Here is a 144,179-nt window from a genome sequence, read left to right as displayed (position 1 = left end):
TCAGGGATCCTTTGTCAGGCTTAATTGTCTCAGCTTTACATGGAGCTGTAATATCAAATGAAGAGATTCAAATCACTTGGTAGTCCAGCTGCACCACCTTACAGATATTACTTCACCCTCATCCATGTGAGCTGACGGCTTCAAGTAAAAATTTTCAGTAGCTGTCTTCTTTCTTTTTTTTTTTTCATGTCTGAAGCTTAAATCCTTGGTGGTCTTTAACTTTTTTGAGGTGGTGGGGTGGGGGGTATGCCTTTATTTGAAAGCATCGGTACAGAGCTGATAGGGAAAACAAAGCAAAAGACAAACGTTACAAAGATTCCCAGAAGCATGGATGTTGCATTTTATGGTTTATGGTTGGCGTCTTAATCCCCGAGTCAGAACGTGCCTCTAGTGCTCTGTTGTGTCTTTTTAGCAGAAACTAGTAAACACACTTCTGTGGTTACCAGTAAGCAGCCTATCTTTTCACAACAGCCCAGCAATGGACATGGTCCCAGGCAACACAAAGCGGATGCTTTGGCAAATACCAAGTTGACTTGGCTAATTCAGACTACTAGTGCATCATTTACCATTTAATTAACTTTTGACTGCACTTTCATAATTCCCACAGATCTCTGTGTGGTTTATTTTTGAGTCAGAATTTGCTATTTTATTTTTATACACCTGGTAATTTGCTCACTCTTTCATTTGTCTGTTAAGTGAGACCTCAGATTGAGAGATGTAAACGTTTTGCTTATCTTATATTCATATTGAATCCCCAGCTTCATTAATTAAAGCGAAATTGCTGTTTTACAAAACAAGGACTGTTTACAGGTGTCTGGCATTGGTGGAGTAATCTGTTAACCAGCTTTTTATTTTTGGGTTCAGGGGCATTAAATGTAGAATTTGTCAATTTCAGTAAGAGAAATCCCAATTGTGTAAGATTTGAGCCAATGAAAGCTGTTCAGATGTCTGCTGAATTTCTAATAAGAGCTTAATGAATTAAGTTTCAACTGTGAATATGCACAAATGGAAGCACTAACAGCTTCATTTTAATTCTGCCATCTGTGGGTTATCTCACTTGCTGTACCCACGTTCTCCTTTCCCATTCATTTTCTCTCAGAAATTTAAGCCAATTTTTCATTATCAGCTGGATGTAATTATGCATACTTTATGGTGCCATTCTGATGATCCTTTGAGTAAATTGTACAGATGGAATCATTTAAGTACTGGGTTTTAAGACACTTACAGTATGTGAAGTACTGAGAAATTAAGCAGATCGATGGCAAAGCCTGTCGCCCTTTTTTCATAATCTTCTATTTCTCCAAATTTTCCTGCACTGTCCTTATTTCTCTTTACACATCTGACTCTCTTTGTGATTTCACAGATCTTCTCTTTCTCACACTTCTTTCTTCACTCTACTCATTGATCATGTCATCCTTTTTATTAATAAAGAGTGAGAGCATGGCTTTATTTTTTACTCTGGGTCTTAATATCTGCAAAGATCAGTCTACCTCTTGCTTTACTTTATTGATATTCTTCTTACCAGTGCTGCTTGTTTCAAATTTTCCATTTTCGTTATTGTCCAAACCTATAAATGTATTTGAGGACTGAGGAGTATTATATATGGCTCCATTTATCAATGCTATTATGTCTTCTTTTAAAATCTATCTTCTTTCTTAAATTTCCAGCACCCTTTTTTTTTCCTGTCTACCAGATGTCTTCCCACATGCCGCTGTCTTTCTGCTCACTCCAGCATCTGTGTCTAATTAGTTATTAGCTCCTGTAGGTTCCTTTGTGGGTTTTTTAGATGCTCAAAGTCTGGCTAATTTTCCATTTTTCTTTATGCAAATGTAGCATTTCATCAGATCATTCAAACATTTTACTACCTAGAGATCTTTTGTGCACCCAGCATGTTGATCTCCATGGCATAATTGAGCTCAGTTTCTTAGCTTTGGACAGTTTTGTCAGCCTACATTCATTTGTTCCTCAGATGGTCAGATTTCACAAGCTGGGAAGTTGTTATTTAAACACCTTATTGACAACTGCTTCTACTATATCTGCTTTAACTGACTTGTCAAGATTACTGCTAAAACTTTATGGTTACGACCTAATGAAGCTTATGTGCAGGTAAAATAAAGAAGATCTGCAAAGCTCACCGCTCTTCTGTCATTCTGCCTTTTGGACTCTCATTTGTACAACCCGCTTTCACCCCATCTCCACCCCATCCTTCGTCCAAGATCTTTATCCAAGGCTACACCTGCTTCACCTTTGGCACCAACAGCATCTAGACTCCAGGGGTTCCTGTCCTACTTCCTACCATTGCTGGACTCCATCTGCTATGTACGTAACTGGCAAAAAAGTTTATTAATCAAACTCTGCATTTAAATAAATCATGTACAGTTCCTTCAAATGATCTCTCCTTATTGAAACACCAATTGCAAAATAAAGAAATGTTTTAAGTTCACACATTTTCTTTCCACCACTGAGTGTGACTTCAACAACTCATCATGCATACCAACAGTAAATGTGGCCTTCAGATTTGTTTTCTAACAAAAACAAGATGTTTGTGAGTTTTCCCAGTTGTAAAAGAATTTTAATTTTACGTCCTAAGAAATAGCCTATTTGTTATATCTGCTTGATCCTAACTTAAAATATCCAAATGTTATTTGATTTTCTTTTTTCAGTAAGATCTAAAAGGTAACTGGACAGGCTTACCAATACGGCTGACATTTGTTTCCCTGATCAGGTCTCATCTCTTTAGTATGTGTTCCTCCAGCTGTTCTGAAATAGTGAGAAGAATGCATTAAGAAAAGTTGTCTTACATTGATTTATTCTTTTGCTCCTCATTTCTCCTAAGGGGGGTTTAGGGGAAACAGAATACGATAATCTCCAAATAAGAAAATAATTTATATGTGATGAGACAAATGAAACTGTGAGCAGCACAATTTCCATCGGGGTAGGCTTTGTACTCTGTGCTTTCACTGAAAGGGACAGAGATGGAGAGGCAAAGAAAATATTTTTTTTCCATGTACAGCACATTCAGTGTCTTCATCTATCTTGTATTAGGACTGTGGTAACACTGGAAGGGAATGATCCAGACTATCAATGGCTCAATATCCAGCTTTTACACCAGATGAACTGCTGCTGCTGCAGTTAAATAAATAACATTAAGAGCAATGATGTGTTTCCAATGGGTCAAATGAGGTGTCTCCCCTTGTTTAAGCACTGGGGGTTTTTTATGGTGGGTGTTTCTCTTGTCATAATAGAAAAAACAGAGTTGTTAGGAAAACATGAATGACAGCGTTCATCTCAAGTCTGTTGGGACTGTGACAATGAGCAAGCACACACAACACTAGGATCCACATTTTCCCACTTGCACATCTCAAAATGTCTTTTTTTAACTTAGTTATCCTGCTGTTTTGTTCTTTTTTCATAACTGCGTGCAAACCTTTTGTATCTTTGTCATATTGTAAGAAAATTCCATTAAATTTTGTAATTTGTCACTTGGAATATAAATTAGGCTTCTTGAAAAATGACATGAATGAGGCGTTAATGTTATTAATGTTTGGGGACAAATCAATTTTGCCTTTTACCTTTGTTTCATTGGATAATTTGGTCTTCTTTTTATTTATGTATTTATTTATTTGTTTATTTATTTAGTAAAAATGATGAGGAGACAGTTTAGCTACTGTGTGTGCCATTTATTTGTGCTTCCAAAGTCAAAAGTATCAGTCAGTAGCAGCTTTTTGCTGCTCTGAGAGGGACCAACATTGAATGAGTCCCTGGTTATTTGTTTTGGTTTTTTATGTAATCACGCGTGAACAACATATTAGATCACTGAAAACTTTTGAAAAACTCCTCCCACAATGAGGGTTTTCAGAAATTCCACTTCGCTCTTCCACTGTGTTCACATATGTACAGGGAAAACAGATTTTGTTGTACAATGTCAAAGGTTTTTTGGACCGCAGACTGTGTGCCAATTTACTGTTTGTAGGCTTCTGATTGCCCACTATTTCTGTACAGTTAGGGTTATAGTGTCACCTGTTGCTTTGTCATGCTTTTGACAGGTACCAGTTGTAAAAACTACCCATGTACACGTGGACATTGCCTAAGTTGGGCAAGGTAAGGAAGTGATTGTTCTAAGGTTTTGTGTTGTTTTGGGAGTTTTGAAGTATTCTTTGTCAGTATATTTACATTTGGGTTTCTGTTTTTTGTTTGTTTTTTTGTCTGTGTTTCTGGGATTTGAAGTGTTGATTATTGTTATTAGCATTTTTATTTCCTACTTTGAAGCTTAGAGGTGTGTTGCATTGTGGTAACTAATTATTGTAGAAAGTAAAAATCACAGTGGTCATTAAAATGTGTTAAGAAATGCAAACTTGATTAACCTCAAAAGTCATAACACACCGATCTCCGCTACATAAGCTGTCTTTATAAGTTAAAAGTATCAGTGTCAGTATTGGTATCGGCAATACTGCCCATGTATCTACTTGGTATCAGAGCAATACCAAAATTGGCAGTACCACGCAACACTACCCATTATTATTCTACTAAGTTTTAACATTAGTTTTTCTCATGTGATTTGACTTCAGTTGAGTTTTTGGGTGCCAGTTTTCATTGCCTTAGTGTTCTAGTTCTGGTTTATAATTAGTCTCAGTTCCTCTTTTGAGGTTCTTATTTCTTGTGTGTTTAGTTCCCTGAATGTTTCCCTTTTTCTGAATCTCCATCTGCTTTGCCTTTTTGTTCATGCCTTCAACCTCCACTGTTCCCTTCAATGTTTTCTTGTCCCCATTGCGTTTATGTAACTTTTTGTGTTTTTAGGTTTTACATTTAGACTTTTTTGGTGGACTTCATTTTTCAGCCTAATAATCAGCATGCTTTTTGTTACTTGTGTCTGCCTTCTGCGTTCCTGTCCTTTACAGACAGTAACTTTTCTTTTCCTTATGGAAGATCATTTTTATTTTAACCTATGACCACAAGGACAGAAATAATTGATTTATTTTTTTTGGCAGTTGTATTTATTCATTTATCATGGGAGCAAGTGGGTGGCAGAGTGCACCCTGAATACATCATCTATGGGTTTTTATTAGATTATATATGTAGACAAAGGTTAATGTCTGTGAAACCTGTCCAGAGTGTGTTTCTCACTCAGTGTCAGCTGGCATACCCTCCTTTTGTTACCTTTCTTGCCCTGACAGCAGCATTGAGAGTGCTTGTCAATGTGTGGTGAGACAGAGACATTGAATTAATGCTTCTTTTCTTGCTAAACAATAGGAAGAAGACACACAGAAATATTGCACAGATGCTATTTAAATTAATATAAGGGTGAAAAAAGGTGAACTTGGTGGCATTTCAGTGTTAGTTGTAGCAGTTGTTTGTCAGGTGAGATGATTTGGATGGTTTGTTGATTTTCATCACAGACTGCATGTTCAGTCATATTTGTACTTCCACTCACGCTCACCGATGGCCCCCGGGCTAAACTGTGGCATTGTGTCTGGAATAAATTGCAAAAAAATTCATCTGCAGCAACAGATTGAATCTTGGGTTGAATTGAACTGAATCTTGCTTTGGCATTGTTTATCAGCCTAATCTTACATTCTTGCATGTTCTGTGTGTCAAGTTGAGAAATTAATTTTTAGAGGCCTTAAATTCGGTGAATGTCTTGCAGCTTTCAGTTTCAAGTGTGGCCTATTTTTACATGAATCAATTTTCTGTGGTAATGGATGGTTTCATACTCATACCAAAGTGTGTCAGAGTCATGAGGGGAAAAAAATTATTTATATTATATTATTATTTATATTAGCTGACCGGATTTAACAGTGCTTTGCATGATGCTGGTGCTTTCCTCACATGTATAATTTAAGTAGCAGATGATAGTGTCTGTGAAATCAGTTTTGACAATTATGATTGGACTTATTGTATCCCGGCATAAATGTGTCCCTTCATTTTCCACTGGGAAAGCCCAGTAATCTTGCAATCAGAGAGAGACATTCACAATTCTGAGTGTATTCTCTGGCACTAATGAGGATGTTTTGGCCACTGGCTTTTCTGTTATGTGTGAGATAGTGCTGGAGATAAGGAGATGTGTCTACTTGAATCCTCCTTACTGCATTGTGTGCATCCTGTGACAGTCAGAAGTATCTTTCTACTGACCGGAACAGCAAGGTAGGTCAAAATGAACTTCTGACCTACAATTTGTTTGTTAAATATGTACCACAGGAGAGCTCAACCCAGCAGCATCTGCTAGGGAATTTTTGGAAATTAGCCATTTCCATGTTTCACTATACTTAAGCTTAGCACTAATGGGCTCTAGAAGAATAATTGCAGCAGGAAATCGAAATGGGATCCAGGACATAAAAATGGAATATAAAACTGTCTTATACATCAGCCCTGCCATAATTACACAGAAGGTACTCACAGTATTTTTGTTCTCTTTCATTTTCGTCTCCAGAAGCCACAAAAATCACAAATGACAGTATTTATAGATGCTCAATTATTTCATCCATCTAGTCATCCATTTTCTTTCATTTCATTCTAGTACAAGACACAATGGCAGCAGTCTAAGCATGGATGTCTCACACCATTGTTTTTAGTAAGATATGCTACCAAAGAAATGGAACTGTCCAGGGTCTAAGTTTTTTTTGTCCATACTTGTATTTCATGTCCATAGATGAGCTTAAAAAAGGATAGTTGGCATGGCCCATGGTGCCTTGATGCTCTTTTAACAAATTTTTAATGCGTTTGTTTTTTAGACATTTTTTTTCTAAGTCTGATGTCTAAATATGATTTCTGCATTCCAAATAATACATGTATCATTTCTAAATGTCTGAAGTAATTTGAGCAGCACTCCTTTACTAAAAACTCAGGAAGGTTGTAACTTTGAAAGATGATGTGGTGGTCAGTGACATTCCCATGTATTTCTGTGCACCTGGATGAAAATGGTACCTATGCTCTGAATGCAGAAACCCTGCAGTTTAGGTAAGAGTCCAAAAAGCGTTAGTGCTCCAGCTGATGGAGGTCAACAGAGTGTGAATGGAGACTCTGCACTTGGCCCCAGCAGGTTTTTTAGCACAGGCGCTCAGTGAGCACAGGATCAGCTTTCACTGTACCAGATGGAATTCAGAGAATATTCTCCCTTGGCTATGAGCCACAGCATGAGTGTTGTGTGAGTCTGTGTGGGCCATATGCGCATGTGTGCATGCATGTGTCTACACCTTTCCACTTATTTAACTTGCTGCTGCTCTCTGGCCTTTCCCTCACTTCGGATTAAATTACCAGTATTCGCATGAAGGCAGCTTTTCATTTTCAGCCCCTCGTAATTACACCAATCATCTCTTCATCCATGGAAGCCTGTTTTGTACCTGTCTCATCTTTGCTCCTATAGTAGTACTCCCTTTATAACTTTATTAAGGATTCTTTGAAGGTTTCCTTCTGCTTATCTGTAAAGACAAATTACTTTTTTTCCATTTTTGCCTCACTTACCAGGTTACATCCTCGTCCTGCTCCTCTGATTTTTTTTCCTTTTCTCATCTTCCTTGAGTCTTCTCCCTGCAGCTGAACAACAAATGGCAGCACACATTGGTATACCTCTTGTATTTTCTTATATTCAGCGGCTCGAGTACACCTTTAATACTGCTACAGTAAAGTGTTGTTCTCAGGCTATATTCAGTACAAATTTACATGGTGAAATTGGCTTGATTTTGGGAGGGAACTATGGCATTAACCAGAATTATTAAGCCCAACATTATTAAGACCGTTAAACCACTGTCCAGCAATGCAATGCTTTTGATAAGTATTATAAGTAATTTCAAGAGTGAGCAGCTAAATTGTACATGAGAGGAGAAAAAAAATAAGGGCAATGTCTTTGAAAATATAAAACATTTTTTCCTAATGCCAGAAAAGAAAGACACATTCAAACAAATGGGGCTAATTACACATATAACAGTCAAAATAAGGAGACAAAATATGGAACCTATGAATCAATTTGAATAAAGGGTAACCATCACCCTCAAAGTGGTGGATAAACAATTAATTTTAAGAAGAGAAGGTCATTTAAAGGAGACAATGGTTGGTGACATCATTTGCTTGTGTGTAAGCAGGGCTGTCAGTACTTCACTGGAGGTTGCTAGGCAGGAGGACAGCATTGGAGACCTGCATGCAGTTTTTTTTTTTTTTTTTTAAAGGAACAAATTACTGTCTCTCGTCACTGATGTGTTCAGTGTCTTCTTTAGATATATCCACCCATGAAGGGGTCATTGGCTTTTCACCAAAATGCATCTTTTAATTCAACCTTTAATAAAACTAAGAAGTTGATTTGTAGACTGCACAATTATTATGTGTACAGATGTGAATGCTTAGTATTATTAAGAGGATTGTAACACTAAACAATGTTTTATCTTAAGGAGTGAAGAGGATACCCAGTGGTTTTAACATAGCTTATACACTACAAAATTCAATTATAAAAGAAAAGAAAAGAAAACATTATAAAATCTTAAGGGAAAAATCAACTTTTAGTAGATGTTTTTGTGTAAAGTTGTTTGGAGAGAAGAAGAGTAGGTGGATAAATAGTAATGTGTTTCTGTCTGAGATAAATGATGCTCAGAGAGAGGAAGACCAACAATCAAAATGTATTTTGATTCTGATTGGCTTCTTTGTTCTGTGGTGTGCTGTATTTCATTTTAGAATGAAATTTTAAGTTTGTGCTTTAAGAAAATGTGTTTGTCTGATGTTAATGTGTCCAGGCTATTCAACTGACTGTCACATTTCTAAACATTTAAGTAGTTTATCTGGACAGCATACTCTGAATAGAGTTAGTGAAGGCGGATGAGCTTAAGTACCTGGGTGTCAACCATCCAAAGTAAGGGACAGTGCACAAGAGAGGTGAAGAATGGAGTGCAGGCGAGATAAAGCTTCTGGGGTGATTTGTGACAGAAGGATAGCAGCAAGAGTAAAAGGGAAGGTTTACAAGATAGCACTGAGATCTGCTATGATGTATGGTTTGGAGACAGAGGCACTACCCAAAAGATGGGGGTGGGGGCAAGCTTGTGGTAGAAGAGTAGAAGATGTTAAGATTTTCATTGGAAATGGCCAAGGATCACCAAGATTAGAAATGAATATATCAGAGGCAAATGATGAAAACTACAAAGACTCATGGATGTAGTGAAGGAGGACATGTGCAAGGTTGGTGTGACAGAAGGATGCTAGGGATAGAGAGAAATGAAGAACATGAGACAGTGTGTCAACTCATAAAGGGAGCAACTGAAAGACAACTTATCTGGACAGTCTCCATACAGACATGTGGAAGGTCAGATGACTGGAAGGTGCTTTTAGGCATTGTTATTCTTTGACATATGGTTTAGGCATTGTTCGGCTCTATATGAAGTTCTGTTTAAATTGGAAATAGAAGCTTCAGCAGGGTAGCTTATATCATGGAAAGTGAGAAAATATTGGCCTTTTCACAAAGTTCTTCATGAAGAACATTTCATATAAATGTGTTTGTGTTACAATGCTGTGTATACTATTGATGGAGGCACATGTGTTGAATAGTGTTTAATTCTTTCTGTGGTTACATCATGTTTTCAAGGCCTTCAGCATATTATAACTTCTGCCCCCACCAACACATTAAATTTACAGTTGAGTAGCAAAATAGAGAGGATGAAGAGGAATACATTTTTGTAGGATTCACACTGCATAACCATGTGAGGGTAACAAAAATCAAAACAAAACAAAAATCATTGATCCTGCTCAGGTCACACTCCTCGCCTCATGCACCACTTTAGGACTCCTCCACTGAAAACTCCTGCTTGGGGTCTTGGTTGTAGTTCAAGACACAGCTCTTATCACCACTGATAATCTCCTTATTAGATATTTATGGGTTCTGCTGCAAAACTTTATAAGCACATTGCATGCTTGAGATCTCATTTTGAAAAAATAATGATGACAGAAAAAACAGTAGGAACTGGCAAGAGGAGGGAAGAAGAAGCCCGGTTAAAACACACAGAGGTACGTCCCTCTCTCTCTCCCAGAACCAGCTTAAGTCCCATTCAGGGCAATAGATTGTCCAGAGAAGATTGTTAACCAGCAACGTTTTACAAGAAGGCCCCCCTTTTTATTATCTCCTTTCTATAAAATAATTTCTGATGTGCAAAAAACAGAACCATTCCTTTGTACATGACAATTGCTAATATAACACTATTTGCAAAATCTGATAAAGATATTTTCTGTCACTGAATATCACTGCTAACAAAAGCATTGAACTTAAGGGCAACACATTATCATTCAGATTTGGATCTGCCAAAGACAGATTTTTTTTTTTTTTCATCAAAAAATAAGACTCCTTCTGATGTAACACTATAAATACCAGAAACCATGATTAATAATAGCTTCTCCTAAGGCTGAAAAGCTGTTTCATAGCATAGATTTGTTCTTCATCGCTCTGAGCTACCTGGAGCTCTGTTTCACCCACAGAAAACATCAGACAACTCACCGACATCTGTAACTAAGGCATTATAGCTACAAAGATGCTCCCACTTAACAAGGGTTCCCATTATCGCCACTATCTTTTTTTCCTTTACTGAGCCTTTGGCTGCACATGTTAGTGTGAAAACATTTCAGGTATGTCTTCTGTTGGTCCAAATCTGATGGCTACCTACAGTAGAGTGTCTTCCTCCAATAAATGGTCTAAATCTGAGATTTCTGTAATGTGAGTCTGACAGGTCAGAGAGCCTAAAACGTACTGAAGATGTTTTGATAGTTTTATGGAAATGGATGAGCGACTCAGCAGTACAGATGTGGCCAGAAGTTTACACACACTCATGCCCATGATGAATGCCATGGTAATTTGAGGCTTTAATGATTTGCTCCATATTCTGAATGTGTTTAATTGTTTAAATATAAAACAATGCATGACTATAACTGTCACAAATATAGCTCTCCCAAGACTTGGTGAAATTGCAGGAATGGCTTAAAAGACTGACTTAAGCATCTACAGTATTCTCCTGCTTCTCTTCTAACCCATTTCACTAGGATGCTTTCTCTCCCTGTTGTAGATTTGTTTCATCTGGAGCCTCAGCAGCTTCATTATGGGTGTCTTATGTCTCGAGGAGTACTAAAGAAACTCACCTTTAAAAGGAAAAATCGGGTTTCACACCTGACTGATAAAACAGCTCATCAGCTGTGGGGCTGACGTGTTTTGGTGCGGAGAATTTTAAGTAGGGTAAATAATTCATACACCACAGAGTTCTGTATCCTGTTCAAGAAGAAAGATCCTTACTTTTCTTTTTCCGCCCCAAGAATTGGCATTCATTGCAGTATTGCTTAATTGTGAATCACCTTTTTTCTTTCCGTTTACCTTTCTATTAAGGGCTGTTTTTGTTGCTTCCATATCTCTCCGCTGTTTTCTTTCTGATTCCCTCTGCCTGGCAGTCTTTCTTTTTTAACACCTCATCAGCTTCACAAGAGAAGCTGCTTTTATATCTCATCCTGTGTGCCTAAGCTGCTATTCTACAGCCTTCTCTTTGTGTTTCTACTTTCTGACTTATTACAGTCATGTTTTTTCCTCTTTTGTTTGCAAGCTGCTCATAAAGTTAAATGACAGTCACAGCTTTTTTTATTTTGTCCTTGTCAGAGGCATTTTAGAAGAGGAAATTTTAATGAATGTAATCTAATTAAACATACAAATGATTTATTGTTCACAGACTGTTGCAGATAGTGTGAAATGGAGATATGAAAAGAGAGGAAATTGATGTTTGTTCCTGTTCTTGACAATATCCTTTTATCTTCCCCAACGTGTTTAGTATTTAAGATAACCAAGAGCCCATATTGTTAAGTAACCGGTAACACTGGTTATAACTGCCATAGAAAAAAATTTGAGTTCACAGCATTCACACTTTATTTAATTTAATAAGTGGACTTCTCAGATCTTACCCTCATTGCACTTTAGTTGAACCGTACAGTTGCTAATAAGCAAACTGTTCAAGACAGGATTTGCTTTCTAAAGCGACTATGTCTCAAATGATTTTCACTAAAACAAAGACTTCCCTTAGGCGAATACAGATAACAAGCCCCTAAGGCTTCTTTTGAAAACATGAAATTGAAACAATATTTGGATCAGATATCAGTTTGACACAAACCCAAAAAGCTGGATCAGATATCTGTGATAATGAGCTGATGCATTCAGGTCAGTTTCTGTTGCTCTGCGTTTACTTTATCATGTGACTGCAGACACCAGCTAACTTAGCATGGAGGAAGCTAACAGCAAAGGCTCAGCAGTTTGGAGGTATTTCACACTACTTCACCAACAGCTTCTATTTCTATGTTTGCAAAAGTTTTTTACTTGACTGCAAACTGTTGTCAATGGGAGTCATAAGCTTTAATAATACTTAATGTTAATCTAGTTATGTGATATTTGGTCACATCTAGTTACATCCAATTTTGCATAATATGCACCAGAATCATTTTGAAGTGTGATGTCACTGATTAACAACTGCTTCAACACACTCACCTTGGGAGCAATCCACAGTGGCACGAACTAGGAGCTCACAAGGGCCGTAGCTTTAGCAGAGCAAGCTTGTGTGAGCCAGCTACCTAATTTCTACAAACAGTTGCCTTAAATTAAAAGTTTTTCCTTTTTCTTTTTTTATTTAAAAGACTACTAGGTAACACTTCGGGATGCTATTAAAGAGACATTTTCTTATTTCTTGGTGAGGATGTTATACCTTTGTAAGTCATGGAGTGAGAAATTATTTATTTTTAATCAATGGCTCTTATCCAGAGCATGTTTTTGTCCTGTCTTCATCCACTCACCCCAAATCGGTTGCGGCAGATGGCCACCCCTCCCTGAGCATGGCTCTGCTGGAGGTTCCTTCCTCTTAAAAGGGAGTTTTTGCTTTCCACAGTTGCCAAAGCGCTTGCTCATAGGAGGTCATATGATTGTTGGGGTTTTCTGTTTTTTGTATTATTGTAGAGTCTTTACCTTAGAATATAAAGTGCCTCAAGGCAACCAGTGTTTTGATTTGGTACATCCATCCATCCATTCACTTCTGCTTATCCTTTTTCAGGGGGGCACTGGAGTCTATCCCAGCTGTCTTAGGGCGAGAGCCAGGGTACACCCTGGACAAGTCGCCAGTCTGTTGCAAGGCTAACACAGACCCTGGCCTGATGATGGAATTGAACTCAGGACCTTCTTGCTGTGAGGCAACAGCGCAAAACACCCCAATTCTTAGTATCTGTTTCCATGTAAACATTAGTTTAGCAGATTTTTTTTCTTTAGTTTGACTAAGAAACACAGAGGCTTAGCAGCAAGCAAGCTCCTCTGGGTATCTAATACCCATACTGTATGTGCTATATCTAATGTATGCGCTGCATGTCTGTGTTATATAAATAAAAATACTGGAAAATAGGAAACAGCGATGTTCCAGGGTGTACAGCTATTGTGAAACACTGCTGGATCATTATTTATCTATATACTAATGCTATTTTAGGCAAGCAATGAGTCATGGGGACATGGGGACATGCTGTTTTGAGGTACATTTTATAACATAATTTCCTGAGCTTGTAGCATCAGATCTTTTACAAGCTGCTTTCTTTAGCATAAACAGTTTTGTAAAAATGTTTTCCTGTATTTACCTGTATTTTATTTGGGTACTATTGTCCATAACTCTCCACTTTCCACTGTCTCCCTCTCTATGTATAAGTTGAAGTTCTTTGACCATTAACAGCCACAGTTTAATTTACAAAAAATTTACAATGGCACAGAAATAAAGAGAGATTTCACCACTGTTCGTCACTGGCCAGTAAAAACATCAAAGCCTGGCTGATAAAGGATGTCTATCTGAATGTTTTTGGACTGAAATCGTCTAATAATCCCAAGTGTATGACATCACAAAGGGCCTACTTTTTGGCAGTCCATACTTCCATCTGCGAGTATCTCGCCATGATACAAAATGACACATGGATAAAAAAAATTCCTGGACAGTATCTGTGTGTGTGTGTGGGTGTGGGTGTGTGTGTGTGTGAGAGAGAGAGAGAGAGAGAGAGAGAGAGAGAGAGAGAGAGAGAGAGAGAGAGAGAGAGAGAGAGAGAAAGGAGTTTTACTAGATTATTGTTGCTTTTTATCTGCCTCTACAGCTGTGCTGGCTTTCATAGAGCAAAAAAAGTGTGAATTTTCAGTGTGTAATTGTCCACTGCCACAGCGGAATAGATAACTTTCAGTCAAACTGACTCGAGTGAAGACACTTTCTCACAATGAGCCCATACCCTTTATTACTGATGCTGATATTTGTATATTCCTCCTAAGGAAGTGTGAAAACTTTGCTACATTAAGCGTTGCACTATTCCAGATGTCAAAAAGAGAGAGGGGGGAGGGGCAGTCAGTGTTCAATTTCCACTGTGAACCGTGAGGCAAGTTTTTAAATGCCACAGGGAATTTGACATAAGTTAAATCGCAGAATAAGCTGTAAAGTCAGAAATTTATTAATGAAGCATGGCATCAAATTTCCCACATGCTTCCTCACCAGTCTTTCACCTGCTTTTAATAAAATCTGATGACATGCCGTAGTTACCTTGCATAAACACACAGCCCAACTGACATGGAGAGACAACATGTGGTGAACTGTTTCTGTAATGTGCGGTTTTTCTACCTATCTGGTACTGAGTGCTATACCTGATGACTGGAATATGATGCTGATTAAAATAAGTTATGAAGGAGAGCTCATACTTACACTGACACGCACAGGCAGCATTAAAGAGAGAGTCTGGAAAAGGTTCATACTGTTCTTTCATGACGTTTACCTCATTTCATGTTTTTTTTCTATAATCTCAGAAAGTCTAACCACAACAGATCACATTTTATCCAAAGCCTGTAAAGGCTGCTTTTGTCATTGAAATATATCTCAACTGGTGTCAATGATGTGCCTCCAACAAGGAAAAGTCGCACCAATGACCATGAATTCCTTTCACTTTTAGATTGTAATCCTCCGCTCTACAAAGTTTATCCTAGTTTTTTTTTCTTTTCCATAGTTTCTAACATATTGCTGCATGCTCTTGCCTGATCTGTAGAAATGTTGCTGTAGATTTTATTGAGGTTACAAAGACACTTGATCACTGATTAAGTGGTGTTAATTTGTTGGCCAGTTTGGACATGTGACAATCATTTTTAAAATGTAGGACCAAGTGAATAAGACCTTTAGTCCATGGCCATCTGACAACAACCTGTTGAACCTCCTTGTGATTGTTTTGTACTGTTAATGACTAAATTTGATTGCTTGCACATTGCTGTGGTTATAGATTGAATGGAAGTGACGGACTTATCTACTAACACAATCCATCTACTCTCTGAGCCGTAGTGAAACTGAAAACCATGACATAAACTGGTCATTGAGATCTTTTGTCTCCAGACTGAAAGTTGGATTTTGAAACGCATTAGCTGTAGTGTTGAGGCATGCTTTTAATTTGAAAACAACCTTTCTCCATTTTCAGTTTGTTTTGCACTTTTTCAGGTTTAGTTGGCAAGTATTTGCAGACAAACATGAAAATTACAAGCAAACGTGGCAAACTGCTAGTAACCACATAAATCACTAGGAGGTTTTTGGTGCAGCACCTTCTTTCCAAATGATTTCACCCATCAGCAGCCAGCAACCAATGCCAGCTAGTCAGTGAATACATATTTTTCCTTAGTGGTTGTGTCACGTCCAATATGGTGGACAACTCTTGAGCAACCTGCGCATGACAAACCTCACTACTGGCATATTGCAAACTGCCTGCTGCACATAGGCTTAATCAGGGTTGTGTAAACGTGTTTGACAACAGCTTGTATGTCATGATGATTGTTTATTTGTAAAAGCTCAAAGAGCATGATTGTGATTTGATCTTGGTGTGGCAGTTGCAGTTTTACCAACTTTTTCTAATAAATACATACAGCGTGTGTTCTACTGTTCTTTACTTTTTTCTTTTTTTACTTTTTATTTATTTATTTACAGTATGAAAATACAAAACATTAGGTCAGCATGGATGCTATACACAGTCTCAACATTAATATCTACATACATCATGGTAATTTATAATTATTCCATACAAAGGGTATACACAATCCATTTTTTCCAGAGCTTCTTGAATTTCTCCAACTCAAGTCTAAGGACAAACGTAAGCCTCTCCATTCCAAATATTTCTTTCACTATCCCACGCCACTGGGCCAGAGCTGGAGGATCAGTTTTTAGCCATCTTCAGGTTATGGCCTTTATGCTGCTAGCCAAAAGTATTTTCAATAAATAATTATCTTTATGTGGAAGTGTCTTAGGTATCTTGCCAAGATACAAGGTAACAAATAAATAGTCAATTTTTATCCCGATTATTTTGTTTATCTCAATGGCCACCTCCCCCCAATATGGCTGGATTCTTGGGCCCAGAAGACATGGAAATGGTTTGCCATGGGGGAACCACAACCTCTCCAACATAGGCCCTGGTTCTTTACTTTTCAAAGTAAGAGCTAATATCCCAGTAGCCTACCAACACACATTAAATGTTACATGTGTGTGTGAGCGTGTATGGCTCCTGTTTTTGGTGAGCTGCTTTCTTAAAACACTATACTGCTTGTGTATGTGTGTATATTTATGTTAGGTATTGTTTTGGTGTTTTAGTTACATGTTTTCTGCATTCTTGACAAGCAAGATATTTATCTTTTTCTTTTCTCACACCTTTTGCTGGACATCAAGTGCCTTATCCAAGGGTAACGCAAGAGTGCATTTGTCCCATACATCATTTTATCTTTCCTGACCCTTATACATTCCACTGTATAGAAGAACACCCCCTTTTTTATTTCCTTTTCCACCCAAAGAGGACTAATTGAACACTATTATTACAAATAATAGCTCTAATTTGATCATTGCTGTAATCTGGACCCCACCAGAAAAATCAGTGAAAAGGTGTGAGATGAAAAAGCTTCTCCCTCCAGACATTACAGTGGTGGTTTTATTTTCACTTATTGTTATTTTTTTATTTTTTATTTTTGTGTCATTCTTGTAAGTCATTCTGATGGGGCCTTTTACTAAAGACAAAACTCAAAATCCTAAAGGTAGCCAGAGTGACATGGTCCTAAATCACAGTTATTTTCACTAATTACCTTTACACCTATTTTTTAAGGATTTTTTTCCCTCTCATTCTCTTAAGTGTTCTGCAGTTAAAAAATATATCTGAGTGCCTTCAAGTGCATGCTTCAATTGTTTCACTCCTTTTAGCAGAGCTACACAGTGGGTACATGTCATCTGTGGTGCTTTTAAAACCACTTACCAACTTGTGCACTCTGCAGGCACAATGTGTATTACTTAGCCATTAATTTCACCATTCACATTCATGTGATGTTTCCACAGCTCTCAGATTAAGTATTTGTCTTGATTGCAGCCATCATCGCATCTTGTCTTTGCCTCCCATGTTTTTCTTTCTTCGTCTTCCAGGTTTTCTATTTCTGTTCTGAATGGCTCTGATTATTATTATTGATTATTTATTTCATTTTGGGTTGTAAAAATCAGTGTTTCCCTTTGGAGATGGAATGAAAGGGACAATTCTGAAAGTAAAGAGACAAATGGGGAAAATAGAAAATTAGAAATTCGAGATGGAGAATAGGATAATGATTTTAGTTGAATTGGCTGCTGGATCTTATGTACATGGAATGACTGTTGTGTTTGTATAGGAGAAAATTTTCCCTCAAGGTCTCAGCTGGATGTTCTATGGTGCATGCAGGAATGCCAATTGGTCAATCGGACTGTAACAGAGTACTGAGGGGTATGCTGTAGTTTTTGCCTGAGTCAGTGGACAGCATCAGGAGTGTTGGTGGTTTCTCTTTTTTACCCCCCATCTGTTCTGTCTTCTCTCCTGGAGTGTGTTGGCCTTTATCGCCCAGATCTAACAGACAAACAGCTTTTCTTTGGACCCCATGAAGAGTATAGGAGGGATTGGCCCTTTAGATCATAAACTTCCTCTAATTTATTCTGCCAGCTTTCAAAACTTTCCAACACCGACAGAGCTCACTTAAAAATGCCCTCTGAATGAGAGTTTCATTTAAAATGCAGATGGCCTCATTGTAGTTGGAAATATATGAGTGAGGCTGAATACTTGACTCAGAGCACCAAGCCTGAAACCTGGATTGTATATTGTTTTTGTCTCAGAGTTTGAATGGGATAAAGTTCAGCAGAGTACATACACTTTTTTTGAACAGTTAATTAGCAGTGTACTTTCATTTATTTTTATCACGCGTGGCTCTGAAACATATTTCTGTGAGTTTGACTTGTTAATCTCAAATGGGTAATTATAGTATTTACAGGATAATGAAAGACAGATTAGAGAGCTATGACAGCTCATGTCTACTATTCAGGCTATACCGGGCCCCGTGGGCTAAGACCTTGCACCAGGGAAGGGTCCTGGTAACCCTATTCCAGGCTAGGAAAACTAGTACCTTAATTTATTTCCTTTCATAGGGGTTGTCTTGGATGGATGGATGGATGGATGGATGGATGGATGGATGGATGGATGGATGGATGGATGGATGGATGAGAGCCACTCAGTGATGAACATCCATATTAGCAGTGAATTTAAGTGGCTTCATGGTGTTCTGGTTAACACATTCACCTAACAACTGAAAAAGCATAGCTTGTGACCAGGAGGAGACACAAACCTGGCCTCAAGGAGTGACTAGTCACTTACTGACGGTCACAAGCCCAGAAAAAAGAAACATTTTAGAGACATGATACTAAAAGATTCTTGAATGGACATATATGAGAGAAATTAACAACAACAAATGTAGGTAGCTGTAAGTATAACTTACATTTGACTAGCCATTCTATGTATGCAGCTTTTATGTCCCATTTCTATTGAAATCACAGTTAATTTTGATAAGGCTTGAAAAAACTAACCACTCAAATTAGTCCCTGGAGGTGTTGATAAGATGGCTGTGCAGTTGCAGGATTATATTAACCAGTGATGTATCAGTTTACACGCTTGTCTGACCCATTACATATAATGGGTCAGACATATTAATTAAATGAATTAACTGTAACTTTAATATTACGTTTTTGTCTTATTTGGCTGTCAAAGTGAGTATTTCCCACTGGGGAGCGAAAATTTAAGAAACAGGGAGAAAAACAGAGAAGTAGGAAAGCATATTGGGGAAAATATAAAATTAGAAAAGCCATTCAAGATGGAGATTGGAATAATAATTTTAACCACATTGTTTTTTGTATTGTATATACACGAAATGGCTGTACTCAGAAGAGAAGAGGATTTCTTATTAGATGAAGAAATCCATGGTGAATGCAAGAATTTGACTATTGATTCTATATACAGTTTTTATGTCCTAAGGCCATTGAAATTCAAGTTAATTTAGTTGATTTTGTAAGGTAGCTGTTAAAAAGTGTTTGGAGATGCTTGAAACATGGCTGCTAGTTGTCTTTGAGGATGTTCGAAAGGGAAATCATCTTCTCAAGTTGCAGTTTACATCGATGATTGCGGCCCTGTGGATATAAAATGTCTCATCATGTCTCTTTGACCTTTAACAGCAAAATTTTAATACGCTGAATTCAAGTGATTATGCTAAATCTGAAAGGGCTTGTGAGAAATTCTGATAAATGAATGTGACGGAAGAAGCCGAAAACAATGTTTCAATCACGGTAGTTGCCAACTCTTTGGTTAGTAATACAGTGTTTCTAAAATCAGTCTCTTTCCAGCAGAATCTCACCTACTCTCTATGTTTACCTTTTTTCCCCTGCCAGTCACAGCAGTAACAGTAGCGATCTCCTAATTGCTCTGATATTGCATACCAGCCATATTCAACAAAGAGTGAGGTCACAACCTGCCTGAGCTTCATGGATTCATGATGACTGGCAGGCATGATGGCCCTGCTGGATTTCCCGTGGCAGGAGTAGTCAGCATTTAATGCCAAACTGATAATATGCAATTTCCACTCTACATAAGATAGCAATGAATAGGAGAATCACACTGAATCACTCTTTGCTTCCTAGAAAAACAGAGTGCTGTTCCAGATGGTTGTACTGATCTGTTGAGTGGCGTGCTTTTATTTCATTATTGCATTATTATATACCACGCTGCCTTGAGCAGAAACCTTTACAGTAATTTCTGTTGAAAAACTCTGGTGTCTATGAAAGAGCTTATGAATATGAACTGAGACAGGCAGTACGCAGTATGGTGGGAGATTTGCACCAATCACTACCTCTGAATAAAGTGAGCTTGAACTTTTATGATTACAGTTTCACCAAGTTTATCAGGCTTTCTGGTCATTGCATTCCCACTTGGGTTATCTGTGTTAGTACTTGACCAATTTGTTCAGCTTCATATCTACATATCAACAATATCCACACGAGATAACTATATTTTTTTATTTTAAGATGACTACATTTACTGGTTTAACATTTGTAATGCCTGAAATTAAAAACTTTAATTTGTGAACTTGACAAAGCTTACACAAAGGAAAGTACTATGTCCAAATCTGCAGCCTTGTGTTCTGATGAACCCCTTTTTTGTATTCCTTGTGAACATGTACGCAAGGTCCTGACCAACATCTGACTCCTGATACCAACACCAACTATCTACCCTCAAAAAAGCCAAAATGCACTACAATGAAATCCAGAAACCAGTCAGAGAAGCAAGAAGAAAAAATAACAGACAGTGTGACTATTCACACCACGAGGACACTCTGACTCCCATAAAGTCCACCCGAATCACCAGAGCCTGCACGGCAACATACAGAATGGTGATGGAAGACCAAGCTGCAGTGCACACCAGCATGTTGAGCTAGTAACATGCAGGAAGAGCTACACCAGTGCCCAAAGACTCACGAGGCCAGACAGTACATCCCACTCCGACCCAGGCAGCCCAGACAAAAAGGAACTAAGGATGCCAAACCTTAAGTTCTCATCACTCATCTCTTTTTTGAAATACTTGCCAAACTACCAAACAACAGGAGTTATTTCCTAATTAAAAATATGTCTATTCTGCCAGCAGTCTCTGTACTCTACATTTGTGTAGCTTCAGGGCAACAGTTCCTAACCATGTACCCAACCCACACTCTTTCCCCATCCCTAACATTTCTTCATTTTTATGCCTAAACCTGACTAAACCTACACCATGGTGCTGTCTGTCATAAATGTTTCTTTTTGTTTTCCTATTTTCAGACCTCATTCCCATTTCCACTGGATGCAAAATTGTTTATTATCACTGAGTTTGTAGACATTTGACTTGAAGAACCTGTTTCATCAATTGTTGGTTTTTTTATGGGACTTAAATGTCCCAGAACGTTATATCCTTTTCATTTAAAGCTTAACAAAACATAGTAACTTCATTACATATAAAAGGCACACTTTTGTTTTCATCAGTTTGGAAAAGGTGCATTTAAAGTGTGGTGGAAAGCATCACTATCACGAGTGTCTTTTTGGAAAGAGCTCCAGAGGCAAGGGGCAGAACTGCTGATGGCTCTAGACCTCATTAAGTGCACAGCTGGGGTAGCAAGCTGAATGGCAGAAGCGAGTGAGTAAATGTGAAGGAGTTCTTTGAGGTTAAGTTGCTAGGTTATGAGTGGCCTTAAAGGTGAGGAGGATAATCTGAAAATCAAAATGGTATTTAGCAAGAAGGCATTTCATTTACTGAAGGACACGAGTGATATATTCAGTGGAAAGGTTTCTGATAATGGTAAGGACAGCTGAACTTTGGGCCAAATTAAGTTTCCAAAGACACTTGAGAAGAAAAATTGCCATTATCAGTGTGGTACGCAATCAGGCTGTATGTAAGAACACTAATTCTGCTAGTGTAAGGCGACTGATATTGCACAGCTAGAGGTATTCAGACTGAGTAAATGCACTGACGTGTACTTTAAACTATATTGTGCTACACAAGAAGCCCTGTAGACTGTAAACCAGAGGAGAAATAACGCCTTTGCTTTTTTGTCTCCTCTTTGAACACCTGCTGCATAATAATTTACTGAGCAATCTTCAACTTTGTCAATAATTGTTTCTACCACTATCAACAAGACAGAAATCAGCATTTTCATTATTCATCAGAATCCAGCACATTTCATTGTGTTGATGTCCCACAGCTTGGGAGGTGAGAGCAAACCATGTCCTTGTCTGCTCTCAACTAGTGAGTGATATAAAAATGTCAGGATTAATCAGAAGCACTACTAAATCATAATGATTTTTTTTAAGGCAGAGCCGTATAAAAACATTTGCGAGGATGATGATTTATTACAGCCTTGCTCAAAGCACACACACATGCACACATCATGCTACAAGCTCAGGGAGAAACAAACCAACCACTGCTGCTCCTACAATGTAACGATTGGATACAGATTCAGTGCTTTCAGTGGCCATAAAATACCTCCATTTTCATTAACCCTGAACTGAACCTGGAGAACAAGGAAGGGGGAAGTCTGATGTGACAGCTGGGTGGACAAGGAGATTTACAGTTGTGCCTTCGAGATGTTTTATAGTTTAAAGTTTCCCCCAGACATTGTGGCATTCATAACACATAATTGCTACAGCAGTGATTAGTTTTCCTGTGTAGGAGTCCACACAAGCGCATACAGATGCAGACATTAGAGAAATACATGAACATTTATATAACCTGAGTTCATCTTCTCTCCTCTTCGAATGACACTCAGTTTAGCTGTTCCATTAAACACAAGTGGGCCAGCAAAATCCACTGATTTATTCATAACCAAGCATTGCTGAGGCATAGTTAGAAACCTGCTCTGAGCCATATTTTCCCAAACTACAGTTTGTGTGTAAAGAGAGGAAGTCTTAAAAAACGCCACAGTTTTTAATTGTCTGTTTGATCTGTGGCATTAAATAGAAAGCATCAAAATCCATTTAACATTTATCGTGACAGTCCTAAAGACAACCTGTGCTTCGAACACAGGCTGGTCCAAGCAACTTGAAGACGTTGGCATGGTTCAACTGGCTGTCCCTAACCATGTCGCTCCATGGCTGATTCTGTGGTATTGCAAATGAAGCATTGCTGGGACCAAATAATGTTTTCTGATTTCTAAAATGTATTTATTTTTTTCATGATTAAAAGTTTGAGGCCCACATCACACTTGAGAATAGATTTGGGACCGATCAGATGGTTCACTGGAGGCACTGTGTGATAAAAATCTAAAGTGCTTAAAAAGATTGCACAGTGCTTAACATTTTGAACATACTTCATATTTCACCATTTACAGGGCAGGAGGAAATGGTTCAGTGCTGAAGCATGAAGTTATTACCCCCACTCTGTTCTAATCATATTAACTATCTGACTGTATGAATGTAAGAAAGTATTAATAAGAGTATGAACGAGGATCCATAGGCATTCCCATTTTTCAGTTTAACTAGATTATCATCATCTTCTTCAGCTCCATGAAATTGCCTAAGCTGCACAGACTCTGATACACATTTGTCTACAGACACTTTTGTGGCCTTAAGTGAGCAGTAGATGAGAAGGGAGCTATTACTCTTCCCAGCACAATCCCACAAAGTCCTATTGTCTGCAGTAGCCCTTTTTTTCCACCTTCCTATTAACTCTTTTCTCCCTTCCCCCTTTCCTTATATAATTTCCCTGTTCTGCACTATGCTGTCCCTTCTCACATCACCCATCCTTCCATCTTCATCCACTCTCCCAAATTAATCTGGTTAATGGATCAAGCCCTTGTGCAACTGAGCAGAACAAGATTCACTAAAATGCTTGGATGTGCACCACCCAGAAAAGAAGCACGCCGAAGTGCAGTAGCCAAGTTACCACTGTACAATAAGGGTGCATGAATTATCCTACATTCATACATGATTTTATGCATGGAAAAAGTATTCATTAATTCATGTAGGAATTTATAAACAATCATCTCATACAGTATTTAATGTACATGTACATACATTAATCATGCAACAACTAAGGTATTTCACTCATCATGATTTATGAGTTGGTAATCATGTTCACATCTTCTTTATTCTCCACCCTACAGTTCACAGGAGCACCAAAAAAGTGGTGTTAAAATTAGTGAATGTGTAATCAGATGAATTAAAGTAGGTAATCGTGACTGACTGACTAGGTCTAATTACTTCATGACATGATTAAAATATCTTCGTTTTCGCATTAAGGCGTGAATAAGAATAATTAATGCATGTACATTCATGATAGTTTATGGTGTTTTACATGAATTCATTTGTGCTTTTTACGCATTAAGCCATGAAGGAATTCATAATTTATGTACATTTCCCATAAAGTGTTGCCCGCGCTTGCATACATGAAGGAAACACTTAAAAAAAAAAAAAAACTTACATAATAAAGCACAGGTGAATATAGCGCACACTTCAGTTCCACACGCAAGCAGCTGTTTGAAAATTTGCAACCATTTATCAAAAAAGAAAAGAAAAAAGAAAATCTGATTTATGTGTCCTTTGTGTGAACCGTGTAACCCCGTCATAGCACTTCCTTAATTAGCAGCTAGATCAGAGTGAGTGGCAGGGTGGGGCATTATGGGATTGACTAGTCAGGGGATTGAGGCTTCCCCCCCTCTATTAATCATCTGCTGCTGCTTGTATCAGGGGAAGATGCTGAGGAGACTGGAGCAGTAAAGCTCACATTTTTGTTACTCTCTTGAAAATGCCCCCTGTTATCCCTGATGCATATGTGGTGGCCATCTTCTCTTCAGCCCTGCTGTAGTAGATCATACCGCTTTATACTTTTTGAAAAAATGTTTGTATTCAGCTAAAAAGCCTCCAAAGCATCATTATTAGTTAGGGTTTTCAGTACATTTAAAACTCGGCCACTTGCCTACTTTTGGAAAAAGTATAAGATATTACTGGCAATACGCCTGTCTGTCATTTTTGTCATTACTTCTAGTCTATTATATCCTGTCAAATTATTTCAAAATGCCTTGATCCTTACAGAAAGCATGTAAGGGTGAGATCACATCAATCATTGTATTATCAGTCTCAGTATGATCTCTGTCTAATGAGCCTGGCAACAGCTGCTCACACATGCTTTTCTGAATAATAGATGTGATGGGCCAGTGCGCCCACCGCTCGTCATCTTGTAGGTTTCATCAACGCTCCAACTCCATTGGTTGGAGAAAAAAAGAAAAAGCCTAATAACTATTCAATACACGCTTTGTGATGAATCCATGTCATCGTCAGTGTTTTCAGTAGTGTTGGGATTTCACCTGCAAAATTAGCAGACCATGTGTCAAAACATTTGTTGGAGAGGTCATTACATTTTGGTGCCAGTCTGGACAATGTAAAGCAGTAAAATAAGGCACCCCCAAACAAAATGCCCACTTAATCCTGCGTTTATGTCTTTATTTAACCCAGTTTTTGTTGTTGTTGTTGTTGTTGTGGTTTGTTTGTTTTTTTAAATTGAGTTTTTATTGAATCTTCTAATAAAAAATATGTATTAATTTGCAAATATGAGCTTTTATCTGTATCACATTTGCACATCATGTATTTTTTTGAAATGTATTTCTTAAAAATGTGTCATTTAATTTATTTTGGTTTTTCAGTGGGAAAGTCTTAAAAACGGTCTGAACATGTATTAAGTATGATAAACAAGGTTAAAACATATATATTGTCAATCCTCATGTACATACTGTACATATAGTAACTACTTATCCATCCATTAACCATTTATTCTATAATCTATTCCAACATCTCTGCACTCTACACCATTGCACATCCATTATCTTTATCATGTTGTCAGTATTGTCTGCTGTCTATGCTTGTCTGTCCATAGCTGGAGCCTAATTCCTCATATGTATACACATACTTGGTCAATAAAGTTGATTCTGATTCTAATGGGATTTGGATACCTTGGAAAACATACCCATTAAAAGTACATGCACAGCAAGTCAATCAATCTTCCTTTTCAAAGACCTCTAAAAAGTGTCTCACCTCCTCTGTTTTAGCTTTCTTGGCAATTATACAGCTGAAATTAAAGGCTTCACTGCTGGCCTATGTGAGAGGGGGTTTTTGTCTTGTTTTGTTTGTTTTGTTTTTTTCATCTCTATTGAGCTGGGGTAGGAAGGTTGATGGCTGTTTCATGCTCAAATAAGTAATTATGTGAAGAACAAAATGAGCAATCTCAGAATTTTGAAAAAAAAATAGCATTCTTCTTTAGACAGACAAATTTAGTAGCTAGGGATAAAGGTGCATATAATAGATGCTGCCACATACCATTACATGCATATATATGCAGCATGTACACCCATAAATGCACAGGAACATCTGGTCCTCCAAGATCATAATCCTCGGATGCTGGATGTATTGTACAAGTATCCCATTCTTCACTGTGATGCTTCTCATTTGTGAGACATTCATGAGGTATGGACCATCTTTAGATCAGCTCTGCGCTCCAGAGAAAGAAGTCTTCCCGTGTTCGTATATGCATTGCCCACAGGCACGCTGGAATTCAGCAGCCTTTATCCATTTTTCTGGCCTTGGTCCTGCTGGCATTACTCTGACTCACCCCGCTTCCTGTTGCTGTGATCACTGAGCTCTGATCACATCCCTTTATCCGCTGTCCTCAAGTGAATCCAAAGCCTGAAATTTCATCTACTTATAAACGCCAAATGTATTTGTGTGATTAAGCAAAGAGTGGACAACCAGAGCCATGACCAGTTGTTTTCTTAACTGTGTGAGGGCTTTCTTTCTCTTTCTTTCTGTTCTATTTGTTGTTCCTTTAAAAATCATATTTAAAGACTCCAATCACTCTCTTTAGTGATTAAAACAGTTTTCAGAGCAAATATAAGTGCATGAAATTTATGTTTATAATGTGGAAATCACTTATGATGAACTAACATATTCTGAACTATATTACTGTATATGAACCATTTTAAAGACTAGCAAGTCCTTCTTTTCATGTCTCATATTAAGTGTTGTGATTTAGCTCCCATTCCATTCAGAAAATTACAGTTTTTCAGGCTTTCTACATTTATTTGAATCAGGGTGCATTTACAAAATGACCATGCGCAATATTACTTCAAATACTGCAATGTACACACTCTCTTATCAAATAAAGGCACTCTGTTTAATTGACAGCACTCACTGATTTGTGTTTTGTGTTGAACATTGATTCCCTCGGGGGCTGTTAGTGCAGGATAGAAACATCTTCTTGGTTAGCATAAATCTCATTAAGTATTTCTACAACATCAGCAAACAGCAACAAACCTGCTCCTGTCCTAAAAGCTCTGCATCATGTTGTTGCTGGCTAACCATGAGAGTGTCAGCTGGCATCACAGGCACATAAACATCCTCAGTCCGCTCAGTGTCTTCATGCTGTTTGCTTATTGCTTCATCTAAAACTCAGGGTTTCTCAAGGGGAATCAATATTAAAGGAGGTTGTGCCTTAGTAAACATAAGGACACTTGCTCACTTTGTTTATTTTCTGAGATTCTTTGATCCAGCTATGCTCCGCAGTCCATCTAAACAACCAAACAGAAGTCGGTGAAGGAACAAAACTGCAATTGATCTTTTAAAATGTTGATGGCAACATAATAAGACCCCAGGGAGTTATGGAGTTCTAAGGAAAACTGAAAATGGCTTTCTGTTAAATATTTACAAATTAGGCTTCTCCCAAGCTTTGAATCTTTTCTTGAAGTGTGTTCAAATGGGATCTCAGTTGGATTGTTGCAAATTATGAACAACAGAAAGTATTTCTCGTGCTTAATGATATTGCTTGCAAAAACCTGTATCTGGGGAAATAATACATGCAGACAGGTAAGAGGATCTGGTGGTGCTGTTATACGGTGGGGACATTTTTGTGGAATGGTTATGGAACACTGCAAAATGAGAATGAATTTCTTTTATCACTTTATCTTGCTATCTTGGTAAAAGATTTCAATACTAAAGGCAATGTGTTTTTTTACAGGATGTGACTGGCACTATCAGTATGGCATGAGTGGGTCACTGAATGGATTGGTGAGTATGAAAAATATGTTAATCCAAAGCCTTCCTTGACACCATATTTCGACTGAGTTGATTACCACTGAGATTTTGGACCAATGCTAGATTTCAAAACACCAAATTAGGGAATGTCTTGGAATAATGCCAGGTCCTCCTTGTAGCAAGAGTTCAAGAGACTTGCGAAATCAATGTCAAGGCATTTTGAAGATGTTCAGGCAGGATTTAATTTGTCACTTGTCTGTAAAATACTCACAAGCCAAAATGGTATACACACTTGCACACGGCTTCCTTCTATGTCTCTATCCAGCTACAAGAGATTTGTAATGGTGTACAGTAATATAATAACATACCTTAGCCAGCATAAATTCAAGAGGAAGAAGACACAAGCTCCTTTATATACTGTACAAGGTCACTGAGGAAGTGATGGAAAGAAAAATGTACTATTCTATATGTTATGCAATAAATCATGAAGCCCTTACAAGGTGAGACTTTTTTTTTCTTGAGGGGACGGGGCTGAGAGCAGTCTACATTTGTATTCCATTACAGTACTTTTACACCCCATGAAAAGTCTTTTTATTCCCTTAAATCAATCATAAAACTTTTTTTTATTTACTGATATTGCCTTTTGCTCTATTGTTTCCATTGTGTGAGTATAGTTTCAGCCAACTTCAAAGCAATAACTGCATTCAATAAGTTGGTCCGTTATTATGTTATATTGCAGAGTACTGCAAGCAAATGTGATTGACTAAAACATGAATCTGAAGCAACACAAAAAAGTATTGTGTGGCAATGAAAGGAAAGTGACGCTTTAAAAATCGATGAAAACCGTCTAAAACTGCAGTTATATTTACTCACAAGGACTTTATCAATGCAAGGAAGTCCTATTCAAATTAAGATTATTGTTTCACAAGATCTCCTCAAAACAAGCCTTTAAAAAATCACCACAGAGATTCGGGGGTAAAGGATTTAGACCTCTGAGTGTTATCAATAACATTAAGATAAAGGTGCACAGGGCTTATTGATGGGTCAGCCCCGCAGAGATGTTCCTTCTGGCTGCATTTGAAATATTTGCTGTGTACCCTAGACAGCTGCTTTGAGCACACATTCTGATTGCAATGGGTTGAAAAGGTCCTTCAGTCGGCCCCCTGGTCAATAACTTGATGCAGTACTCTGTCTAGATCTGAGGCAACTGAGGGAAATGATCCAAACACCTGACCTGTGCATCTGTCCCCAGAGTGAGATGTCCAGACTCATTGTCACAATCTCCAACACTGTTTAAACATCTTCATTTGGTCTACAGTCCTCCAAATCTGATTCACAGCATCCTAGGGAAGATTCCAATTTTTAATACATATATGTAATAAATATACCCACCAGCTGATGGCACCCAGCAGAATGGCAATGGAAGGATGTATACCATAAGATGTAACTTGTCAAAATTTGCCAGGTCCGGTTTCCAGTAACTTATTAACTGTAATAAATCCATGTTTTGTGAAACAATGACAGCTATGAAAAGACTCATCAACAACCAATTTGGGCAGCACTAATGTCAAGCATTGCCAAGCTTTAACATGGGCAATTTAAAAGCCCAGTGCTTGCTTGTTTTTAGCACCCTGAGGCATGGCTGTTTAAAATGGCATTAGATTCTGGCAGGTGTGTTGGTTGTCGTGATTGAACAGAAGAAATTGAATTCCTCCTCCATAGAAATTCGTTAAAGAGGAAGCAATATCCGACTGAAGATTGAAACATAGTCTATCGAGGCGACAATTCTGTCACATGATTAAACACAAGACTTTGACATTGGTAACAGGGTTGTGTCTTGGATTGAATGTGTTTGTCTGACCTTAACAAATTGCTAGTTGCCTAGACAATGACTCCCTTAGAAAAATGTTTTCCATCGCTGCTTTATAAGCATTTTTCTGTATTTAATGACAGGAAATTAAATCCTTAAGTAAAGCAAAAAGTTAGTGATTGATTTATTCGGGCAGCACTGTGTCCTTTGTGTGCCTTTTAATAGCATGTGTTTAGCAATAGAAGAAAGTTTTCTATACTTTTCTGCTGGTCTGGTGTCTTCTTAAATCTCCTGATTGGATAAAATGTTCACAAAAAGAGAACTCATTGGTATTTGGGAGTTTATTAAAAGATAAAATCTATAGTTCGTCCTTAAAGAATCCTTACTACACTTTAGTTCTTTGGAGTGAATACTAAAGGGAAAATCTATTGGCACATTGGAAATGAACATGTCAGTCATTAAAAATAATTCCAATAAACATATTAATTATAACCTGAGACTGTGTGGAAAATTAGAGTGACTCACATCAGTATCTTTTTCTTTAGTGAGTTAAATATTGTGTTGTGCTGTGTGCTGTTATTTCAGAAGAAACTGGAAACATTTACTCTTTCACAGCTAGCACCTCACCGCTGTGCCAAGTACATTAGAAAAACATTGATTCACCAAGCACTTCTTGAGGATCACCTGTCCACATGTTTATTTATAAATAAATTCAATCAGAAAAATCCCGTCAGCAGTGCAGTACATAAACTAACACAGATACATGGCATTAGCTAAAGCCAGTGTTTGAATCCAACTTCAGATCTTAGTGAATTTAACCATGGTGTGATTCTTGGTGCCAGATGGTCCAGTCTGAATATATTTTAAAACTGTTGTTCAAGGAGTTTACTCAATAAGGTGAAAAAACTCTAAAAGAAAAAGGGGGGGAAATGGCGACACTGTGGAACAGAAATGCTATTTTTATGAGAGATATTCAAGGAGAATGGCCAGACTGTTTGGCAGCCTAAAAGGCAACAGTAACTCAGATAAATACTCTTTATAATAGTGATGAGCAGAAAAACATCTCAAAATGCACAGCATGTCCAGCCTTAAATCCAAATGGGCAACAACAGCAGAAGATCGTTTTGGATTCCACTCTTTAAGCCAATAACTGAAATATGAGGCTGCAGTGGGTATGGACTCGCTAAAAATGGGCTGATGAATCTTCTGCTGAGGCATGCAGATGGTGGGTTCAGCATTTGGCATCACCAGCATGAATCCACGGACCCAACCTGCGTTGTGTGAACAGTCCAGGCTGGTGGTACTAATATAAAGATGTGGGGGGATTTGTTCTTGGCACACTTGGGGAGCCCTAATGTAAAGTGATGATTTTAATAATGTAGCCTGCTTGACTGTTGAGCAGTCATCTTAATCTGATCTCATGACAATGACAGCGTACTACAAGGCATCTAACGCAATCTAAGGAGCTTGGAAAGAAAGTGACTGCACTTCTTTAGGTTTGGGGAAGACATTTCACCTCTCATCCAAGAGGCTTCTTCAGTTCTAAAACCAAATTGTGGATCATCCTAGGTATTTCAACCCTAGCGGGGGTTGTTCCTTAAGAAGAAGAAAGAACAATGAAACACTGGGCAGTTTATATATCTATAATATTCTTTTTAGCAATTAGGTCAGGTTTATTTATATAGCACATTTGCAACAGCTCATGTACTAAAAGCCAGCCCATAAAAATGTGTCTTCAGTAAAGGCTTAAAATGTTCCAGTGTTTGTGCAGATCTAATATTTGGAGGCAGACTATTCAGGAGTCTGGGACCTGCCACAGAGCTCTGTCGTCACGAGATTTAGACCATGGAATAGATAACATTAGTTTTGAACTGAAGCTCATTGTTCTTTCTGGGGCATAAATAAATAGAAGCTCAGATAGGTAAGATGGGGCTTGACAATTTAAAAACAAAAAATACAACTTTTAATTGGATCCTGTAAGTAACAGGAAGCCAGTGTAGGGAGGCCAACACTGGGGTTATATGCTCCTTCCATTTCACACCAGTCAGCAGACAAGCAGCTGCACTTTGGACCAACTGAAGACAATAAATAGAGGACTTGTCCAAACAAAACTACAGGGGATTACAGTAGTCCAATCTTCAAGTAATGAACAGATGAATAACAAGTTCAAAGAAATTAGCTGGAAGGTATGGCTTTACCTTGGCTAGCTGTCTCAGGTGAAAAAAGCTAGACTGGACTACTGCACTCACCTGCCTACACAGTTTAAAGGAACCATCAAGGTACACACTGAGGGTTTTAACATTTGTCTTACAATGAGAGGATAAAGGGCCCAGAGCACTGTCAATATATTTGCTAATAGAACAATTTCTGTTTTGCTTTCATTTAATTTTAACTAGTTTAAGGACATCTACTGTTTAATGTCTTCAAGGCAACGTAATCACAGCTAAAATGAGTCTGGCCCAGTCTGTGCTTTTAAAGGCAAATAAACCAGCAAGTCATCTGCAAAACAGTGAAATTAAAGGCTATACTGTGAAAAAATAGACCCCAGTGGCAACATATACAGTGCAAACAAGGCTGGACCCAAAATTGAGCCTTGAGGTACACCATAACTAAGAGGGGCTATTTTTGTGATGTAGGGACCCATGTTCACATAAAAAGTCCTTTTTACTTTAATTTTTTAATTAAGTAACATGGTAAATTTGACAGCCTTGTAATAAGATAATATGCTTAATATTCATCTTTGTAATACTGTGGCTCCATACTGTAGGAGTTTATACATTTGAACAATAAGCGAACAATTTCTTTGGGGTTGTGCCAGAAAGGGCATCTGTACGGTGGCCCTGAGAGGTTAAATGCACTGAAACCTAAGAGGGTTTCAGGAAAGGGAAATAGAAACATTCTGCAAAGCACACAAAACACAATGGAAGTTGAGTAAAGCACAACAGAAGAAGAAAAACAAAGAGCTCACAAAATACCACAGAAGTGATCTAGGTGAGACAATAGCATGACAGAACAGCTGTGAAACTGACTACCCAGACAACACCATCCATCAGCATTTGCTCATTAGTGAGACATCAGGGCAACTTTGATTATCTCTGCTTCAACACTACTTTTTGCAGTGCTGAAGCAGACATTTTCAAGATCATTTGGGAAGCATGAGTAGTGTAGCTGGATAATGTAGTGGCAACATTGTCATTTTTGGAACAATACATAACTGAAGCACAAGGTCACATATTGAGGAACTAGGACATAGTCTACTAATGGGTAGTTGGCTACTGAAGAAGGGACACTTACAGCTATGGATGCACTATGGAACTAAAGATTGATAGGTCATTTTTTTAATACTGAAAAGAGGTTTCTAATAGCCCACACATTGAACTTTAGCATGTAACTATAGAAGTATTTAGATGTTATGTTAGCAGTAAGCTACATTAGTGCTACATTCTTTCAGTGGGAAAACAATGTCCATACTACATAATACTTCCCTAGTAGGAACAAGCAGACAGAGAAACACCGTGGGTGAAGTAGAGGTAAGCAACATTGTCCTGATGTCTTGCCAATAAGAAAGTTGCAATAACATTACCAAATTCCTCTCTGGAGTAGGTCGCACAGAGAGAGGTAGAGCGTAGGCAAAGCAGCCCTAAGCAACAGAGATAAACACAACCTCTTCCCAATGAGCAAACACACGTCTCCACTATGTAACGACTACTACTACTACTCACATAGTGCATATAGGTCAGCAATACTGGGTAATCTACAGTATTGTATGAATTGCACAGTTGAAACACACATTACCCTGCATCTATTTCTCCCTCTCAACACTGACGAATTCCTTGTTTTTTTCCATTGTGTTTAGTGCAGCTGTTCTGTTTTGCTTTAACTTCCATTGCATTTTATCAAACTTTCTTTGTGATTTGTCTTGGTTTCTGTGGTTTTCTTTTTGCTGGTATTTTCTTAGGTTACAGTGGATTTGACCTCTCAGGGCCACTATACATCAGATGTAAAAAGCTTCCTAAAATAGACATACAGAGGCACCAGCTGTGGAGACCCATTGTAAATAAGAGGGCAATAGTCAGTAGATATTTGTAACAAAATACATACTATACTCAGTTTTAATTGAACTAGCTCCTTATGAACACTGTGGGGAAGAGAAGCAAGGATATGATCCAGATGTTTAATTCATTCAAGCTGTTCTTTTTGTTCACAATGAGAGCTTGTGTATGCACAATAAGACTCTTAAACAGAGAAGGTGAACAACTACAAATAAATAACAGGCTTGTCTGATTTCTGACCCCAGCATTTCCTATCAGGATGTTCAAAGAAGATAAAAACACAAAATTTCAAAGACCCAGTATATAGAGGAGAAAAAAAGTAATGTACAGACTCTAAGAATTCAAACTGTACCAAGACCGCATGAAAACCAAAATAAATTGTCTGTGTCAGTTTATGTGATAGCAAAGACCAAAATGAACAAAAAAAATAAAGCCCAGACACAGGTGTGGAAGTAAGGGTGACATGCCCTGACTAATCAGACAATTAAGTAGGACAAAAATGTCAGGATTTATTCTCTCTGATAGACAAGATGGACAATAAGATTTAGAGGGCTGAAGCAAATCAAACAAGGATGCACACAAAAGGGACTACTGATGTTTTACAAGGTCTAGACAGAAAACTTGATGAGGAGGTTATCTGCTGGAACCAAAGAAAGCAAACAGAGGGAGATATTTTTCATTGTTGGCTGTGGAACCAATCAGTGGGACTGCAGGTTCTCAAAGCAAAAGGGGAAAAAAAACCCAGCTCATTGTTGCTGGCTAGATCTGCTGTGCTGAAGTGCCAAAAAAAGAATAATAAAAATAATCCCCATTCATTCAGCTCCCCATTGTGAATTTAGCTCCAACAGACACTTAGCAAGAGCTGTCAGCTGTACCAATAAACACAGCACGGACATGCAGTTACCGTATGTACAAAGTTATGAACCATGTGTAACATGGTAGACTAATGTGCCTGTGTTAATTCAGCTCCATATTATTGTGTGAAGTTGTACTAGGTTGGGAGTGGTTGTGTGTGTGTGTCACATATTTGGTGAGCCAATGGCTGGAATGGGGTTGGACTAATTAGAGGCAGGTGTACTTCATTGCACTGATACACTGGTCTACTTATAGCCCACACTACAAACACTGCTGTGTCGTTTTGTCTCTCTGTGCAGGTATGTAATGTGATGAAATTGGATATGTTTGGGATGGATGGGTTTTGTGCTATGACTTCTATTGTGAAAGTGTCGTTTTGTCTCTCTGTGCAGGCCAGGGCCTAATATATGCCACAGCCTAAAGGCAGCAGAGTTGCAGAGGCTGGAGTGACCACTGGCTATATGCTTGCAGGGTGGTGGGTCTCGGAGGACAACTTCTAACCCTGTTAAAGGCAACACGTGGAGTGCAACTGGCAGTGTGGCATAGCTGGCTCTGGCCTTGGGACTGTGTGTTTTTATTTGATTCATAAAAGGGACACTGGACTGTTTTATCTTTTATCTCTTGATTATTTGTCAATAAATTATATTTTAGAATTTTATTGACTGTCATCTTTTTGCCCACGACTGAGACGGTTGGTCAGACCTAGAATCTTTCTTTGGGTGTGTTACACATGATTCAAACAAATTTTGTCTGTTTAAAACATTATACGTCAAGTATGTGAAGATTCCAAGGTAAGTGATATTGTAGTTCCTCTTAAGAGACCAGCAGCTTGAACACTGGTCCCAGCATAATACATTATTTCAGTTCTGTTTGTTCTTTCTCTTGCAAGAAATTCACCTGGCTCTTAACCTTCTTTAGTATTGTATTCCTCGATACACAATGGATACGCTATGTGTTTTCATGTGGTATTGAAAGTTTGCAATGTTGGTCACTTTTCTGACTGTACACATGTACACACAAATACATGATTATTTTCTTTATTTTTTTTAGCAGGGACCCATAGTCTGCTACTTCTTCCCAGTGATTTTCAAGCAAAACTACAAGCATTCACTTTGCTATATGCTCAGCTACACCTGGAAAAATAATGTTCAAGTGATCTGTGACAGAAAACAGTTCTAAAATGTCATTGCAAAGGCCAGTTATGCACATGATCTGCTTGCCATGATGTTATTCAGCTGAAAAACATCAAATGCAGGTTTTCTACATATCAGAGCAAGTGCCACAATAAAAGATCCCAGCTGGCTACTGGATTCAAACACAGGACTTTATTGTTGTGAGACCACTGTGCAGACCTAATGAAATATTTTGTGTGCAAAATTATTTTTTAAAAAAACTTGTGTAAAGTAATATTTAGCTATAACTGACTAAAATCTCATATTAATAAATATTTTTTGGCACACTTAAAAAAGATTAGTCACCATCTTTTTCATTATGACTAATGGGAAGGGACTAAACAGGTTTTTTTTGTTTTTGCTTTTAATCAAATTGATTGGTAATACAAGTAGCAGATGGCTGGTCAGTCACTCCTATCTACAAGATTGCAAATTATCTCAAAAATAAAGGAAGTCACTCAGCCGCAATCTGGACCCTTGCAAATACTCGTTCTCTGAAGCAGCAGAGAAACGCTGTGAAGTTTGTTTACTTGCACTCTGATGATTCCATTAATGTTAATTTAACGGAGGAATCAAAGGGAGAAATTGAATATTTTGAAAGCTCAAAGCAGAGCACACTCATCTGTGCTATGTTTCTATAAATAAGTAATCAGGAAAAAAGGTTAAAAGTAGTTATTAATAAAGTCATGGGAGGAATCTAGTTTGCTTATTTTACTGTGTTGAAGAGGGCTGTGCTGATCAAATCAAACCCATTGTTTTTAACCATGTATGCTTTGAAATTTTGTATGGTTTATTTTATTCTGTTTATTTTCTGGAGAGGTATTTTCACCGCAGTGACCATAAGGTTAATGCAGATATACGCATTAAACCTGACAAAGCTTAATTACATTCTGTAATAAGAACTAGTTAATTCCTACCAAAGCTACAGCTGCGATAATCCTTTTAATGTCATCTCTCACCCTTCCATTCCAGTTCCTAATGTTTACACCCAATTAGTGTCTCTGCACAAGTCTGGCAGTTGGACTTGTACTCTTATGCATGACTTCGTACAATCTCTTGGGCCTTTCATCATCTCTAATACCTTGTTATCTCCAGTAAGCCAAGGGCCAGCTGAACCCGATATCGTATAATTACCAGTGAATGAGTCCCTAACTGCCTTTTATTTGTCATCAATTATTCATGTACTTGCAGGTGAGCAAGCTCATGCATCTGAGCCATACTTGTATGACCTTTTCTTAAATGAAAGGGTAACAAACAACCCCTCACACACATTCAGTGTTCTACAACCAAAACTCAAAAACAAAAACAAAAGTTGGAACAACATTAGCATAAAGTGTAAATCAAAAAAGAATGCAATCTCAAACTAAGCCATTGTGAACATCTCAAAGAAGCAAACACGCCTCAAAAAAGTTTGTCGTGACCAATAGATTCATACTCACAAAAAAACAGTCATTGACCCTGTTTTTCTATTATACATATATACATTGTTCATATATATATATATATATATATATATATATATGAACAATGTCAATAGTTGATCAGCTGAGAATAACATAGCTTTTTGACTGACTGGGCATAGGCTTTGGCTTCCCAGTAGCTCAGAAAATTTGCGTTTATTGTCAATCTAACACTAGAAAATGCCAAATAAAGAGGACATAAGAACAGTGCATAACCATAGTTATTCCTATGACTTCTGGATTGTCATACTGATGAATCCTACGTGTGAGTAATTTTCCTCTTTTATCTGATCAAAAACTACCAGAGACAAGAAATTAATGGTTCACTACCCGCTGACCTTTCACTTGTCAGGCGCCTCATGCACATGTATTTCCCCCCTTTGTATCACAAACTGTCCATATAAGCTGTTTTCATGCTTATTCAGCCATTATTGCTGGGCTGAGGGACCTAAAATGTCCACAAGAACATTTTAGGATTGAGATTTCTATCACTAAAGTGGGTTAATGATAACAGCTTCATTCTGGGTTGGGGGAAAATTAAATCTACTGTGTTTGATTTAGTAGACCCTAAGTAAAAAACAGCAGCAAGTTGCTTGGAGAACTGATGTCTTTGAGATCTCCAGTTCAAACAGTTATTTAGACTGAATGGCCATGATGGGATTTAAGGAAGATTAACTCAAGAATGAAATCCTAAATCCTAAATACTAATCTTCTAAATACAATAGTCTTACCCTAACAGCTTGCTTTTTTCCCAGTTCTACTTGCTATGAGGGTCACTCTCTAATGCTGCAAATGGAACATGTTTCTAGAAGTAGTTTCTTAATAAAATTGAAAACAAAAAACAAGTGAATAACAATGAGAGAGGGGTTTTTAAATTTGGAATGCTCCCAAATGCTTTGGCACATTTTTCAAAACATTGTTTTTGGATTTCTCCAAACAGCTCATGTACTGCAGATTGCTGTAATTCATCCAGAACCTTTTTGTATCACTGGAAAAAGCCATCGCCACCAAAATGACAAGTTCCTTTGACAGTGTGTAAAACCAAGGAGGTCGACATATTTAGATGGTGTGTCAGAGTGAATACTCTATACTCTGATACATTCTACATTACACACAGACAAAACTATTATTTACCTTTTGTGTGAGAAAAATATCAAGCAATAGTAACACAATGTGGTACAATAAAGTACAGAAAAAATGAAAACTTACATATCACAGCACTGAACAACAATGTGAAGTACATAGATAGCACTTTTCTAGTCTTACTGGCAACTCAAAACTTACAAGTCACATTTTAAAATTCAAATCTATATATTCAAAGCACTTCACAGAGATATGCAATCACAAATTGCATCTCTATGAACTGTGGGAGAAGGCCAGAGTACCCAGAGAGAAAACGAACATAGACACAGGGGCAACATGCAAACTCGGCACACAAAGGCCCCAGCTGGTGGTTTCAAGCCCAGGATGAAGTGGAAACCTGTATAGGGCGTACCCTGCCTCCTGCCCCATGACAGATGGGATAGTCTCCAGTCCCCCGAGACCTTGAATTGCATAAATGGAAGAGATGGATGGATGGATGGATTTCCTAAAGTGATCCAAAGTGCACACAAAAAAATTGTTTTATTCTTTTGTGCAGGTGCTACTAATTTTTGTAATTTTTGTTAAATTTGACCCACATCTGTTCAGATGAAATTTAGGATTACAAGGATGAATCAAATCAAATACATTTGTGTTTTTTATGGAACCTTGAAAGTGTATATGCCATGTCTGTGCATTTTCTATGGATAGAGTTCACCGGGTACTTTGACACTGTGAGAACTGTCTGTGTTTCTACTATATTTGCCCAGGTTTCTGCAGAGAGACGAACCTAATGGTCTTCAAAAGATCATGAGGGAATTTTGAATCAGTAAAAGAGTAAAACAACATAACGTATTTTTCAGACCATAAGGCGCACCGGATTATAATGCGCAGTCAGATAAGTCAAACTTTACTCAAATCATTCTTCTTGCTTCCTCCACTTCCGTACCATTGATTCATTAATGGTGAATTCTCTCGCAGCTGCTCTATTCCCATGTTGTTGCAGTATATTAATGACTAACCTCGTATTGTGGATGGATTATCTCAGTTGTTGTCCTGACTGAAGTTTTGTCCGTTTACAGCATCCTGCCATGCGATTGCATTTGTCCCTAACCATCGGGAACGCTCACGTTAACGTTCATCGAGTGGAAAAAAGTTAGCGGTCATCCTCCAGCTTCACTGTGTTTATGTTATGCTAACATAGCTGTGTCGCTAGCGATCACGTAGCACATCATTGTACACCAGCTAGTCCAACTTCAGTAACCCTACAAAAGTCACTGCTGTTTGGTTTTCTGTCTTCAGTTATGTTGGAAGTGATAGCAGAGCTGTACCTTTTAATTCTTTTAGAAATCTCTCAGTCAGAACATGCTATATCATGTTTAGGTGGAAACTAGCGAGCTAACTTCCTGCTAACTTCCACTCCGTTAAATTTAATAAATTCTGTTTTCATGGATGCCTGGATGTTAAACTTAATTGTTACACCTGGTAAAGCAGCAACACTGATCATTTTATTAAAGATGAAATAATTTAGACAGTTTTTAACTCTCAGTGATGCTGCAGTGTTTCTTTGACTTTGGGACCTGAAGCGAGGCTCCTGACTACGGTAGCCATAATGCTCCGACAATCCATCAAGCGGTGCGGCTTCGTAGCTTAAAATTAAAGAATTTTAAATAAATGGCCTGCATTTGTATAGCGCTTTACTCAGTCCCTAAGGACCCCAAAGCGCTTTACACTACATTCAGTCATTCACCCATTCACACACTGGCAATGGCAAGCTACATTGTAGCCACAGCTGCCCTGGGGCGCACTGACAGAGGCGAGGCTTCCGGACACTGGCGCCACCGGGCCCTCTGACCACCACCAGTAGACAAACATGAGGTTAGTATCTTGCCCAAGGATATTTGCCATGCAGCCAGGAGGCAGCCTGGGATCAAACCACTGACCTTCTGATTAGTGGCTGACCTGCTCTGCCACCTGAGCCACAGCCACCCAAGTGTGCCTTATAGGCCGAAAAATACGGTAAGAGTGATAATATGTATATAGTACACATGAAGAACAGAGGTCAGAGGGTGTCTTGAGAAATGCTGCCTGAACACAGCCACACAATCTTTAATAGGGCAGCAGGATTAGCAGTGTTTTCTCATAGGAAGAAGGTTCTTGGATCAAATCCCAGCTGGTGCCTGTTTGCATGTTCTTTCTAAGCCTGCATGGGTTTCCTCTGGCTTTCTCTCAATTCAAAGACACTGGGTTAGATTAGGTTATGTTAACTGGCAATTTTAATATGAAATTAATGTATATGAATGTATAATTAAAGTGTGACTTGTACTTAAAAGTGCTTTGAGAGGGTCAGTAAGACTAGAAAAGTGCTATATAAATGCAGTTGCATTTCATTGCACCTGAAATGTAACTTCAGAATCATCTAAAAATAAAAATCACAGAATCTATTTATTCCAAGGTTACTGAGATTAAAACAGAGATTAATGGGCGGAGGCAGGGGATAATATGATTATAAAAGCACATGATCTGCCATTTCAATGAGTGTGGGGAAACACATGCAAGGTTTCCTGTCACTGTTTTGAATGCACAGACTAGTTTCCAAAAAGCAGTTGTTTATGTTTTGTGTTCTAAATCTAAATCAATATTATATTCACATTGATAATTATGGATGGTAGTTATGAGGATTTTTTAATGACACAGCAGCGATGACAGTGTTTAACTGTTGTATCAGTTGTATGAGAAATCCCAGTAGTTCCACAATGTTCTTTCACATTCAATAAAACACATTAAAATGATTCTTGTTGTCTTGTGTGATACTGTGTGATAACAGATAAAAGAAATTTAAAAAAAGAAGAAAAAAAAACAACTTTACAGGCTTCTTTCTGCAACAAATCTAACACAACCTTTTGGGAAGACAGCTGTTGTATTGCGCTGGTGGTCCATAGCAGAGTCCGCCAGAGCAACGCCTTTGTGCAATAACAAATGTTGCCTGACAGAATGTCCTTGAGAGATGTGTGGAGGACATTAAAGGCGTAGATGAATGCATTTCTGTCCTTCTTTATATTTTCAATGTTATATCTACACAATCACGGCAACACTGAATTGTGACAAGCCAGTTAATGCTAACTATTCCTTCCTTTGCTGACAGTTATTAACTTTGGAGGAAAAGCGGAACTCACCCTACTCCTGTGCAATGGGAGAGCAGGAAAGTGACACAGAGAACATAGAGTATCTCTTCCTTAGAATTAAACATAAAAATCAGAGGCGTGCTCTGAGACAAAAATCTCTATTTATTTGTAGAAAGATATGAACGAGTTGGTTTTTTTTGTTTTTTTTCATGCAGTACATGGTACCATCGTGTGCAGCTGGATGGACATGGCGGATGAGAAAAAAGATTACCTCAGGGTAGGTGTAGATGAGCCCCAGGCACAATTTCAGAGAACCACTTCCAATCTAGGACACACTCACAAAACCTCTGGGCGGAAGGAACCATCAGGATTACTCTCCAGTCTGATTAATATGGACAAAAGAAAGGAAAGATGTGTATGTATTGCATGCCCAACCTCTTGGCCTCTCATTTCACTATCCAATATATGTTGTTTTTCTTTTTTTCCTTTTTTTTCACATTCAGGAGGACTAAGAAGAAGGAGGCGGACACGTTGCACCTTCTGACATTCATCTTTTTTACAGCAGCAGTGTAGCTTGTCTGCATGCAGCTCCTTCAGCTAACATAATCAGATTTCATTATACTGTGCTACAGCTGGCCTGTTACAGATTTAATCAATCGTCTAATCGTAGTATTGCCACTAATTACAAATACGTATTGAGATCAATATGCATTTCACACATGCAGAATCTCTCAGGAGAAAATGCTGCACAGTGTGTGGCATCGTGTATAAACCATCCAGCTGGAGAGATCCATAAATTAAATATGAATATCGCAGTTGTACAACTGAAACCTCCCCTGTTCTTTCACGTGAAATGTAACCCATACTGAATACTGTAGGTAGGATAATGCTATAAAGCCAATTTAGGCCCCTAACTGAATTAATCTGGTCATTAATTAAGACGGGATGATTAAAGGGAACACCCCGAGTGTGTTTCTGTCTTGAAAAGCTGCTACATGATTTTAAGCCAGTCTGTCATAAATCTATCTACCATTTATGTTGCATGGTTTGAGTGATGAGTTTAACTTTAAATGAAAATGTGGAAAAGAAATTAAGCAGTCTGGCTAAGGTCTGGATTTCCAGCAAATGGAATTAGCTCAGATTTAGTTAGCTAGTTAGTTACTATAGTTAGCTAGTTGGCTAATAGGTAGTATCTGAAGCAAAAGTTCATGTGCAGGAGGTGTTCTTGAGGTCATAACCTGAAGACTTCAGTCAGCCTTAAAGTAACTGACACACAGTCAACCCACTCAGGAGAGCAAAGCATTGTTCTGCCTACTACACCTAAAGGCCAAGGTATTGCTAACTGGTTGATCTATGCCATGGTCTGTGGATAGTGAGTGAAAGAATAAAAATGCAGATGCAAGAACTGGAAATGAGTTTCCACTGAAGCGTGTCTGAGATGGGAGCATGGTCCTACAGGAGAAGAGAAGCTACTACTCCTCCACATCAAAAGGAGACGGTTGAGATGGTTTGACTAGGATCCCTTCACAATGCCTTCTAGTGTTAGAGTGTTTCATTCTCCTACCGGGGAAAGACCTGGGGCAAACCCAGCAAATGGAGATATTATGTTCCAGGGATCACTTAAGAAAATCTCTGTGTCATTCTGGAAAAGCTGTGAGACAGTGGGTCTGGGTATTTCTGCCTACACTGCTGTCCTGAAACTGAATGGATGAATGCAGAGTTGGAGTTAACTCCATGTGGCAAAACGCCATATCTTATTGTTAGAGCCCTTTGTGTATGCCATCATTTTGTTTGTTTTTTTAATCTTGTTTGACTTTTAATCAATAGCGATGTTTATGATTGTTAACAACAACAATTTTTTATATGAAAGGGTTTAAGTAAATCTTAAGTAAAGCCAAACTGATTCATCCATGCATTTGTTGGGTCTTTTCTGTAACTCAATTGCAGTGAATCAGTGCCCCCCCACCCGCCTTGACTTTGTTAATACCCATTTATCATCTATTAGATTGCCAAGCAGAACAGAACAGAGGACCAAAAAGTACAACAGTCAGCTCTTCTTCATACAATTAGTTTTAAAATTAAGTTTAAGTCATTAACTTTTTAAATGGTGTTTAATCAATATTGGAATCAAAATTCGATTACAATTTAATGTCTGTTAAAGATTGATTCAGCATTTTGAAGACTAAATTAGGTGTTCGCACTGTTATTACTTAGAACAAGCCTACTCCCCAAAACCCCAAAAAACCTGATTTATTCCAGTGAATACCAGTTCCAGAAGAAGCATTTACTCAAGTACTGATATGAGAGAGAGACGTGACTATATCAATTTAACAGCTGGTATCACTAATTACTTTGTTGATTTTTAATTTACATAATGAAACATGCAGTCAGATTATAAAATGTTATGGATTCAACCACCAGCCGGTATTAATTAGTTAAAGCATCTTAAAAATCAGTGAAAATGAGGGAAAGTATATCTTCAGATATATTTTTTGTGTATTTTTAATGCAGGACTTTTAACAGAAAATAATGTAACACTGCATTTTTAGAGCAAGGTAGAGCTGCAGGAGAACACAATTAAAAAGTAAACGATTTATAGGCCTTCTTGGGTCCAGTACAGAATCATCAACTTATTTTACATCCTGGCTGACCTCATAACTATTTACAGGTGATAGAACACATCCATGGGCCCAGCCAAAACCTTTATTCTAAATCACTTGGGGATATAACAGGAGAGACAATAAAATTGAACTATGCAGGTAAATCACCTTCAAATAATCTCTAGGCTATGTAAAAGTATAAAGTATTAAAAATAGTTTTCTATGTAAAGTAGCAGTATATATAACAAGTGTAGTTAAGTAAGTTATTTTAATTGTTTTAAATAACGGAATAGGGCTTCCGTAAGTGTTTAAGAAAAGCTTACTTAATTACTAACTATTGCTGTTATATTGTCCTCTTGTTACAATAACTCAGTTTCATTTCTCAGTGTATTTAATGTGTTTATGTAACAGTTAATCATATTTAAGCCAACATTTTTATAGAGATTAACAGCAATTAATAGAAGAAGAAGAATAGTTTGAAAATTGAGAGGAAAAAAAATACAAATGCCCAAACAAGTAACTGGCCAGGGCCGGCAAAATTAATCCCATCAGAATGAAGATTCTCTTGAATGTTTTGTTTCTATATCAAAATATTCCAATTTTGCTATTTTTTTTTAATCCTCTTTTGTGTTTTGATTTGTTTTTTTGTTGTTGTTTTTTTAACATCCGATGACATTTATTGTTTTATCTGGAATAAGAAAAAACCCGTGTTAAGAAGGTACACTGTATTTGCAAAACCCAAGGTCTGTTGAAGGAATAGTACTATCACACTTATTTATGCCTTTTGCACCCAGAGCGATGAGCAAACTACACATCCAATCCAGGTACAAATGGAAAATAACTGTCCAGCTTCTCTTGCTGCTATTTTGTTTTCTTCAGTGCCTTAACTATCACATTATGATAAGCAAAATCTCATTGTAACACAGTCTAAAATTATGGGCTACTATTAGGAATGGTAAGACTGGCAAGAACTCTCTACTTATCCAGTTTCTTCCAACCACCAGTCAATTTTGAATGACTGTTTTGGTACTTGGAAACAGAATGGCATAAGAAACATTTAGGCACTTTTTGTGGTTAAAATATTCCCTAGCTTTGATCAAAATTGAAATAATAATTTGGTATAATCACGTTTTGGTTTTTGGGGGGTTTTTTTGTGACACCTGCAGAATCTCGTAGGGAAAGTATGTGTGCGTGATTCCTGCTGAGCCTTTGAGAAGGAGTGTAATCTCCTTAATCTATAACTGCTTACTCAATCTTCAAAATCTATCAATAGAGTCCCTAAAATGTGCATAGAAGGGAGATTTAGCAGGGGAATGAAGCACTGGAAGGGATATATAATGCCTAAATTCTTGCTAAAAGAAAAAACCTCACAAATGTTGCATCGTCTTCATTTTTCCAAAATGTAACCTTCTGAAATGTTTAAAAATATAGATTCAACATGTGTTAGTAAATACAGATTGACCCCAGCGTCATTGGCACATTCTCTCTGGTAGCATCCCAATTCAAGGTCATATTGGAGTTCAAACTTTTAAACACAGAGAAGGTAATGCTTGAGCTTAAACTTGACTCTCTAAAACAATTACTTCGATTTATTTAGTGAGTTAATACATTTGGGGCTCGCTCGGGCCCCTTCGGGGGGTGGGGTGCCCTTGGCCTCTCGGCTTGGGGCTCGGTCACTCTGGCACAGCTGGCTGCCAGCAGAGCTCACGGGCACGTCACTGCAACCCCCCTGGCTTCTGCTCCACAGCTGCTGAGTGACCCCTCATCAGGGGCTCTCCTCAGCTCTTTCCAGGATAGTGGCACGGTTGCCCCTCCGTTGGTCTTCCTTGTGCTCTGAGGGCCTCTGGATGTCTGGAGCCTGGATCTCCTCCATACCTGCTTCATGCCCTGGAGGATGGGGCTATGGCTCCCCACACCCTCTAGCAGATCATTACATGAAGGAACCTTTTAAATACAAGCGCGCTCATGCTCACAGGTGTACACACAGGTGATCACACACACACAAACTACACCCTTTTTGGCTCCTAACTCAAAGCACACTGTGCACTGTCGATCCTACGTGCTGCACAATAATATTCAATATTTAGTATTTACTGTTATATTCACATAGATCATCGCGATGTTGTTGTTTATTATATTGCTCTCTTCTTTTTGCTTGTTTTCTCTTTTTTCTTTCTCAACAGGTGATCCAGGTGATTGATATCTGTATTTTTTTGTCTGTTTGTTTTGTTGTTTTTTGTTGTTTGCCCTTTATCACCGTTCCTCTTCCCCGCTGTTTTTCTTAACCTACCTCTCTTTCTTTCTCCCTTTTCTTTCCCCCAGTCATGTCTGTCCCGTGTGTAGCAAGTGAAAATAAAATAAAATAAATAATAAAAGCAAAGGTAAAAAAAAAAAAAAAAGTACATTTGAGAAAACTTTGAAACATTTAGTAGACTATATCAAAACTAGGCTATAAGTGCTACTTTGCACTAATTATGTGTACTTATACTGTACTATGAAAAGTCTTAAACCACCCCATGTTGTTTATATTCTGCTTCCAAAAAGCCAGAGTTTCTTGTTGTTGTTGTTTTTTGTTTTGGGTTTTTTTTTTTAAGTGGTCTAGATCAATATTTCTTCAGACTTTTGGAAGATCTTTCAGATTCTTCTTCGGACATTGGCTGCTTTTTCACTTATTTTCAGTTCAGTCCTTGTACTTGATAATGTTTAGAAATATGGGGGAAAAAACCTGACAAAGACCTGACACAGAACCTGAGAGATGCATTTGGCCCTTTAGTTGATTCATCTACTGCTTGCTGAAGGCTCATCTGAAGAGATGGCCTCAGTGGAAGGGTGGCTGTCACTCTTCTTTGGAAGGGAAATAGGGAGAAAACGCTAAGGTTACCAAATTACACAAGAACTGGACTGAAAATCATTGGTAACAGATCTGATGGAGTGATGAATCCAAATTTGAAAATAGTAGTTTTACTGACCATTGTCAGTATATACAGACAAGGTCATGAGAGAGATAAGGTCATCTGTAGCCACATGTAACACATGGTGGAGGTGTTTCATGGTTTGGTGTGGGAAATTTGATGGAATTATAAATGCAGAAAAGTGCTGTTAAACATAACACCTAGAAAGCATCCGATTGGCACCAGCTTCATTTTTCTGTATGACAATAAAAGCACAACTGGATAGAAAAGCATACAATTGAATACTATCAGCCACAAACTGGCCTCCCCAGAGCCAGGGCCTACTTTGAATGTCCTTCAAGAAGCCTTGAGAAGTATGGGGAACCTTTCCATTTTCCTAGCAAAATATTAAAAAATAAGCAGTAGCCTCATAACTTTTTCCTGGTATTATATAGTCAGCATTCTGACTGTAATTTTAAAATAATTTAAAAAGTATCTTTGAACTATTATTTTTGGTTTTGTTTTGGGGGGTTTTATCCTAGCTCAGAAAACCCATCTCAATAGGACTACAGAAGAACTAGCTCAAGCACCTGTTTGTTTGTTTTACTAAATTCTTTGCTTTGCTGCATTTTATGTGTTTCGGAAATTAATTTAAAAAGAACAAACAAAAGCTAAAGAATAGCAAAAAATAAATAAATAAATAAATTTACAGAGAAGATTAGCAAAGAGAGTCAGTAATCATCCATCTGCAAACGTCAATGAGCATGTGTGCAGACCAGCCAGCTCACAATATGGTGAAAATGTCTTCACACAGGCCAAACAGCTGAAAGCTGATAAATGACCTGTGTCTGCTGTATATATCTACATGCAGACCTGAACTCTGTTTCCTTTATGCTTATTTGTTTTTGGACACTTCTGGGCTTCTCCTACTAGTCGTACTTTAAAAGACACAATCATATGAATTATGGAGCATGTCCTCAAGCGTCTTACAGAAAGCGTGCATGAAGGGCTGAGAAAGTCTGCGGGAGATCCCTCATGTCTTCTCACTGTAGATTTTATGGTGGGCTGCCCCCAGCGTTTGTGGACTTACAAGAACTATACATCAAAGTCTGCGAGAGTGTGACAGAAAGATTGGGTAAGGCAGACTTTGAAGGAGAGGAGGAAAAAGAGAGATGTGGAAATAGAGAGAGATGCATTTGAATCAACGACACATGCACACACAAACACACACTGATTGATTAATTATAACATATCCTTGATTGATTTTACTGTCCAGGGAGATATTGTTAACTAAATAAATGTAATCAGAAGCATTATTTACAGTAAAGCTCATGCACTCTGGCAGGCTAAATGGAGTTTACTACATTCAACCTTCCCAGGGGTGAATATCTACATTTAACCAGTTTACGTTTGTATATTATTTATGCAGTGTTCCTGTGGTGCATCAAAAGCTATGTGTTAAATGCCACATAAAATAATTTTTAAGACTCAGAAAGGGCCACAGTCTTGTACTCGTCACTGCTACTCCGGGTTGCTGTGAGCAAGGCAGCAGAACCTGCTCAGAATGAGAACAAAAATGTGACAAATGGATGCTGTTTAGATGAAATTGAGATTTCAGAGTATAACTCCAGTATTGGCTCTGGAACTTTAAATAGTTCAGGAGGGTCAGTGGAGATGGGAAAAAGTATTACTGTGGATTTTTATCCATTTTCAACAAAATGGTAAACATTTAGAAAGACAGCAGATCAAAAGATGTATTTTTTTTATAAATCTGAAACAAATCAAGCATAATTTGTTTAATTATTTGGATTATGGTAATGTAGAAAATGTTGCTTTTTTTGTAATGTAGTTTACTCTTGCGTAAATATCTCTGCAACAGGTTATGAAACAGACCACAGAGGGTCTGACACACGCAATAGACAAAGATAAATCATTTATGCTGCACAATAATTATCGCTTTAGGATTTACATGACTTAATAAGAATGATCAAATGTCGTCTCTCTGATCACACAACAACCCAGTAAGGCATGCAACAACAATCGCATCGCTGCTCAATGCCATCAAACAATGCACTTGTCTGTTGAGTTTTATCCTGAGGAATTCAAAAGGTCTGCGGCCATTTGGCACAATGTTCTACAATAAATATCAAAATGCACACGCTACAGTAGCAGCGGCCAAAAAACTCAATTCAGTCCACGTCTGCACTGGGCAATGGCTCTTCCTATCATTATGCGATCTGACCAAGAAAATGAGCTAAATTTCTCTGGGAAGGAGTCTGAGGATGGCGAAACACTTCAGGTAAAATGTGCACAGCAGACTGAGATGAGTAAATGGATGTTTTAACCTTCTGTTAATATAAAACCAGATGACTGAAGCTTCTTTTTTGCCAGCAGGCATGCTGTGAGACACAATATTCAGATGCTACAATTATCATAATGTTGTGGCAATATGACTAGTCTGACTGGGACTGGAAGCAGCTCTAACACAGCAGAACTTAATGCTGCTGAGCAAAAATATATTTTTCATGTCTTTCCCCCTCTGGACCAGTGACGAATGACTGCTGTAATGGATCAGAATAAATGTGTGTATATGTGCAAGTGTGTTCATTCCTACCAAGAACAAGAGCACGATAAAATAAAAACAAGCATCAGTCATTTAAATGCGTTCAAATACTTTATTCTGTTTACATCGAGTGACCAGTCTGCATATGAACTAGTTAAATGTGCTCTCAGTATGCTGGTCATTACAATAATGCACCTCCAATACCTGGTGGATTTAAATATTATGCAACACAAAGGAAATAAATTAGTGCATTACCCTTTTTTTAGAAGAAAGGAACCGCCTCGTACCACTGTTTCATATAATAATTATCTCTGTAGCTCAGCAAATTGTTTTGTGTTTTCTCTGATGTTTTCTCAAATATGGTGAAAATAGAAGTGTAATGAGGGGTACAAAATAAAACATCTTTGCATTTCAGAGACATATGCAGATTCTCTACTTCACTGACCTAGCTTCTGCTGATATGTTTATTAATTCCCATGTTCTCTAACTCTTTGAGCACTCACTGCTCATGGTTTAATTGAAAATCTGCATCAATAATATTACTACTTAGATGATTGCTTCGACTACGACTGCTGCCACTGTGGTGTCCTGAAAGGGCACAGAGGCGTCAAAGAACTGACTGAATAACCTTGGCTGTGATCTACTTTGAAATGTTCCCATGGATGATGCAGTGAAGACGCAACCATGACGTCTGCCTGTCCAACACCAATCAAATAACCCTTTTAAACTCTTTATGTACCAATAAACTCAAAGTTTCTTCATTCCTTGCCATTGCATTTTCAATCTGCCCATCCATTCACTTTCACTTATCCAATGCAGGGTCATAGGATCTTATACCCACTGTCGCAGAATGAGAGGTGGACTACATCCTGGACAGGTCGCCAATCTGTTACAGGACTGACACAGGGAGATAGTCAATCATTTATATGCGCCAATTAACCTAATACATGCATGTCTTTGTTACTGGGGGAGAAAGCCAGAGTACCAGGACAAAACCCAAACAGACACAGAAAAACACACATGCAAACTTCACATAGAAGCACTATGATATGATTTGAACCAAGGACATTCCTGCTGTACAGCGACAGCGCTAACCACCACACTGCTGTGCTGCCATGTATTAAAATATTAGTTGAATAAAGTCACACTTAGGGAATAATAAGGACTAAAAATTGGATCACCTAGCCTTAATTAGCAGTGACTAAAACTGCACAATGAGGAGATCTGGAAGAGTTCCAAGTTTACTATTTTTATGGCTTGTAGCAAGCTAATTCAAAATGTGTGATGGTAAACCCCAACCCACTTTGTGCCTTAATTATTACTTTATCTCGAAGTCTTGTGTTGTAAATGTACTCTTTGTCAATAAGACAAATTCAGGACTAAGATTAAGACTAAACAGAAAAATAAACAAATTGAAATTTATATTTAAAGTTGTATTTCTTACCACAAATTCATAGAGTCCCCAAAGTGGAAATGAGACCACAGTGTTTGGCCTTACAGGAAGAAAGTAGATAAACTGGCAGTCTGGTGCTCTGATCACACTCTGCCTGAATATCAGCAAAACAAAAGAGATGATTGTGGATCTCCTGAGGTCAGGTCTGTGTAACCACCCCTCACTTTACATTAACAGTAAGGAGATGGTGTGTGTCACCAGCTTGTAGTTCTTGGGGTTAATGTTCACAGGAAACTATCCTGGGACTCCAACACAGCTTTGGCCATCAGTAAAGCCCAACAATGCCTCTTTTCTTTCAGGAAACAGAGGAAAGCAAAGCTACCACAGAGACTGTTGGTCAGTTTCTGCCTATGTGCAATAGTGAGTGTTGCTGCCTGGCTCTTTAGCTGCACAAAAGGCAGAACAGGAAGCCATCCAGAGGATCATTAAAACTGCTGGAAAGATCATTGGGGCAGAGCTTCCATATATTACAACCATCTCCTCCCGCTGTTTGCAGCTACCTATCCTCACTGACTCTTCTCACTCTGCCCATCACCTGTTCCAGCTGCTCCCATCAGGCAACAGGTTCAGGTCCATTAAAGCAACGACTTGTGGAATGACAAACAGTTTCCATCCACAAGCAATCAGACTTCTTAATGGCTCGCATACACAACTCTTCCTGGCTTTAAATTACATAAAATTAATTTGTATTTACTATTTTAATTGTACTATTTATTTATCATTTATTAGTTATTATTAATTGTTGTTGGAGAGCCTGTGCTGTCTCGTTGTTCTTGTGGCAATGACAATAAAGGCAAATGATCCTGGCGGGTGTATCGATGCATCCACTTGCAGTTAATCCATAATAAATTATTCACTTTTTCAAAAAAAAAAAAAAAAATCCACTGGCACCAGAGGAAATTCGAGCAATCAGGGAGCTAAGAGGATTTACCAACTGCGAAATACGGATATCTCAAAGATTCTGTCTGACCCTTCCAGTATATATCGCTGTATTGGGAACAACAAGCATACTGGTATTGTAATGTTATTACCATGATGCATGGTTAAAAGACGCTCTTTTGATCTCCTGTTTGTGTAACACACAGACAAACTCAAATTCACGCTACTGCTTCAAAATAGGATTTAGCCCAAGAAATATACACACTTAACAGTGACACATTTGTCGTGTAAAGATAAAAGAGCAACATCGATAAACTGTGGTTTATGTCTTAACCCAAGCCACCCCTGAGACCTTCACGTTACGCACGACGCGCGTCATACATTAAGTAGAGTCCAAGTGGGCTGAGAAAGGCGCTGAACTCCCCTTCTGTCTCTCCCCCCCCCCTACCCTTCTCCCTCCTTCCCCAGAATCCTTTGAGCCAAATACTCATCCACTCTCTCAGCGTGCCTGTCAACGTGCGATCTCCTCTCCTGCCCGGGACAAAGCCGCACACAGCTGCTTTCTTTCCACAGTGTTCGAGAGTGCACGATCCGGAGCGGACCTCGGGTGTCTTGCTGCTGGAATAAATAACCTGTGAAGGACTTCTTATACAGACTGAGAATATTCAGTTTGTTACTTCTTGTTGCGACCACTTAGGCGGTGATCACAAGTGTTATTTCGCAGAAAACAAAAACTTGAAATTCCTTAACGTCCCTACCGAAGAGAGAGCGAGAGAGAAAAACGGGTTTAATGTGTTTTATGTGCTTACGGTCAACAGTGAGGTAGACTGACTCGGGCACATTTCACAGAGTGTCGGCGTGTTATTTATCCAGTGGATGCGGCTGCCGGGGTCGATGTCTGAGCCCTGCAGGATCAGCCTGTCATAGGGCATCATGATTTCTTTGGTTCTTCACAAGTGGATGAGGAATATCTCTCCTAAGATGCTGCTGGTGGCGGTGGTGATGCCAGTATTGTGGTTTTTACCTCTGGCTGGAGCGGCTCCCTCTCTGACTACCGAGCAGCTGGACATGGGGGTGGTAAGTTTCCCATCTTTTTACACGGGGATAGGAAGTTTGCTACATTAACGTTTTTAGACATGCATGGAGAGTGGAAAGTTTTCAGACCTCCCGTGGGCATACCAACTCTCGGAAATGAGCAGTTTACCCTACTTTTGCATGTAGAAATGCCGTCCTTTCCATTTGATCCGAACTGTAACACCTCGCAGCGGTCCAGTGTCCCTAGGGGTAGCCTGGCGTCGCAGACTGGGTGTAATGGAGAAAAATAGGAGACTGTTGCCAAAGCAGGAATCAGAGTCCCTGTAATGGTATTCAATAAATAAATGTAAATGTATTTGCCTTGGCGGCATATCGAACTCCTCCACAGCATGCTGACATAGTATATATCCTCCACTGATGAATGGCAAGCGGGGCTCCCTTCCAGCGCGACGACAACCTCAGCCATAGGACATTATTTCCTTTCCTCAGTAATGCTTCTAAAAGACTACTTCAGTATATTTTCCTCATGCTGAGTTTGATCAGCATGAGGAAAAAAAGATAAAGTGCAAACCTATTACTGGCGTGAGCTGCTAGTTTAATAGTTTTCATTAGTTTACTGTGGTGATAAATGGAATTAAAGTGTGGAACAAGTCCATAATTGTTATGTGAATTTTACTATTTACACTCTGTTTTATGCATAAGCCTTGGTACAGTCAAAAAAAAAAAATCACTCCAATCCTCTCAGTGAACTGTATTCAGCAAATTAAAGCTATTATATAATATTTTCATCAGCAGCTTGGGCTCACAATACTTCCACTTTATATTTGGAGTTTAATGAGCTGCGGACTTGCAAATTAAACAAGTATCTGTTAATTAGGAACTCTTGAGACACTCTAATTAAGTGTTTACATTAATGGCTATATTACAGATCAACTTAACTGTCTCATTAGGTTTTAGTATTTCTTGTTATCTCCACATTGTTTTGCCTAATGTAAAACCATAGTCAGTCTCCCCATAGAGATTCATCCCTCCGAGCTTTGATGGATTCATTCATTGCTGTTCATTCAGCTTGTGTCTCCCTGCATTCGTCTCTGCCAGCTGCTTGTTTGTCTTTTTTTGTCGTTGTTGGTGGTGGTGATGGAGAAGATTGCGCATTAAGTCTGTTATCAAAGAAATTTCAGGGTTGGTTTTCAAGCTGGACCAGTTCCACATATTACCTGGTGGATGTTTTGGAGACAACATTTTGTTTCCTTGGTCTTCAATACTCAGACCTGCAGACATGTTTTGACCTTCAGTTTCTCAGGTTTGAAGAATACAGTGTGTTAATTGCAAATGTTTGGTCGCCATACCTTAAAGCCATCTTGATACTCAACAAATACTTGGTCTCTTATGTAGCCAGGAGAAACAGAACAATGTGTCCTTGACTGAAGCAGTTTTTCTTACCACTAAACCATCCTGGTTTGAGTTGAAAAGACTGGTTGGGTTTAATATTTGCTACTTAAAGCACTATCCTCATCAGTCATGTGTTTACATTAGCTCTCCTCAGGTTTGTGTTAGCTGCTTCACTACGAGTGGCTTTAGATGGGTTTAACTATAATGTTTACATAATTTTTAGCCTATAAATAGTAGTGGGGGTAATGTCTAAGCATCACTGACAGGAGTGGTTAGACACATTGTTTTCATTACTGATTAATGGAGTAATTTCTGCAACGAAACAGTTAGTTGTTATGTCTAAAAGTCTAGAGAAAATAATGAAGTCTCTCAGAACCCAAGGTGACATCCACACATTTCTTGATTTTTCTAATCAACATTCCTGAACCTCAAAGTCTCCAATTTGTAATTTGATAAAGCAGAAAAAATACACAAATTAACACACTGGAGAAGTTTTGCTTGAAAGCTGGGGCTTTATCGACGCTCTGACACCATGTCATTCCCTATCGTAACGTTAGCACCTTAGACTCAACAGTTTCAGCATATAGCATGTGTGCAATACCAGGATTTTTTTCTCAGTATGTGAAAGCAGCTTTAGGATGGTCATGGGTAGGCAGATGGACAGATGAGCACCATTCTCCCCTGTGATTGGTTGATTAACTTTTAAATAAGACTTCTCCTGCATTGATGAAATCACCCTCAGCTGTTGAAAAACAGGTGGATAATTAGTTCTTGAGGGTCTGAGTAGCTTCTCCCCAGCTCAGCCCAGTGGTTTTCATAAGTGCTATACATTTGGGACTCGGTCCACAAAAACAACCATCTACCCACAGAAGCGTGTCCTGATCCCCAGCTCTACTGCTCCACAGTCCCATTACACTTCAGAGCCATTACTTGGCTTTTAGTCGTGCTGAATGTAGCGCTGAATGTATCCATCTCTCTTTGTAACCAGTGTACACAGTGACCATAATTAACTGCACCACAAACTTAAGCACAGCTCTGAGGCATGCAGTTTTCAGCTTTGCTGTTATCTAGCCCAGTACATCACTGCAGAGCACCAATTTGCAATTTCAGCATATGAGGGAACTACTACACAACAGCTATAATGGTCCCTGCACTATGTTTTCCACTCATAATGTCATTTTAATCCTGATGGCTGCTTTCTACTCCAGTACTGAATGTCTGACTTCCTCTGGGAACTGTTTGTCTCTAATATTGTACTTGCTATTGCAGCTGTCTTAAGCTAGAGGTGTGGTGAGCGTAAAAGGTGTTGATAAAAGCACCTTAAGTACGCTTTAATGCTGTAAAAGTGTGGAAAAAATGCCTTTCCTGCATTTAATCTTTTAATGCTGAAAATGTTAACTTATTTATTTTTTTCATGTCTTTAAGCAATAAAACCAAATAAGTGTGTGGTATATGCCTGATGGGATAACCATTTCTTACCAGTCTGCCTCTAACTCTCATTTTGCTTCATAATTCCTTTAATGAGAGTACCATCTGGTCTTCTGTCCACTGAGTAGAGAAGAAAAAAAAAAGAAAACCCTGGTAGACGCCACCCTCTTTACCACTGCTCCCTTTTTTTCCCCTCTTCCCTGCTAGACCTCATAATACTGAATTCTCATGCAACCGGCGTGCCCAGCCCCAACACTCCTCATTAGCTCTTTCTTTGCCTCTCATGAGTGCGCAGTTCACCAGTATTATATTCTGTCCCCTCAGTCATTCAGTCTCCTTCCTTCAATTTTCTTCTTCCAACCCAGATATAGGATGCTTTCTTTCTACCAGCACATCATGGTTCTTCTGATTACACGTAGAGACCCAGGGAGAGAGGGAGCTCAAAGAGAAAGCTGGATGCAGAAACAGTCAAGGGAAGGAGTGATGGAAGCATTGTGCGCCGAAATGACTAATCAGCTATATATTATCAAAAAAACCTAACAAAGAAGGAAAAGAAAAGACAGCAGATATTGAATGAAAAGCAGGAAAAAGTAAAATGCTACTTCATTTCTATCATGCCCGACTTTTGGATACTTTTAGCACTACCGTTCCACTTCTATCTTGACGTGTGACCCTTATGTCTGTACTACTGCGCCATGGGGATTATATCCAGGACAAGGGCATTTTTTTCTCTGATGTCAAGGGGTAGATTTCTGTGCAGCATTGTGTCATGATTAACAGAGAGCGAGAGAGAGTGTTCATCGTGTAATATATAACACATTCCCGGCTTCTCGGGAAGAGGGAGATACTGTGGAAATGAACCAGTCCTTCAATCTGCTCCTTTCCAATCTGTCATTGCAGCTTTGCTAAGTGTAAAAGTTCTCTTGGGACTTGCAAGTTTCTGAGGAAACTGTCAGAGTTCATAATATCCTTAGAGCCCAATTCAGCAAGGATCTTAAGGGCCCTGGTGCTCTGTTGGCTGCGCTGTAGCATGCTGGTGTGGGAGTTAAGTGTGGCAGCTGCAGCACTTCTGCATGATGTTTTCAGCCAGCAAATGAATTTGTCTGTATTATTTAAGCCATGAATGTGATAGTTGGTCTTGCCTTGTTTGTTCAAACTGCTAAATCCCTTTCTAATATTGAAGTTCTGAATTTTCCTGACCTTTGGCTGGTTTCACAAAGAGTGACTCTGACAATGGCTCAAATGTAAGTAATCAGATATCATTGGAATAATTTGCAACACATTTTGGGAAAATTAAGACACAGCTGGTCATGCAACCACATCAAAACACTTATCTTTATTTACTCCAGCAGAAAATGGAAGCGAGTCCATAAAACCAGTGCTCATTTCTGTGTAACTCTCTGAGTTAAATTATGACTACCTAACTATACTGGCGAGTCTAAAATATCCTAGTAAAACAAGCCTCTAGTGCTCTGGGATGTGTTTTTTGTGGGTTGCATGTGCATTTCAGATTTATATGCACCAAAACAAATTCACTCTTTTTCTGCCGTCTGACTTTATGTAACCGTAAAATGATTGAACTGGTTGGTGGCACAAGCACTCCAGGCTGGATCTTATCAGTTTATCTGCTTTTTATTTCAGCAGAAAAGGGTGGATATCTTAGTCTCAACACAGTAGTTCTCTCCCATCTATTTTTGTTTAGTTTTACAGTAGTGATGGATTTAATATTGTGGGCAAGTGAGTGATGTTTTCCACAACAGAGCTGCACGCGATTGGTTTGAACTGACTTCATTACTTGTGCAGGCACTCTCCAGGGCTCCCCATATAGAAAACCTCAAATCAACTCCATGTGGACAGTTCTATTTTAACTTCAGGGGCCCCGCCTTCCCTCTTGTCTTTGACCGGATCAAGGTTTTGGTTGCCGTTGCTATTCAAAGGGCCGACTACATCTTGTAATTACAGTGGTTTCTGGTGTTATGCTGGCTCACATGCTAAAACCTAAAATAATCCATAGCCATGCCAACTGAACTGCCAATAGACAGCTTTACTAGCACGATCAAGAAAACCCAAAAGGAACAACAAAGCTTCTCTGAAATTGCTTGCAGAAATTGGCAGAATTATAATAAATGTGGTTATGTCTGTATGTGAATGCCACTTTCTTCTTGTTTGTGTGTTTCTGTTTTATAAGTTGTGTATAGATCGGTGTGTGTGTGTTGGTCAGTGCCACACTAGTGATCTCATTATTTGTCGTTACAAAGCAGTTGTCATTTCTGAACAAGTGAAATAGATGGTTGAAATAAAGAAAAGGTGAGGGACTGGATGAGGACAAATGTTTGTCATCTTTGGAGTCAACTTCAAGACCGCTATGGGTTCATGATCCCATTCGTCTGAATGTCCAAATAAAATGAGGAGAATTACAGGAGCAGGAAGAAGACCAAGAGAGATTGAGTGGGTGGCAGAGATAAGCTGCGTCTCCATCCAAATATCACTGGCAATTAGACCTACTTTCTCTAGTCCACTGTTGATACTCAAACTCCTATCAAGTGAATATAATGAGCCAGTAACAATCTGCAGAATTTTAAGAGGCACTCGTGATCCTGTAAATTGCAGTTTATTTGACTGTTTGAATCGCATTCTGAAGTGGGCTTAATTTTGCATTTGGGTTTATGGTAAGAACAGAGCTTTGCTGTTTCGGACTCAAGTTTAAAAATAGAGTCAAACACAGCGACATGGACACACTTGCACGTGTGTGCATGCTCTGTGTGTATTTTTGAATGAGCATGCTTAATGTAGACATGCCAGTTGCCAACATTCCTCAGCTAAAGCTAAACAGACATCACTGCAAGGATCACTATAGAAACATGCGGCAGCTCTTTCATGGCTTTATGAATTGTGTACCAGGGCAGTCCATATATACATCCTTACATACATAGTCACTCCTTTATCTCTGAACTTAATAAGGCCCCATCCTATCTTAAAGACGCCATAGTACCTTATTGTCCTAACAGAGCACTTCGCTCTCAGACTGCACTTACTTGTGGTTCCTAGAGTTTGTAAAAGGCGGATGGGAGGCAGAGCCATCAGCTATCAGGCTCCTCTCCTGTGAAACCAGCTACCAGTTTGGATTCAGGAGACAGACACCCTCTCTACTTTCAAGATTAGGCTTAAAAATGTTCCTTTTTGATAAAGCTTAAATGTAGGGCTGAGTCAGGTGACCATGAACCATCCCATTATGCTACAATAGTCATAAGGCCATTACACACCAAGCAAGTTGCAGAAAAGTGACATGAAACTCAGAATTTTTCAGACACAAACTTGTTGTGAAACTTAAATACATACTGAATGTGTTGCATTATTTTTTCACCCTAAACAAATGCACTGTGGAAAAAACAAGCGATGATGAGCTGATCCTAATTTTTATAAACAAGGAAAGGAAAAAAACAGATTCTGGGTTCATACAATTGTCCAGTGAAGGCACCAGTACAGAGAATTTCATGGTTAGATCGAGGAGTTGAAACTGGTCTGATTGGTCAGATCTGTTTATTTGCATGCGAAAATCAGAAAAATCAAACTTGATCCAAAACAGAATAAATGCCACAAATTCATCCTGCATAATTACATGGTCAGTGTGAACGGCCACATTAAGCATAGCTGAGTCTGAAAAATATTTCTAATGCTCAAAACATTTGCACAAATATTACACACTCGGTATGTAAAGGCCTGTAGACTGCAGGTGGGCCTTTTTACTTCACTCATCTCCTTTCCATCTCTGTGTGTTTATACTCCTCTACTGCATTTAATCATTAGCGATTATTAAACTTTTGTCTTGTCTCCCTTCTCCTCCCCCTCATCCCCAATCAGTTGTGGTGGATGGCCGCCCCTCCCTGAGCCTAGTTCTGCCCTGTCTCACCAAGTGCTTGCTCATAGGGGTTTGGTAACTGTTGGGGTGTCTTTCTAATACTGTAGAGTCTTCACTGTACACAGTGCCTTGAAGCAACTGTTGTTCTGAATTAGTGTTATTTAAATGAAACTGAATTGAATTGAACTTTAAAATGGAATTACATAGATGAATTTGCATACTACCTGCTCATAGATCAAACATATTGATGCAATGCCACTCTATTATACAGTTCCTAGCTTATGTAAAGTGGATTTGATTGACAATTTTCCATACCACTAAAGGTCACAGAGATTAACAATGATGTACATGTGACACTGATTGCTGATTATTTGAATGACAGGCAATTATATATCACTGTATGACCTTTCTGTTATAGTTTGAGATTTCCCAAAGTTGATGCAAGCAAAAGGAACAAAAACAAAGGCTGCTTTCAGATTTTTAACTCAACATGTTTCCATCACTTGGCTGCACAGTTGAGGAAGTGTTTTTCTCTAAACATCTATCAACTGGATGTGTGCAATGCATAGAGACAGATAATTGCTAAAAAGTGCCATGTGACACAGATCAAATACTCGAATTTCACCTAGCATCTGGAGCATAAACTGGAGTAAGGCCATAAGAGGACATGTTTATTGAGTGAGATTCCATTTAAAATACTCCAAAAGGCTACAGCATCACAGACGCTGTCCCGTCAATCAAAGCAGCCGCACCTTCCATCTTTAAGCTCGAACAAAATTAAAACAAGTGAGTTGTTTAAAAATAATCCAATGACCAAACAGTTTTTTAAAAGTGGGAAACTATCCAAAATCTTGTCTTGTACCAGGCTGTAAACATGCATTTTAACACTGTTGATTTGGGGCTTACTTTTACAGTCAGCCTCAGTGGGCTGCAGTTTTGGCACTTCCATGTTGGCTTCCTCGTGTTTAGTCTGCAGCAATATTAAGGTGGATATTGCATGTCAAAGTTAAATCAAGAGGAATGCCGGGATCCAAGATTTCCCAGCAGAACATTTGTTTGTAACATGATTCATGCTGTACACCCAACCTTCCAGTGGGTTTCTAGTGTTGTGGATAATTGGTGTATAGGTTAACCCATAGAAACAAACAAGTTAAAGTCTAATTCTGTCAGGTCTGTTATCTATTTGTGTGTAACCTTCTTTTATCCCCACTATCAAGGGACACTGGCTAAGCTTTATTCAGTCCATGTGTCTGTTGGGTTTTCACTCATTGCCATGCCACATTAGCACCCACAGAGAGAAGAACTTCAAAGAAGGTTTGGGGGCTTTTTACCCTCAATGGAGACACTGAAACTTATGCTTATTAAATTAGGCTCCAGTTGTAGGGGGGCTGTTCTAATTGGCTCCATCAGTTTGTTTATCTTTAATCTCTTGCTGACATTTTAAGTCCTCTTTCTACTTGGCATCCCCGTTTTACCATCTCCCACTACCCCATTCACTCACAAAGGTTATCTACCCTTCTGTTATTGATGCATGTGCATATTAGAAAAAAAAAAAACACGAGAAGTGGACTTCTAACAGTGAAAATGTAATAGATTTGTTTTCGGAAGTGAGGAGAAAGACACATATTACACTAAATGTTTTGGGTACTGAGTTGTAGATTTTCCTCTTTAACTCTGCTGGATTTTTCATTGACTTTGGCATCACTCAGTACATACCCTCTGTCTTCTACCATAGTGAAGGTTAATTTGTACTGTAATTTTTAGGCCTGCCATTAATACACTTTGTACTGAAATTTGCTCATTTTGGGGAAAAAAGAATGCAGAGACCTGTGTTTAAACAGGTGCATCTTTCTGGCCTCTCAGAAATGAGGTGCAAGTTGCACAAATTAAGCACATTTTTCTCATAGTAAACAAGATTTTGTGACAAGCCGGTGGCTGTCTCAGCAAGGAGGTTTACACACACTCTCTGACAAAAAGCATTCTTCAAAAAAACAAAACTGCAAGCCATTGTGGGCATCATTCCAAACAGTGTGTAGGTGTCCCTTTTATAATTTATCATATGAAACTAAAGCATTTCCCACAGAATTTGTTTCTGTTTGTTGCAGTAACGAGGGTAGATATGCATTCATGCAAGCACATGTATGGAGGCAGACCCCATACCTTCTTATATAAATAATTAAGTAGCACCTTATATTGTGACTTTGTCAGTAAATTATGAAGCAATAATTAGCATTCTCTCCAGTGTGTACATGGACTCTAACTCGATCAAATAAAACATTAAGCAATATAATCAGAGTTTCCCTGACCCTGCAGACTCACTAAACTTCACAGTCTTGGACTGCAGTTGATGACAGTAGTCTTTGTTCTGCTCTGCTGCCTCGGTGAGGTTGGCATTTTGGCACGTGAACTAATATCCATGTGCTGCAGGTTCTTTTTAGAGAGGCACTCAAGCAAAAAGTAGATCTCCAGAGCAAAAGTATGGTCAGTTGTAAATAGCTGCAGTGGAAGTTAGAGTCCATCTGATGCCTTACAAGTTTCTTTTTGCATAAGGAGCTGAATGATATCAGGGACTGCAACCACAGGAACCTGGCCAGCAAGCCTGCCAGAAGATAAGATGCCATGATGGGAAATATGGGGAAATAAAGGCGTTATTTGCTAGTAAATAAATCACAGATCTTGACATTCTTTTGGGCAGTTAAAAAAAAGAAGTTAAAATCAGTCAAAAAACATGCAAGTTAATATACTGTCATAGTACTGGGTCTGTCACTCAGTGTTTTGTGTATCTTCGTTTTATTCTTTGATTGTTGTATGTTCTCAGTGTTTCCTGTTTTATTTTAAAATAGTCTGTTGTGTCTTTATCATTGTGTTTAGATTCACTTCCCCTGTAATGTCCTTAGGTTCATTTGTGTCAGCTGTTTCCTCATGTGTTTCCACTCCCCCTGATTACCCCTAGTGTGTATTTAGTCTGTGTTTCCGTTCACTCATTGTCAGGTCGTCTGTTATTCCACACCATAGTCGTCATAGTTTTCACAGTTTCATAGTTGTTCATAGTCTGCTCTCAATGTAGTTTTGTCGTTTTCTGTTTTTCCCCTTAGCATTCTTCTTGTTTGCCTTCATTCAGCCCTAATAAAGACTCGCTTTTGTTTTGCAAACCAGCTCCGTCTCCTGCAGTGTCTGCTCTTGGGTCCGTTTAAAAAATACATCGGCGCACCCCGCCGTGACATGTACCTAAGCACCCATCTCAAGTAAACTCTGCATAGTAAACACAGATTTTGTGTTTTCTCCATCCATTAATGCATTTTCCATTCCATGACTCCTGGGTTGACCATGTTCCATTATTAGTAGTCAGAAAAGCAAGGAAAACAGGATTTGTTTTGCTCACTTGCAAAGTCAACCCATTCATCAATCATTACCAATACATCACATTGCAGTTGTTCTTTTTTTGGCCCTGAAAAACATTGGCATTTCCAACTTCCATCTTCAAATGGAATGCTGTATATATCCCAGTTGCCATAGTGTGACAGGTTGACTACAGCCTGGACAGGTTGCCAGTCTATTGCACTGTTAACATAGATAGATGAACAGCCATTCATGCTTACATTCAATTTAGACTCACTGGTTAGCTTAACATGCACGTCTTTGGATCGTGGGAGGAAGCTGGAGTAGCTGGAGAAAACCCACGCAGACACAGAGAGAACATGCAAACTCCACAGAGAGACCCGAGCCCACCAGTGGATTTGAACCAGGCGTCAGTGCAAGACTGTGCTGTGTTTTATCTAATTCTGCTTATAATTTACACATAGATTTGTGCTTACATATGCTTGATCATTGTCCAACTAACCCAACATATTGCAGTTCATATAAATGTATCACACTAGTCTTTTGTCCATCCAATCACCTGTATTTTCTTCTTCATGAATACAGATTCAGAAGGGTGAAAATATATCACATTTTGGGTCCAATTTCGTTTAAGTCTTTTCTCATCTATTCTGTCTGCTTTTTTTACGTTCTGTATTACTTTTTCTGTGACTTTGTTGACTCATTCTGTGCCTCTTAATGTCTTTCCTCTTGTGTATTCTCCACTGTTGTCTCCATACCTCTTTCTCTAGACAACTCTTGTCTCTGCATCCTCCTTGTTTCTTCCTCCAACAGACTCAGTTCAGTCTCATCTTTTTGTATAGTGAGCTGTCCTTAAGCCAGGGATTAAATGATTCATTTACAGTCACATTTTAATCCTTGTTGTCATGCTCTCACACATACAAACATGCAAATTAGGACAGATTTTCCTCCCAAGTGTCTGGGAAAATGACATTCACACCTCCAACTGAATGGAAACTTGGTGTCAGAATAAGCTCATCCATCAGAATGTACCACATTCTTTCAACTAGTCAGACTTGTATCCCATTATATGCACATTGTGTATTCACCAGAGCAAAAATACTTCCTGAAGTGAAGTGATTGAGTGTTTCAGCAGGGTAGCGGGTGTGCCATCTGCTTGCAAAATAGTGTGTAGCTGTGGAATCTTACATTGAATGCCATCCTTGCCTCCATTTTCAGTCTTTTCTGTTCACTGCATACAATTTTTGCAATCCAGTTCAATTATAAGCCATTTTAACTGAAAACAAAGTGCATCAGTGGAACAGTATTCTTCAAATTTTTTGTGCCTTCTTGTGCTAATGTCAAGAAATATGCCAGTTAATTTTGATTTTGGACTTGGTATTTGTGTTTCTAAGAGGAAACTTGCTTTTTAAAAAAAATATATAAATGAATGGCTTGTCTTTAGCCATTTAGTCAAGAGTCCAAATCATTCAAGCTCAAGTTTGACATTTGGCAGCAGCGTCCAGGCTACGATCAGAGCTGTAACCCTCTGACTCTGGATTCTTCTTTACTCTTTTTTCCTTGCAGGAAAGATATTCTGTAGCAAAGATGGATCTTGTTAAAAAGAGGTCAGTGCTAGAATTACAGTAAATAAAAAAAGGACAATTTATTCCTAAGTATTTGTACTTATCTGTTTTTAATATTTGTTCTTTAGCGTCCACTTACAAATGGGTTTAAGAGCTTATATATACTGTAATCTTTTTGACGCCTACTTCCTATAGAGCTTTTGTCACATCTCTTCTTAGCAGAGGTGGTGCTATGTGCCAGATCCATTGTGGCTCCCTTGGAGAAATTACATAGTATATGGATAAATAGTGCTAAATATATCAAGTGGGCCAGATAATTTGAGGTATACAAAGAAAGTCATGGCGTGGATGTAGGTCCATTCAGTATATAAGCCTCATTGTTTTTGGTTCTTGTGATCTTCACTGAATAATGCTCAGCTTTTTAAAAGAGGCGAGTGGTCTAAGCTGGACTTTAATTTAATGCTACCACATATCTCGCTCCTTTTACTTCTGCAACAAGATATTGAATGCTTTTCATTACAGCTAAAATCATCATACATACTCTTATAGAATCAAATAAAAGTAGCTAATAATGAAATTTTAACAATAGCTTTAAAGTGTTTTACGACGGTCACAACTGTCTAACTACCTAACCACTGGTGGTAGTCTATGAACATCTGTCCCAGTGTTCATAAACTACTGAAATAAAGAAAGACTTAAACTACAGTTTCCTATGGGAAACATTTAATTAGCGAGCATATATAGGAGCTGCAAAAACCTCAAAGGCTGACGTATTTTGTTTTAAATAAGGTTTAAATCAAGCTCTAAGTTTTTTTTCATTGAAAAAGTTTTTAGTAACTCATTTAAATTTCTTATTTTCAGTAATGTGACTTAAGTCTGTTCATTGGTTTTTAACAAATTTGATTGTCTTTAGTAACAGAACTTTGTTTTTAAATTTATATTATTAAATTTATTATTGTTGTTGTTGTTATTGTTTTTTTCCAGAAACCTTAAAGTCCAGCTCTTCACACAACACATAGGAAATTGGTGGAAAATTAAAGATGCAGCTGGAAAGAAGAAGAAGAATGAAAGAAATAATCACAAACAGATTAGCAGTAACCGCGGATGACACAAAATAATAGCACACTTTGTTGCTAAACGTAGGCATTAAAGATATTCCACAAAATCTGCACCACCCCCTGGGCCTAAAATTCATAAAGATAAATACTAAATTAATATAAAAAATAATAGGAGTCAAAAATAATTGAGAGACAAAAAAACAAGTATGAGTAACTAAAAAAGGAGTGTACTATTGTCGTATCAATTGAGCTAAGATACAAATTTATGAATTAAGTTGTCAAGCAACATTATGATAAAAGCCTGAACAAGCTGATAAATGGGACTTGACCTGTTTGAGTGTCACGTGATCGAATGTGCTTCCTCTGATTAGTGGTGTTGTCGATATAGTAGCTTTTGCTGACAAAGGGAATTGAAGTTTCTGCCAGGAAAAAACAAAACATGTTTTGGAAGAGACTCAGTGGGAGATTTAGTAAGATTTGAAGTGATGACATTTGTTTATCATATACTACGCAGTGAGAGCTTTTGCTTGATAGCTTTTTCTCACTTTTGAAGGAGGTAACGTTTAGAGGCTTTTACAAATGAACTGTTCATATATAGTTCTGTAAGGGCTTGTAATGGGCAGGCAGCCTGTCCAGTGTGTAACCCGTCTCTTTCCACATGACAAATGGGATAGGCTCGTGCACTCCCACCTCCCCGCAAGAAGGCTTGCATCAGTGGTTAGGAAAATGAAGGCATGCATAGTTCTATACAAAAAATATTACAATCCAGAAAAATCAAATTCTTCGTTGAAATGTTTCTGTATTTACAATCAAATTATCAACTTCAAGTATATTTAGTGTCTTGTGACAATGGATCTCTGGGATAACGGCACTGAGAACTACCCGATGTTTGAGAAACATTTATTTTTGACAAAGCACCAGGAGCATACTGGTAGAGGTGACCAGAGCAACACTTCAAACTGCTCGAGTCATGACTGACACACTGATTCATTTTAAGTAGGGCTGCCTCTTGTTTTAAGTGAAGCTTATCATACATAAAATTGGCCGTCCTTCTCTGCTGAGAGAAAGTCCTGTTTCCATGAAATTTTGCTCTTTGTGCTATTACCTATCTCAGATATAAATTATCAGATAAATTTATCTCAGATAGATTAGTATTAGCACTACCAAACGACAAAGCAAATCTTTATTTTCTAATGGTTTAGCGATGCACCAGTCGACCAGCCATGGACTGAAATGGGAAGATTTCCGATGTTCGTGGTCAGCTGAATGGCCTGTCAGCGTTCCACGGTGAGGCAAACGACCATGTGCACACTCATTTCCACACACTAACATGATCTTCGCAAGGAAACTCTTAGTTGTGAATGAAGACACAAAATTTGCCAAAGTAAACCGTGGGGTGGACCACCTACAACAAATCTCCTTCACCTAGCTTAACGTTAAAGAAGCAGACAAAGGCAAAAGCTGAAGCTATCCAACGCTCTCAGTCAGCTACAAGCCGATAGCCCCGGCATAAGCAAAGGATCAGAGCAGTATCGAGGAAAATTATAAAGAAAAAAAAAAATTATGTCATGGTGTGAAAAACAGAAAAGGGTGGACGTCCTGTTATTTGGTAAACTTATTAATATTGTATCGAAAATAATGTCATTAACCATTTGGTAAGGTATGCCAGTAAACGCAGGTGTACAGCAACTAATTTTCATTTGATTATTTGAACCTTTTTCCAGCAGCAGAGCATTTTATTTTCCCATGTTCAAGTGAAAGGAAAAACCTGTTACTTAATGTAGTTTTTGAGAAATTATAAAATGTAATAATTTATTTTACTATTAAAAATTTGGGGGTTGGTTGGTTGGGTTTATTTTTTGTTTTGATTTTTAGTTTGGTTGGTTTTTTATTTTTTTTATATGTACAGTCAGTTATATATCTTAGAGAGAAAACTGGAATTTGCAGAAATCGTTATCAGCAGGTCAAACTTAGGGAGAAATCTGAAATTTGTAATTGGCCGAGAAAACTGCAGTCGATGCATAGTTTTAGCATGGGCCCTTAAAAATGCTGCTCCACTTCGAGGATTTTAAACAAGCTATAAACCTTGAACACATATTCATGGAAACATGCAAAAAGATGAGAGGGGTAAGTGCTCACTGAGAGGAAAGGTGAGCTGAGGAAAAAAAATGCATTAAAATAGACGGATGATTTGCAGGCCTGGATTAATTCTCACTCTTTTACTTGCTTGGCAATCCAGCCTCAATTTTCTGTTCAATTAAATGTGTCATTCAGGCTGCATGTCATCCCCAATTTCCCTCTCTTTCTATCCCCCTATATTCTCCCTCTTTGATCTTATCTGTTTGCACAAATGAGACTAAATCTTTAATTTCGTCAGTAAATTGTGTTTACACTCAGGATATGCCTTTGGAATGGTTTCAGGAGCTTCTCAGTCAAATACACTTAAGCAAGCTCTCATTCCTTGGATCCTACATCATCCCAGTGTAATACTTTAAGTAAACTATCTCTCAGTATAAGCTTCTGCTATAAAACGCTAAAGCTGTTACAACTGCTTTGAATAATGATACCATCTTAGCGCCTGCTGCAGAACCCATGGATGTTCTGATGAAATTCAGTTGAAAGAAATGTCCTCATTGGAGAGCAACATTAGAAGCAGAAGACTGTTTGATGTGAGACATTTACATCTGTGTGATACACATTTATAGTCTCATATTGCTTTTAAGTGACATTTTTTTTACAGACTGGAAAGATTAGCATCTCTGTCTAGTCAAAGCTGTTTCTTGATTATAGATCTTTTTGGGTTGTTATTTTTTTTTCTCAGAACTTACCTCCCAGATCCTGATTTTAACTACTGTAGATTTCTCTTCTCAAGCAAAATGTTTGTATATTCATAATAATTATACTTTTCTTTTGCTATGTGGTTTGGAACTTGTAGAAAATGTTGGCACTAAAGAAAGGGAGCACAATCTGAGAAATCAAAAATTATATTAAATACCTGGAAATACAAACATGTATTTCTTTGCCAGTTATCTGAAATTGCTACCGATCAAATATCAATATGTAGCCCTTGTAGTATGCAATTACACTGCACATAATGGCCATATTTACCACATTTGATGTCCATGTCTGTGGAGATTCATTATTTATTGGGTCGTGGTTGCTCTCTCTGAATGCCACTGGAAGTGTGAAAATATGCCCGGTCGGGCAATGGATGTGCATCGAGAAAGGGGTCATTTTAAAATAAAGACACTACCAGTACAACGTATTTTGTGATTATTTTGGTTCAATGTAGGTGCTATAACTTTTATAACAAACCATTACTCTTTGATCACACAGTAGACAATGCAAAAGAAAATCATGATATGAAACAATTCAGGATACATTCCTATCAAGATTAAAAGAAAGGGATGCAATAAAACACTCATCCTTAAAAGCTACCAGTAGCAACTAGTTGCTTTCAAGGAGTACAGTGAATTTGATCAATTTTGGCTACTACATGACCAAAAATAATTTTGACCACATGCAACAAACTTGTGATCTTGTTGCCTTTAAATGGTTACTTTGAAGACAACAAGCAGGTCTACGATCACTGGCTATCAACGATCAATGTGATAGGATGGCAATGAAATGACAAAAAGAGGGTGCTGGAGTCTGGTATCTTGTATATTAGCATGATTAATTGCCACAAATTGGTAAAATCCCAGTTTGGCAAAAAAAAAAACTTCAACATATAGAAATTTACATTAGCTGCTTATATTTAGTCCAGTCTAGTAGATTCGAAACCGAAAAAAATTTGTCCTCCACAAACAGTTACTTTGCTGCTGCAGGATGATTTAATTGCAAAATGACATAGGTGCTAGGTAGACTTGTTTTTATATAGGAATAAAACCAGAATAGAACCAGTTGGCAACCAGCTGAGTCGAGCATTGCAGACAAATGAGTTGCAGACAAGTTATGATCACCAGCAATTAACACACGATTGTCTGTAATTTTCTTGCAATTAAAAGTGGTCACTCAGAGGTTGAGCACATTGCACTCTGTTTCAGGCTTTTAGTCACATTTCTACACAGTGATCTTTCACTATTTTTTCTCTTTTTATTCTTTCTGTTACTTCATATGTGTCAAAACGCACACAGTCAAAACGTAGCTATAGATGGGACTACATGGTATGTGTTCGACTAATGTATGAATGTTATAATATGTTGGAGTTAGGGTAAGTTAAATTAGTATGTGCAGTATTCCCAGTTTCAACCTTTGCTTTTCAGACACTTACAAACGCAACAATACAAACCGTTTAACATGCCAGAATGAAATTCCCCATCCACTCAGTGCTATTTGACCAGCTGTGCTACTTAATGCAACAGCACAGAATGTTGTCAGAAAGAATTAATATTAGACTACAGTAAGTTCCTAAGAAAACAATCTGGTTTGATAACAGATTTTCTTCTGCTTTCCTGCTGTTGTCTGTGGTGCATTACCTTTTTTTTTTTTTTTTTTTAAACCTACATTTGTAAATCTCCATACAGACGAGGAGGCAAGTTGTTCCACTGAGATCAGCAGCAGATTGTTGTTCTTTATAAGTTAATGTGTGAAAATGTCTCGGCTCTGTGATGCTCTTCACACATCTGTGAATGATGCAGTGAATGACAGTCAGGTTAGGGTTAATCTTTTCACTCAGGAGTGTGGTTGCTCCCCTCCGTTTGTCCATCACAGCAGCTGCAACATCATCACCATTTAAGCCAAAAAACCACACACGTGACATTTCTTCAGCGACGTCCTCATAGCAAGGCATTTTAACAGCTTGGGGTCTGACATCAAATGTTTTGTGTTCTTCTACACATCATACATGTCAGCTGTTACACACAGATTTTACATTAACATTTTTGCATAAATCGCTCCACATGAGTCTCAGTTCTCAGGACCACACACAGTCCCCAATAATTTCTAAAAGAGGAGTTCACTCTTATATTATAAACATATTGATTCTTTGTCAGCCTCTTCTCATCTTTCTGAACAGCCACACAGTTTTCAAAGAGAAACAAATGCCTAAAACCTGCACTTAACTTACATGTGCCTTCATTTTTGAGCTGGAAATTTGCACTGCTCTTGGTGATAAATGAAGTGAACCGCCGGTGCCTGTTTGTGTAGAAATTTAAGAATTATATAAATTAGCCCGCTGTTAAGTTCTGGCCAGTCTGACTGAAACAGTCACAACTGGTGGTGAGTCCGCACTTGGCTCCAATACGAAACTACACATCTGATGTAGATGGCAACAGGTTTGCAACAGACGGCAATAGATTTGAGATTTTTCACAGTTAATTGCAGTATTATCGTAAACAGATTGCATTTAAGTGCCAAGTTGTCCCAGTTCAATCAAAAATTGATAGCAGACTGACTCTGTTGTGTCAAGATGGCGATAAAACGGCAATAAAACAAAGCTGATGAAACCAACTGACTGCGAGTAGTCTGAGACTTGGTCCTGTCTTTGAAATGGCCATTTAAAAGGTGAAGAGATTGCAAGTTAATTGCACACAGCTGCAATAATTTTGGTCGTGCAGCAGTCTCCAATCACTCTTTTCCCTAGTGTGACTGTAGCTTAAAGAAGATCCACATCACTATCTTCAAACACCAGTAGACACGTCCTTTTTCTGCTTTTTATGACTTTTGCATCGTGTGTATGAAACATTTTCTGCCGTGCTTTTCTGACAAACAACACTAAGTCTCCTTATTTATTCAGCTGCAGAATTAGGACCCAAGAAGATGCTTACTTAAACATTCTTAATTGGCAGTTATTAATGGACTTGCATGATCGTATCTGAAAAAAACACTTTACATTTAGTGTAAATTCACACTTTTCTCTCTAACCTTTAAAAGTCCAAGAGGTGTGCCACAGACCTGACCTCATCCTCACGCTATTAAGAAACAATGTAAACACATTAATAGACTGTGCTACTTTGTGACCCTTTGAGTGTCACAAGGTTGAAGGGTTAAATGTCTCCCAGTGACTCATTTCCTGTCAGTGAGGCTGAAGATGAAGGGACTCAGCAGCTGTTCACCATGGCTAAACAGGGAGGTATTGTGGGGCAGAGGAGATCAGATGCACTGATGCAAAACGGATTCTGCTTAGAGAGAGGTTGTTGCGATGATACCATCGTCACAGAACTCATTATGTGTGACTGCTGGCTGACAGCCTAACGATACGGGAGCAAAAAAACAGGATGTGATGTCACAGGCCAATCATAGTCCTGAAACACTTGTGTTTCCAGGATGTCGATGAAAAGATTTTTCACACACAAAAAAATGACATTTTTTTGTTTTAGCAGACATGCTGCACACTGCAGCCAACATCTGGTAAGGAGTTCAAAAGCTTGTTTACTTTGCTGAGCTTGTCCAATTCCCCCCACTTCTCTTTTTCATCATATTAGATAAAAGAAGATTGTTATTCCCTCTGTACCAATTTATATTCAGTGCTATGGCTCTGGCCTTCCACAGGTGTATATATATTAATATAAAAGCCTAAGGCAAGAAGAGCAGCAGCAAGACCCCCCAGGACAGATCATAGATGGCATAAATGGTAGCACGTATGATAACAATTAAATGAAAAACAGTATGAAAACAAGGAGCTGAGATAGTGGTGGGCTCCAGCGCGCCTTGGAGAGGCAGTTAATGGCCCGTTTATAGCTGCCACATTGATTGCTTTGCATGCAAACAGAGAAGTCGCCACAGTACTTTACCCTTTATACAAGCACTGAGGGTGTAAGTACTTGTTGCACTACGATAGGAGTCACACTCAAAAAAACATAATATCTCCGCTAGCACACGAGAAGTCAAAACCGCAAGCGAATAATTTGAGTTTTTCCAAGAAAATTTTATGTTTTCAAACTTTTGCAACATCTCCTGCTGTACATTCTGTCAGTCTCTGAGCTTCTGTACTGATACATCATTAAAGTGGCAGTAAAAATCAACAAGACTGTAAACTCATGTCTCCAGCCCAGCTGTGGCAACAGTGGCGCCTATGTGAGGTTACAACTTAATCAAACAACAACAAAGCGTGCCTTGCAAAAGCGTCATACTTGTCGACCAGCACCGTTCACAAGGTGGGGAATGGGAAGCAAACATGAGCCATAAAGAAGGTTAAACAGCCAGCCCCATAGGAGACTCACCAACAGAGTGCACAGAATCAGCATGAGGCATGAGCTATGATCAATATTTTTCTGTGTACACAAATACAAAATCACATTTTAACAGCTATCCACCGTAGTCAAACTTTGGAAATGGAAATAGAAATGTTTAGTTGTGAGGTGATAAAAAGTGCTCTGTATGAAAAAGGTCCAAACTGAGGGAGGAGAAAAGTACCTTTTTATTAAGCCAGCTTATTTTGAGAATTTAGTTTTCGTCCATCCATCTGGGAGGAGAGGGTGAGACGAATCTCTTTTTCTGCTGCAAAACACATGAAAGTGAAATCACATGTAACCAGCTAAATAGCTTTTCTGTCAAAATCATTCACTTGTCCTCTCCTATCTTTCCACACAGCCTTTTTGTCTCAACCCCCTGCTGTTTCAAACACTTCACTAATAACTGACAGATCAGCAATTTGGCTGCGCTTTAATTATGTGCCCAAATTATGTCTCACGCGCATGAATCTTGACTTTTAGCGCGGCACCAACTTTTGCTTTGCTTGAACAAGCAGCACAGTTTCAGGAAGACAATGAGCAGTTGTCTCACTTTGTTTTTCGCTGTTCGCAGTCATTTAATTAGGCTACATCTAGGTTATTTTCTGTGTCAGACTGTACAGACTCCCATCTCCAACAAGCTCTAAACATAAATACTAAAAATACATCATGCTGTAATATCCTGTCAATACCACACTAGTGACATAAACTTTAATGAGACGAGAACAGATGTTGGCTATCTTGATCTCAATGCAACATTCTCTCACTACTCTCTCTCTCTCTAGCACAGACTAAGTGTGTGTCAGATCCTGTAATGGCAGAAGTTAAGCGTCTCCTAAATTAATGTTTTAATGTAGTTACAAATAAGAGGTTTAAATGCATGTCTGTGTAATGTATATGCATGAGCCTTTAAGTAAGGAATGTGCATACATGGTTTAATGAACTGCATCAGCTTGGAGAGATTCTATACTCAGGTAGATAATCAACTACCTTAAATACTTTTTAGATCCATAATTGCAACATTGGTTTTGTGGATTTATGTGTTTGTTTAATCTCAAAGCATTTTTTACTCTGCAGTTTCCCGCCATACGTCATGGGAAGATAATTTAGGTTCAAAATTAACATGTGTTCAATATGTCCAGAATCCTTTAATACATTGTATCTCATCTTGTTTTCTGTCATGGGTCTTAAACTACCAGCACATGTGCTGGAAGTTTAATGAGAGTTTGGATCTGCATCTCTATCAAAAATTTCTTTTCACATGCATCCAAATATTTCTGTTTAGTTATCATTTAATTTTTAATTCCATAATATGCAAGTGTAGTTAGGAACAGCAGTACTAAATAAAGTTCTGTTTGTTATTTTGTTTATATGAGATGTATGAAAATGTACAATGTATTTACATATACATAGAAACATAAGTTAATCAAAGATCATTGACTTTTAAACCATGGATAAATTAAGTATGGTTTAAAGTCTTTCAGTAATAGAATACCGTGCAAAAGTTTTGAGCCACTCCTCATTTCTAGCATGTATCAAATTTCTTATATCAACACGCAGCTCCAAAATCCAGTCCAATAAAAAATGACTAGAGGCCTTTTCTCAAAAGCTACTTGCATTGATCATAATTAGTGACACATTTAAAAAATGTTTGGCAAATTGCAGTTAAAATTATGAGCCTGTGGGCTCTCACATGCTGGGTCATAAGTATTGTGTTTGCTTCAGTTAGCATTACATTTCAAAAAATCAACAGAAGAGAAAATGATCTCATGCCACAGATTTTGTGAACCAGTTTCCTGCTTACTAATTATAAACAATGCCAAGCGATATCATAGAGAAGAATCAACCCCAGTAAAAACAGTAGAATCTGTGAGCCTTCTATTGTTTAACATTATATCAGTGGTTCCCAAACTTTTTTTTGCTGGGCCCCCCTTTGTTTACAAGAAAAATGTTGCCCCCCCCCCCCCCCCCCCCGCACGCGCGCGCACACACGCGCACACACAAACACATCCTCCAACCACACACACCCATATTTTGCTCCATTGCGGTTTATTTCACACCTCAAACATTTAGTAAAAGATTAAGCAAGTAATCTGCAATAAATTACAGGTAGTAATAAAATAAACTACTAACTCTTTCACGCTACGTCCACACCTACAAGGGGATTTTTGAAACGCAGCTGTTTCGTCCACACGTAAACGGCGTTTCGAAGCACCGAAAACGGAGATTTTTTAAACTCCTTTTTTGCGTTTATGCGTGGACGAGGAATACAGAGTTCAAAACGCAACGTCAAAGGTATGTGCCTTTTGTCACGCTGTGCGCCACGTTATTGTTTACATGAGATGAATTGCAGAATGGCAGATAGAGACGAAATACTGTTAATCTGAATATCTGCAGGTTTTACACGCTTACATATACACACGCAGTTACTGTCCCTCCATTTAGAAAGGCAGAGGCGTCATGGTGTAATTATTTTACGTGTAGTTGTTTTTTCCCTGTGTAATAATATTCAACATTGCTATCAATACATTTTTCAAAAAATGTCTCTCTGTGCAAAATGGGTTCAAAAACATAAACAGCTGTGGGATACTGTTTGTCCCTGATTTGAAGAGCCCAGCGCGTGCTCCCGACACAGGGAATTTGTGCAGGTGAAGCCAAAGGGAAGATATGCTTCACCATATTTTCTAGTCTTTGGCTTAGAATGAGGTTCGTTTGGAAACATATTCAGCGATGCTAGCAGTGTCCAAGCGTTTTGTTTCCCCCCCTCTTTCATGCCACGCCCCCCCTGCAATGGCTCTGCGCCCCCCCCTAGGGGGCGGGCCCCACACTTTGGGAAGGTCTGCATTATATGATTGCACCAGCCACCCACTGGACTCAAGGTATCCATGATGTGAAAAAACGTAAGAAGTAAGCACAGACTAAAGAAGTCAGAGAGTCACATCGCTCATTCAAGTTACAAGCTGGGAGCACTGACAGCTCTTGTAGTAGATGGTACATTAGACAAGTCTAAGGCTGGTTAATTGCACCACTGTGAAGTACATCAGTGTAGCTCCATCTCCCATGAAGTATATAGAGGCTGATATAAGTATATGTCGTACTGACAGTGAGGAAGTGTTGCTTAGATTGATAATACTTTATGTTGATGCAGTGAAATGAGAAAACAAACTGGGTGCATGTTTTCGGATCTTTCTACACAGTACTGGATGCACAAAATGGCAATTTTTTATATAAAGTTTAACCCTGAAGACCGACTCCTTTAAAATTTTGATTATTTCTCTGTACAATTTACAGAACTACTAAACTGAAATGACTCAACAATTAAGGTTTAAAGACCCAAAAGCTCACGGTAAGGAGCTGATTAAGAAATTGTTTACAAGGACTTTAAGCAGAAAATACATGATTTTGTGTAAGCTGCATAGTATTGTTTGAATTCAGTTCAGGAAGTGCTTCCCACTCTAGCGCCATGTTACTTCATTTCAAATTTTGATGGCATATTATTCTGAATAAATAAAGAGAAATTCCACATTGATATGATAGCATCTCACATTTGTTGCAGATTTGTCAGATGCACATAAATGATGTAGCTCTCCCATCCCAAAGATGCTCTGTTGGATTCAGATCTGGCGAGTGAGGAGGCCATTTGAGTACAGTGAACTCACTGTCATGTTCAAGAAAGCAGTTTGAAATGATTTGAGTTTTTTGACATAGTGTTTTATCCTGCTGGAAGGAGCCATCAGAAAATGGGTACACTGTGGTCAGCAACAATATTCAGGTAGGCTGTGGTCAGCAACAATACCCAGTTGGTACTAAACAGCCAAGAAAAGAGTGCCAAAAAAAAGAATCCCCCAAACAATTACGCCACCAACAGCCCGAACTGTTGATACAAGGCAGGATTGATCCATGCTTTTTTGTCGTCTGAGTCAAATCCTGAGCCTACCATCCAAATGTCCTGCAGAAATCAATACTCAGACTCTAGCCTCAGTTTCCTGTTATTAGCTGACAGGAGTGGCCCCCAGTTGTCTTCTGCTGCTGTAGCCTATTTGCTTGAGGATTTAATATGTTGTGCATAGCTCGCCGCTAACAAGTGGTTGTTTAAATTACTGTTGCTGTCCTCTCAGCTCAAGGCAGTCTGGCCATTCTCCTCTGACCTCTGGCATCAACAAGGCATTTTCACCTAGAGAACTGCTGCTCACGGAATATTTTCTCTTTTTTGGATGATTCTCTGAGATCATCTTTCTTCCTCAGTCTGATGCTCCTTTTGAATTTCAGCTGGTCTTCTTGAACATATTTACATGCCTAAATCCATTTGCTGTTGCTGCCAAATGACGGGCTGATTAGATATTTGCATTAAACCTTATGCTTGTAAAGTGGCCAGAGTGTAGGAAAAGTGTAGGAAAAAATTGCACTTACTACAATCACTTAGCACATAATACTTTATTTTTGGAAAGGTCTGGAGAAGCAAAGTGAATAATAACACTGAGTAGGTTATTTGAGAAGCAAGGAGCCTAAGTGATATGGACCTCCTGGGCCTGAGCTGGGACATGGGGTCAAGCCCCCACGTCAGCAAGCATTTGTCCAGCTGAAGGGAATGAATACCAGCTCCAGTGCTGTTGGACTGCAGCAGAGCCGGTGCTGTGACTTCACTACATGAAGAAAGCAGATAACGTTTTGTTTGTTTGTGTTTGGGTGTGGAATGTACGTCACTGTTTTCGGTACGTGCTCTCAGATTACACATAGAAAAGAAATTGCCCCATCATTTAAGGGTGTCACTATCTTGCGTGCGACCCACTCGACTCATCACACAGCAACACTGATGATCATATTTCTTTGTCACTGAAAAGCAGCTTGTTTGTATGCAATGGAGTGTGTGTCTCTCTTGTCTTTTATTGCATCTGAAGAATCACAGAGGCAGTCGGATAGCAAAAGAACACTGTATCTTATCAATTTTGAATTTAAAATAGGAACATGCTGTGCTGTTGTGACCGTCTAGTCATTATCACGTTTACTTGATTGTGGTGTTCACTGATCTTGGTAGTGTGTTTAATTAACAGTATTGCATTACGGCTACAAATCTTTCTTTAATTTTACATAATTCAGATCAAAACGGGATGCCTGGTGATTTTTTTGTCCCAGCTCTATTGTGCAGAGTTGACTTTCATTTTGATTGATTATCTGAGTTTGCTGATCATAGGCAGATCTGAGCAAAAGCTGAGCTTGCCTTCACTTTCAGGATGTTTTTTTTTTTTCACTAAAACCTGACTTACAAACACATTTGAAGTATAAACTGATTAAAAGGCAGACACAGATTTGCAAAACCTTTTTTTTGGTTCCATCTCAACCAATGTAATTGTCACTTTAAAGCCTTTATCCTACAGACATGGTGTGCATACAATAAGGCAGGTGATTCAAATAAGTGTGACTCAAGGTTAAATGGTTAATAAAGTTAAGAAATCTTTGCCAGAGAGATTAAATTCTTCTCAAGATGACTTTGAAGCCTTTTCCTTGACAACTTTTATTTGCCTCCACTGTTTTGCTTCCACAGTCTCAAGAATACTATAATGACAGTGACAAAATTGAAGTTTTCTAAAGGATTTTGCCCCTTGAAGCAGTTTGTTGAACTTTATGACACACAGAATATTCTTCAGATACGGTTTACAGTTCCTTTTTAAGAAAAGTAGGAGCACACACTCCTATTTTATGCAGAACACTACACAGCTATCAAAACATTGCTGCAAACATGAGGCAAACAAGTTACAGCCATAGCATCAAAGATTTTAATAACGGTCTTTTACTTGTGATGCAGCACACTGCTACAACGGTGTTAGACACAATGCTTGTGTAAGTGTATATTTGCATGTGTATTGTTTATCTGTCTATGTTCTATAGTTTTTAAAAAAGTGGCTACAATACCCAGAATGCCTGGCTTTTGATGATTTCCATTATTGTTGCCGTGTAAAGTGTGTGTAGGGGGCCATAAGTAAGTGTTCATAAAGTAGAACTAAAGATATATTCTGCCTCCTTGCTTTAGTATGGTAAATGAGGAACTACACAATATTCTGAGCCAGTGAGTGAATGATAGCATGGAGATCTTGCAGTTGTTCTGGATCTTGTTTGGGATTTGCAGTAAAATTCGACTGGGAATCTGGAGAAAAATTGGGCTCAGTGGCAGGTCTGAATCTCGAAAAGAGCTGTCCTTCTTCATTGCACTGGCAAGAAGGTGGGATATACAACACACTGGTCATTTATCATGTACGTAGATCCAGACGCTTTGTCAATATTTTGAAAGCTATTTAAGCTTTTCGTATTTCAAGGAGGAACACTGTATTTAAAAGACATAAATTCTAGCCTCATCAATTTGAGGAAGGGACATGAATAGACAAATTTGTGACTGAACTGTGACAGAGAGCACAAAACTGAATTTAAAGAAACTGAAGCTCTAACGATGAGGGACAAACCTGTGTTTAGTGTGATAAACAGGAGACTACATTATCCGCTACTGGCCACCACCTTTGTTTCGACCTGACAAAGGTAATCTGCAGATTGTGCAGAAGGAGGTCAACAACAACACAGGAAAGTCACGTCAGGTGGCACAAGCACTGTACAAGCACTAACCCTGCCATAGAGGAAGGTGTCAGCAAGGCAAAGCCATCAGTCCAAGCACGAAGTCATTGTTTATAGGAAAAATTCATCAAATTGGCCTCAAACTGGCTGGTTCACAAATCTGCCCATACGAGAACAGACTGTCAACATTAAGATGGACACTGGTGCTGACACTAATGTGCTATCACGGACTATTGCAGGTAGACTGGAAGTGCAGTATGAACTAGAGTAGGTTGACACAGTGCTCATAGATTTTGGAGGGGCACACAGCAGACTTAAAGGAGTCTCCAGGTAAGCTGTGCTTGCTTGTGCTACGTGTTGGGTTTAGTTTTGCCACAACGGCATCAACTGTTCTGCTACTGGGTGCAGACGTGTGAAATTAGGTCTCATCAAAAGAATTAACACCATGGTACATCAGAGGCCACCACCCTCAGGAAAGAGCTGATGCAGTTGTGTTTGAGGGCCTAGGTGAGTTTTCTGGTGTGAATCAGACCTGTGCAAACATAAGCGTCCCAGCAGTTGTGCGCTGCCACCAGAAAATACCATTTTCACTCATGGATAGGCTGAAAGAGACATTCAGCACCTAAAAAAGAGGAGTCTGATACACAACGTCACAAAGTCAACAATGGGTTACCAGCCTGGACGTGTGTGCAAAAAGGTCCACATCAGCTGTGCTTGGACCCAAAAGACATGAACAAAGTCATGCAGAGCCAGCACTTTTGCATACATCATAATCCTCAGTAAGAAAGAGGGATACTCACAAGTAAAGCTAGAAGAAACATGTCGACATGTGTGCATTCAACACACTATAGGGAAGGTACCAGTCCACCGGGCTACTCTTTGGAATACTCTTTCACCTGCAAAGCTCCTTATGAGCAGCGTTCTGTGGTCCAGAGCTACACTCACACCAGTGGTCCCATCAAATTCAGATGAGCAGACAGGCACAGCAGAAATGGTGCTTCAATAAAACAGCTTTGGTGCTTGCTCTTCAGAGAGGTAGGTATGCATTAAAGTATTCATGGGAACAGTCAACATATGGCAGCCATTGATATTTGTGAGAGTCCGAGAGGAACCAAGATCCTATAACATCATTACACAAGCGGGAGCATGTTGTAGAATAAAATAGTTTAGATCTGACAGAACATCAAGTACAGGGATATCCGTGAGGAAACCATAGACTTGGACAGTGCCATGGAACAAGAAGAGGAATTGTCAGAACCAGAAGACACCTGAAATGGAAATGATGGTGAAAGTTTCTCGGAGGAAGAACTCACAAATGCAAGAATTCAAAGCATACTGCATTAGCTGGACAAATAATGAGACCACCCACGACTGCAGGTCTATTTTCAACACTGGTATAGTACGGTAATATAACCTTTATCATTACTTTTTAAGTAATGATAAGAAGTTGAGGGTGAGGTGATGTTACGATTGCTTGCAAGATAAATAATTGTCATAATTGCAATTGTCAAATCTAATGCTAAATTAGGCTTAAAACTAACAGTGTTGCCAGTCTTCAGAATTGAGGGTGTAGCTAAGATGGGTTGTTACAAGGACTACAATACCAAGATTGCCTGGGCAGTGACATAGTGTGGGTAGCGCTATTGTTGCTGTTTTTACCTTGTAATGTGGCAGTTTCCACCAGTGTAAGTGCTCTTCTGTGTTGTTCATCAAAAAGATGCAAAACAAGATCACGCCTCCTGTTTTCATTTGTAATCACCTTGTTTGCATCATAAATAAGGTGCAATATGTTATGTTCAAATATGTTCAACTTAATTTTAATAGGAGAGATCATTTGGAAGAATTGCAGATGATTTATTTGGGATACCAAGTTCTCTTAAACTGGCAATTAGACTTCAATGACCAACCACAGCTGAACAGAATCCCAGCTGTCTTATGAATCAGGGCAGGACTGCTTGGAGTCTAGACGCTGGTGGTGGTGAAGATGATGGAGGCTTGGATGGAGCTCTCAGTGACCAGGATGAGGTGGAAATGGGCAGTATGTGGGTGGAACAAATGAGAGTCAGAAATGCAGAATGGCAGAAGAGCACTGAGATTTAAAGTCCGCAGAATGTAATGGAGAAGGCAGGCAAGAAAATAATTGGACTATTGCATTGGTGTCATAGCTGAGTTTGACAGCGTGGGAAAATGGAAGCAATGTAAAGAATAGACTAGCCACTGAACACCCAGGAAAGCAGGCGGATGAGTGATTACAGATCTTCCTTATTGAACTTGTGCATAAGCTTCATTAGATATTAAAGAAAAGGGTCATCTGTCCTTTTAGAGTTAATCAGAGATTTGGAGAGCATGGCAGATTCTCCCTTATTCTCCCACACTTGATTCTTTATTTTAAGGCTGAAGTAGCATGATTGTTTTTTCAGCATATTAAATTTGAAATGTGTTTTAAATTATTTAAGCTGTTCTCTGTCTTCCTTCGTTGTTTTTACAGCTGCAATTGTATCTTTAAGCTTTGACTGACAGAGTGGAATATTTTCTTTTTCTGTATGCAAAGTTGTTATCCAGTCCTTACACAGTTTCATTTTGTGTGTGTCTTTTTTGTTGTTGTTGTTGTTGTTGTTGTTGTTGTTGTTTAATATATTATAACTTGGACAGGTTAGTTGCAACCTTCAAGAGTGTATTTACAGTACACAACTCTTTAGAAGATGTATATTAGTTTATTAACAGTGAGAAGAGTAAGTGTTATGTTCTGCACACTCACAGTCATTTACAGTAGCACATTTGGGTGCAAAATATGCTTGAAGCATTTGGCCAATCAAAAGAAAAAAAGTATCCCCAAAGTATATGCTATGAATAGATTTTTGCTGGTATGTAGTTTTGCATTGTTTGCAAAGAGATGTCCCACCACTTGCCACAATTTATATGAATTTATTCCTGTTGTGTCTAGCTTTGGAGCTGTGGAGTACTATGGATACTGCTGAATTTGAGTTTTACCTTTTTTTTTTGTCGGTTTAAATACGCTTATTATTCAACTTCTTGGTGTCTAGTATATAACAAAAGCGTAAAACATTTTTGCCACTTGCACTAAAGGTCAATACCAACTATCTGGATTTTCTTTCTGAAAAAAAGTTGAATTAACCTGTCAAGAGTTTTAAATCCTGTAAAACCTTTAAAACCTGTACATTGTAACATATTTATTTATTATTTACTGATTACTATTTATTCTTTTTAAAATGATTTGCCTTATTGAGACATCTGGAAGATTGCCGTAAACCCTATCGGCTAAGGCGAGGACTAACTACATCGCAATTTTAGCAAATCATTTATTTGGTGCCACTTGGGAGGATATTATCAACATAAAACAGGCTTAATGCAAGAATTACACAAGAAAACTGCAAATGAACAACTGAACTCTTTGTGTCTTTTACTTGGAATACAGCTGTCATTAAAAGCTGTAGCATGGGTGGTTCTTTTGGGGATTTTGTTTCTTTTGATGTGAGCCTTAACAAATTAAAGAATCTGTAGCTTTTGGCAGGTTTTGTTTTGGATATATTTTTCAACTGGAGGTAAGAACTGCTTGTTCACACCCCCTGATAAGACTCATGTGATGACAACAGATGTGCTACAGATAATTTGGCAGTTAAAACAGTGTGTTTATAAATATAGCTGGTTTTAAGCACAAACCAGTCGGCTTATGTTTAGGGAAAGGTTGTGTTGTCAGTTAACCAAACATTTATTAATTTAAATTTAACTTTAATAGTTATTTTAAGGTTATAATAGGTTACTGTTGTGGTTAAATCACAAAATGCTGACTTTTCATCTGAAACTGAAAGTGAACAGTTGTCTACTGCATCTGAGTACCTTCTTTGCCCTTCATGGTCATAAAAAAGGCCACAAACCAAAATTTGTTGGTCATGTTATAAATTTATTCTATTTATCACAAGTTTTCCTGGAGCTTTAACCCCTTTAGATTTTATCCTCATCTCGCTGCACATGAGATGAAGGTGAAATTGTTCCAGAAACCTCTCCTCGCCTTCTGCTACTTTCTTTGCCCCTTCATAATTACCGTGGCCCTTAGGGGGCTTTGTCACTTGAACATAAATACATTTATTTTATTCTGGGGCAATTGTAGAAATGACTCATGCTGCCTCGCACAAGGCCACTGGAAATAAAAGGTAACTATAGGCAATCATAAGCTGATTGCACTAAAGACCTATGGGGTTGATTTTTTTTTATGGGAGAAAATCACCACTGATATTGTCTCTTGAGTCACACAGTCAATTTAACTATTTTAAATTCTTTGACCTCTTCCACTTACCCATGACATTACATCCTTTCGGGAAATTGTTATTGTTTCTTATCTTCTGCACTGTTGTTGAGGGTCAGCTCAATTCCCCTGTAAACTTTTTCCAAGCCCTCTGGACAGAAAGCAAAGCCAAGGATGAGGAGGGAAGTAATCAGGGAGCAAAGTGCTTCACTAAAGCGAAGTCATTCAGTTAATGGGATTTTCCCGGTGTTGTCGGTACAGAAAAGATACCTCGCTATCGATCTCTGTCACTCACCTCTGATGAGTGCTGATCAAAAACCTATTTAAAATCTGCCATCTCTTATTGTCTGTCCGGACAGAAGAATGGAGGAGGAGGCGTTAGTGGAGATAAGACAAAAGAAAGGAAAATAATAATTTTTAAAAAAAAAATCAAGGTGCCAAGACAACAAAAGAGTTCTGGTGGAAAAGTAAGCGAAAGAGAAGGGAACAGAGGAGTACTCAAGTTGCAGCTCGGATGCTTTCATCTGTCACATCTTAGATGTTTCAAATCTATTCAAATTGACTGGAGTGCGTTGATTGGCAGCCACTTCACTGGTCCCCAATATAAATAGAGATGCAGTGCTACTCAGTTTTACTTGATGGGTTATACAGTCATATAATTCTCTAACTTAATTCAATATACAGCAAAAATCTGACCTTACAGCCAGAGACACGGTCAAGTTAAAAAAGTACACCCACAGTCAATTTCTAAGACTATCAAGCTATAATAAAAATAATATATATCAGGTCCTGACCAGGTTCTACAATTACTTAAACATGTCATCCACAGAAGAACAAGAACACATGACATACTACACTGGTTGTGTCATCATTTATTTAACAAGAATAAGCCAAAATGCAGAAAATGTGTGGATAATCAAGTACACCCCAGTGTCAGTTGCTTGTAACCGTTTTATCAGCAATAACTTGAAGTAATTGTTTTCTGTTTGACTTTATTAGTCTCTCATATCATTCTGGAGGGATTCTGGTCTTTTGTTTTTTGTTTTTGTTTTGTTTTTTACAATGTTGTATCAGGTCATTGTGGTTTGTGGTTTTATTTATGCAAAGCTCTATAAAAGTCCCACCACAGCATTTCAATCATGCTTAGGTCTAGACTTTGAAAGAGCCATTAAAACATATTGATGCTTTTCTTTTTCAGCCGTTCTGTTGGAGGTTTACTGCTGTTCTTGGGATTATTGTCCTGTTGTGTGACACAATTTAGGTCAAAGCTTTAGCTGTCAAACAGATAGTTTCACTTTTGACTATTGAATACTTTGGTACATAGAAACACTCAAGGTCCCCAGCTCCTGTGGCAGGCTAAATCATCACCCCTCCACCAATATCTCTGATAGGGTATGGAGTCTTTCTGCTGATATATTATGTTTGGTTTTTACCCAGTGTGGTTCTGTTCATCATGATTAAACATCTGACTCTCATCCATTCCAGAAGTCTTATAGTTGGGAATTTGCTTGGGGTGAATATGCTGGGATGTCCATTACTTTTTTGTTTTGTTTTCAACATTCGAATAATCTTTCTCACTTTAAAATGATGGACTCCAAATTGCTTGGAAATTCCCTCATAACATTTCCCAGATTTATAGGCACTGACAACTGCTTCTTTAGGATCATTGCTGAGGTTTCTTTCCTACTTGGCATTGTGTTAAAACACACCTGATTGCTCCAGACCAGCAAACTGCTTTTGTAAACACTTCCTAATGATCAGTTAATCAAGTGCATTTGATTACAGCAGCACCTGACTGTTACTTAACCTCTTAATTCATATGGAAGCAATAAGGGTGTACATAATATTTCACACACTGGCATAATTTTCTCAAATAAATAATGACACGGTGTAATATGTTGTATTATTGTATATCTCAGGTTTATTTGGCTAATTTTAAGACCTGTTATGGACCAGATGTTTTGTTTATTATGTCCTTATACATAAATTTTAGAACTGAAAGAGGTTGGACTTTTTTACATCTTTGTATATATTATATTTGACTATAGTATAGCTGATGAAACTGTTCAGCTACATCAAAATCAATATGCAGCTCACTGATACAGACTATCATAACATGTTATGATTATGATAGTCTTACTCAGTTCCATTACTGCAAAATATAGAGGACTGCAACAAGTATGTAATAAATAATTAGAGGTATATCGTAATCACTCCATCATATTTCAACATTTTTAAAGCACAATGGTGAATGGTTGAGAAAGTGGATCAGTTTTTTGCTAATATTAGACTTTCACTGATCAGTGTTTACAAAGACATATACATGCTCATGGAGGAACAAAAAAATAACTTATGCAAAACAATTGTCCAGGTAGGATTGTATATCAAAGTGCAATATCTAAAGCAGAAAACCCAAAGAGCCTCCAACCGTCATAGCAGCTTTAGGATACTTAATATCCTTGAGGTATCTGGAGTAAACTCTGTTGACCTGATGTACCCTGTATTCGGATGTATTCTGTTTCCCTTCCAGGACTGGCTGAGTAAGTTTGGGTACCTCCCGCCACCCGATCCCGTGACTGGCCAGCTTCAGACCAAGGAGGCCCTGACCAAGGCTATCAAAGCCATGCAGAAGTTTGGAGGGCTAAAAGAGACTGGAGTGTTGGGTATGAGGCTGTGTTTGTTTGAAGCGGCTGTGTGAAATCTGTCACATTTGCTAGATGGAGGCAGCATGCACTGAATAACTAATGACATCCTGTAATGCAATCCAATCAAGAAAACCACAGACTATAGCCACTGAATTTTCCATATAGTTGAATCAGCACCTCTCTGATGCAATCAAACTCCTTTCTCTCTCCCTTCTCTCTCTTTCTCTCTCTATTTGTTTTTAGACCAAGCCACCCTGGGCCTAATGAAAACACCCAGATGTTCTCTCCCAGATGTGTCTGAAGCTGAGGGCACAATGGGGCGCAGGAAACGAAGCCTGACTCCTCAGAATAAATGGAATAAGAGACATTTGTCCTGGAGGTAAGGGTCATCAAAATATGAGGTCTAGTATTTTGATAGCACGTTATTATTATAGCGATACAGAGGTACTATGCACACATTCATACATAGATGGGTGACCCAGTGTTTAGTATTAGGCTACATTAGGGAAAAAACATTTTCTTCCATCTGTGCATCTTTTGATAGATTACAGGACGCTTCTTGTGATCTAAAGTCTTCTATACTTTAGATTAAATTTAGTTGAAGGCACATTCATTTTGTAAAACATTCTTATTAGAGACCTTGAACCAACATCAAACAAGCCTGTCCTCTCAGAAGATGCACACATATTCCTCAGAATTCGTCATGAGATGTTTAAATTAAAGTGTTTTCTCAGTATTGCACCAAGATACCACAAGTTAATATAAAAATTGTATATACAGTCACTAAACTCCACTAAGAGAACATTAAATGGTCTAACTGTGTAGTGCTGCTCTAATTAAATGAGTTTTCCATTGAAAATCTGTCTTATATCTGTCTAACTATAGTTCATTTTTTCTTAGTTTTAGTGGATTTAAATGTGATCAAGAGTCACTGCAAATTAATTAATTAGTTAAAACCACAGAAATTTCAGAACCAAATTGTAGGGAATCCAAACTTACCACCTTATTTGTACTCAGTTGGAACCACTTTTGCCTTCAGAATTGGCCAAATTCTTCATGGTATAGATTAAACAAGGTGCTGGAAATATTCCTAAGGATTTTAGTCCATACTGACATGATCCATGATGGACATCTCCTGTTCCACCGCATCTAAGAGGTGCTCTATTAGATTGTATTCAAAAGGCCTCCAGGGTCACCAGATCTCAAACTCAATGTCATGTTCAAGAAACTGGTATGAGATAATCTGGGCTGTGTGACAGGAAGTAGAGTGGGCGATCTACCAAACAGAATGTTGGTGGTTTTACCCCTGGCTCCTTCAGCCTGCATGTTGAAGTATCCTTGGCCAAGATAGTGAGTTTCCACCGCTGCATACATTTGAGTGTGAGTATTTGATTAGGTTAGGTTAAGTTTAAATACATTGAGTTGCTGAAGTGTGATTTGTTAATTATGTGATAAAGTGGCTGGTCTGTGTATAATGGCTGTCCTTTTTTTTCCAAAATAACAAGGAAACCAAAGTATATTTAGAAATGGAAATGTTAGTAGCCAAAAGTGTATGCTTCAAACTACTCTGAACACTTGATTTCCTAAGTTATGCGTTTACCTCATCATGGTCATCGCTTTAGGCATACCAAACCTTTGTGCTCCGACTACTCTAGAAATAAGCTCAATAAGTCTCCCTTTAACTGTTGCTAAATTCAGGCGTTCCCTGTGTTGTCATGAATTATGAGGTTTTATAAAGTAGTGTATTTAGGTAAACAGGAAACTGAAAATTGTTTGAAGATGCCAGCCAACAAGAGTGGATAATGCCCTAGGTGTGCTTTAAAAAACATTCTGTAGTTTAAATTGTGATGCTTTTTTGTGTTGAGTCCGAAAGGTATTGAAGTGGTTTTTAATAATGTTTTGAAACATAATGAACCTGACCAATGTAGCCTTTTGATTTATTTATTTTTAAATATTGTAAATGAGAGCAAATCTTAAGTCAAAAACCCTATGAGTGACTTTCACTGAATTACTAGCTGCAGTGGAACCTTACTTGGATGGCTATGGATGGGAGAAGTGATGAGCTATGTTGGTTTCAGTCAACAGAAATACTTCAAATGCTTTGAGGATAACAATAACCACTGACCTGCTGTCATGGTCCTGTGTCTTTGACTCAGTGTTGAGTTTGGACTTTCAATGTCTGTTATTTAACATTTTCAGTTAGACTCTTATTTTGCTAATGTTGTGCAGTTTGAGTTTTGTTGTTTTCAGGCTTTAGTTTTAGTTATGTGGGTTATGTTCACAGTTTGTATTCAGTTTCTTGTTTTATTTGTTTCCCCCATGGTCCCTGTCTTATTGTCAAGTCTCCCTTTCTGTGTTAGGTGTTTCTTTGCCTTATTACATCCTCTTTTATTCTGGTAACTGTGTCTTGTGTGTTGTTTCTGTTTTGCTTCCCCTGTCTTGTTTTTTTGGATTAGTTTCAGCTGTGTATCATTACCGTGGTGTGTCCCATATTTGTGATTCCATTTGGAGCCTGACTTTGCCTTTGTTCTTTGTTATGTTGTATTGTTGTCTGGATGTGTGTGTTCTGTTGGTAGGTTTTTGGAATTCTTCAGCCTCAGTAAAGGTTTGCTTTTTGTTCACTTTAAGTTCATCTTCAAGTCTGCATTGTGGGTCCCAAATCAATGCAATACAATTCATAACACCTCCCATCAGAGTCTTGCTAGGGTTCTTGCAAGCCACCCAGTAAATAAACAATAACCCTAGAACTGGTAAAGAAAGCAAAGAGGAGAGTATTTCTTTAGGCTGCCTTTGAATAAAGTTGGTCTGGTCATCCGTGACCATGCGAGGAACCAGAGAATACTGTTAGACCGTGTAGGAGGAAGCAGTGAAACATATGGTTGGTCTGTGATTTACCCACACTATCAGCGTTCATTCAACATTAAGCTGCCATAATCTCTTGTGTGGGAAAGTGTGTGTGCAGAATATGAAATACACACATGAAATTTGAAACACAGAAAGCCAGCACACAAGCATAGACAAAATACAGTATATGCACATACTCACAGGTGCATGTGCATGTCTCTCTCCTGGTGGGCTTTAACTGTCTTTTTCTTCTTTTTGCCTCTTCTTTGCACCTCTGCCAATCAAACATCAGCTCACTCTACTCAGAAATAAGACAGCCTCGACTTCAGTCCAGTAAAACACCTTTGTATTCACAGCAGTCAGTGCAGATCCAGAGAGATTTTGTTAAGGTGCAGATTTTCAGTAATTTACCATAACAAAGTATTGAAATTCTGCATAAACTGGCCTCTATTGGGTGTTTTCGGTTGAAGCTGTAATGCTTGCACAGAAATATCCCTTCTGCTTGGTTTAGAAAATTATTTTGTTTTTTTATCACATTATTTGTTGTACCTCTGCTTCATTAGATTTTATGAGTGAATAACAGAATGTGTGGCTATCAGCTAATGGGTTAGATGTAATGTGACAGCCATATAAAATGTTTATTTGCCAAGAAGAACAGTTAGAAGAAAGAAGAAAGAATAATAGTTATATATCTGAAATGTACATGTTGCAGCATACATTAATTTGAATTATTTCATCATGCAGTGAGAATGTCACTGTGTATGGGCGAAATCTTTATTGATGTTACATTAATCTGAGCAGAGCAAACAACAAAACGCTAACCACACAGATGACTAAAAATAAAGAGGATAAATATATACATTGCTCACAAGAAGTCAAAATAACCTAGAAGAAGAACATCGTGTTTTTGGCAAAGTGGTTCTTCTTACATATTCCATTTCAATAAAGCAAGAAGAAAGTAAAGGTGAAGATATCTGAAGGGAAAATATAAATAAATAAAAAACCTGATCATTAAATAAAACATACAGCTTTGGAGTCTAAGGGACTTCAAACAATAAGTTGAAACAAAACAGTGCAATTACAAAATAAAAGTGATAATATTGCATAATATTTTATAAAATGTTCCTTTGGCTTACCTCAGTGACTCAAAATTTTATGGTTCATTGTACAGCTACCTCAGGAGAAAGCTTAAATTAGCATGTACTCACACCAGGCACGGCTATACCCCCTCACCACTGTCCCACTGGCCTGTGCTCGCACTGCACTTAGTAATCAGCAGGATCAATTTGTCCCCGCAGCTCAGCTCCTCTCTCATACTCGCATTTTGTGTTTTATTTTATGAAGCATTGGTCCATCTCACATATTTGTCATTAACAATAGCCAGTACTGTGGTGTATGGATGAAATAGTGATGTCACTTCACAGCAAGAAGGTCCTAGATTTGAATCCAGTCTGCAGCCTTTCTTTGTGGAGTTTGGAATATGGGAGGAAGTGGGGACGCAGGAGAGAATATGCAAAGGCATGCAGGGGATTAAGTTAATTGTAATTGTGTGTATGGCTGTTTCTACCTGTGACAATCTGTAACCTTGGCAAGGTGTACCATGACAGCTGGGATGGGCTCCAGTCGCCCCCTCAATTAGATAAGTAGAATAAAATGGATGGATGGTCTTGATAAAGAGATTTTTACCCAGGCAGTTGTAGGTTAGGGTTCAGTAGTGGTCAGGGAACAGTTCACTTAACACCAGGAGACAGCACCCAGCGATCACAGTAGTCAAACGAACCCTCTTGACGGGTCCAAAGCTGTCACACACTGAACAGATAGGCTGGCGTGAGTACCTCCTTAAGCCACAAATAACTTTGTTGCTGATGGCTGGTCGTTATTGGGCATTCCGTGATCTAGTTACCTAGGTAACCTTCTAATTTATTTACAACCAGGTTATATGTTAGTCAACAGTATCCTGCCCAGGATACGGGATCCTTATTCTTTAGCCATTCAATGCTGATTCAGTTTCTCTCTCTCTCTCTTTTTTTAAGGATCTCTAGTCGCCACATTGCTGTGAATTTTTTTTCCTGTGTGGATATAACTATTTTTGTTTAATTAAATTAAAAGTGATTCACAATATAGTAAAGTTTGCCATATTTAATGCACAGTTACCGTACTTGCATTAAGACTGTAATGGTTCAGTTTTGTCTTTGTCATACAATATGCAAAAGCAAGAAATAAATGCTTGTAATAGCAACGGAACATCAATAAATAAATATTATTATTATTATTATTATTATTATTATTATTGATATTGCTGCTATACAAACAGTAAAAATCAACGTACAGAAAGAAATGGTTTTGATAAATGGTTATAGCTTTTAAGTTCCACGACTGAGATATGTCCAGGAGTTTCATGCTCTGCAAAATCATAAGCTTGGTTAACAATGATTATGCAGTATCTGTTTCTACTGAAGACTATATTAATATTAATAACATCCTTTCAGGTTTTAACGAAGGAATCATGGTTAATGCTTAAACAAAACTATGATTTTTCTACTGGTGTTCATAGAGACATACACGTTCATTATATGCAGCATTTCATTTGTGACTCTTTCGGGGTCCCTCATCAAGCTAAGGTCTTCACCGTTATATATGGACTCTTTAATTAAAACGTCACATTAAGTTACAGTGAGAAGCAGAGACTCGCCCACTCGCTCCTGATTTAGCTCACCTCAGCACATTGACGGCATCTGATTGACTGGCACTTCACAGTCTCCCCTGCTTGTTCACACACGTCATTCACATCATTATGTTCTGGAAATGTGCTAGGAGTAGGTGATGAGAGGTGGGTGTCAGATACTTCATGCAAAGGAATAAAGATAAGGGGCTAGGCTATTTATTTTAGCCTCTTAGAATTAAAGAATGCATTTTTCCACAATAGAAATGAGTAAGTGATTTTGGCTATGTTTTTTTTTCCTTTGAGAGCCTCTTTGCTAAGCTTGAGCCCTTAATCCCAATTTAACTCCTGCTTACCGCTTTCCTTTTTCTGTTGCACACACGCCGACACACCACGCTTCACTCAACCAAGTATGTTATAGACATCAACGGCCTAGTTGTGTAACAGCTCACTGTTAACTCATTATCTCATATTGTTAGCCCATTATCACAGCAGACAGCCAGGCAGTCATTAGCAGTCCCACTGATAACTCAAACAGATAGGTGTAGCGAGCTGAGCAGAGCTGAGAAAAAAACAGAAAACAAAATGGGGAGGATGATGAGAATAACAAAGAAGAGAAGAGGCAAACATGAAGAGCAAGATTGCAGCTTTTTTCCCCCTCTACATTCATTAAATCATGGAGCTAGATTTTATTGGATTGCAAAGTCACCAACTCCCATCCATCTCTTTAGACTTGCACTGTCATCTTTCTAATCAAGTAAATGAACAGAGTACAAGAACGAGCGGCGTAGGAGCCCAAACACAGCCTTAATGACCACGAAAATGAATGTAGGTCCACAATGGCATCATTCTCTTTACATATTGCGATGTATCATCATTATATTTATGTCCTCTTAGGGTACAGCCATACTAATTTGTTTTAGTTTTAAAATGTGTAACTTTTTATACATTTACGCCTAGCATCCAAATAGAGACTTTTAGAAACAGTGCTGATCTAGTGAAAATGCTGGCACCCACATTCACTTTTCCTTAATGGGTCGCATAGCGAAAATACACTAATTATGCTCACATACTTTTACTGATTTTCCTCTTCCTTCGGGGTGATCAGTTTCAGTTTCCTATGTTTTCCATGATGCCAAATCAAGCAAACCAACATCTGGTCAACCAGTCATCTGCTTTCTTGCACCAGCATACCCAGTGCATGTGAATGATCTTGTGATCTTTTCAGAGACAGAGATTATTCCTGACAGTGTGCTAAAACACTAGTCTGGACAGAGCTTGTTTGATTCTTAGAGCTGTGTTTTTAAAAGATAGATAACATATAAAGATGTGGTTGGATTTCAGCTTCGAAATATTAAAGAAAAGGACAGGATTTGCTTTCACTAACATTACAAGCATTGAAAAGCTCCATATTTTTAGGTCACCATGCTGCTGAATTCCTCCTCATCTAAATATAACTACCTCGGACACCCTTCACAACTCAGCCTGCAGTAAATCTTTATTTTTTTTTAATAAATGGAACCAGAAGAAAGAAAAAATAAGAAATCTGCACATATAATGCTACTGTTCATCCTCAGTACTCATCATGAGAATGGAAAAAAAACAAAAGAGATTCCAAACAGTGGTGGCACTGGAGGAAAGTGACAAAGATGCGAGAAATATGTGCAAACTTAATTCCATTCTCCATATTAAGACCCCAGTAGCACAGGTTTGGAGTAGGTCACCAACTAGTAACCAGTGGTTGCTAAGGAAAAATGTTTATACCCTGACTGGTTGTCAGTGGTTACTGGAGATTGCTGGCAGTCACTGTGAAATCGATTGCTAAAAGCAACAGACTCGCAGACCTAGAGACTGGTCACTGACCTCCTGGCAGCCGCTGGTTGCTAGTAACTATATATAAACTAAACTATAAAAACTATATATAATTTATCTGAAAATTATTAAAATAATGACATGCAATGTGTTAGGTGGGATTTTAAGGCTCTTTAAACTTCTTAAGCAATTTTAAGCGTCCTTAAAGATCTCTGAACTCATGGGGGGGGGGGCTGTTGTACATGGTGTTTGCACAAACACAGGTTTACTCTGCTGGACGGAATGAATGCCATCAGTAATAAACTGTCTTCTCAGCCCAGGCAGAATGCACCTTGCATTTATCTTATATATACATATATGAGAAATGCCTATATTATACTGTAGAGCAAACATGTCTCCCAGAACAAATGAATCAATAAAATTCTATTTTTATTGCACCTGTCATACAGGTTAGCAGAGTTCAAAGTGCTTCACTGATGAATGGTCACAGGACACAAGACCCACAAACCAAAGAATGAAATAAAAAATAAATTGAAAAGATAAATATGGAAATGACAAAGAATAAAAACAGGATTAAAAGCATCAGTAATAATGATGATTATAGAAAAAAGGGTTTGATCAAATCTAGACTAAAAGCTGGTTAAAAGAGACTGAAAGAAGTCACAACACTGAAAGCTATAACCTGCCATAATTCTGGCACTGCAAAGTTCTCTGAAATTGTTTCCCTCTCCTGGCATTTGAGGCCACTAACCTGTGAAATTGCTTGGTAGATCCTTAAGAATAACTATAACACCGTTATCCTATTAGGGACCTAGATTTCACATCAGCATCGTAGAGTCGGTGACTGCAATAAACAGGAAAGAAAGAGAATGAGAAAAGAGGGAGATGCAGACTGAAAGGGGGAGAGACCGATATTTTTGGAAGAGGGTAGACTCACGCAGAGCCTTTTAATTTAGTGACTTTCATCTTCAGCCTAAATGACATGACGTGTGTGTGTGTGCGTGTGCGTGTGTGTGTGTAAGAGATATATATCTGAGAATTTTTTGGTTTAATACACAGCCTGAGTCTGTGTGTGGAATATTTTCCCGTTTTTGTGAGTGTGTGTCTCAGTGTTTGAGCCACATTATACATGTGTGCATCTACAAATGCATATGAATCACCTTCTGCTATATGAGCTTTCAATTTGCAGGGTAATCAGCTTATGTCTACGGAGGGTAGTGGAGCACAGGAGGTGAATATTAGGTATGTGTGCCTGTGTGTTTGCGTGCACATGTACTTTTTAGCATCACTTTTGATGTCAGCTCATGTCTCTGTGGAGCAGCAAAACCACAGGAGGTAAAAGCCTGCTGAGAGGCTGAAGGCGGGGGACAGCAAAAGAGTGTTAGAGGTTTCTTCATGTTTTTCTCTCCCTCTCTCTGCATTTTGCCATCACGCTCCACTTTCCTCCCTGCCTGTCCTCAACTGAATCATCACTCTGTTTTTGCCTGCAAAGGTCTTTAAGAAATATGTGGAAATTAAAAGTCAAACAGGTGAAATGTAATAAGAGCGTGTGTGTGTAGGTGTGTGTGTGTTCGCGCCTGCCTGTATCAGCTTAGGTTAACACACACAGCATGGACACAGATACACACCTCCCTGCACAAAGTCTAGTTTGCTCTTACTCATTTGTCAAATGGAGGTCCAAATTATGCCATGGAATTAACCTAGTCATGAAAATTAACTCAACTTAATCAGCCTTCTGTCCATCCAACAAATTTCAAAGCCTTAATCAGGTATTCCTAATTCGTTGCAATAAGCACAATGTGCTCCTTCTGGTCCCAATTCCTTTATCTTCTTCCACCACTGTAGAGACTTAAAAGTCCACAGTCCAGTAATCCGGAAACTTCCAATAACCTGTGGCTTATGTGGAATTATCAAAAAGGAGGAGGTGTGATCAAAAGGTTCAGGGAATCAGCCTCTAAAAATCAAAAACCTAACCTGATTTTCCATCCATTTTTGGTTTTTTAATATCTTTTTTTTTTTTCGTCCACCCTTGTCACCATGGCTGCTATTTTACAATCTTTTCCTGTGTATCAACACTTTGATCCAGGGACAGGAGAGTAATCGGGACAGTCAGTCAGATTTTTGATGGGCCGGGTCACGTTCTCCTCTCTCTTGGGCCAGTTGGGTGGGGAAAAATTATGATGCAGTGCAACCCCTGCATCACAGTCAATCAGATGGGTTCTACCATCTGAGAGATTTCTCTCCTCCCAAATGTTTGAGTGGCTTGGGCCTATTGAATTAAGCGTCAGTCAGTGATTAGAGAGAGTAAAAAGTGGTCAGGGGAAGCTGAAACAAACCAGAGTGTTGGAGTAAGATGTTGCCAGATGTGCTAAGTTAACTAGCCTGTTTACCAGAGGACAGACCCCAGTTGCAAGGTTATTAGCCTAGTTTAGGCTAATAAGTTCAACATGTAACCAATGAATCAGAGATATTAAGAGGAAAACATCCCGATAAAAAGAGGCCATGAGTAAGGGGACAGTCTTTACAGAATTAAGTCATTTAGTTAAGTCATTTATTCTAGTGTAAAATATAACACAGTGAGAACAGACATGATTGATTCTAAATGGCATCAAGACATTCAGAATATATCCACATAATGGTAGGTAGCCTAATTTTAGCCTATTAAGACAAATTACCTATATTGTGCAGCACAAATGAACTGTGAACTATTATGATAGAAACTGTTAAAAAAATTAAATACATTTCTCTACCGTGAGAAAAAGAAATGGGCCAGTCTTTGGCCATGAAACTCACAGGTTACCAGGTTAAAAAGGGGCAGTACCTGGCCCCTGCTTTTGTCCACCTTATTTTTAATTTACTGCTAGTGGACAAAGTCCAAAAAAGGAAATTTAAGTTACTATATGTGCTGATGTCCGTAAAAAAAAAACAAAAAAAAACAAACTCGTGCATTTTCAATGTGCTTTGTGCAGGCACGCAATGGCAGGATGGAAAGCAGTTGTAGTTGTTTCTGCTGAATGTTCTCCCTCAGACGCCTCAGGATGCTACGTGAGAACGCGTTGACAGTCTCTCCCTGTGGCCAGCGATTCATAGTGCGCAACCGATGAGCACCGTCCTAGTCTCCACATTTGACACACTGCCTTCTGGCTTGGAAACTATGGACTCTTCAACAGAAAATTGCTGCAAACTGCTCGATTTTAGCCACAGACCCAGCTGTCATCACTGAAGATGATCCTCCACATGAAATCTGAGCCAGTTGATACAGAAGTTGCTGTTTATGCACATACTTGTAGTGAAATTGCGGGGCGTGCAATGTGGGTGGTCAGAGCAGCACTTGCAGAGGATACTGTATGTCTGGACGTACACAAGTATTTTTGTAAAATAGAGATTTTCCACTTAATTTTGAAGAGCTGTCAAGCTGTCAATAGGTGGCAATATAACCTAACTGGAATTTGCCAATCAGACACAATAACAAACAATACATGGAACTAAAGAGTTGTTACATACGTATTCTAGTCTAACGTTGTACAAAGAAAAACAACAAATGGCTCAGCACAAACTACATCTGGAAGATGGCAGCTAGTACAGCTGATAAGAAAGCCAGAGTTGGATATGGAAGTATTTTGCATTTGAGGTGGGGGTAACTAAGGTATGAAAATTGATTTGCAAAAGGCAATGTACAAATGATGTTACTGTGTTTCTTGGACTAACTGAGAAAAATATTCCAATTTAGTGAAGCACTTAGAAGACCACCATCCAGATGTGTTTAAAGAATTCAAGTTGATTAAGTATCCATTCTCAGAAACAACATTCAAAATATTTTCCTTCTCACGTTATCCTTCAATGTTTGCTACAGCTGGCACTGCCGTTGTGAAATCAACATTTTAACCATTGGATAAAAGGTTTCCAGTCTCAATCATTAAAGTTTCACTCTGTCTTTTCAACAAAATATAATGTTAGTAATTGTCTTGCTATCATATCAATGAGTTTTTAATGAAGGAGTTTATGTTTGAGTACATGGGATGATCATTTTGTTTTGGTGTTGAATTGGATATGAAGAACCATGTAACTCTACTGTGTACTGTGACCAGCTACTAAATGTCTGGCAGCATGACATCTGTAGTATGAACATGCCAGGGAAGATTACCTTATTTAAATTTGGTTCATTGATTATCATCATTATTCTCTGAATGTTTTGAGGAACTAGCAAGTTCCTCAAAGGGAAATAATTTAAAAATGGGTTTAATTTTGCAGGGTGTGGGGCCTGTTGTGGAGCTTAAATCTGCTCTGTGCAGAACTCGCTTTTCACCATCAGTTCTCAGTTAATGTGAATGTCATTTTTGCAAGATGACAAAGACATTAACATAAACCATTTTTTCTTAAATATTTCCATTTATCAGTGACGACTTCATTATTTTGTGCTAAGTTGGTGTAACTGCCAGCTAAAGAAAAGAAACATCCTCAAACCTCTAATTTTCTACTCCTCAGTTCACACCCATATATCGCCGGCATTAAGAGGATAGTATCTAATCTGCTTCCTCCCTTTCCCTCTCTTTCATGCACGCTCCCTCTCTCGTGCACCTCCGTGCTGCCTTACAAGCCTGCAACAGAAGCAGCTTTTAAAAAGCTTTTGTAGTGAGGAACATTTTTTGGTGGATGAGGAAAGGAGACATCTCTGTCAGAGATGGAAATGTGTCTATGTGATCACTGATCCCTCTGAGTGTAGTAGCCCGGAGAAACGCTGAAACATAAGGAACTCGTCATTCTCATAGAGAATAGGCTGCTTGACTCTGACTAAAGTTAGAACTGTGGAAGATGAAGCCACAGGGAGTTGTCAGAAATATTTCTGTAATAGGAGAGTTGCTGTGTTTTTGCTTGTTATGCTCCCTTTTGCTCACTCTCCCTTATAGTATGTGTCCGTTTTTCTTATGATGACGATGATCATCTATCCGCTCCCTCCCTTCATCCTGTTCGCTATCGTATCTTTTGTTAGAAGATTGGACAGTGTGTACTTCTCAAATAAAATAGTTTGTCACTTTGTGAAATTACTAAAAACAAAATTTAGAATTGTATTTTTAAGTTGTTTAATGCTTAAACAAAGTTTAGTCTACAAGCACACGTTTTACTTTTGGAGACAACAGCAGTGTCTTTCTCCGACTCCCATTGCACATTGGCAAACACGCTGCTAGTCAGCATTGCTCACCTGAATTACAACTTTGTTTGTAGAGGGTATGTATTAACTTTCAAGCTTCTGTGATAAGCTGTCAGGTTTGGCAGGAATTCACACAGCAGCCTCGGTGCTCAGATGAGTGGACAAACAGTGTGTGTCTTTCTAATTCACAGGGCTCAGAGCACTGCAGGCTTTTTATTTGGTGTAGCAATTACAGAATTTAAAAGCAAGGCTGAATGAGACTGAGATATACTTGAAATGGACAGTAGACAAAGCTGTTGAAATCACTAAATGTGAGATAATGCCATATGCCAGAAGCCCATTATCACTAGAAAAGTGTGGCTGCGAAGGACTTGCCAGAACAAACTGCCCCGGGAGCTCCCAGAATGTAGAGAAAAGAAAAACAAGAAAAACGAATTAACTCTTAAATATTATCAGGATGAACCACTGTTCTTCATCCATTCTTGATTGTCAAAACAAGGGGGAAAAGATTCAGTCGGAGGAATGAGTCATCAGGGATCAACAAGAAGTCCTTAATCATAAAGAATTCAAGTATGAACTGAAACAAATGTCAAACAGAAGGTTTGCTTGACAGGAGACTTGGCTTTTAAGGTGACAAATTCAACAAAAGAAGAGATGGGAATGACAAGGGAGGGTTTTTTTTTTCTTGGAATTGTTTGTAGTGACAGAAGCTCCATCTCTGAACTTATTTGTGACCTAAATGTTTACTGTGATTGTCACACTGTGAGTTTGGCAGGCCGATAACTGGATCAGCTTGTCTAAGCTGTTCATACATACCAAGGATTTTGTTGTGGAGCTAGATTTTTGCAGCATAAAGGGCAGACGAGGCCAAGAAGGGCAAGTAACACACTGAGATTCTGGAAAAGAACAGTTGTAATCCTGTAGATTTAAGCCTTTATGTGTTATGCAGCACCCCAGATTACTGGTACTAACAGCAAGGCTGGTCTGGACGGACATTTTCTTGAGCAACCACTTTGTCAGAAATAAATTAAAAGAAAAACTAGAGTGTAAGTATATAGCTTAAACAAACTGACTAATGCTTTGATTTTAATTAAAATCTTTTTTTCCCCTCATAATGCCAGTAAAGTAGGTTCCTTTACTGTGCACCCTGTCACCTGCCTATGTGGACATTTCCTGTTGATCAAATCTATAGTATGTGATGTAGAAGCCATTTTAATTTCATGCCTCATAGGACCAGTTGAGCCTATTTTCTTAAATCTGTGCTGGAGATTTTTTTTTTTATAAGTGGATTAAAACACCATCCAAACAGAAAAACAGTGTGGTGTCCCTTGAGTAAAGGAGAATTAATTTGTAAGCCAGTTTATCCAGGATTTAATGAAAAGCCACAGCTCCGCTGAAGTTCAGCTCACTCTAAAGGTGTTCACCTTCAACTTTCCCTGCATAGTTTATATTTACCCACATTTGCCTTTTTTATGGGTTCTGTTTCCTCTTTCATGTAAATTGCAGCACAAATGAATGCAATGCAGGTGGTCTGACAGATGGTCATTTTTGCTTTGGTGCAGGTACGTGTAAAAGTTGTGTTACCCAGAGCTTGTTTCACACGCCGAATAGCAATGTATACCTATCTGCATTTTCAAATTGCCTTCTTTAATATGTCATTCCTGCCACATGGAAATTCCCAGTATGGAAAATTGGGACTTTATTATCTAAAACTATTCAAGAGGTCTGTCTAAGATAATACAGTTAGGTGTTTAAATATTTTTTCTAATTTTACTTTTTTTTCCAATTTTAAATGAAATAACTCAGATGCAGTTGAAGTGCAGACTTTTAGCTTTAATTCAGTGGGTTGAACAAAAAGATTGCATAAAAATGTGAGGAACTAAGGCATTTTTTTTCCTTTTTAAACAATCCCTTTATTTCAGGGGCTCAAAAGTAATTCGACAAATTAAATAACTGAAAATAAAATGTTAATTTTTAATACACAGACTGAGAGATGCGATTTAAACTTCTTTTTTTATCCACACCGGGTGCACTATATACACATGGGGGGAAAACACCGTGGTTCCAAGTCCACAGGGTCTGGGAAACACAAAGCCTTCACACTCACTCTGCTCCTCGTCCACACCAAGCAGCTCCACTCACACTCAGGCGTCCAGGGGTCACGGTACGAGATAGATCCGGGAAACCTATTCACAGAGACGAGGGTTACTCCAAAGCAAGCACGAGAAATGACTGAATTCTGAAGAGCCGGGCAATACTAACTAGAGTGACTCAATATTCCAGCGACAAATAGCTCAGCGCCCCTGCCTTAAGAAGAGATGGCAAACAAATGCGGAATCACAGGTGATCAGCTGCAGGTGTGTGGGCCACAGGCGGGAGCTCAATCTGAGCTCCGCCCAGGCAGAGAGACAGGAGAGAGGGACCAAGGCGAGCAAGAGAGGGGATGGAAAAGACAGACCAAAAACATTTGTGGCCACACTGGGCTGGCTGGGCAGGCACAGGGACCATGACAGAAAACCCTTTGCTGACAATAACAGCCTGAAGTCTTGAACTCATGGACATCACCAGATGCTGGGTTTCCTCCTTTTTAATGCTCTGCCAGGCCTTTACTTCAGCGGCTTTCAGTTGCTGTTGTTTGTGGGCCTTTGTGTCCGAAGTTTGGTCTTCAAGTGAAATGCATGCTCAATCTCTGAAAACAAAAACAACAACAACAACAACAACAACAACAACAACAACAACAACAACAACAACAAACAAACAAAAAAAAAAAAAGCACATGGACTCTGAAGGGATGATGATTTGGAGTTTTACAGCCACAGGACCTCTTGACTTTGGTATACAGAGTAGCTCATGGTCGTGCAAAGTATTAAAGAGTTAAATGTAAGGCAATCTGCCTGACAAATTTAGCTTTAACTGGGTCCCAAGGACAGCATCAAATCTACAACAGAAAGTCCACTTGTCCAATTCAGGGTCGCGGGGGGGCTGGAGCCTATCCCAGCTGTCTTAGGGCAAGAGGCAGGGTACAGCCTAGACAGGTCACCAGTCTGTTGCAGGGTTAACACATAGGGATAGACAACCATTCGCACTCACATTCATAACTATGGGCAATTTAGAATCGCCGATTAACCTAACCCCACTAACTGCATGTCTTTGGATTGTGGGAGGAAGTCGGGGTACTCAAAGAGAAGCCACGCAAACTCTACACAGAAAGACCCTGGCCTGATAGCGGAATTGAACTCAGGACCTTCTTGCTGTGCTAACCACTGCACCACCATGCTGATTGAAATGTTGTGGCGGGACCTTAAGCTGTGCATAAGCTGTGGGTGTCAAGGATGGTAACAGGAATGTGCCATAATTTCTCCACAATGATATAAGAGCAAATACATGCAGCAATAACACACAAACACACACACAAATTTAAAAAAATATAAAAAAAATAATGTATTGGCATGTTATTCCTTCACTTATCCATGATACTAGCCTGAAGCTAGTTGTAATGGGGGATAAGGTGGCATTCACTCTTCTTATACTCTGTCAGTATCACACGCTGATTAAATTTCCTAGAGCAGCCTGCAATGGCAAAATGGCTTCTTGTATTTAGACAAAGTGCTCTTGTAGGGACAAAGAGGGTAAGTGCATCATGTAGAAGCAGAGACGAATGAGGGGGCGAAGGCTGATGGATGAAAAGAAAAGAAAAGAGATCGTAGAGACAATGAGAGAATGAAGAGGAAAAGGGAAATGGGTGGAGAGGAGGTGGGCAAACTTAGTTTGACATTTGAGTGGTTTTCTGTTCATATTTGTACTGTTTCTACTGTAGCTATCAGAAAGGAATAACTTCAGAGATGTTATACTGATTGGTAAATGAAGAATAGAGAAATGTAAGAACATGGTAAGGCTTGTAAGGTGTTCCCAACAGCTGATCCCAATGTCGCGAATACACATTGTATTCTCCAGATATTGGAACGTAAGTGGCAGCAGCGTCTAACCATGATATTTTTTTAAAAAAAAAGTTTAAAACACACACACACACCAGTGAAATCACAGAATCAGGATTTTTTGTGCAGGTGGCAGACATTATTTAGTCGATCTTCATGCTTTTAGGCAGTCCAGAGCTCCCTACATCTTGCACTTCTTTTTCCTTTTTCGAATTTTCCTCCTGTGCTTAATCACCTACTCACCAGTCTTTTATTCAGTTTACTTCTGAGGATACCATTTCAAAGATTGTTAGTTTTAATTCAAAAGGGGCCTATTATGCTAGTTTCTAGTTTCGTGTTTTTATTCTGAACTCCATTAGAGTAGCTTTTTATGAGTCACAGCTCAATGCAGCATTTCAGTGGAACCACTGAAACAACCTCACTTTTCCCTTAAAGGCAGCTTTGTTTTGATTGGTAGCCCCTCATAAACTGAAGGTTTGAACAGCTGGTGGGCAGGTTACTGTGTGTAAAGCCAGAAATGTGTGTGAGATTACCTAATTAGGGCTCTCCCATCTATATATCATGAACACCCAAGAGTAATAAAAGGTTGACCTTTTAGCTCACAGGCATGACTTGTACCAATGAGGATCCACCCTTGTATCAGTATATACATAGCTGTGGCTAGTTCTAGTCTTTTCCTTCTCACAGTTACCCTGTCCATTATCAACTTTTTTTGTCAGCATCCCATCCATTTTCTTCATTAGTCACCTCAGCTCCTTTTTCACACAGTTCTTCTCCCTCTCCTTCATTATATTTGATATACTTCTTTTCTCCACTTTCTCTCTCTCTCTCTCTCTCTCTCAGAGTGCGGACTTTCCCTAAGGATTCTGCCTTATTGGGCAGGGACACTGTTCGAGCCCTCATGTACTACGCCTTGAAGGTCTGGAGCGACATTGCACCACTTAACTTCCATGAGGTGGCTGGAAGTAATGCAGACATTCAGATCGACTTCACTAAGGCTGACCACAACGATGGATACCCCTTTGATGGGCCGGGGGGCACAGTGGCACATGCATTTTTCCCTGGAGAGAGGTTTACGGCTGGAGATACGCACTTTGATGATGACGAAGCCTGGACCTTCAGATCTCCAGGTGAGTGAAGTTGCGGTCTGCTATTTTAAATTGCGGCATCTGCTAAACTATTTGGTGCCAGCAACACAAAATAAGACACTTTTATTTCCTTTTTTAAATGTTCAAAATTAGTTTAATGTTTGAATTTAAAAAGGGACTTTACAAGCAAACAATTCATTACTTATAGATCATTTAAAAAAAAAATTCTATCTATTCAGTTTGCATTGCCTGCCTGTTAAATTCTTTATTGATTTTTAAAATCTTACTCTTACTCATTACTTTAAATTGCCAAAGTACTGTACGTCAAGGACCCCTTCAGTGCCTGGGTGTCTACTTTGATTGGTGATTGGATCTCTGCTGGTTATTACAAGATCTTGACTACCAAACATAGGTGACCAGTGTTTGCAGGTTCCAAACTGTGGAACTACTTTGATGTCCTTTAAATCTCTTCTTTAACTTTTCCTTAATCTCATGGCTTTCAGGAGTATTTGATATGTGGCTTTTATACAGTACCTCCCTTGGTTTCTAAGACAGCCCCGACATGTCACTCGAGGCCATACTCCTAATAACACATAAATTTAAGCTTTAATACAATTTAAACATTTGAGTGATGTAAAAACATATTCTCTTACATTTCCAATGAAAGGCTAAATTAGTTTGCAGAACCAAAACAGTTTTTGTACCAGGCTCTAAATGTTTTTATTTCTTCTGTAAGGGGTTAAACACAAAGCACTTGGTAAGTGGCAGTGTGAGGAATTCTTGCCACTTTCTATTTCCTTGATTTCATGTTATCTAGGTAATTTGAGGGATAGCCCTATGTAATCTCTACTACGTAGGTGGATCACTTCTTACTATGAACATATTGACCAATCAATTATCTGGAAAACAAGGTCACAGTTCCTGGAAGAGCACATGGATCTCTCTGCACAGATAGTAGGAGGGTTTAAAGTAGTAAATAGTGTTTAATGTCTCTTTGTTCCCCTGATAACCATCATTATTAAATATAGATTCCTACACACAACCTTATTCCTTTATTTATTTATTCTGTAGGCAGAAAACAGATATTTTGTTGTCCTATATGCATTAATATATGATCATAAAACAAAATACCTATATTGAAGTTGCTGTAAATTAACCCGACATTTGAAGTCTATATTTAAACTTTGCTCTCACATCATTAAACACTACTGAGGCTGCATCTGAAAGAGTACAAACTAAAACTCTCCTTCAAACAGGCTAAACTTTATTAACATAGTAGCCGTTTTAGCAAATAAGGTGCTTAAAGTGCACACTTTTAACACTATATTACTCTATATTACTATATTATACAGTTGCTCTCCTGCCAATAAACTTGGGCTAACTTAGCAAGCTGATAACCAGCTTTGTGTGACCACTTATCCTAATTGCCAATGTTAGGGTAAGTGAAGCCAAATAGCAGAAAGACACCCTGTGTATGCTGAAATCAGATTGTAGTACAGGGCTCTGGATGTTGCCACTTGTTTACAATTGCCAAACTGATTAGCAATTTGCTGCTTATTGTAAACCTTCTAGAAATCGACATCAAACTAATTTGCTTATTATTGGCTGTTTGAACTCTGACACTTCTGCATTCACCTCAGTTCAAAGGAAAAGAAAATGGCACTATTATTTACTCGTTTACTCTTACTTATCATGTTTCATCATTATTTATTTGTTTGTTTGTCCTGTTTCAGTTCACTCCCTATTTAAGTCATTATCAAAATGGATTATTAACCTGAGTCACATTGATTATTAGCTGTTTTCCGGTGTGTTAATACTGTCACCACCACACATTTAGCCAGTGAAACATGTTCATCCAGTGTGTTTCTTGCTCTGAATTGTGTGGTTTAATAGATTTGTTTATGCAGTGTCCTCTTGAATGATCTGGCCAAATTTCTTTCATCAAACAGTTTTCAAAGTGCTTGATTACCCGCCAAGGGAGATGTGGGAGTTTGAAATGAGGACATGTTGACAGTGGCTCTGAATGGAATTCAATCAGCTTTGCCAATCAAAAATAAATGAGCTCATATTAGAGATATCCGTCATTCTTAGACAGCTCTGGAAAATCTCGCCCGGTGTTTTGTCTCAAAACCACTTACATTCACTTTTTCATTATTCACTCATATGTTCATTCATTCACCTTTCTTCTTGTTGCACTTTTGCTGAACCATATGTGTCTTTGTTGTGTTATGAATATGTGTAAACCTCAGACTCTATGCTGTGTGTGTGTGTGTGTGTGTGTGTGTGTGTGTGTGTGTGTGTGTGTGTGTGTGTGTGTGTGTGTGTGTGTGTGTGTGTGTGTGTGTGTATCCCCTCACAAATTAAATATTTGTGTGTACTATTTTTTCAAAATAGTCGCCACATGGTCAAGTTCCCTAAACATGCCAGTCACTTAGCATCATCCTCATTTTACGTCCACCGTCCTTAGCTTGAAAAAAAAAGAAAAAGAAAAAAAACAGAAAGTAGATCAGGTTGGCAAGTGGGAAACCATTAAAGGACCTCTCATCTGGATGAAATAAGCGGATGGAGCAATCAAGTCCACTGAATGCATCATCAGGCAGGGACTGTCCCAGCACGGTCACACGAATGACAGCATAAATCATTAACTCTCCTTTTCTCTGACTTGCTTTCTTTATTCGTCCTTTCATCTGGATGACTGAACTTAAAATGACCTTCCTCTCTCCTTTACTCTATGCCGGCATCTGTCCCTTCTTTATGAAAGATGAATGGACAGTAAAAACTGATGAGAAGTGGGGGGGGTAGAAAACATGTGATAAATATTTGGCACAATTACTTCACACAATCCTCCAAAATGACTTGACCGTGTAGAAATGTTCGCCAATCAGAAGTCTAGAAGCCTGGGAGGGAAAGAGTAAACAAAGATGGCGCATAGAAACAGAAATGAGTCCTACGTGTGGACAGACAGTGAGGTGGAATCATTCTTCAATATCAATATCTTTTCTAGAATTCTGAGGAAAAAAGTCAGAATTCTAAGATTAAAGTCAGAATTCTGACTTTTTTCTCAAAATTCTGACTTTTTTCTCAGAAATCATTTTTCTCAGAATTCTGACCTTTTTTTTCTTAGAATTCTGACTTTAATCTTAGAATTCTTACTTTTTCTCAGAATTCTGAGATTAAAGTCAGAATTCTCATTTTAATCTCAGAATTCTGAGAAAAAAGTCGGAATTCTGAGATTAAAATCAGAATTCTGACTTTTTCCTCTGAATTCTGAGATTAAAGTCAGAATTCTGCGAAAAAAAAATCAGAATTCTGACTTTAATCTTAGATTCTGAGATTAAAGTCAGAATTCTGATTTTTTTTTCTCGGAATTCTGACTTTAATCTCAGAATTCTGACTTTTTTCTCAGAATTCTGGAAAAGAAGAAAAAAAAGACAGTGACAGTGACCCTAATCCTCTTCCATACCAAACACATAGAAAAAGTTGCCTTTCAAAAATACCTGTGTTTGTGTGGACGTAGCCTGAATCTAACTAATGCCTATTATTGTAGGCTCTCTACTTTACAATATAAAGGGGCTTGAGGCAAATGTTAATGTGATTTGCCACTATATAAATAAAATTGAATTGAATTGAATTAATGAAATAAGGGAAGCAAACCTGAACATAACACACACAAAGTGAAAGATTATCAAAATAAAGCAGGAAGTAGCAAACACTGAGACATGGAATAAGACATGCAAACTTGACAAAAGTAAACTCAGAAGCACTGGGAAACAATATGACAAAGGATTAAACAGAACTTAAACACAAATCACCTCAAAAAACTCAAAATACTGATTCAAAGAAGGTGAGGTGAAGGCGTTTTCAAGTTTCACTACCTCTTGATGAGCAGTTGGCAAATGTTTGCAGACAAGTCAGCATCTTCCATGAAAATTATGGGCTGCTGTGGTTATTTACCAATGGCCATTTGGCAATTTGATGCACTACCCTCTTTGCCAGTCGTCAGTGCTGGGTGAAATTGGTTGCAATCTCCAGTGGTCACTCACCACAACTGGTGTCAATTGTCTTGGGATGAGGAAAATTTCCCTAAATCTAGTAATTGTCTAGGTTTAAACAAGCTTTCAACTTTTTGACCAACACTTTCGCTACCTTGGGCATCACATGCTGGTTTTTTGTCAAATCCCACCTGTGTGTCTTCGTTACACAAGTCTGTTTTTCAGTGTAGCGTTTTAGAGACCGCTAAAGTCAGGTAGCTGAAGGTGTGGCACAGGTTTCTCAACCAGATCCATCCCATCTAGAGCTTTGCGTTTTGCACCTAGTTTTGCTTTTTTCCACTTGCAGATTAATTTCTTTTAATGTGCTTGTTTACTACACTTAAACCACTACTTATTTAATGTAAGGGAAAGGTTATTGTTTGGGTTAAAACATGCTTTTTCAAAACAGAAACCCTTCAAGTTGAAAAATGACGAGCTGGGATTGACAGACCTATTTTACTAATGCCATAATCCGTTGACTCATGCACGGCTGCCGAAGGACAAGTTGTGCGTAACTGAAACACGCAAGCAGCTTTGACAAAGCAGCATTATTTGACATCGCGGGAATGAGAACAGGCTGTTTTGACATAGAAACTATTATACAATGTCTACACAGGCGACGTAGTGACAGCAATACATTTGCACTGCACCAGCTTTAGTGCTGTGTCTATGTATATACAGGATGCCTTCAGGGACAATGCTGAATGTAGATCACTTAATAAAAAGTATAAATGGGAGCAACCAGCGCATACTTTCTGGTGAAGGCACAGTGTTACATGGAAGTAGCTGTGTAAAGATTGAGAAAAAAAGAGGTTAATGAGAAAATCAAATATGACCTTATTTCACACCTGCGAACTCGCACTTACTGTGTAAAGTGGTAGTGCATGTTGAATTGTCAGCTTTGTTTTGGCTTGTAGGCTCTGCAGTTCTGTAAGTGTTTGTGATGAAATAAAGAATTATCACCAGTCTTGTCAGTCACCTTAAATGAAATGCGGTTTCCAGGTGGTAAAAAGTTTAGTTCGTCACAGATCTATCTCCCATCAAATTGTGTTATTGAAGACTCATGTTCCCTCACTTGTTCCAGCGAAATGTTAGGAATCAAATTAACTTTGATTTGTCTAATTATATCTGCTGCTTGTGGGTATTTGATGTCTGTATTTAGTCTTTTGTTTCTAATAAAATTGCAAATAGTTCCTCAGCAGGGGAAGAGTAATTGTTACTGCCATGCTGCGTATACCACCATCTGCTAAAACGTCCCTGAGGCCAATAGATAGAGTGCCAAAAGTTTTTGATGTGTGAGGATGCTATTATTCCTCCTCTAATTCCAAGTGAAGCCTTTTCCCTTCCAGGAGAAACAGAATCACACAACTTGGCAGCCTCTACCTATTCTAACTTTTTATCACCTTACCCTCAGCATTCCCAAATAGAGTATCTGCTGGATGAAAGATGAATTCATGACAAACTTTGACACGAAAACCTCTTCCAAGGCTGGAAGCAAAATAGTGTAAGCAAACAGAATTTATGAAGCACCTGCACTCACAATAGGAGCGATTTTGCCGCATAGAGATAATGATGCGATCAGTGTGCTTCTCGGGTTATGTATACATTATCTTGTGAAATGCACTGTACAGAAAATGTTAGTTATACTATATGCACATGACAAACCAGTGCTTTATGTGAAGATGCTTCACTATGCGGGTATCTCCTGTGGGCTGTTGCCTGGGAACAAGCAGTCCAAGCACCAAATAATCACTTTGTACTAATAATCAATAACACTAATAAAAAGTTCTTGACTAATTTAGATAGTATTGTTTGTAATTGTTCCATAAATAACCTCTTGCTCATTTACATTGCGTTCAGGTTTTCCATTAAACATCAAAGATACACAATGCAAACATACTCTTATGTTTGGTATATTATTAAACCAAATAAGAAACTGTACTGAAGCTCCAAATGTCATGGCAGATTTTTGAGAGTCCAAAAATTCAGTGTGTGTTTACACATCATTTATACTGAGAGTGAACTTCTAGACTGAATAATAAGTGTCAAAAATGATGACATGCCCACCTCTGAACCCATTAGGGAGCTGAAAGCAGTTGTTGATTTAAGCACAAAAATTGGCCAACGCATTTAGGATCACATTAGCAGTGTGTATCTTCCCCTGTCAGATGACTTGTTATATAATGGTGGATAAATTGTATCTAACTTCAGATACTCATTGGTCCAAAAGTGCTTTTTTTTTGAGCATTCACAATGGAAATTTAAAACTGTTTAAAAAATTGCACTGAATTACATTACAGTACATTACATTGTGTGGTCCACAAACCCACACTAACTGCGGCAGTTGTGAATTAAGAAATAAGGCCCTGGCCACACAGGCCTAGAAAGCAGTTGGCATCGCCCTGGCAAATACCAGTTGCTAGGGAATAATGACTCTTCCCAGATCACTTGCGACTGATGCTAAAGGCTAAAATTGTGATGTTTTGGAAGTCTGAGTAAAAGTTGTTTGGAGAACAAGGGTTATAACTGTGCTTCCATATGAAATTTATTAAGCTGTATTCATTGGCAAGACTTGCATAAAAGCATGAACTGAATCGTATACATCATAAATCTGAACTTAGATACTGGAGTGTTTTTTTTATTTCACCCATAATGCTGGGTTAACATATTTTCATTCTCATAACTGTTGTCCACAAGAAAGAAGAAGAACAAAAAGATTCAGCACCCTCGTGATGCATTTTGACCTCAGCCTGGAGGCTTTAGATGGTGATTTGATTGGTGTGTGAGGCTGTCTAACCCAGCTGGTGAGTCTGTGATGGGGCCAGGACCTGTGTGGATGTCCCTCCTTTGTTTTCTGCTGTCAGGGCTGCGAACCATATGTTGCAGGACAGCAGCTCAATCTGCTCCAATTAGACCTCCCACCAGGCTGTTGCAATTGCAAGGCAAGCAGACGATGCTGGTAGTGTGGCTTGAGCGTGTGTTTGAATGTGTGTGTGGAATGATGGCAGAGGCATCAGCAGCTGCGTAGATGTAGGTTTGGTTAACAGGAGGAGGAGAGGTCAGCAGTGGGACCTCACCTTTATGACTCAAATTCACTACATAACCTGCCTCCAAAAAACTATCCATTTGGTTAAAAAGCATAATGGTGTTAACAGTAAAAAAAAAAAAAAAAAATATATATATATATATATATATATATATATATATATATATATATATATATATATATATATATATATATATATATATATATATGTATATATAATATGCATTACAACATATTTTACGTGCTAATGTTGGGAATGCCGTTGATTTTTGCCTGTAATAAATAATTCAGAGAGACCGGAGGATTAATGTGTACAGAAAATGGCCTTCAGAGTGAGATATGGGTGGATTCTAGGAACCCAACTTGTTAGTTGATCAAGAATACTTTTTTCCTGATTTTTCATCTGTAAAGCAACAAACTACTTTTTTTAAGCATCTAAAGAGGAAGCTCTTCCTGAATGTCTCTAATCAGCTCCCCAAAGAAAGTCAGAGTCGATGAATTCTCTTTTCTTCTGTGGTGCTGGGTGCACAGTTCAGCTCACGTCCAGATTTTAATGTTTTGTTTAGCTGTTAAAATTGCCTTCTCTAACACACTGAAGCTGCCAGGCTGATGTTGTGAGGCTCAGGGAAAAAAGTTAATTAAACAGCTCTTAATTTCTTCACGTCACACTCTGCCAGTCTCCCCCTTGCTGCTATCTTGCATCCCGCTCTAGCATCATCAGCTTGCCTAGCTTGTCTCCAAGGCATTGCTTAGCTGATGCCGGTATCACTGCTGAACTACATATCCGTCTGCTTGTAAGACAACAGGCAAAACTATCAGAATCATAAATTGTTGCTCTTAGCAACTTTTTCAGAGGCGTGGTAATCCCTTGGGAAGATCTAAGCGTGTTAGGTCAGCACACAAGGTAAAAAATGAGTGTTGGCGCTTCAGCAGATTGTGGAGCTATGTAATCGTCTTTAGAAAAATGAACATTATCAGACAAATCCGTATCTGAGTAATTGCCTTTGCTAATTCCTTTCCCCCATCTCCCGATGCATTGTTCTCAGCGGGACCCTAAATCTGGGTCTGCTAAGGCCAATTCCTAATGTGTATGATGCTGCTGAATAGTGGAAATTAAGCACCACATTTAACAGGCCAGTTCACCCCTGCTGTGTAGATGGATGGTTCTGGCATCCATTAGGAGTCGTGAGAGGTGGAATCTCGGTGAGATCAAATAAGCGGAGGTCTGGAAGTGCTGTTTTTGCTTTGACAGGCAGCAGATTGCTTGTATTAATTATCACTCAGCCAGCAATCTGCTTCTACAAACTGATTACCCTGACTAAAACAAAAGCATCATTAGGCAGGTGAATTTTTCATGACATTCAATTTTTTTTTCTGTGTGTGTGTGTGTGTGTGTTGGGAATACATGCATACATTCTGTGTACTGTTTACGTTTCTGTATGAGAGAGGAATGGTTGGCATATTGGGCATGTTACCCTATTTTTGTTGTGTCTTTTCCAATGATCGTTACACTTTATTTTCCCTGTCCTCCTATTGTTTTGTTGGCAGCAGAGAGGAGGGGAAGTGTATACTTTACAAGCTCCAAGAGAACAGAAAACATGAAAGAATCACTGAAAATATCAAACTCTAGTCTGTCTCGGCTACATTGTGCTATTACATTCATAGAGCATTATTTGAAACTGCAATTTAAAGTTTTTTTTTCTTTAAACCCTCTCTTTACATTACAGCGTGCCTTATCTGTGCCCTGGTTTTCACACCACATTTCCAGACTGATGCTTGTTGACAATAACATGTTACTGAAGTAAAATACTGAAAAGAAAATAGAAAAAAACCCACCAAACAATGCTGCGGAACAATTCAGCGCCAGGAAATAGAAACAGGATCAAAATCCATAGACAATAAACAAACAATAAAGTTAGAACAGGTACACATAACAGTGGGATGGTGTGAAAGAGTTCAGCAATTATAAACTTTGTCCACTGGAGTATTGTATTGCACTATTTTTTTTTCCTTTAGAGTCAACAAAATATAACTAAAAATCTTGTCTAAAGCAGCCGCTTCACTTCATATATGTATTTGTATCAGAATTCAATGTGTCATAGAAAACATACCAATATGAAGAAGGAAAACACATGAGAAAGAGTTTCATTCTGTAAAAATACTGCATGTGGTCGTGTCTCTTATCTGAGTGTTCAGTTTGTCTGGTTACTAACAACTCTGTTTGAATAACTGGAGCAGTGGACGGGGCTTTCAGGGCTCACCGATCGTATTGGAGGTCATTAAGGGATTACAGTGTTCTGTGCTAAATGTGATGTCACTGTGTGAAGGAGACCTTAACAGCGGCGTATTATTTTGTATTGATTATTTAGCAGGATTGTTTATTTGTTTGTGCTAAAGAATATGTATTACTGAAGGAAACTAAACAGGATGATGGTCGCTTCATAGAAGGAATTGCTTTAATGATGGGGATAGATTTTGATTACAGTGATGGATGTCAGCTTGAGGAGCAGCAGATATTTGGAAGAACGTGAATGTTCTGACCTCTGCTAGACAGATTTTTTTTTCTTCTGGTGTGGCCCAAACAAGAGAAAGCGTAGCATTTTGCCTGGGTGGACTGAATTTTGGCTGTGAGCCAATACCATTACAGACAGTGTGGAAGTCCTGAGCATGAAGTGCATCCTGGCAAAACCTCTTTAGTGATTAAGTCAGTAACCTCAGAGAGGATTGTACTTCCTAGGAGCACAATATTAGAAATTTAATGATGGGAAATAAAACATACTGACAGAACACGAGGCAAAACATGGAAATGACGGAAGTGTTAAGGGGGGAGGGGCATATACAGATATGCTACTTTGTTAGGTACACTTTGCAGCTTGGTCCCCTTTTGCCTTCAGAATTCTTCATGGCACAGATTCAACAAGATTGAAACATTCCTCAGAGATTTTGGTGTATATTGACATGATATCATCACAAAGTTGCTGCAGATTTGTCAGCTGCACATCCATCATGCAAATCTCTCGTTCCTTCACATCTCTAAGATGCTCTATTGGATTGAGATCTGGTAGCTGTGGAGGGCATTTTGCTCCAGCAAAGTCATTTTCATTTTCAACAAAACAGCTTTGTGACATGGTGCTTTATCACCCACAAGGAAATGGATACACTGTGGTCATAAAGGGATGAACATGGTCAGCAACAGTACTCAGGCAGGCTGGAGCATTTAATAATGCTCAACTGCTTCTATTGGCCCAAAGTGTGCCACGCTTTTACTTTGTCTACACCAAATTCTGATCCTACCATCTGAATGTGACAGCAATAATTAAGACTTCAACTTTTTTTTTCCAGTTTTCAATTTTTTTAAAGCCTGTGAGAAATGTAACCTCGGTTTCCAGTTCTTTGCTAACAGGAGTGGCACCCAGTGGTCTTCCTCTGCTGTAGCCCATCTGCTGCAAGGTTCAGCATGTCGTGCATTCAGAGATGCTCTTTGTCCTTCTTTGGTTCTAATGAGTTGTTATTTGAGTTGCCTTTCAGCTCAAAACAGCCTGGCCATTGTCCTGTCACCTCTGGCATCAACGAGGCATTTTCATCTGGAGAACTGCAACGCACTGGATGTTTTCTCTTTTTTGTAAACCCTACAATGGCTCTGTGGAAAAATCCCAGTAGATCAGCACTTTCTGAACTATTCAGACCAGCCTGTCTGGCACCAATAACCATGCCACAGTCAAAGTCACTTAAATTGCCTTTCTTCCCTAAATCACCTTGTTCTCTTTGAACTTCAGCAAGTCATCTTGACTGTGTCTGCATGTCGACATGCATCGAGTTGCTGTGTGTGTGCTGATTAGATATTTGTGTTGATGTTAACAACTAGTTACAGGTAGCTAACACATGAGTTAGTTCTTTTCCAAAAAGAAGTTGTTTCACAACTTCCAGATGTAACTAATCAGTTTGAACTCTAAAGACTGACCTGACACTTAATAAAATGGTGAAGTTATGGGGAAACATTGTCAACTGTATTTAAAGATAACATTTATTGTGATACAGAAATTAATGAATCTCTAAGATTATTCTTTTCATAGTGACAGAAGAGCACTGAGATTTAAAGCACACTTGTTGGAGGCTGATTGGCTCGCTGAAGGCGGGCAAGAGGATGATTGGGCTAGAGTAATGATGTCGGTATTGACTTTGACAGTGTGGGAAAGTGGAAGTGATGTAAAGAACAGACTAGCAGTCGAACAACCAGGAAAGCAGGCAGGTGAGTGATTACACGTTTTCATTACTGAACTTATGCATAAGCTTCACCGTGTTTAAATTAGCAAAAGATGGGAAGAGGATTTTATTAAAGTAAACCCAGCTAGAATAGCACTGAGTATTTTATGCTAACCCTAAAACTGCATACTGTTTTGTGGCAAACACGTCTCCTATGTGCATTCATATAGTCCAGTTACAAATAGTTGTATTTATGCTATGAGTGACACTGATTGAGTTATTACAAGCTATTTTTGGTCATCAAAAGATTAAAATTAGCTTAATTACTAAATCTTGAGTGAGGAATTTGTGACTAGTTGCAAAGACAGCAGGAAGTACTGATTATAGATATTCATGCTATTGACATAGGCTGACTTTAGGGCATCCACTAAGGAGCTGTAATGTTTTTTTATGAGTCTTCTTGACCAAGATCAAAGCAACAGAGTCCTGTGATCCTCATCTTTGTGGACTGGAGAACTGACAGTCAGGAGAGGGTTGAAAGGTCTACCAAATGAAGCTATTAATTTCTATTCTCAGCTCCATGCCATGAAAGCATTTGGACTGATAAAAAAGCTGCTGAATGGGTCAGTGGTGAATCTGGAAGAACAAAGATTGAATCCCTAAGAATGTAACAGTCTGAAGAGCCACACTGAAGTCTACTCTCTCTCTCTCTCTCTCTCTCCATGTGTCTCAGTCTCTGCTTTTCTAAAAGAATTTGGTGCATTCACACAATCCTTGCCTCTCTGACTCTGTCCTCAGTCATTATGTCTATTATGTCTGCTTCACGTGGACCTTAAATGCGATGACATGGTACATACTGTGCTCTAAGTCCCTGTTCTCCCTTTCTCCCTCACTCTCTCTCCCTTTCTTTCCTTCCTATTGTTCACCTGCAACATGTGCTTCTGTAGATTAGAGTTGGCATTTGCCTCCTAACCACCCCAGGTGAATACTGTAAGCACGAGTGCGTGTCCCAGGCCGTGGCCGACCTATGGTTTACTGAATGCAGACTTGCGCACATAGCCACCAAGGAACTCTGAGCTAGCTTGGTTTGACACGGTACCTCTTCATATTTTTGGAAATCTAAATCTCCAAGCCCCGGGTTCTGTCTTGCTTCACAGAGTCAGACAAGGGGTTTGGGAGGATTTTTCTTTTTATGTTTTAGCTGAAGATGGAGGGAAGGTGCTTTAATAGCCTGCAGCCTCTTTAGGTGTCTTTCCGCACTAAGATTTTGATTGGCGGCTCAGGGACTCAGGCAGTATTACCATAGTTATCTCACTATACCACACACCTACAACACTCAGAGCTTCCTGAGCTGTCTGTCATGCCTCTCAATTTGCACCACAAGTTGGACAAAAAAAAAGAAAAGGGTCAATTAAGGGCGCAGACCCATAGCAGAAAGGTCACATTGGCGACCGTCGCTGTGGATCTCTCCAAAGCAATTTACCAAAAAGTCTTTCATGCCACCTTTTCTGTCACTGAATGCTAATGCTAATTGAACATGTGTGACCAATCAAAACAGACTGTTGGCCACGGAGGAAGAAGCAGATTATCCATTTACACATGATCAGTGTCTGCAGCTGAAGACCTAGAACTACTTCTTTATAGCAATCTGCAAGCTGTGACATTACACATGGCCTGCTGTGATTCTCTATGATAAATATAGAGCTGCAACTAATGTAATTTTGTATTATTTCTGTGTATTGAACCCATATTTTTTTTGATTAATTGATTATCTTGTCATAAAATCATATGCAAAGCAGCAGTAAATTCTTACACTGGATAAACATGAACCACAAATGTACTTGAAAAACAAATTGGAGTGGTCTATTATTATTTTAGTCAACTGTTACAAAAATTAACTAATAATTTGAGCTCTATAAAGCGAGTTCTTACATATAGAAAAACGTGGTTTGTATATTATTTTACAGATTGAGATGCAATGTGTCCATCATTGGTATACCTGTCTTAAATAATGGCTATAACCAAGCACCAAATACAGGAACTATAGTCATAATAGTAGCAATTTTACAGAGCATTACTTGTGTTGTGTATAGTGACCTTTGACCTTTAGAGTGCATTTCTAAAGAGGTTTGCTTTTTCTTCTTTATGTTTCACTAAGCGAGACTTTTAACAGTGCGCTTACTTTCATTTTTTGTGTAATCTCTTTTCTGTCTCTTTCAGACTCTCACGGCATGGATCTGTTTGCAGTCGCAGTCCATGAGTTTGGTCATGCCATCGGTCTGGTACACACCTCTGCAATGGAGTCCATCATGAGACCATACTACCAGGGCCCTGTTGGAGACCCTCTAAAATATGATCTACCCTATGAAGACAAAGTCAGAGTTTGGCAGCTTTACGGTATGTAGAAGGCGCCCGTGTGTGTGTGTGTGTGTGTGTGTGTGTGTGTGTGTGTGTGTGTGTGTGTGTGTGTGTGTGTGTGTCAGGGAGATGAGCCAGAAAAGTAAATTACTTTGATTCCTAACAAATTTCCATTTATTGAATCTGCCTCAGGTGTTACTGAAAAGCACAACTTCATAAACATTTGTATTCTTTGTTTCATAGTAGTAGTAATGGGGAGTGTGATGTTAAGGCATAAAAGCAAACTGGCTGTGTAACTATGAAAAGGATCATAACAACAAGTAAAGACAGGCATAATGATGCCAATAATAAACTAAAACACACAATTAGAAAAATCAGGGTGGCAGGGTGGATAAAGATATAATTAGTGTTGGACAATAAATGATACCAACCTCTCCCACAGGGGAATTGTAGAAAGGGGAGAGACCAAAAAGGGGTACCCCAAATTTATAGGGTTGCACCAAAGAAGAAGAAAAGGATGAGGAGGGGCTCTCACTGATAATGAAGATACCTACAGGCTTGGGGATCCTAAAAGAACAGTTTGGAGTTTAGAACACATTTTGTGTAATTATAACAATATGTAATTTGTGACCCGGTTACACACAAGAGACAACATTTCGACAGGCATAAAATGGTATTTTTGCATCAACAAGGTGATTAGAATTAGCTGAGAACTTGACATGTGTCAGCACAGTGTGCAGTGTGTCTTTAACAACACATTGCACATATAAAAAAGTTGAAGTAGCAGGCCTAAAAAACTATCTATACCAAATGAATTGCACTGTCATGTCCTAAAAATAAGGAAAAAGCCAGCAAAGACCTGACACAGGACCTGCATCTGCACCTGTTGTTGGTGCTTATTTGCACGTTTCAGTAGGTCACTGCACCTATTTCCCATTTCCTGGCAAAACATAAAGAAATGAGGGGTGGCTCAAAACCTTTGCACAGTACTGTAACACTATATGACCTAAATCAGAACTGCTTAATTTATTTTTCCTATTACAGTCAGCTGTTTCGTGTATTTCCATAATTATACTGAACAATTTTATGCTCCTGGCTAAGCCTCTTTACTGGAAATATAGTTTTGTTTTTTCCCATCATTAATATGAAATATGTGCTGCAGTAAATACTCACAAAATTATCTGCTTACCTGATGAATCATCATTAGTAACAAGCAGTGTCAAACATGATCAATGCTGTGAAGTCTCCGACCCGTATATACATTCATAGAATCCTTCTCTGCTGGCCATGAGTCATGATCCTTGGCTGTAATTATGTTTGTCTCGCAGTGCACTAGTGGCTGTGACAGCTCAGGAGACTGAAGATACAGCAGCCTCATCTCATGCAGGGGGCACCAATTTATGAGCTCTGCAGAGCAAGGTTATTGATTTAATGAAAACATGGATGGAGTTAATTGGACCTCATTATGCCATGTGACTTCATCAAACCTTTCCCTGATCCAGGAAGTGACAGTGAGAGAAGAAAGAAAGAAAATGATGACTTTTAGAAAAACACAGTCAAGTGCAGGGATAAATAATGGTGGCGTGTGATTTGAATTGCTGAATCCTGCTGAAGGGGAATATTGTGACACGTGGAAATTATCAAAGCACCTCATTTTGAGATGATTTTGGATCCAAAAAAATGTTGGTGATCACAACCCCCGTGGTTATTCCTAACCAACCAATGACCAGTCCTACAAATATCTTTCTGTCCGCACTGATAGCACTGTAACCTCACATATTTATATTAGTCATACATATTTTTGACTCCTACCATTGTTGAATGATTTGGCAACTTTTTTCTGTCATTAAAATCAAAGCTAACCCGTTTTGTTCAGACTGTGTTCTACCTATGTGTACTGGAACAAGCAGAGAAAATCCATTGTGATCCACATTCTGTACTGCAGTAAGAGCTGCAACCATCAAGCTGATGGCATAGAGTTCAGTAGTGCAAACTGAACTCAAGGGCTCTATTCTTTTTCTACATCTTAGAATTTTAAACTGTCCTCTAAAATAGTATGAGACCACATAGGTTGCCCTCAGGGCAGTTTTAATTCACTTTGAGTGATGAATCTTCTTGTCTATCTAATTGTCTATCCCTGCAGACACTTGCACAGACAAAAGTACCGGACCACCTTATATATAAATCCCACAGGAAGTGCTCGGAAACCCATGCCACGAAGTTCCCGGTGCACAATTTTGTGCTGATGTTAATGCCAAATTATTGGCATTATTAGGGTGACCAACCATCCTCTTTTTTTGCACTTGCTGACTTGTAAAAGCCTATATGACATTTTTTATTTCACCATTCATTAACTGCACAGAGAAGGCATAGTTTAAATACGTTAAAGTTTTCTTTAAGTAAACAGTTTTATTAAAGTTCTTCATGACTGGTGCAAGTGTCCTCTTTTTTGGAAGTCAAAATATGGTCACCATGGCATTAAGCCATTATGATCCTGTGGCAATGGGACTGAAAATGTGTCATATGAAATGTAAGACACAAACGGAGAACAAAAGAAACTAAATAAATTATCAAAAATAGTATAGGGGATTTGTTGTTATTATATATGTTTGTCTTCTTTTCCCAGGTGTTAGAGACTCAGTGTCCCACACAAATCAACCAGGCAGTTCGTCTCAGACAGCCGAGCCTCCTGTCCTGCTAGATCTTCCTGAAAACAGGTCCACGGTCATGTAAGTAGAAGTATAAAAGGTATCTGTTATCTTTTAAATGCAACAGAAATAGATCTGGTACTTTAATAATAATGCAGTCCATAAAAATCACTTGATTAATTCCTTAGTAGTTGTTTTAAGGTCTCTTTTACCTAAATTAGCTGCATTGTTTGGAAGGAGGAAAGCCAATTTCAGTATTCATTTCATCTTAATTTCATAAATTTAGTTAAGCAGGCATGATGGCCAGAGGGTCTGTGTCAATAAAACTCAAAGCACAGTTCATCTCAGGACACAACTCAGTGAAATGCTTTTTGATTAGCGAAAAAGTGAAAACAAGCCTCAGCAGAAGCAAATAAACCATTTTCTCAATGTGCATTCTGTCTATTTACATAGTTGTGAAAAATGGTGATATTAAAGTTATGACAATAAATGAATTTACATCCACAGGCCTCATGCAGGTGGTATTCATTCGTTTTATTTCACTGGATTGAATCACATTACAAAGAGATTTCAGTTTTTGGGATGATTCCTTGTACATAATTGCCTTGTGATTGTTTTATAATTGTATCAGGTTTTTGTTACTTCCACTGAGACGCAGTGTAATGAATCTATGCAGGCTTACATTCATTGTAAAAAAAATTTTCTTGATAGAACTTGTAAGGTACCAAAAAGCAAATTAGCCAAGAGTGAGCATGGGAACTTGCCCATCAAATTAAGCAATTCTCAGAAGACAGTTGGGCAGCTATCAACCTGTAGTTTCTTTAGGTTATCAAGCTTATTTAGACTGCATTTTGTCCATTTATGCATTTTGAGAGTACATATACTCTCTCACACACATCACACACACAACCTAACCACTCAACCCCAGCCTGGGGTAGCCCCCAAAAACAAAACAAACCTGAAGAAACTTTAGTCTGAAGGTCTACAGAGTTTAGTTAGTTTCAGATGGGTGGAGGTACAAATACAACTACACACGGTGAGGTAATGCTAAAACACCACGGATGAATATTTAGCAGCGTTTGCTCGCCAGTTTCAGACGTCCACTAGCTTCATTAATTGTTTCCTGCTGCCTTGGTCAGGTCATGATGTGTGGAAAAAGCTAGATTAGGCCTGACAAGGGCACCGATACTGACCACTACACTGTGGTGTAGCGCTAATAGAGTTCTGAATAGAGACCTTTGTTGGTAATATAAGGCCTGGCAGGCTCTCACTCTCAGCCCTGTGGTGCTAATGGCTTCATCATTGGCATGCAGGCCACGTCAGTGATTTAAATCACTTAAAAGCCTTGGGGATAAATGCACCCAGGGATTTCACCATGTCAGCCTGATAGCTACCTCACTTCTTCTAGCATGGTTTCAATGATTCACGCACAGGCACCTGAGAGGATATCAGGAACAGCTTGAGCAAAATTTCTCAGAAAGTGTCAACGCATGTCAGTAAAAAGCTAAGCAATATAATCGGCCAAATACTTTTTTTCACTTTTCACAACTGAGGAAATTTTTGCAAATGAGAGGTGAGTCATTAGAACCGAGATACAACATTTTCTGTGGTGGTTAGAGGTCTAAAGCTTTATAAATGTCCAGTTTAGAATCCAGCAGATCCTTGTTATCGCTCATTTTACGCTGTTTTTTCCTTCTTACTTTCTTCCCATCTCTCTCAGGCTGGCACGAGATACCCCAGACAGATGCACCAGTCACTTTGATGCAGTGGCCCAGATACGAGGAGAGGCCTTCTTTTTCAAAGGTACAACAGCACAAACAGCGAAAGAGATATGCAAAGCTGCAGAGCTATGAGGGGAGGGAAAATAAACCAAAACAAAACAAAAAAGAAAAGAAAAAAGAAATTAGCCAAAAGAGCAGCAGTGGAGAAAGAGTCAAATGAAAGAAGTGAGAAAGGGAAAGAGAATGAGAGCGAGGTGGTAGCTGTAGATACCCGACTGAGCCAGTTGAGCCCTGCTGAGAGACTTCAGTATAAAAATTACATCACCCTTTCATGCTTGCCCTCTGGAGGAATGACCCCTAGCCTCTCACTGACAATGGAAACAAGAAACAGACTTGCATACCTTCTGCAGTAGCAGTGTTAGTAAAGTCTACTGAATTTTAACGATGTTTCTATAGAACTTTTTAATATAATTCGTTTTTTGTTGTCACACTTTAAAATCAAAGACATGGAAAGTTTGTAGATAATTAATAGAATATTTAGATTTATCTGTAGCTCTTAGCAGCCTTTAATAATTGTATTATGTCTTCCTGCCACAAATATCAAACCTTTCAAACTAGGGCTGCTCCTTGTCACTTGTAGGTCATTGCTTGTTGTGTTTCTTGTACACTTTACATGATTAAGTCTGGAAGGACATTTAGAGCAACACCGGTAATAGTGTTGTTCCTCTTATTTTGAACCTGTTCTTCATAGGGAAGTACTTCTGGCGACTAACAAGAGAGAAGCACCTGGTGTCTCTGCGTCCTGCTCAGATCCATCGCTTCTGGCGGGGCCTCCCAACCAATCTGGATAGCGTGGACGCAGTATACGAGAGGCCTGGGGACCACAAAATTGTGTTTTTTAAAGGTACAGTATCAAAAACATTGGAAGAGAGCAGGTGGGATTTGTAAGGAAATTGTGTATTTTATAAGTCTATGTGAGTAGGAGAGGAGTTAGGCAATGACATTTAAAGTATTGAAAAGAAGGACATAAACAAGCTACAACTTTTGAGCTACCACTGTGGTTAAGACAAAAAAAACAACACAAGAAAACATATGTGTGTGTCTTTTTTTATTTAATTATTTCCTTTCATTATTTTCTTTTCAAATGTATCCTTTCAGATGTCTTTTCTTTATAAAACATCATAATGGTAAGTAGGTTTTAACCCGTTATTTTGAACTTTCTTTAGGTTTAAAATACTGGGTATTTAAAGACAATATTGTGGAGGAAGGTTACCCTCGTCCCATCAGTGACTTTGGCCTACCGTTGGAGGGTGTGGACGCTGCCTTTGTTTGGCTACACAACGACAAAACCTACTTCTTTAAGGACAACCGCTATTGGCGCTACGATGACCACCTGAGACGAATGGACCTGGGCTACCCTAAGGACAGCAACCTCTGGAAAGGGCTGCCATCACAACTTGATGATGCCATGAGGTGGTCTGATGGTAAGTAATCTTTTTTTTTTTTTTTTTTTTTGTTACAGTTTTGCCCGCCCATCTTATGTGCATAAATGATGAAAAAGAGAGGCAAAGTTGACACTGGCACAGTTGTGTCCTTGGGCAAGATACTGAACCCCAGACCTTCCCTGATGCATGCACTGTTGTATGTGTGAGTGCATGTCCTTGATAGATAGCGGATTGCATGTACAGAATAATAATGTGACTTTGATTATAATTGCATAGCACAGTATGGATACCAGTTGGTTAACCATTTACTTTACTGTGAAATTTGACATGGACATCTTGTCCTTATCCAAGATTATCAACTAAAACAAAGTCAACTGAGCGCTTTGTTTTAGACATTGAAGTGTCGGTGTGCTCTAAGACAGAGCTAGAGGTAGAAGACGCAGAACCTAAAATTTCTTTCTGCAGTGCTTTACAATGAGTGATGATAATTTGAAATTTAAGAAAAACACTAAAGAGTTTGTTTCCTTTAAGGAACTTACAAATAACCATATGTCTGATAATAAATCTGCATAGCAAATTTTTTACATCATCCTCAAAACAAAATGATCAAAACTACACCTTAATCAATCACCCAGAGTCAGAATGTCCTCAGAGTAAAGCCAGTGACATATTTTTGACCGCTTCTGTCTTGATTAAAAATTGATTATAAAGACACTCTGATTGATTAGATTCAATATATAAATGATGAATTGCCTGTCAGTTTCTTCCAGTGAAAAATGATTACATTTCTCTGAGAAAAATAGAGTTGTAACACTCCACCAGAGCATCAAACCAGTAGTCTGCTGTGCTATTTTCTAAGCCTAAGGCAAGACTATGCAACACCGTTCTCAGGGGAAGTCCTTAGACCGGAATAAAGTTTGAGAAGAATATGAGACAACAGAACAATTAGGCAAGTTAGGAATGCAGCTTCAAGTCTTGGATGAAATTTTAGGCCTTGCTATTGGCATGAGGATGGCAGTGTCATTCACTGAGCCAGTCAGCCCACCACTTCCATTCAGAAGTATGTCTTGAAATGTCACTGAATGATTCGTCGTAGGATTTTTTTACACAATGTTGTGGTTCCTAGTTGATTCCCTCTGTTAGGAGCCCTTTACTTTTCTTTAACATATGCAAAAAGCAAACTCTTAACACTTTAGCATTGCCTTCAATAAGACTATGTAACAAAGAAAAGTGTCATGAGCCTCAGTAAATCCTGATCCTGTCAGATGGCAGGGTCAGGATTTGGTGCAAACAACATGAAAGCATGGAGCCATCCAGCTTTGTAGCAATGATTCAGACTGGTAGTGGTGTAATGGTTTATAGTTTTTTTTTTATGTCTTGTCACACTTAGGGACACTTAATATCAACTGAGCATATACCCTTCACACGCAGTGTAGGTATTTTTTATAGCTGATTCCAGCAGAATAACATGCAATGTCATAAAGCTTAAATTATGTCAGACTGGTTTCTTGAATTTGACATTGAGTTCACTTTACTCAAATGGCCTCCATAGCCACCAAATCTCATTTTAATAGAACACCTTTGGGATGTGGTGGAACGGGAATTTTGCATCATGACTCTGAAAAAATCTGGAGCAGCTGTGTGATGCTATCATGTCAATATGGACCAAAATCTCTGAGGTATGTTTCTAGCCCCGTGTTGAATTTGTACCCCAAAGAACTGATGCAGGTCTGAAGGCAAAAACCAGATTGTTTAATTTTTAAAAAATGCTGTAGAGATATTATAGATTGCTATAAAATTAAATGTACAGCTTTGTAGTTCACAGAGAGCGTATCCTTGTGATTTTGGTGCTGTCTTGCCTTCTTCTTTTACATTATAAATGTTAACATTTATCATTTTAAGTCAAATGTGGACAAATTGCTGTGACTATTTCTATTTGCCCTTCCCAAATAATGTTTCCAAGCTCACCTCATCAGCTTCAAATTCCTCATTATCTTTATATTTTACATAAATAACTACCTGCAAGTGTGCATTACCAATTCTATTCAATTTCAGTTACATTTTATTTAGATGGTTCCAAACCACGACAGAACACTTAGTATTGTTTGGCAATGACCCTACAATAATAAAGAGAATACGCCAAGCACTTGGTGACAGAGGGAAGAAAAAATTCCCTTTTAACAGGAAAGAACCTCGAGCAGAACCAGAGTCAGGGAGGGGCAGCCATCTGCCACAACCCATCTTGGTGGGGGGCAGGGGACAATACTAATGACACCAGCCAACAGTGTCGTTGAATTTAAGTGTCGTTTGGCAGAATATGGTTATTTTACCGAAACTTTTTGTTTTGCTTATTCTTCAGTCTTAAAATGTATACTTCATTCTTACATGAATAATGTGAGACTGCCCTCTGGAGTACTCACAGCCAGTCATGTTGCAACATCGAGGCTGTTTTTTGTCCAGCTAACTCCTGTAACCTGCGGTGCAATTTGTGATCTATTATTTCTGTCATGGATCTTTCAGAATAAGTGAAGCATGTTCCATGGATTTAAAAATTTAAGCATGTTCTGGGGATTCAGTGTTCAGATTCCGAGACAAATCAAAAGCCTAATATGTGTCCTTTAAGAGTTTTAATTATTCACGCAGTGCATTTTGTTCCACCATTTGCTCCTATTTCATTTTAGTTTATTTATATTTGGCATTCCTTGGATGCATCCATGATTGTTTCGGTGTGGCTGTAGGATACAGATTAGAAGAACATTTGCATTTGTTTATTAATTTGTTTAATTTTTTCATGTGTCAATAGAGGGTTGGGAGTGTTTTTTTTGTTTTTTTTTTACCCTTTATCTGTTATTGACGTTGCACACATGGTCTTGTCTGCCAACACTGCTTCATATTCGCAGTGTCAAACCTTGGAGCTTGCCCAGTGTAATCACTTTGTATAGCTCCACTGTACCAGCTGAGTCAAGGTCACAACACATCACTCCTGTATCTTGGTTAAGAGTTGTAAAATCGCCTAAACACCATGTGTTCAAACAAAAGCAGCATTTCTTTTCTGTCAGTGTATTAGGCTCTGGATGGTGCTTGAGAGTGTTTTTGGATTTTGAAAATCCATCAAAAAAGCAGACACTTATTTTTAAAATTTGAGAATGCTCAGTGGAAGCCAGGATGTCTCTAACCAACCCTGCAGCGCATGTAAATACAACAAAGCTCTTTTCCCTGTCAGTGGTCTGTGTTCCGTCTTCTAAGCTTGTAGACTCGGAGGTCTCCGAGCTCTTTGATGAGTTTACCCACATGTTTGTATATTTGTGTGTGTGTGTGTCTGTGTACACATAAGGGTACTTGTTCTTCCTCTGCAGAATTTTCAACAAGAAACAAACCTTCTGCTCCCTGTTACACCACCCCATGCAAGTGCAGTTTACATGAAAGAACACTTGTGAATGACAGGTGTTCACACGTGTAAACAGGTTAGTCTAGATAGAGTTTACGGGGTGGTTATGAACCTAAAACAGACCATACTCTTCGATGCTGTCTCCTTGTGAAGCATCTACAGGTTGCCACCCACCCTACTTGGCAGATTTGGCTCTCTCTGATTTCCTTTTACTAAAATTGAAACTCAAGTTGAAAGGTTGACACAGGGGAGAAGATCCAACTGTCTTTGCAAAAATTGCCAAATTTAAATCCATTTTGGTTTTTGCTTTTATAGTCGCAGTAGTGTGCCTTGATCAGTTTTCATAATTCTTAAATGGTGCTAAAGCACTTGCTTGGATGAAGATTGTTTTTTTTTTTGTTTTTTTTTTTTGGGGGGGGGGGGCTGGGAATTGAAGCCACATCAAAGCCTCTTCTCTGTTTGTTTCACCATCTCAGTGTGAATAGACAGAGAATAGAGATCGAAACAGACAAAGGGAAAGAGAGTGATACGACACCAAAGAGGAAAGAGGACACGTGGTGACATCTTGCCATAAAAATTATTTAGAAATACTCGAAGAATGTGTAAGTAATAGAGAATATAAGACTTCAGGACAAAGATATTAAAGTTGTTAGAAATATAGATTCATTCACATGACACGAATTTTAGAAAAACAGGAAATGACAGTAAAACCATAGAAAATGGTTGAAAAATGGAGGGAAAGAGGACATAAAGTCTATAAATGCTTCTGTAATTCTAAAAACAATCATAGCTGCTGACATCAGTACAGCACTCAGGAATAGTCTTGCCTTTTATGGATTTGATCTTAGACTCAAGTTCTCAGAAACCAGCTAACACCATATCTGCAGTACTGTCAAATTAGTAGAGTCAAAATATCAACTTGAGTTAAGGCCTTAGTCGCACAGGCCTAGAGACCATTGGATAAGTAAAATGGTCTTTTCCCCAGCTGTTGTTGAACAGCTCATCAAAAGCCTTCTTGTTATTTGGTCACTATCGAATTATCTGATTCTGCTTTGTTGCGCGCTTTTCAACTTTCAGGCTTCACAGACAGTCGGCAAGTGTTTAGGGACAAGTCGGTGTGTTGCATGCTGTCTGTGAGCCTTTTGATGAAACCCCATCTACCTCTTAACAAGCAGTTTCACCAAGTAACTGGCAGCAACCTCCAGTAACCATTTGCCAATCAGGGGGATATGAGTATGAACTTTGGCAGGGCAGTCTTTATTTTTTCAGCCTCACCAAAAATATCATGGTACATAAATGCTGATAAGTGTGCATTATTACACAGCTAAGAATTGCCGTGACTAAAGGCAGCATTTACTCAAAAGCAGTCATTAGGGTAAATATGAGACCAATGAGACCAATTATATTTGTGTTCAGTTTTCCCAGTTCATTGCAAAATGTCAGACATGCATTATCTATTTTTTTTTTGTTGTTGTTGTTAATGAAAAGGCCAAAACTAATGAAACAATAGTAGCTAAAGGTATTAACTGTGAAGACACTCTGACATGCTTCATTCCTTTGGTCAGTAGAGCTGTTTTAATTGTTTTTAATTGAGAGCCACACCATTACGTGCTCTATCATTATCATGAACTTTGGCAGGGCAGTCCATCTTTAGTCAACCTCACCGACACTATGAAGTTACACAAGTGCCGATTAGTGTGTTTTAATACACAGCAAAAAATGGTTGTGAATAAATATTACTATTTATTCCTGTTTCAGAAAAGATTTGCTGAGCAGCACAAAGGAAGTTAAAGTATTTTTAATTGATTAATAAAAGAAATTACATGCCTAGTGAGCATTAATGGCCTTGGGGGCGAGAGACTCACTGGGAAGCTTGAGGAATGTGTTGTTGGTTTTCATCTTTTTACACGATTTAATTACAAAAGTATCATCAATCAGTCAATCTTTATTTATAAAGCACTTTTCATACAAAAAAATGTAGCACAAAGTGCTTTACATGGTTAAAAGCAGCCCACCCCACCCCGCCCTCCAACTCACTCCCCACACTCTCATTAACATAAACGATCATGAATACACACATTCTCTTTCTCTCCCCCCCCCCCCCCCCCCCCACACACACACACATACACACACACTGGGTATTCATGAGCCAAGTGAGGAAACACTATCACAGGGAGCCGTCTGCACCGGGAGCCGGTCACAGACCGCAGCCTCCAGGCTGGGCACACAGCAGGAGGGAGGCAAAGAAGCCCCCCAGCCAGACTGAGAGGACCCAGAGCCCCAGCAGCCATGGTCAATCACAGCCCCAGTGCAGAGAGCCCCCTCCGAGGAAACACTGGCGATATGACCCAATAAGGATATATACAGGGTAAAAAGATAAAATAAATAAGAACGGGATACAATATAAATATAAATAGAGTAAGATGGCAAGATGGCGCCGAGTATGGCAGCCTCGTCGCGAGCTCCCCCAAGCAACAGCTGTTTTTTGTGTTTAATTTTACTTTTTCTTTATTTTTTCACGAGTAGCACATGTCTCCTTGTGTACGACCGACAAACCTTACTGGACATAAAAGATGGACTTTCTCATCACTTTCCGGAGTTCAAGTTTTGCAACACGGACCCTCCGTTTGCAGACCCCCCATTCATCTCACCTGAGACGCCTTTGTTCTGGGCCCGTGGAGGCCGCAAACGCCGACGCAGAGGGAGAAGATCTGGCGTTCTGGTTCGACTGAGACGGCGCACTAACAGACCACCGTTACCCAGTTTATTACTGGCTAATGTGCAGTCTCTGGAGAACAAGCTGTGCGAGCTTCGGGCACGGATCTCATTCCAGCGAGAGATGCGGGACTGCTGCGTGATCTGCCTCACAGAAACCTGGCTATCGGACAAGGTACCGGACTCCGCAATACAACTACCGGGGTTCTCTGTGCACCACGCGGACAGGTCACAGGATCTTACTGGGAAAAGCAGAGGCGGTGGTGTATGTTTCATGATCAACAACAGCTGGTGTGATTATGCGAACGTGCACCCGGTCAAATCCTTCTGCTCACCGGACCTGGAGTACCTGATGATTAAGTGCCGGCCATTCTGGCTACCGAGGGAATTCACAGCAGTGATTATTACAGCTGTTTACATTCCCCCACAAGCCGACACTGACCGAGCACTCAGGGAACTGTACAGCGCGATCAGCAGTGAGGAAACCGCACACCCAGAGGCGGCGTTTATCACGACCGGGGACTTTAATAAGGGTAACCTGAAGAAAGTCTCACAAAAACTACACCAACACATCCATTTCAACACTCGTGGAGACCGGCTTCTTGACCACTGCTACACCTCTTTCCGGGATGCATACAAAGCCCTCCCCCGCGCCCCATTCGGCCAATCAGATCACCGCTCCATCCTGCTCCTGCCCGCCTACAGGCAGAAGCTGAAACAGGAAGCTCCAACCCTGAGGGCGGTGCACCGTTGGTCGGACCAATCGGAGTCTACGCTGCGGGACTGTTTTGATCACGCGGACTGGGAAATGTTTCACGTGGCTGCTAAAGACATTGATGAGTACACAGACTCAGTCTGCGGATTTATCAGAAAATGCGTGGAAGATGTCGTCCCATCCAGAACAGTTAAATCCTTCCCAAATCAAAAACCCTGGATTAACGGAGATGTTCGCACGGCGCTGGCGGCACGGAGCACCGCTTTTGCCTCCGCGAACACATCGGACTACAAACACGCACATTACCAACTCCGGAAGACGATCAAAGCAGCCAAACGTGAGTACAGGGACAGGGTGGAGCAACAGATTGACAACCCTCGGAGTATGTGGCAGGGACTAAACACAATCACAGACTTTAGAGGGAAAACCAGCAAACCGCAGACCACGGCCTCTCTGTGTGAGGATCTAAACGTATTCTACGCTAGATTCGACACAGCGAACACCATGAGACCGGACAGTGTGCGCACCGCGGATGACGTCAGTGCGCACACTGTGTCTGAGGAGGATGTGCGGAAGTGCTTCAGGAGGGTGAACGCGCGCAAAGCTACTGGTCCGGACGGGATTCCCGGCCGCGTCCTCAAGTCATGCGCGGCTCAGCTGGCTGGAGTGTTTACACACATCTTCAACCTTTCCCTCTCTCTGTCTGTAGTCCCAGCCTGCTTCAAAATGGCCACCATCGTCCCTGTACCCAAATCCTCCACCATCTCCTCATTGAACGACTGGCGACCCGTAGCCCTGACCCCCATCGTGAGCAAATGCTTCGAGAAGCTGGTCAGGAACTTCATCTGCTCTGCACTACCCGACTCACTGGACCCTCTACAGTTCGCATACCGCCACAACAGGTCCACTGATGATGCCATAGCCCTGACACTCCATGCTGCCCTGTCACACCTGGAGAAGAGAGACACGTATGTGAGAATGCTGTTTGTAGATTACAGCTCAGCATTCAACACCATCGTTCCCTCGAAGCTGGACAGGAAACTGCAGGATCTAGGACTGAGCAGCTCCCTCTGCAGCTGGATCCTTAACTTCCTGTCTGACAGACGCCAAGTGGTCAGACTGGGCAGCACCACCTCATCCCCCATCACACTGAACACTGGTGCTCCACAGGGGTGTGTACTGAGCCCTCTCCTGTACTCACTCTACACCTACGACTGCACGGCCACTAGAAACTCCAACATCATTGTGAAGTTTGCGGACGACACTACAGTGGTGGGTCTTATTACCAACGGTGATGAGACGGCCTACAGGGAGGAGGTCAGCGCCCTGACCCACTGGTGTCAAGACAACCATCTCACCCTCAACGTCGCAAAGACAAAGGAGTTGATAGTGGACTTCCGGAGGTGCAGAGGAGTACACACCCCCATCACCATCAACGGCGCCGCTGTGGAGAGAGTGAGCAGCTTCCGCTTCCTTGGTGTACATCTGGCTGAGGATCTTACGTGGTCAGTACACATAAAAAAAACAGTGAAGAAGGCGCAGCAGCGCCTCTTCTTTCTCAGGAGACTGAAAAGATTCGGCATGAGCCCCCGCATCCTCAGGACCTTCTATTGCTGTGCCATTGAGAGCATCCTCACTGGATGCATCACCACCTGGTACGGCAACAGCACCGCTCACAACCGCAAAGCTCTCCAGAGAGTAGTGCGGTGCTCTGAACGGATAATTGGAGGTGAGCTTCCCTCCCTCCAAGACATCTACAGGAAGCGGTGCCTGAGGAAAGCGGGGAGGATCATCAAGGACTCCAGTCACCCCAGCCATAAACTGTTCAGACTACTTCCATCAGGAAGGAGGTTCTGCAGCATCCGGTCCCGTACCAGCAGACTGAGAGACAGCTTTTTCCATCAGGCCATCAGACTGCTGAACACGTCATAGACACCTCACCCTCACTACTGGAACTTCAACATTATGCACTCCATACTGTATATAAATACCACTGTTTTGCACATACCAACCTCTGTATATTTTATATATCTTATTTTATTGTTTACTTTATTTCATTTGTAAAACATGTATATACATACTATATACACACTCAAACACACACACGTAGAAAAACATATTTAGTATACACATTCAGTAATGTATATACCTTTACATATTGTACATATATTTATTACTTTTTAGATTAGCCATTTTTATATTTTGCTTGTTTTACGTTATTGTATTTTGCACAACTCTGTTGCTTGTGAAGCTCGCACACAAGAATTTCACTCACATGTACTGTACCAGTGTACCTGCGCATGTGATGTGACAATAAAAGTGATTTGATTTGATTTGATTTGAAGATAAAAAATGAATAAGAATAAAATCAATAAATATTAGGTAAAACCTAAATTAATAATATAAATAGAATAACAGGATAGAATAAATAAGCATAAAATAAATAAACGTTAGGTGAAAGCTAAATTAAAAAGGTGGGTCTTGAGCCTGTTCTTAAAAACATGTACGTTCTCTGCAGCCCTGAGCTCCTCCGGCAGGCTGTTCCACAGATGAGGACCATACCATTGAAAAGCTGCCTCTCCGTGAGTATGTGTCCTGACTTTGGGAACAATCAAAAGGCCAGTACCAGAGGACCTCAAGGTCCGCGAGGGTTCATATGGTAAAAGCAAATCTGAGAGATAAGAAGGCCCAAGACCATTAAGACATTTAAAAACCAATAAAAGAACTTTAAAATCGATCCTGAAACACACGGGGAGCCAATGCAGCAATTCTAAAACCGGTGTAATGTGGGCCCGCCCTCTGGTCTTCGTCAGCACACGAGCTGCAGAGTTTTGTAAAAGTTGTAAGGGTGAAATATTCTTTTTGGGGAGACCAGAGAGCAGGGCATTAAAGTAATCAATGCGACTGGTAATAAAAGCATGCATCAGCATCTCCGTGTTGGCCCGAGAGAGAATAGGGCGGACTCTGGCTATATTTTTTAGATGATAAAATCCAATTTTGGTTACATGTTTAATATGTGGGATAAAACCAAGCTCAGAGTCAAAAATAACACCCAGGTTTTTCACTTGTAGCGAAGGGCATAGTGAAAATGCCTGTAATTTAGACAAGTTTCTCTCTCTGAGCCTCAGGACCGGTGATTAAAACTTCAGTTTTGTCCTGGTTAAGCTGTAAAAAGTTTTCTGCCATCCAAGATCTTATATCTAAAATACAGTTAAAAAGGGCATCCATTGGTCTGGTGTCATCAGGAGACACGGAGATGTACAGCTGAGTGTCATCAGCGTAACTGTGGAAGTTCACTCCATGCCTCCTGATGACACTGCCAAGAGGGAGCATATACAAATTAAAAAGTACAGGGCCTAAAACCGACCCTTGAGGCACACCACATGTCATTTTATGGATCTTAGAGGAGCATGTATCCATACACACCATAAAAGTTCTGTCTGAAAGATAGGAAGTGAACCAGTTGTGTACAGCACCAGAGAGGCCCACCATGTGTTTCAGTCTGTTTAAAAGAATAGCGTGGTCTACTGTATCAAAGGCTGCGCTTAGATCCAGTAGCACCAGGACTGAGGGCTTTTGGGAGCTTTTGGGAGTCCCAGTTACATCTAAGATGTATAACAGCGTCATCCTTTGATTCACATATTTCAGCAGTGAAGTAAAGAGAAGATGTCCTTCAAGATAAGTTACTGGCATAACATATCATATAAATCACCTAATTAGTTTACACCCTTTATATAGGTGAAAATTACTACGAGTCTGCATAGAGTCACAAGCTTATATAACCTATAACGGTGGATGAAACTTAAAAAAAAAAGAAGGGTTCACTGTCTTCATGAACTTTATTTGTTCTGCACAGCTCATGACTCATCTTCAGTCAAAGAAGCTGAATTATTAGCCAGAACTCAGTGACATGAAGTGTATTCTCCAGATTCTGACAGCTGTAGGACGCTTGATCTCTGAGGGAAAGAAAGAACAAGTTGAAAAAGACAAAGTGACATTAAGCCCTACTGTACAAGTTTGATCTTCCAATAACTGTGACAGAGGAGAAAGTAGAATGTGTACTATATTCTCTTTGTGAAGATCAAAATGATACTTAAAGTTAGAATGTGAGGACATGTTTGAAAGGTGAAGACCCTGTGGCCTACGCTTTTTGCAAACAGAGAGCTGCTTTAGGATTGTAATTTGGCTGTGTAGGTAGGGTAAAGATTGGGAGTACTCAGAAGAATTAAACTCCATAGGTGTGTTTCCATGCACGATAGTGCATCTTGGGCTCTTTATTGTACTATGCTGCAGCTAAGTGTGAATACATCCTCATGATTATGCACAGGAAAAGGATTACTAGGTGCTGTGAGCCTTCACCCACTTAGAGGAAAACTGCTAGACCAGCACAGCTGCCACATCAACTTGCGTTGCACTTTTTAGGCATTTTAATTGTTCTTATTACCCAACACAAACACAAACTACAAAGCAAAAGCATTTATTTCAGGAGCAGCACTACTATAAGAATGAGGATTTCTTGTAAAAGCTGTGGGTCTTGCCACATTTTACCGTCTAGGCTTCGACCTGAGAAAATGTAGAAAATGGAGGCAAAGCGTCCTGGGAGTACAGACACTCATCCTTTTATTTAACTTCAGAAATTGTGTTTGACATGAAAGCTGTTTGGCATGCATTTTTAAGGACAATGCATGGATATGAACATTAGTGCAATAACCAAAAACATACAGTAAGTGACAGCAATGCAGGCAGTACATTACTTCAGATATACACTCACTGGCTACTTTTTTAGGTACACCTATTCAGCTGCTTATTAACACAAATATCTAATGAACAAATCACATGGCAACAACACAGTACATGTTCAACAGGAGCTGCTGACGTTCAAAATGAGTATAAGCATAAAAACAGGAGCAACAGTAATACAACCAAGTTGTGCAGAAAATGCTTCGAACCTTGAAGCAGATGGACTACAGCAGCACGAGACCACACTCGTGTCAACTAAGACAGGCTCACCAAAATTGGACAATAGGAAATTGGAAGAACCTTGACTGGTGAATTTCAGTTTTGGCTGCGATATTCAGATGATTGGCTCAGGATTTGTTATAGACAAGATGAAAATATGGATAAATTCCTGTGAGGGATATGGTCTTGGCACACTTTAGGCCCCTTAGGACCAACTGAGCATCGTTTGAATGGCACAGCCTACCTGAGTATTGTTGCTGACCATGCCCATCCCTTTGTGAGCACAGCGTACCTGTTTCCTGAGGTGATAACACACCATGTCACAAAGCTCAAATCATCTCAAATTGATTTCTCAATTATGACAATGAGTTCTCTGAAGTAAAATGGCCTCCACAGCTATCAGATCTCAATCCAATAGAGCACTTTTGGGATGTGAAGGAACGAGAGATTACATTATGAACATGCAGCTGAAAAATCTGCAGCAACTGTGTGATGCTATCATGTCAATATGGACCCAAATCTCTGAAGAATGTTTCTGGCACTTTCTCTTTATGCCACAAACAATTAAAGCAGTTCTGAAGGCAATATTAAGCATTTTCTATTATGGCTACAGGTCCTATATGCCTTAATAAATCCTCATCTTTTGTTGTTATTGTCTTTCTTCTCATTTCCCCACTTCCTCCAACACTTCCTCACACACTGTGATAGAATAAGATGCGGTTTAGGTATATATACGTCTGAATAAGCATTCACAGACAAACACTATTCACTCCAGAGTTATAAAGCTATAGCTCTTGGAGCTCTTCTGTACTTGGCGAGCTCCAAGGCCATTAACAATAGGAAAACATTGTTCACTTTGCTCAAACTCCTTCACTTGTTTATCGCTTGCCACTTACTTATTAATGAGCCACACCATTATCACATGTTTACTTCCCTCTGCTTGTTTGTCATAGTCACTGGTTAATGAAAAAAATTCATAGGAATCAGGTGAACAGCCTTGGAGGAGGTGGGCGCCTTCACGTTAACAGTCTGTGGGAGATCGGGAAGCTTATTATCAGTAAGCTTCCCGAGTTTGTAAACTACATTCAAAACTTTAAGCACATATTAATGCATTCATTTGGAGGTGTTAAGTTTTTCATTTAATTCTGTAATTCATTTTTTTTTTGTCTCAAATGAACACATTTTCAATGAGTGCATTCAGTATACTCTTATAGCCGCATCAGAAATCGAACAAGAAAAAATAACGCGCGATGAAAATATTGCCCACAAACTTTGTATGTTATTATTATTCATAATACCACATCTGATAAACACTGAAAATATTTTTCATAATGGCACTCAGCAAAGTGGCATTTACATCAGAAGCACAGTGCCAATGCCCATTTGGTATTCTGGTGACTCTAATTAACTTAAGTGCCTTGTAGTGAATAGACAGGCACAGTAGTGGGTATATCAGTAGCAATCAACTGACAGTTCAATTATTATGTCAAGAGCACCCATAAGGCATTGCTATGGTCTGAGCAGCAAAGGCAAATAGACTCTACAAAATCCACTTTATACTACATATCCAGTGCATGTCAGTTTTACTTAATTATTTCTTCAAAAGGATCACATGTTAATATCTAATATGAAAGTACAGCATGTGCAAACGTATATTTTGCGTGCAAGGAACCAGGCTTTCTTGTAATTTTTTTAAAGTGATCTTGAGCAGTAGTTCTCCAGGATTTCTGAGGCTCTTTCAGAGTTTTTACTGCAGATGAACAGTAAACGAAAGTCTCCAAGAAACAGTAAATCCAGCAAAGACCTGACCGAGGACCTGAGTGATTCATCTGACCCCTCTGTTGATCCATTTACTGTTCACTAAAGACTCATCAAAAATAGAAGATTGGAAGGTTGGCTGTAAAGAAACCATTCTTAATGAAGGCATCCAGGAAGAAAAAACTGAGGTGTGACAAATTATACAAAACGTACGCTGGAAATCAGTGGTAACAGGTCGTTTGGAATGATGAATCCAAATTTGTAATTACTGGTTCAAATCTTAATGATTATCTACAGAGGAGGACAGAAAGGTACAACAGTGATGATCAAATGTGTTGGAGTTATAAATTCAGAAAAGTACCATCAGATTTTGATCCACCATGCAATACCATCTAGAGAGAATCTGATTGGCACATTGACAGCTTCATTTTTCAGCATGAAAATGATCCCAAGCATACTGCTAGAACAGTAAAAGCATACCTGGATAGAAAAACACACACTGGAACATTGTCAGTCATGGATTGGCCTCCCCACACCCCCAGATCTCTTATTGTAGCAATATAGGATCATCTTGAAAGAAAGAAAAGGCAGTCAGCATCCAGAGAAGAGCTTTGAATGAAGCTGCCTAAGATATTTCAGGGTGTGTTGAAGAGTAAAAGTGGTCATGCCAAATATAAATTTTCAATATTTGACTTTCATTAGAATTATACAAACTCTGTTTTTGCCTTATATACTTTCCATGTATATTTTTCATGAGTCCCATTTTTACTGGTTTGATTCATGACTCTTAAATTAAATTTGAAATGAAAGTACATTTAAAAAATTACCTGTTTCACCAGTTATTTCAATGCTGACAAAGGTAATCGGAGCGATGGCTAGAGTATGACCACCAGAGTTTCCAGGAGACAACTTGCATAAATAAGCATGCCGTCTTTCATATCACATGGATATTTTTGTTAAAATCAAGCAAATTTTGCATTTCCTTCCACAGTTTTCTGCTGTGGTCATTTAGTTTGTATATAAATGTCATTTTTTGTGAGACAGGTTTATAGTTTTTCTGCTACGTTCAATGCAAGTTTGTAAACTGCCGTGGAGTTTCCTCTCCAAGGCACACTGGTGGAAAACGCAGCTGTTATATTAAATTAAATGATATAATTTTCCGTGATGGATGTAGACACCTGGTTCACACACATTCTGGTTTATCAAACAGATGTACTGTGGGGCAAGGTAATAAGTGAAAATGCTGAACATAAACACTTAGCACGCTGGGTACAAATTATAGCCCTTGGTGTTTAATGTGTTCTCTGCTTATTGAGCTTTGAGCGAAGAGCAAAGACAATTCTGAACTGCCATTAGTATAAAGTCTAGTATTGTATTCTTTCATGTGTAGTTCATGCACACACACACTAATCCCCACCTTCTAATCTGTGTCTCCGAAGGCTCGTCCTATTTCTTTAAGGGGAAGGAGTACTGGCGAGTGCCAGGCAGCGACATGGAGGTGGAGGCAGGATACCCCCGCCTCATCGCAACGGACTGGCTCCTGTGCACAGAGATGCAGTCGGACTCTCCGGACACACAGCCCAAAAGCACAGAGACGAGAGTCAACGTGCACCGCCACCCAGACCACGCAGAGAATGGATACGAGGTGTGCTCCTGCACCTCTGACACCGCCTCGCCTTTAGGCGCCCGCCCATCCCCGTCCCCCGTTTGGCTGTTGCCGCCTCTCTGGACGCTCTCACTGGCTCTCCGCTTTGAACTGCTATGATGCTAAAGCATGGGACAAAGGGCCAGTGAACAAACCAACAACTGGAAAATATTCTTCTTATATAATTTAGTATCTTTTTGCTCTAAATTTGCTGTTATTTATTTACCATGACTTTCAAGGGGCAATGCCATCAAGCAGTCATTCTTATGGGCATCACCCAGCTTTAAGTGCTTTACAAGCTGTTTTCATACATGCACAAGTGAAGAAGTGAGGAGATTCATCCGGTGCATTGTCATAATTTTTCTTCATGCAGCAAACAGATACTTCAGGTACTCTGCTTTTGGAAAGGGAGCAGGACACATAAAGCCCACTAACTGTAATCCACTGGTCAGTTACATGTACTATTCTCACATGCACCTAATCAGACATCGCATGGACTTTGTTTTAGTGAGCTGGCTGGGTACAGACTGTTTATTGTCTGATCCATGTGAAATGCTTGTGCTCGGTTCAGGGCCACAGTGCATGTGTGAAAACAGCTTCAGCAAATGATTAACGGACAAATCTCTGCAAAGGAAAAAATGTAAGTGAATAGAAGTGTTTTCTAAGTTTACAGCAGCAAATCATCACATGACAAACATACTAAGTTTATTTTGACTTGAAGGCAAGTGCAAAGGAATACACCCATTATAAAAAGGAGCACTGATCCATTATCAGCCCAAAATTTGTTTTAAATAACCTAAACCATGTTTTCTTTTTATATTCAAACTCAGATTATAACCAGCTATGTACATGGATTGATTTTGGTAACTTTATTGTCCCCAATGGAAATTGATTTGCTGTCTGTCCATACACAGAGACAAAAACAAACATCACACACACAGATTTTAGTACCACAATACATTTTCTATGCCAAAAATAATGTTGGTGTTGCTCTGACCAACCCACAGAACTCACAGTGATTTTCTGGTGTTAAAAATTAGTTCCAGTTTGCAACAAGACCTGTAAATTATTCAGAATAACAGGAACAATTTCTGAAAAGATACACTACTGTTGAATTTGCAAGTAATTCAGAGTCATTTTTCTGCGTGGTGTTCACGAGCACTACTGCTTTCCATTCATCTCTATTTTACTCAAACTGGAGAGATAAAACCAAAACTACCTGCAAGGCAGCATAGCACCAGAGGTAAACATGATATTTTTTTTTTATTTGTGGAACCAACCTTTTAATAAACCCCACTGCGTGCACACACACGAACATCCCGCCTGTGCTCTCGTGTGCTTGCAACGAGCATCAATGTTTGAATGCTCCTACTCCTGCTGTGAGAGGTAGACGGATGCATGGATGAGTAGGTGGACGGACCAGTTTCCATGCCTGAATCATCGGACTAAGTGAGGAACAGCTGCTCATTTTCACCTCTGGGTTATAAGCATTCCTTCCACTCAGTTTAGTTGTATCTAGTATTGAAATCAGTTTATAATTCAGTATCTTTTACATTGCTTTAATCAGCTCATAGAGTTCAAAAAGTCTTTTTTTTGTGACTGACAGTTCCCTGTATCGCCCCTGAATTTATTCTTGCTGTAAAGATATATTTACCTATAGACTGATATATTTGAGTTGAAGGGTTCTGCAGCTGTTGCATCACTAAGTGGACTGTGTATATTTTAAGCTGTGTTTTCTATTGTAAAATATTTTTGTAGGAAAATAAAAAATATATCTGTGAATGACTTCTTTTTTTTTCTTGTCACATGAGTGCCCTGTGTTATTTTGAGTGCTTATTTCTGCTACTGTGTGGCCCGAGTGTGTAATTATTTTTGTGTTTTTGAAGGAAAGCCCAGGCTTGAAGACAGACGATGGTAACATGACAGCTTGCAGACACCAACTGGGAGCTGCTCCCCCTCTGTCTGATGTTCTTAAATGTGTCTTCTCTTGTAATGGTCAGTACTGTTCATCAGGAAAACAAATCACACCTCACACTCACGCCAAATGGGTTTATAAAGAGATCTGCTGGCACAGAGGATTACGCAGTATATCCGTGTTTCTTGAGGAAAGAGTATCAGCGGAAGAAAATGTCACAAATCCGAAAATATTTACCACCTCAGATACTTCGAGCTAAGAGATCAAAGTCAACAGGATGTCAAGTCTGTCTAGCCTTGAAAGACTCACATGCATATACGTACATGCATTTCACCAGCATCCTCATCATACAGTATGCAGGCTCAAACATCCACGCCTGTGTTAGGGTTTCCATTTGTATGAATGTTTGTTTGTGTATTCCCCCCAAAGGCTACGGATGCAGTCCAACCCCAAAGAATGCAGACCCATAACTTTAAGTCTGTTTTGAGGTAAAATGAAGTTTAAAAGTTTAAAAAGTCACTCATTCACTTTTCTGCCAACAACAGCATTTTTCCTTCCCTTCTCTTGACACACTCCAGTGGTATTAATTAACTGGTGTGGCTCACCAGCCACTAGGAGAGCACCTGCACCCACAGGCAAATGCAGCAGGGATGGGTCACTTTGTGTGTGTGTGTGTGTGTGTGTGTGTGTGTGTGTGTGTGTGTGTGTGTGTGTGTGTGTGTGTGTGTGTGTCCCGTTTGGGATGATAACAATGAAAGTGGCTATTCAGATGTATTTGATTTAGTATTATTGGAATATGGTTGTTTAAAAAAGCTTAGATAGGAGTTATCGTCCATGCAGCGTCTTCTACCGTTGAGATATGACACTTTCACTGCTTAAGCTTCCAGATGGGCCAGGCAGAACCAATCAATAACCCTGTAACTAAAATATTCAAGACTGGATGAACTGCTTGCAAAGCTGAGAACTAGCAGCAGTCTGATTTACAGGAAGAGCACATACAGTAAAAAGAGGAACACGTGGAGACAGATTGCTGACTGATAAAGTGGTTAGAAAAGGTCAAACTGAAAAACTGACACCCAGAAAAAAACATCATAATCACCAACAAACACAGGAAAAGACAAAGGGATGTTAAGATAGGGAGAAAGATTAAAATCCAGAGGGACAATGGCAAAGATAAGGAAGCGATTTAGCACATAATCTGCATCAGTAGTCGTTCATAAAAGCAGCACAATTCTGTTAATTACTACTTGGGCCTAATTTTTTATTTTCATTTCACAAACAAAGGAGTGATAAACCAGGTGTTCAACTATTTTATCTAAACAATGGACGATTTTTCTAAAAAGTTGAAGGTGAAACCTAAAATGAGTGCGTCTCAGACTTTATTTTTATTTTTTTAAAAATGTACGTAGCTACTGCAATATTTGTGTACTCCTGCTTTGAAGACTTGTCTTTAGGATTTTGGCCATTGCAATCTTGCTGTCAGGAGCAAAGGGTACAGCAAAGTATGGAGCACCCATGTGATATCGCCATTTCAATCACATTGTAGCTAAGCCTCAAACATACCCTGCATTATAATCTGCTGTATTTTAAAAGGAAGTGTAATTAACAATATGTGTACAGAAGAGGACTTGACACTAGTGATTCATACCACAAACACGTGTTGTTTATGTGCCAAAGATGGGTCACTTTAGCCTGTTGCTAAGTGGTTGCTGGGCAACATGTTGTGTTGTAATATATCATCTCATAATTCAGCTTTTGTGGCGTTAGATTAAATGTTACTGTTGTGAAAATAAAATAACAGAATTCTGTGTTGTAGATACATCAATATTAAAAGCGGGTCATTTTAGCCAGTTGCTAGGTGGTTGCTGGGGATCATGATGAGGTCATAATATCTGATATAGATAAGAACCTTCAGGGGCCTAAGATGTACCTGTGTGCCAAGCTTGGTTGCCCAGCTCCTGATGCTGTTGGAAGAGCTTGCAGACAAACGAACAGCCAGACAGAGTTTCAGGAGAAGTAGTGTTGTCATCTCATAGACGAGTCGCCCCCTGCTGGCCACAGAAATTAATACAGATTTAGGGCATATTCACACTGGCTTCATTTTTCAGACGATAGACTGTATGTTTTTGACCTGAGGGGCTACATTCAGCTTTTATACAGTTTATGATGCATCTACAATGTTGGCAACAATCCCTCATCAGACAGCAAAAATATGCACGCACAGCTATCGTGACTCTGTAATTTAGAACTGGATCTGGGAATTATAATAGATGTTGACAACAGAGAGTTTGGGGGCTTTAACCATCTTCCTTCCATACCAGATTCTTACTGCTCATATTTCTTGTGTTTTCTTTGCTCCTTTTGGCTTCTTTTTCATGATGCTCCCATAACAAAAAGATCCAAGTATTAAAAGGGCATTGTGAAGCAAGTTTTTTTGTTTTTTATGAGTTTAATTTGAGTGTGTGAGAGGAGAGTGTGTGAAAGCTTATTCACTATGACATAAGCCAGTGGCTTTTGACTAAGCCCACACAGAAATATGCTTGTGCTTATTTCTATGTGTGTTATTTGTGTTGTTCTGTGTGTGTGCGTGTGCGTGTGCGTGTGTGTGTGTAGGTTTTTAGCTTTCAGGATAGCCCTCTGTGGACTCAGAGGTGGTGGTCATGGGGAAGAGGAGCAGCTGTTACTGGGGCTGTCCATTTTGCATTTCGCCTGTCCTCTCTCTCTCTCTCTCTCTCTCTCACACACACACACACACACACACACACACACACACACACACACACACACACACACACACATCAAAGAGCTCAGAGCAGGGCCACTGAATCTGGCACAGGTGCTGAATACACAACACAGACCTCTAAACACCTGACAGGGAACAACATTTGAGTCACTGGAGATGGTACAAGGTAATGGGATGCCTAGGCAGTTGCTTTGGAACCACAATGGAAATCTGCATAGAAAGCATTTGAACTGGTAACAGCCTTTATAAAGGATAAAACCCCTTAGACAGATTCAGCACATACAGTCTGGATTTAAATGACCATGAAAGATTCATGAATTGCAAATCCTAATATCTATCTCTGTCACGCCCTCAGCAAGCTGGACAAAATGATGAGCATTAACTGTGTATTTAAATATCTAAGATACTGTTTCGGTGGCCATGGAGGGTTATCTTTATTGGAAATGACACTAGAAGGCTTTTGCACCTGTTTACACTGACTGTGGCCCCGTAGGTTGAGCTCAGTCAATCAGTTAGTTTGTAGTCTAAAATGAGGCTACAACCACGTTGGTGCTGGAAATGTGCTAAATGTGCGTTGTGTATCTTTGCAGAAGCTATGCTCTTGTCATTATGTGATCTATGAATTACAGCCTTTACTGTAATTGCAACACAATGAGGGAAAATAAATATAAACATGTGTAATATTGACAGTATTATTTCAAATTATTCCTAAACTAAATGAAAAGGATCACATAAAAAATAAGGATTACATAATTCTGCTTGTCTGTTTGTTTCCAACATTGCGTCTCAGTCAAGTCTCCCTTACTGCTAAAAAAAACATATTCATGTTTTAAAGGCAAGGCAAGGCAAGTTTATTTATATAGCACAATTCAACAACAAGGTGATTCAAAGTGCTTTACAGAGACATTAAAAACAAAAACAAATAAAAAGCATGATTTAAAGCTGAATAAGCAATACAAATACTTGTGAGACAACTTCTATTTTGTTGTAAGTTGTCTAAAAGAAAAGATATAGAAATTAAGTGAAACCTGCTGTAGGATTTCCTGAAAATCTTCCACCTATTATTGTATTGTGCTACCCTCTGCTGGTAATAAAGAAGAAATGTCAAACAACTTAACCCAGAGGATAGACTAAGATTAGTTCAGGCAAACTTCACAAATAAGAAATACAAAACCATTTTCTGACTTGGGTTCCTGTCCACAACATTCCTAAGTAATTCCAGAGTTACATTCCACATGTCATGATCATATTATAATT

At 39.0% G+C, this 144,179-nt stretch overlaps 1 protein-coding gene across 1 annotated transcript; it reads left to right on the top strand.

The window, feature by feature from the left end:
• Positions 1-52,363: 52,363 nt before the first annotated feature.
• On the top strand, positions 52,364-139,991 carry LOC134632126 (matrix metalloproteinase-17-like). Its single transcript, XM_063480724.1, has 10 exons — positions 52,364-52,901; positions 86,028-86,160; positions 86,386-86,521; positions 103,388-103,674; positions 117,133-117,309; positions 119,897-119,999; positions 121,639-121,721; positions 122,391-122,543; positions 122,866-123,123; positions 138,059-139,991. Exons 1-10 carry the CDS (start codon positions 52,758-52,760, stop codon positions 138,382-138,384), a joined length of 1,800 nt encoding a protein of 599 aa, XP_063336794.1. The 5' UTR covers positions 52,364-52,757; the 3' UTR covers positions 138,385-139,991.
• The last annotated feature ends 4,188 nt before the right edge of the window (positions 139,992-144,179 follow it).

Source organism: Pelmatolapia mariae, linkage group LG7 (genome assembly GCF_036321145.2).
Source record: "Pelmatolapia mariae isolate MD_Pm_ZW linkage group LG7, Pm_UMD_F_2, whole genome shotgun sequence".
Lineage (NCBI taxonomy): Eukaryota > Metazoa > Chordata > Actinopteri > Cichliformes > Cichlidae > Pelmatolapia > Pelmatolapia mariae.
Note: the sequence above shows the minus strand (reverse complement) of the source record. Positions and strands in the feature narration are given on the sequence as shown.

What these genes read in the sequence shown, in the direction of transcription:
- LOC134632126 (XM_063480724.1), top strand. Translation starts at nt 52,758, where the DNA reads ATGATTTCTTTGGTTCTTCACAAGTGGATGAGGAATATCTCTCCTAAG. An exon ending in AAGAGACATTTGTCCTGGAG is followed by an intron (nt 86,522 to 103,387) that starts GTAAGGGTCATC and finishes TCTCTCTCTCAG; the next exon opens with AGTGCGGACTTTCCCTAAGG. An exon ending in CAGAGTTTGGCAGCTTTACG is followed by an intron (nt 117,310 to 119,896) that starts GTATGTAGAAGG and finishes TTCTTTTCCCAG; the next exon opens with GTGTTAGAGACTCAGTGTCC.